A 144,179-nucleotide genomic window follows, 5' to 3' on the forward strand; every position below is an offset into this window, starting at 1 on the left:
GAATTCCTCAGCCAGCATGCCTGGCTGGGGAATTCTGGGAGTTGAAGTCCACAAGTCATAAAAGGGCCAGGTTTGAAGACCCCTGGACTAGAGTGTGGGTAGAGTTAATGCTGGATGTCTGTGCTTTGTCCAAAAGGCTGCTAATTGTTGTCCCTTCCTTTGACTTTTCTTCCCAGGCACAAACAAATATGGAGAATCTGCTCTTTGAACAAATCAATCAGGACCTTGATGAAGTATAACTTGCGCAAGCAAGAATCATGAAAATACATGAATGAGCAAGAATCCTGTTGCCTAGTTATTCTAGACCCATAATATGAAGATGAAATTTATGGAAGAAGACCCTAATGGTTGGGAAAAGCAAAGGCAATTCAGAAAGACCAAAAGACAAAAAAGTGGATTAGCTATTATCATTTTTGCAAGGCAGGAGCTTGCAAAAATAGAAAGCCGCAGTTGCTTAATAGACAATCCGGATGGAATGTTGCCCATTGCATCACAAAGAGTCAGAAGCGACAAAAGAACAATATTGTTATCACAAGGGATGAAAATTATCACAATTTTCTCTCTCCAAGAGTAATTTCATTCTAGCCCTTTGATCATTTTGACGAACCATTTCTGCAGTTTGCTCTAATCTACAGTCTTCTTTCAAAATCCACAGTGTTTTAAGCTTTGTTATACCAGAAATAGATGATGGATGGATGGATAGGTAGGTAGGTAGGTAGATAGATGTAGAGAGATAGATAGAAAGAAAAAGATGAGAGAGTGAGAGAGAGGGAGGGAGGGAGGGAGGGAGGGAGAGTGAGAGTGAGTCAGGCAGGCAGAACATGGCAGGTCCAGGAAATTTCATCCTCAACAACAAATAAGTTGGAGATATCTCTATATTTTAGAATTGTTCCCCTTTTGCCATAAAACAGGAGAAGTGCTATTTCAGAATAATCAATCTTCCTCTTCCCTAAAACATGGGGAACAAAGCAGGATGGAGCTGTGACTTCATAAACATTTTAAATCTGCAATATCAGAAGTGGTTTCCATCACACCATTGTATTGACCCGAGATAATAGTATCTTAGAAGAGGCCTAGCAGCTTTATTTTTTTTTAGATACTTTTAATCCCACCTTTATTATTTTATATAAATAAATAATTAAGTTAGCAAACATACCTAATACTTCTTCTTCCTTCTATTTTCCCCCACAACAAGAACTGTGTGAGGTGGCTTTGGACTGAGAGAAAATGAGTGGGCCAAAATCACCCAGTTGACATTTGTGCCTAACGCGGAATTAGAACCTGCCGTTTTCTAGTTTCTAACCCGGCACTAGACCAAGGTGACTAAGATCTCGCCAAAATCAGCTCTAAAACATCCACAAGGTAAACATTTTGGGGACAGGCTCCTGTAGTTTGTCAACACTAAACCCATCATCCTGCAGATTTTGAAGCTTCCAGCCATTCTGTAAGAAAAGAGATTCAAAAATGTATGGAAAATGGAGAGTCCAATTCATATTATCAGAAAATACCAGAAGATAAGAACTTACCGTAACTGAGCTTCTTCACACAAGCTCCAGATACTGGGCTGCAAAAATTAGGATGATCACAAGATGGCAGTAAAGAGAAAATTCTAACTTCCTTCTGCCATCTGGTGGGTACCTTGTGTTTAGCAGCCTGGAAAGAATAAGATTAGAGCAGGGGTGTCAAACTGCCAGCCCGTGGGCCGGACGCATCATCCGGAAGCCACGCCCACCCCATTGCTGGCAATGGCGAAAAGGCTCCGATATGTTGTGTGACGTCACGTGACGTCGCAAGTTTGACATGTCTGGATTAGAGAGTCCCAGAATTAAATATTCCCCATTCCATCAACAAAGCTTGCTAAACAACCACATTTTGTTTGCTTATATGCACTTTGCACAAAGCCAGCAAGTGGGATTGTAAATTATAAGTAATAGCTTAACATGTTGGGTGAAGGAAGCCAACTGTGGTTAACAAATCACAGCTTACTGTCTTGTGCCAATAACTACTTTTCAGCCTAACCTGCAGCAACCCAAAAGGCTGTTGCAAGGAGGGAGATCTAAACTGTGGTAGGAGACATCTGATGGTGTTTGTAAAACATATCTTGAGGCACTTAAATTTAGGTTTTCACAGTGTGCTCAGAATCACTTGATCATCTGAAGTGTTAATAACACTTTATAATGCCTTGGTAAGACTACACTTGGAATATGGCATCCAGTTTTGGTCACCACAAAATAAAAAAGATGTAGAGACGCTAGAAAGAGTGCAGAGAAGAGCAACAAAGATGATGAGACTGAAGGCTAAAATATATGAAGAACTGTTGCAGGAATCGGGTGTCTCTAGTTTAATGAAAAGAAAGACTAGGCCCAGGGAGTGACATGATAGCAGTCTTCCAGTATTGGAGGGGTTGACACAAAGAAGAGGAAGTCAAGCTATTCTCCAAAGCATTTGAAGGTAGAACAAGAAGAAATGGATACTAATCAAGGAGAGAACCACCCTAGAACTAAGAAAAAAATTCCTGATAGTGAGGCAATTAATCAGTGGAACAGCTTGCCTTCAGAAGTTGCAGGTGTTCCATCACTGGTAGTTTTTAAGAAGAGATCGGACAACCAATTGTCTGAAATGGTAAGGTCTCCTGCTTGAGCGGGGGAGGGGGGTTGGACTAGAAGACCTCTAAGGTCCCTTCCAACTCTGTTATTCTGTTACCTTGCAGTCAAACTGAACTCCTGATGACTTCACAAGCATAAACTGTATGTACAGCTTTCTTGGTAGAATTTAAAGGGGCGATTGGACACTGTATTCTTCCAGGGCTGCCTCCCGATGTAGTCTACAACATGAGATTTCCGAGTGGTCTCCCATCCAAGAAGAAACAGTCCGACCGTAATGTAGCATCCTTTTAAGTTTGGCTCCATAAACAGACGATATATTCTGAACGCTAGGTTACAATGAAAAGTCGCCTATTTCACTTAGGCCACGCCCCCTGGCACAAATTAAAAAAACGCCAAGTGGGACTATATGACCTTCACGGCATCCCGTAGCCACAATTCCTTGCCAGGGCTACTACGGGAGTCTGACGTTGCCCAGCTGGATCGTAGCGGAAGGGGCAGACGCGGCCATGGCTTCCGCCTCGCGTCCGGCCTCTGGTGTCTCCGGGAGCCGCTTCCTCATCGTAGGAGGCGGGATCGCCGGAGTAACGTGCGCCGAACGGGTAACTTCTCGTCCTTTGCCATTAACGGCGTGCGCGTTTGTGCGCATGCGCTCGGTAGCAAATTTCTGTCCTCTGCGTTGACTAGGGTATTTTACCTGGGGATGGGAACTTCCTGATTGGTTCATAGAGTTAAAAGTGAAGATGTCAGCGCACGGACAGTTTCCGGGTTGCTTCGTACCCCATGTTTGCTTTCATTTTATTTTATTTTAAAAAAAGGGGGGGAGAGGTAGGAAAGGTAGGGATCCAGCACCTTTGCACCCTATGAAATTAACCAGCAGTGACCTCCGCTGCACGAAGTCGTTCTCGCCCAGGGCGAGTCTGGGAGGGGTGGGTGGAGTTGGACTAGATGACCTACAAGATCCCTTCCAAATCTATTCTAAGATAAGGATTCCAGTTCGTTTGTTTTTACGATGTCATTAAAGAAAAAGAAAAAAAATGAAGTTTTTTTATGGTCTAGGACAGGGGTAGGCAACCTTGGGTTCTTTTATGACTCGTGGACTTCAACTCCCAGGAATTCTGGGAGTCATAAAAGAGCCAAGGTTGCCTACCCCTGGTCTAGGAAAAAATGGAAAAACTTAGCATGCTAGTAGTGGAGAGCAAGACGTACCGAGGATTTTGTTCTGTGTTAAGTCCTGGGACAGCTTAATCAACTGATATTTTGTATATTTTGCAGGCAATTTATGTCCAAGTGACAAACAAGAACAACTTCCTGGACTATATTGTAGATTGTTATTTGCATTTCTCACTCTTATGAGAAAAGGGGTTGTATTAAATTGCTGTGAAAAGTTCATATCTGTTGTGGATTTTGATTACCATCGAAAATTATAAATTTGTAAATAAATGCATAAATTTATGGAGAATGGTCCCAGTGGCTTGTTGTTGTTGTTAGCTGCGAAGTCGTGTCCGACCCATCGCGACCCTATGGACAACGTTCCTCCAGGCCTTCCTGTCCTCTACCATCTTCTGGAGTCCATTTAAGCTCACGCCTACTGCTTCAGTGACTCCATCCAGCCACCTCATTCTCTGTCGTCCCCTTCTTCTCTTGCCCTCAACCTTTCCCAGCATTAGGCTCTTCTCCAGTCCTTCCTTCTCATTAGGTGGCCAAAGTATTTGAGTTTTAGCTTCAGGATCTGGCCTTCTAAAGAGCAGTCAGGGTTGATCTCCTCTAGGACTGACCGGTTTGATCGCCTTGCAGTCCAAGGGACTCGCAGGAGTCTTCTCCAGCACCATAGTTCAAAGGCCTCAATTCTTTGGCGCTCAGCCTTTCTTATGGTCCAACTTTCACTGCCATACATTGCAACTGGGAAGACCATAGCATTGACTATATGCACTTTTAATTCTGTTTAGAAATTTATTTCCTAAGAACAAGGCAACAATTTTTATCCAGTCTTCCAAAATTAAAAATCCAGTATTTTATATTGGGTCACTCTCTTCCATCCCATGAAAAGAGAATGAAGCAACTGAGAAAAAGAATCAGAAAGATCAGATTGAAATGCCATTTTCCATCTTGTGAGGAGTATTCTTTCTCTCTCACACTCACACACAACTAGATCAGTTAACTTGGCAACTTTAAAGATGTGTGGACTTCAATTCCCAGAATACCCCAGCTACCAAGCATGCTGGGAAATTCTAGGAGTTGAAGTCCACACATCTTGAAGTTGCCAAGTTTGAAAAACCCTCCATTAAGATGACATTTTCTGCATCTCTCTGCTCCCACCTAGTGGCCATATCGATTTCTGCAGACTGAAAATACAATACAGGTAGTCCTCCACTTACAGCAATTTGTTTAATGGCCACAACAGTGCTGAAAAGGGTAGCTTATGACCAGTGGTGGGATTCAAATACTTTAACATCTGGTTCTCTGCCTCTGAGGCCTAGAACGGACTTCCAGAAGTGACATCAATGCACTTCCTGTGGACCGTTCTAGGCCTGGGAGGCCTAGAACAGACTTCCAGAAGTGGCATTGATGTCACTGGTTCTTCGAATTCAACAAAATTTAGCGAACCAGCTGAATCCCACCACTGCTTATGACCGTTTTTCACACTTACAACCATTGCAGCATCCCACAGGTCACGTGATCAACAACTGCAGTGATCCGCTTAACAAGTGTGGCAAGAAAGGTCGTAAAATGAGGCAAAACTCAGTTAACAAATATCTCACATAGCAAGAGACATTTGGGGCTCAATTGTGATCGTAAGTCGAGGACTAATTGTGGCCTCCTTATATCAGGGGTCTTCAAACTTGACCCTTTTATGATTTGTGGACTTCAACTCCCAGAATTCCTCAGCCAGGGTGCCTGGCTGAGGAATTCTGGGAGTTGAAGTCCACAAGTCATAAAAGGGCCAGGTTTGAAGACCCCTGCCTTATATTAACTCCATGCCACAGATTTTGCCGTCTTCATGTCATGCAAGGTCAAGGATGATAATTCTTCATGTGTAGGAGATGACCAGGATGAGCACAGGGCCAATGTCATTAGTTTGGAATGGCTCTGTTGTAACAAGTTCTAAGCCCAGCCTTCCTTGAATTCCTTTGACTCTTCTCTAGGTCCAATTCGCCTTGACCATTAGTAAGATCAGATTCGTGTATATAGGTAAAGGTAAAGGTTCCCCCGCACATGTGTGCTAGTCGTTTCTGACTCTAGGGGCCACTGCTCATCTCCATTTCAAAGCCGAAGAGCCAGCGCTTGTCCAAGGACGTCTCCGTGGTCATGTGGCCAGCATGACTAGACGCCAAAGGCACACGGAATGCTGTTACCTTCCCACTGTAGTGGTCCCTATTTTTCTACTTGCATTTTTACGTGCTTTCGAACTGCCTGGTTGGCAGAATCCGGGATGAGTAACAGGCGCTCACTCTGCTACGTGGCACTCGGGATTCGACCCGCCAAACTGCTGGCCTTCTAATCGACAAGCTCAGTGTCCTAACCCACTGAGCCACCGCGTCCCTTGTGTATAGGTAGCATGTAATAAACCTGAAGTGCTTTGAACTAAATTCCTGTTCCTGGTTACTTGTGCCTGACATCATGATTTTAGTTGGTCTACAATTTAAATGCCAATATTCATACAGCAATAGCCAGCTTTCTGGTTTAATCATAGACAGATACGCCGTTTAGCACAAAATACCCCCGAACAATAACCTCAATATCTTCCTTTATTTTTATTTATTTTTTACAAGCTGGCTGCAGAGTTTCCCTCTGATGATATTTTTTTAATTACTGCTTCTCCTGTTATAAAAGCAGTGGTGAACTTCAAACAGGTAAGACAGATTTATTTCTCCTTTTTTTGGGCTAAAGAAAAAAAAGTAGACCGGGGAACCAAATGCCTTATTTAATCAGTACCATCGTACATGAATTAGTAAATACTATGCCTTTTTAGATATGTTTCTGGGGTATTTGTATGTCAGTGGATCTTAAACGGAAGCCATTGTGGTGCGGTGATTAAGACACCAGGTTAGAAATAGGGAAACTCTTGAGTTCTTTATGTAGAAATCCAGCCAGGTGACCTTAGACTAGTCATCTTCTCTTAGCCCTGAGAAGAAGGTAAGAAAATTAGCAAGACCTGACCATGAGTCAGTTTTGATTCAAAAAGTTCTAAATTAAGAACCCCGACTGATCTCTCGATTCTACTTCTTCAACAGGTTTCCCGAACTTTAGAAGAATTTGATGTTGAGGAACAAGCAAACAGCATCTTAGGAAAACGCTACCCCAATATTAAAGTTATACAGTCTGCAGTGAGGCAACTGAAAAGCAAAGATCATGTAAAGAAAAGCTTTATCTTTTGATTTTCATTGAGAATATTGAACGTTGCTTTCCTTTTCAGCAATCCATTACAAAGAAAACTGGCAGAAGGGAACCTAGATTCTGAAGATTTATCTACTCAGTTTTATTCATTTATGCAGAGTCTGATTTGTCAGTTTGTTGTTTGTATATACGCTGAGAACTTCTGCATGGCAGACAAATTCCTTGTTTGTCCCAATCACACATGGCCAATAAAGAATTCTATTCTGTTCTAAAATTCTGTCCATGTGGACCTCCCCTTACGTTTTCTCAACTGGCTGAAGAAAATTAGAATAGTAACATCTTTTAGGCCCTTAATGAAAACACACCTTTTTAACCATGATTTCCTGGTAGGAATCTTGGAATAAATGCATTTTCTCTTTCCCCCACTTTTTAAAACAAATCTGTTTGACTGAATACTGTTTTGCTGTATAATGTATTAATGCGAGGTTTAATTTTATATTTTATTGCTGCATTTATGGTCATTTACTTCAAGATGCTTCAGCATAGAAAGAAGAATACCAAGCAAAGACATGAAGACCTGGCTCTTTGAGCTCTCTGACCCAGGCTGAGAATTTTAACTGGGGTTTTATTTTCAGGGATAATTTAATCTTTTAATTCTCTTTTAACTTTGTACTTATATTGATATGATTTTAAAATGCCCTGTAAACCGCCCTGAGTCCTTCGGGAAAGGGCGGGATATAAATCTAATAAATCTAATAATAATACACAGCATTACTTTGGAAATACAAATAGTTAGTTCACTTTCCTTGAATGCTTCACGGTAGCACAAACTACCAGTCTTTGTCTTCATTGGTTCCTGACGTCAGAACAAACAATTTGCTTTAATTCTTTCTTTTGGTTTTTCATTTTTTAATGTGGTTGCAGAGGATCATCACTAAAGCTGGTCAGGAGTATACCTTTGAAAAACTCTGTTTGTGTGCTGGAGCAAAACCAAAACTGATTACAGAAGGAAATCCTTACGTCCTGGGGATCCGAGATACAGACAGCGCAGTGGTAAGATCCCTTGGTTGCGTGTTTTTGATGGTCTGTTAGCATTTTTTTTAAAAATTCCATTTATATCCCGCCCTTCTCCGAAGACTCAGGGAGGCTTACAAGCTTAGCAGTAGCCTTCATTCTATGTATATGCCTGCTTATTAGGGCTTTCACACACACCCCAAGCGGCATTATTACAAAGTCAGCTTAATTGCCCCCAACAATCTGGGTCCTCATTTTACCTACCTCGGAAGGATGGAAGGCTGAGTCAACCTTGAGCCTGGTGGGACTCGAACCTGCACTAATTGCAGGCAGCTGGTGTTACTTAAGGAGGCATTAGCCCACTGCTCCACCAAGGCTTTGTGATAGCATTGACAACTTGTAGCTAAAAGTAGCTGTGAAATACAGGTGACAGAACATTGCAAGGGTACCATTTTGGCTACTTCATTATAAAAATGGTACCGGAGCATGATACCTGTCCTTAGCCTGCTAGGCTGGATTATATATATATATTTTGTTTCCAGCATGCCCTGTCCAGGTGCTGGCTGATATTGGATAAGTCTATAGCAGGGGTTTTCAAACTTGGTCCTTTTATGACTTGTGGATTTCAACTCCCAGAATTCCTCAGCAGCTCCATTTCAGGACCATGAAATAGAAGGATTATTAAAATAGAATCTTTTTTTTTGAAGTGGTAGAATATATTTTTAATTCACTCAGTGGCAAATGTCTCTAGGATAATTTCAGAAATGTTAAAAGAATAAAACTAATTAAAGAAGTAAAATTAAAATAGGGAAAAATAGATAGCATTATCTTTTTTCCAGAATGCCTGAGCACATCAACAGCATCATCATCATCATCATCATCCTCATCATTATTATTATTATCTGAATTCTAGACATCTCTGTTTCTAATTGATACCAGTGGAATTTTGCTTTGGTTTAGAGATGACTTAGCAGATTTTTTTTTTACTGTGCTAATAAGTATCTTTCTTTGTGATATGTAGGAATTCCAGAAACATCTAGCGAAAGCTAAAAGAATAACCATTGTAGGAAACGGTGGCATTGCACTGGAATTGGTGTAAGTAAATTTGGATGGTAGAATAGGTAATAATTTCTCCTTGGCAACAGATATTACAACCTTTTGCTATTGTGTAGCATCCAGTTGTTTTGAACATACAGTATAATTAGAAGATGATTGATAGGCTTCTATAATAGTGAATGTGCTGATATCCTTTGATCACTTCCAAGTTGTTTCCCCAAGTATGAAACCAGGAGAGTGTGCGTGTGTGTGAGTGAGTGAGTGAGAGAGAGAGAGGCAGAGACAGACAAAGAGTTCACATGGGAACCACAATTGAAGCCCTGCCTTTTGTCACAAGCATCAATGAAATTTTGTTGTAATTCTCAACCTCATTCCCAATTCTAAACTTGGGAAGAGTGGGGTTTGGCTATTGCATCCTCAGGGTCCCTAGAGCAGCTGCCCCCAACCTTTTGTGCACTGGGACCTGTTCCGTGGAGAGAGGTTTTTCCGCAGACCGAAGGGAGCATGGTTTTGCATGTTGCCTGCATGCCGCGGATGAGGCTTCGCTTGTTTGTGTGGCCCGGTTTCTGGCATGTTGTGGCCCGGTGCCGGTCCATGGACCGGGGGGGGGGGTGGGACCCTTGCCGTGGAATATTGGAGGCCTTGCAGGTTTTTCCACAGATCTCCTGCAGTTCTATTTGCACAGCAAGGGAGATGGCGAGGCATTTGCGCCCTGATATCTGGAATGCCTTGACACAAAGAGTCACAGTGGTTAGCTCCTCTCATACGTTCCCACTTCAGACTTAGAAATATCACAATTCAACTGAAAATAATTCTGTGGACCTAAACATCCCAGAATTGCTGGGGGTCAGGTAGCAATAATTAAATTAAGCAAACAAATATTTCCTTATTTGTGTTCTGAACCAGCCTGCTACCGGCCTTGCAGAAAGGCAACCCCTGTACAAACGGCAGAGGCTGGAGAGCGTCTGAAGCTGGAAGGCGTCTGCCAAGATTTATTACACAAACAACAGAACAAGAAACAAAACACTGGAACTGTGAACCTCAAACGGAGCGGTTGCTTTCAGCAACCAGCCCTTCCCCAAACACTCCCTTTATTAGAGTTCAGGGCGTGGCCTCCCTGTGCCTCCTTCCGAGAAGTCCCACAGCCTTTCTCTGCTTGCTCCTGCTTGACTGCCTCCTGCGTCGGGCGTCCTTGAACAGGGCCAGCTGTGGGTCATCATCATCCGCACTGTCGGGCTCGCGCAGCTGAGTCTCCACCAAGTAAGAGGGCCCTGGCTGGGGGCTCTGCGAAGCCTCCAAGCCATCATCAGCAAGTTTGTCTTCAACACCCTCCTCCTCCCCCTCGTCTGAGTCATCCGAGACATCCGAGCCGGCTGCCGGACCCACAGGCTGGCCCTGAATCACAACAATTTGTTTAATTTGTATCCCACCTTTATTATTATAGAAATAACTTGAGGAAAATATATCCAACAAAACCTTTCTGCTCCTATTTTGCCCATAACAACCCTGTGGAGGTGGGTTGGACCAAGAGAGGTAACTGGCCCAAAATCACCCAGCTGGCTTTCACATCTAAGGCGGGAGTTGAACTCATAGTCTCTTGTGATTGGCCCAAAGTCACCCAGCCGGCTTTCACGGCTAAGGTGGGAGGGGTTTTTTTGTTTTTAATCCCATTTATATCCCGCCCTTCTCCGAAGACTCAGGGCGGCTTACAATCTAAGCACAAATCAATGTGCTTAGCAATAGCCTTCATTCTATGTATATGCCTGCTTATTAGGGCTTTCACACACACCCCAAGCGGCATTATTACAAAGTCAGCTTATTGCCCCCAACAATCTGGGTCCTCATTTTACCTACCTCGGAAGGATGGAAGGCTGAGTCAACCTTGAGCCTGGTAGGACTCGAACCTGCACTAATTGCAGGCAGCTGGTGTTACTTAAGGAGGCATTAGCCCACTGCTCCACCAAGGCTCTTGTGATTGGGCCAAAGTCACCCAGCCGGCTTTCACGTCTAAGGCGGGAGTTGAACTCACAGTCTCTTGTGATTGGCCCAAAGTCACCCAGCCGGCTTTCACGTCTAAGGCAGGAATTGAACTCACAGTCTCTTGTGATTGGCCCAAACTCACCCAGCCGGCTTTCACATCTAAGGCGGAAGTTGAACTCACAGTCTCTTGTGATTGGCCCAAAGTCACCCAGCCGGCTTTCACGGCTAAGGCAGAACTTGAACTCACAGTCTTCTGCTTTCTAGCCTGATGCCGTAATCACTAGACCAGGGGTGTCAAACTCAATTTCACTGAGGGCCACATCAGCATTGCGGTGGCCCTCAAGGGGCCAGGTGGGTATGGCCAGGGTGGGTGTGGCCTACTGGGTGGGCGTGGCTAGAGTACGTATGGCCTACTGGGTGGGCATGGCCAGCTCTACATTGTTCGCATCAAGGGTGCCTATGGGGGCCTGGGCAGGAGTGGGACAGATCTGAGGGTCTCTGGCAGAAGGAGGGTCTCTGGGCCAGGGCCAAGGCAGTGGGGGCCGTTCCCTCACTGTTTCCAGGAAGGCTTCGCGGGCCACATGAAACCACTTCGCGGGCCGGATCCGGCCCCCAGGTTTTGTGTTTGACATGTCTGCACTTGACCAAACTATAATACCCACTCTAATAAATTAGCAGTATTAGTATGTTCAACATCTGTGCCTCTTTAGGGGACTGAATGCAGTGTCGACATCTTAACAAACAAAACCGAGTCCGCTCATTGGTTAAAACAACTGGCGAGCCTTTTCTTATACTTCCCAACTGAATGCTAAATATATCTCAGTGTCCATTAATGGATGACCTAATCATCCCAAATATGAAAATGTAATAAATAGTATTTTTTTAAAAAATATATATGCCTGTCTATCGATCTGCAGGTACAAAATTGAAGGTTGTGAAGTCATTTGGGTCATCAAAGACAAAGCAATTGGCAATACTTTTTTTGATGCGGGAGCAGCTGAGTTTTTGATTCCAAAGCTCACCGCTGAAAAACCAGAGACTCCAGCAGCTTGTAAAAGAACAAAATATACTGTAGCAGGTAGATAACCTCAACTCTTGTGTGTGTCATTGTCTAGAAAAAAACAAACATTCCATCTACCTAATACAGGTGGTCCTTGACTTACGTTCACAGCTGAGCCCAAAATTTCTGTTGCTAAACGAGACAGTTAAGTGAGTTTGCCCCATTTCACCACCTTTCCTGCCACAGCTGTTAAATGAATCCTTGCAGGTGTTAAGTTAGTAACACGGTTGTTAAGTGAATCTGGCTGCCCCATTGACTTTGCTTGTCAGAAGGTCGCAAAAGGTGGTCACGTGAACCCGGGACACTGCGGCCGTCATAAATATGAGTCAGTTGCCAAATGCCTGAATCACTTGATCAAAATGGGGAGGCTGCAACGGTTGTAAGTGTGAAAAACTGTCACTTTTGCCAATGTTCTTGTTAACTTTGGGTAGTCACTAGAGAGGAACTGTTGTAAGTCAAGGACTACCTGTATGCAAACATATTCACAATGTTTTGGAGTTGTGCAAACTGATTTGTAAGTTTGTAAAATTGTCGCTCGGGTAGAAATATGCAGAAAAACAAAATATGGTCCTGTTCTATGATGCTCTCTCTCTCTCTCCCCCTCCCTCTCCCTCTCTCTCTCTCTCTGTCCCCCCTGTCCCTCTCCATCTCTTTTTCTGTTTCTCTCAAATGTTTGATCCCCTCCCCCCCCCCCATAGAAAGAGAAGAACAAACTTCGGAGCATCTTGGGAAAATAGGAAGTGCATTGGGCCCTGATTGGCACGAGGGCTTGGATCTAAAGGGAGCAAAAGAGGTACGATTGTTTATTTTCAATGCTCATGGAACTTTTTTTTTTGGGGGTGGGAGGGCATACAGTAGCACTGAAGATGTTATCTAGCTGGGTAATGAAACTTCTGCAAGAAAGCAACCAAGTTCAGAAAGCATCAGGAATTCCACAGGTCAACCCTGAAGTACAAATAGTCTCTTCTGTGGTATGGCACCTGGTCAAGTGTGGCTACTCAGCTCATGCTTCCCTAATCAAACATTCCATTCAATACACGGGCGGTAGGGTTGGTGGCCAAGGCACCATCCGTGAAGCCCATAGCTAATAGCATTGGTAGAACGGGACGTTACTGTCATTTGCTTATTAGCCACAGGACTATCTGTGATGTGGATCAAATATCAGCACTGCAGCTGGGACAGTGATACCATAACAGCCAACTGATGTATAAATCAGGCTGGAACAGGCTTCAGGCCTGAAGGATCTACCATAAGTTCTCCATTTTCCTTCTGCTGGTCAACTCTAAATCCTCAGGTTTCAAGGAGAATGACTTGGCCTTCCTTGATAAAACAGATCATTGAACAGTGCCCAGTTTGATCACTGTAATTTCTGGGTGAAGTTCTTAATTGCGAGGCTCTAGCATGCATATCTTACATTCTTACTGAGCTTAGTAAAAGATCTGGAGGAATCTTATCACAAAAAACGCATGATCCGTGACAGCCTCATAGGTGGGAGTCGGATTGATCAATCTAATACAGGGGTGTCAAACTGCCGGCCCACGGGCCCGACGCATCGTCGGGAAGCCACGCCCACCCCAATGCCGTCAATGGCAAAAAAGCTCCACAATGTTGCGCGACGTCACGTGACATCACGAGTTTGACATGTCTGATCTAATACAAGTAAAGTCACGCCATTTTGCTTCAGCCCTTGGTACGCACCTTGTGATAAAAGAGTTCTGGCGTGACATTTACCGATGAACTGAGTAAGCCCAGGCCCAAAAAGCTTAAAGCATGAAGTGTTAAGTGCTTAAAGTTGTGGTTCTTAAACTGTTTGATTCAGTTTTCCCTTTTCCTGGTTTCCAATAATACAATTACCCCCATCAAAAGAAGTAAGAACAAACTCAGTTGCTTTACAGAAGCATCTTGAGAGTGGAAGTCCCAAACTGGATCCTTGATTCAGCATTGCTCCCAGGATATCTCCAGATTTCCCCCTTGGCTATTTAATTATCCTTAGGATGATCACACACACACACAAACACACACAGAGTTTAAGAATGACTAATTCACAAGTATGAATGAATGTCATTGTTGATGGTTTCCAGCTTTGCCACCAAGTTCATATTGAGAATCTGTGCGAAATAAAGAGGATCTATCTCCAAGAAGAATTCAGGCTGTCACAAAAAGTGTCCCTGACTTTCCCCAAGACTCTAGAAGGCAAAAGGAGTGAAGAAGCAAATGAAGGTAAATTATCTTAAAAACTTGGGAGTTGTTTCTCTGATCCACAAGGTTATATATTCTGTGTCTCGGTTTGCGAATGGAGTCTGACAGCCGTTGAAATGGATAAAGCTCTCTGTCAAATGGGGATGAACGTCTTTCACAGGGCCAAGCTCAGCCCAGTCTAGGAAGTACATTGCCCCCAAATATACAGATTGTAATGTGCACTGTAGCGGCTGGGAGCAGGAATGCTTAAGGGTGAACGAGGGTAGTAAGTGTCCACGGGAGACGGTCAAAATCGGCAAAGTAACAGATGGAGCATTGGGATGCCAGCTCCGCCCCCTTTTATCTGCACATTCTAAAGGGGCGGGACTTGCAATGCAAGGCTGTGTGGCCATCTGTCAACCTTGCAGCAAGATCATACCGGAAACATAACCTGCACACATGTCGGGAGCACTGAGGTGCTTCTGGGTGGAAAGGATTGGCCAGTGACATCGTGGTTGCCTGGAGGATGCCCAGTTGGGGCCTCCTTTGCTGTCCCTGGCAGGAGTTGGGAGCAAAGGACAGGAGCTAACCCAGCCCACAGCAAAACTCAGGTCTCGAACGCAGGATTGCTAACCTCCCACCCAGCTTCCTTACCACGCAAACCATCAAGCTCCTGTACCAGATGAGCTAACTCTACTTTATTCTAAGGCTACATTAACTGAACCTTGCAAGTCTAAAAGTGCAAATCTCCCACCGTCTCTTTTCTGAGTTTCTTTCTCTGTCCATTATGCAGCTCTGCTTTCCCCCACCTTATCCGATTATTCTCAACACAGCTTATCTTTTACCACCCCTCATCTCCAAAAGTCATTCCCACATACAGTACCATTACAACATCTTCCAGATTTTTCATTCCTACCTCACATCCTGGAACTGCTGAATTATGATTATGTTCTTAGCAGCATTAGCTTCCTCCAGAAGCCTAGAATTTATAAGCATAACTGCTTCAAGTGATCATCTATGCCAAGGGTCTGCAAACTTGAAGACTTGTGGACTTCATCTCCCAGAATTCCTCAGCCAGCCATGCCAGCTGGGGAATTCTGGGAATTGGAAGTCCACAAGTCTTTCCCTTTTCCCTGATTTCTTGGCTGATTTTCATATCCCCTATATAATATTATGCAATCTAATGCCTAAATATTTCATTCTTGCAGAGCTTTGGCCTGTCTATGTGGAACTCAGCAATGGGAAGATTTATGGCTGTGACTTCATTGTTAGCGCAACTGGAGTGACGCCGAACGTTCAGCCATTCCTTGATGGTAATAATGTAAGGATTCGTATCTGAAAATAACTGAAAGTTTGTCTTCCAAAGAGACTTGATTATTTTGATACCCAAAGCCCCATGGTCTTTCAGGTGTTCCCTCTCCCCAAAATTTCTTTTTAAAATAATATACACATGATTTTTTTTTGTTAGTTTGGGATTGGAATTTTGCAACCGGTTTGTTAAGCGAATCACACGGTCATTAAACAAATCTGGCTTTCCTCATTAATTTTTCTTATCTGATGCAGGCTGGGATGGTTGCAAATCACAGTCACATGACTACAAGACCCTACAATCATTATAAATGTGAGCTGGTTGCCAAGCACCTTGAGAGCCAAATCTGGCCCTAGGTTCTGCCTCAGTTTACCTTCCCAATAAGCAATGTAGTCGGAAGATCATTTAAAAGCAGTTCATTAGAACACCCTGATAAAGTGGGATCTCCCTATGAAAAGGGAGAAGCTCAAGACCCATCTTACATTTCTTTTTTATAGTTAACACAACAGAGAAAATCCAAGAGGAAAGTTGATTGGACAGGATACAAGTAACCTCCCCCTTTGCATAGGAAATCAGTTACACGTAGTCAAACATGTTACATATTTGCATCCCATGATATCGCACATGTTCACTGAAATGAGGTCTGACAGTCAGAAGGGGCGTAAATTGTAAGGGAAAAAGGTTGCTTAAAGTTCACGAAAGAGATAAACCAGACCCCAGTTTATACTAACAAACTATTTCTTATCTGGAGATCCCCCAGTTCATCTTTTCAGTTTAGGAATGTTAAAAGCTATTCCTACATTCCAGTCTGTAATGAGCCTGAACATCATTTTAAAGGAGAGAAAATAAGTTAAAATACAAAGTAACTATATTAGTTAACAAGTTACAAAATCCATGTCACGTGCCCCCTCACACCCAAATCCCATGATTGCAGGGATGGTGCAAGGGTTGTAACGTTTGAAGCTGGGCCCTAAGTCACTTTTTCCAGGATTGTTATTTATTAAATGTATGTGCCGCCCAACTTGTCCAGAGTCAACTTAATAACTTTTCATCCGTCATTAAGCAGATGGTCATAAGTCGAGGACTAGTGTTTTCCTGCCAAGAGCAGTTCAAATCATGGAGATCTTTTGTGTCGAGATTATTATAATTGGGAATGAGCTACAGTAGCTCATGAGCTCTCTGCATTAGGCCTTTTTTTAAAAAAAGCTATCGTGCAAAAAGAGCGGAATGATATATCCGTTGGTTATTTTTTTTTCTTTTCACTGAAATTTTCATTCATCTCCGAAATGTTTTAGTTTGCGCTAGGTGAAGATGGAGGTCTAAAAGTCGACAGATATATGCATACTTCTCTCCCGAACATCTACGCTGCAGGAGATATTTGCACAACCTCATGGGAACCCAGCCCTGTTTGGCAGCAGGTAAAACTAATGGTAACGTGTTCTGGGCTTAAGGAGATCTATCTGTGTGTCTTACAGAGGGAATAACGTTGGGAGGAGCCCATGTATTAGTTATACATTTGTGTAGCCATGTATTTATTGTCCTTCTTAACCAGTGTTTTCTCAGCCTTGGCAACTGTAAGACGTCTGGACTTCCATTTTCAATTTTTAGCATCCGGCTGTTCAGTAGCGTTTATAAAATAAAAGCCATAAGATTAAGGTTTTGCAGTAACCTGGAACACTGGAGGGTATCAGGCTGCAAATATTTATTGCAAATCCCCCTTGTGAAGGAGCACTCTTGAGGAGAAGTTTTTAAACTAGTCCATGGGACTAGTAAGCGGAAGTTCCAATATCTGAGGGGCTGCCCCAAAGAAGAGGGAGTCAAGCTATTTTCCAAAGCACCCGAAGGCAGGACAAGAAGCAACGGATGGAAACTAATCAAGGAGAGAAGCAACCTAGAACTAAGGAGAAACCTCCTGACAGTTAGAACAATTAACCAGTGGAACAACCTGCCTCCAGAAGCGGTGAATGCTCCAACACTGGAGGTTTTTAAGAAGAGACTGGTCAGCCATTTGTCTGAAATGGCATAGGGTTTCCTGCCTGAGCAGGGGGTTAGGCTAGATGACCTCCAAGGTTCCTTCTAACATCATCATTATTTTTATATTATTATTATTACTATTATTATTATATTTGGGTAGACCAGGTAGCTCTGTTAGACGGTTTTCATTGGAAAACTCTTAATCTCCCCCCCCCCCCGGTACAGCTGACAAAGCGAGAACCTGTAGTCTAGAGGTTAATACAGCTGCCTAACGTGCAAGCGGCCCGGGTTCGAATCTCAGAAGGGTATGGCTAGCTAGCTGATGAGCTAAATAGCTCGAAATAGCTATACTAGTCTCCATTTAATTGTTTGCCGGTAAATTTAAATTTAACACAGAAATAGTTTGTCGCAGTAGCGTCTGCCCGTGAAGGCGCTCCTAGATTGGGGCTGAAAGGCGAAAGCAAAAGCAGAATGCTCCATCCCATATTTGGCCTAGGCCAGGTTGCTCTGATAGACCGATTTCATCAGAAAACAGTCCATGGGACTGTGCTGTAGAATTAAAAGTAAAGGTTCCCCCGCACATGCGTTCTAGTTGTTTCCAACTCTAGGGGCCAGTGCTCATCTCCGTTTCAAAGCCAAAGAGCCAGTGCTTGTCCGAGGACATCTCCGTGGTCATGCGGCCGGCATGACTAGACGCCAAAGGCGCATGGAACGCTGTTACCTTCCCACCGTAGTGGTCCCTATTTTTCTACTTGCATTTTTACGTGCTTTCGAACTGCTAGGTTGGCAGAAGCTGGGACGAGTAACAGGCGCTCTGCTACGCGGCACTCGGGATTCGACCCGCCAAACTGCCGACCTTCTGATCGACAAGCTCAGCGTCCTAACCCACTGAGCCACCGCGTCCCTGCTGTAGAATTACATGCTCTTAATTCCAAAGCAACGATTTGCATATAGGGATGAAACTGTTTTGTTTTTGTGCTTCTGTTTCAGATGAGGCTTTGGACCCAGGCACGCCAGATGGGATGGTACGCGGCAAAATGTATGGCTGCCGATTCTTCAGGAGAACCTCTAGATACGGATTTCAGCTTTGAACTCTTTGCTCACTCTACAAAGTTTTTCAATTACAAGGTAACCCCATTGCCTTGAAACCTTGGCCAGAGAAATGATGCTCTCCTCATTTCATGCCAGCTGAGCTAATGACCTGTTGTGTATTGAATTGGCATCCATTATTACACATTTGCAACACATAAAAGTATTTCTTGGGTGATGACCAGTTCCTTAGCAACCGTTGAAAGTTATTATCCCCCTCCCACCGTATAGTGTACTTACAAGCCAGTTTCCAATCGCCGGTCTCATTCTTGCAGTCACATGACCGCATTTCAGTCACTCGGCAACCAGCCCACATTTTTGGCCATTTGTAGCACCCTACAGTTGTGTGACTTCAATTAATGACAATGCCCCAGAGAAAACAATGGGCTTGCTTACTGCCTGCCACAAAAAATGGTCCTAAAATCGGGCTGCTGATGTGGATGGCTTGCTTTATGACTGCCAGGACTTACGCCCATAATGGGCAGATTCCGTTACGGTTGTAAGTCAAGGACTACCTTGTAATCTAAAAGATTAACCACCGGGTGGAAGCTGACGACTTTGGGTTGCAAAAAATCAGAGCCATAATTGTGCAGCTGATCAGCAAAGTTCTGTTGACTGTGGAACATTTGAAAACTCTTCTCAGCACAGTGGAAGCAATTGCCAAAGGAGGAGTAGGCCTACACTCCTACACCAACTGAATTGCAGTGATATATAAAATATTCCACACTCAATTCTAAATGCATTTTCCAAAAGGCAGAATAATGCTTTCGAGTTCAAAGGGAGCCATTCTGAGCTTGAAACGTTTAATGCAGGGGTCTTCAAACTTGGCAACTTTAAGAGTTGTGGACTGCAACTCCCAGAATTGCTCAGCCAGCCAGTCTTAAAGTTGCCAAGTTTGAAGACCCCTGGTTTAATAACATAAATAGATGTTTTGTTTTGCGCAGTTTCAAATCCAAAATGTTTTGTGTACTGCTGCTAGATAGCTGTTTGCTCTGGGTAGTATAATTAGGAGCCTGCGCTGAGCAAAAGTTGGATCTGATGTCTTAAATGGCCTCTTTCTAAATTCTAAATGCAGATGCAAATTTGGGCAGAAATAAGTACTTGCTACCAACTGCAACCTCTGAGAAGGCGTTTTAACGCATCTGGCCCAAGACACTTTAATGTTCCAAATTCTTGGTGACTAAAATAATGGCATTTTCATACTGAACTCCTAAATTGCCGTGTCTGGTTTTTAATAGCAGCAGGCCCAGATGTGCACAGAACATAAATGAGTTGAAAAAGGCTTGTCATGGTCTTTAAATATCCAAGGAACTAAAAATATGCATAGTATTAAGTTCTGTGTGATTGGACAGATGTTAAATATTTTGATATTTGAAATTACTTTCCCTGCAGAAGACCTTTATAAAAAAAAAAGTACAGGAGACAGTCTTATTCTGCACAGTCGATCCAAAAGAAATCAGCAATGGGTGTAGTGTTTTCTGTGCTTTTTTACAGTAGGCGTACAGGTGGTCCTCGACGTACGACCACAACTGAGCCCAAAATTTCTGTTGTTAAGAGAGACATCTGTTAAGTGAATTTTGCCCCATTTTACGATGTTTCTTGCCACCGTTGTAAAAAATGAATCACTGCAGTTGGTAACACGGTTGTTAAGTGAATCTGGCTTCCCCACTGATTTTGCTTGTCAGAAGGTCACAAAACGGGGTCACATGACCTTGGGACACAGCAACGGTTATAAGTACGAACCAGTTGCCAAGCTTCTGAATCTTGATCACGTGATCCTGGGGATGCTCCAAAGGTCGTAACTGTGAAAAACGGTCATACGTCACTTTTTTCAGTGCTGTTGTAACTTTGAATGGTCACTAAGCAAACTGTTGTAGCTTGAGGACTACCTGTGTATCAGAACAAGAGTTGGAAGGGACTTTGGGGGTCTTGTAATCCAACCCCCTGCTCAAGCAGGAAACCCTGTCAGGGGTCCCCAAACCCTGGTCCATGGACCGGTACCGGGCCACAGCATACCAGCAACCGGTCCACACAAACAAGCAAAGCCCCATCCGCGGGATGCAGGCAGCACACAAAACTACGCCCCCTCCGGTCTGTGGAAAAACCTGTCTCCACGGAACCGGTCCTTGGTGCCCAAAAGGTTGAGGACCTCTGTTGTTGTTGTTGTTAGCTGCGAAGTCGTGTCCGACCCATCGCGACCCTATGGACAACATTCCTCCAGGCCTTCCTGTCCTCTACCATCTTCTGGAGTCCATTGAAGCTCACACCTACTGCTTCAGTGACTCCATCCAGCCACCTCATTCTCTGTCGTCCCCTTCTTCTCTTGCCCTCGATCTTTCCCAGCATTAGGCTCTTCTCCAGTGAGTCCTTCCTTCGCTTTAGGTGGCCAAAGGATTTGAGTTTTAGCTTCAGGATCTGGCCTTCTAAAGAGCAGTCAGGGTTGATCTCCCCTAGGACTGACCGGTTTGATCACCTTGCAGTCCAAGGGACTCGCAGGAGTCTTCTCCAGCACCAGAGTTCAAAGGCCTCAATTTTTTGGCGCTCAGCCTTTCTTATGGCCCAACTTTCACTGCCATACATTGCAACTGAGGACCTCTGCCCTATGTCATTTCAGACAATGTTTAACAATTCAGACATGTCAAGACTTTATGGTTTGGGGTGTTTTGTCTAGGTGGTGCTGCTGGGAAAATATAATGCTCAAGGCCTGGGCTTGGACCACGAATTGATGCTGAGGTGCACCAAAGGACGGGAGTACATCAAAGTGGTGATGCAGAACGGACGAATGCTGGGAGCAGTGCTGATAGGAGAAACGGACCTGGAAGAAACCTTTGAAAACTTGATTCTAAATCAGATGGATCTCTCCCGCTATGGCGAAAGTCTTTTGGATCCAAATATCGATATTGAGGATTATTTCGATTAAGCATCTGGGGGGGGGGGGAATGAATCAATATCTGTGACTGTTTTTTTTTCTGAAGAGACAAGAAGGATTTTCCTGAACTGGGATGGACTTTTAGTTAGACCAGTGTTTCCCAACCTTAGGAACTTGAAGATGCGTGGACTTCAACTACCAGAATTCCCCAGCCAGCTATGCTGGCTAGGGAATTCTGGGAGTTGAAGTCCACGGATCTTCAAGTTCCTAAGGTTGGGAAACGCTGAGTTAGACGAATCCCATTTTCAAAGGCATGCAGAATCTGACGAAAAGCCAAAGAAACTCTCTTTTATTTTAAAGTACCCCTTTTATCGTGCAAAATAATTTACGGCATGAACGGTTTACATTCTGGAGTAAAAGTGTAACTTGATCCTAGCTGGGTCATGGCTGACTTATTTTCAAATGCTGTTAATAGCCTCTGTGTCTACCTCTCTACCCCTGTCCTTCAAAGCTGAAATGTAAAATGCTCAACAAAAAATTATTTAAATAATTAGATTGAATGCTCTGAAAAGCCAACCTGCTGCCTGAAGTTTATTTCTCAACAGAAAGAATATCCCACAGGCAATTTAGCACATCAAACTGGAGAACTGCACAACATTATTAAAAATGTGTCCACTTCAAATGAAAAAGGGATGGAGAATAGGAGATTTAATAGTCTAGTGCACAGGTCTGCAACCCGTGGCTCCGGAGCCGCATGTGGCTCTTTCAGCCGTCTCCTGCGGCTCCCAGTCCTCTGCCATGTGCAGTCCCAAAAAAAAAAAGTGGGACTAAAAAAGTTCAACCAATCAATTCAAATATGCAGGGTAGGTGCATATCTCGCCTTGACTCCCACTTTTCAGTCAAACCCTGTTCTGCGCATGCGCGCATGTACGCGCATGTGCACACATTTTTTGCGGCTCCCAGTTTTTCCTTTTGTGTGGGAACCGGTTCCGAGTGGCTCTTTCACTGTTTCAGGTTGCTTACCCCTGGTCTAGTGTTTGCTTGATTGCAAATTGGTGCTCTGTGAAAAAAGCTCAGATGTGTGCCTGTTGGACCCCAAGCACTGGGAACCCTAATTTATAGCACAGAGGTTTGCATTTGTAAAAGACCACAAGTGAGGATAGGCTTCTAGTGGAAATCTTACTGAAAAGGCATCCATTCTTCTAAGCTGGAAATAATATGGAAGACAAAGCGACTTGCTGGAGAACAGGAGTTCCTAAACCTTATGGCCAAGAGGAACATTTAAAATCTGAAGCGTGTTACTGGCCTCTTATAAAATTGTGGCGATTAAACCTCCAGATCCAAAATGCCCAAGGGCTTCAGAGGTTCTCCTGAAAATACAAGTCATATTTGAGGCACGTGTCCTTAATTATTATGATTATACTTTTCCCAGCCAAGAAAAAATACGAAGCTAAAGGTCTGATGGCAGCATTTTAATGCGCCAAGGTACCAGGCTAAAGAAACTGGTTGTAAGAAACAGATCAAATAGAGAGATCATTAGAATGTGACGTGCCTTTCTCTAGCCTAGCAAATGATAGCTGAATAAGGAGCAACATTTGCCCAAGGTTGTAAATTCACATTGTGCAAAATCATGGCTTAATACAAAGTGGGAATTGATGTAGTCTTGTTTTTTTTTATAGCAGGCCTAAACATTTACAATCAAACCTCACATGCTCAAGAGTTTTCTGCAAAAAATATGACCCCAGGCTCTACACAAGATACTCATTATGTTCTAACTCTTCTAAACTAAACGTTTCTAAATTATACTTTCCTTTTAAACTTTTAGGACAGTTTTCAGAATTTCAAGGCAGCTTCTTCATATTCTGGGGACAATACCTTTGATGTAATAATAAAGGGTGTCTATTGTAGTTTTTTTTTAAAAAAAGGAAAATACATTAGATTACATAAAGGTTTTAATTGACTAAGTATTAAGACTTAAGCCACAATTAAAATTTTTTTAACAGATATTAAAGTGACCGGGTTCAGACACTGCTCCAGTACACATTTGCTTTGAAGCATCATTTCTATACTTAGAAGCCAAGATGGATTCTAAATCCTGAAGGCGTTTGTTGCTTCTTCATTTAAGAGCATCATCAAACAGTTGAATTGAAAAAAGCAAAGGTCTACTTTGAGCTCAGTTACATTACTATCTTTGATGATGTTATTAGGCAGCCTGAGTGCTTGTACAACACCAATCACATCTTCAAGACAATGTCAACATGGAGAATTTGCACGATCCTTTGATTACGATGAGTAAAAAAAAGGAAGCAGTACTAATGGAACTGCATTCTACGTTCACAGACCTTTTGTACAGATGAAAGGGCCTCTTTTAAGTAACAGAACCCAGAGTTTGTTCTTCCCCAGTTTCTCTTCACGTTTTAAATCAGAAACTTTATTCGACGTAAATCCACTCTGCTACGTCTTCTAGTGAGAGCAGCTAAAATAAACATGCTGCATTGTGCTCTCGGTTTGAACATTTATAGCAGAACTGAGTTTTTATCCGCGATCACTGGATCACTCGGCTTTTAGGAATTACTCTGCACCCTGGACTTTTCAAGGGGAAGCGATTATATAAAGTTTGCATTTCAAGGCTTTTTTTTTAAATTTCAGCAGCAAAACTGGAACAGTTCGTGCCAAGGAGGAACTTCCCTTCTGAAAAGCCGTTTCTTTTTTTTAAAGACAAGCTTACTTTCCAATATGCCAGGCCTCTTAACGCTTGCCTCAGACGCTCCGGTTCCATTACCACAGGTTTTACATCTGTATTTATAAAAATCTGAATAAGGGTGTAGGTATGTTCAAAAATGTAAGGAAAGCAGTTTCTTTTGCCAACGTGACTTTGTAGCCAGGAAGCAGCAGATGATAGCAGTCACCAATATGTGGCCTGTTTTCACCAACCAGGTTTTTTCTCTCTCTCTCCTGGCTCTCTGGCCTGTCTTCCCACGTGCATAGATGTGCAGGTTATCCCCAAAAACTATTTTCTTAATCTACGATCACAGGCTCATCTTCCTCTTTATTAGCCGTAAGTTTGACTTTTTTTGCTTTAACGTGATCCTTTGAAGGAGAGTCTCCTTCCTGGTTTAGGGATGTAAACTTCATTTTCTTTCCTGGGGTCCTTGGACTGGATAGTTGGGAAAATTTCGCCTGTTGATGAAGCCATTTTTAACAGATTAAAGCAAACGCAAACTTGACAGGGGTGGTGCTTTTCCTGAGTCTTCTCCCTGAAAGTTTTGGTGGCCCATAAAAAAGGCAATATTTCGCTTTTCTCTTGAGTTATGTCATAGGGACGGAAAAGGCATTGCTTTGATTAGGCCAGGGGTAGGCAACCTTGGCTCTTTTATGACTCGTGGACTGCAACTCCCAGAATTCCTGAGCCAGCATAGGGAAACTATGGCCTCTTCATGACTTGTGGACTTCAACTCCCAGAATTCCTGAGCCAGCCATGCTGAGGGGAAAGGGAGAGGTTTCCATGCTGAGCCATGCTGGCTCAGGAATTCTGGGAGTTGAAGTCCAGGAGTCATAAAAGAGACGAGGTTGCCTACCCCGGACCTAGTCTTTCAAAGGAGAGGACCTGCTTCCACATCAGAATGGAACTTCTATCCAGAAATGTACTAACTTGAAATCTTCCAAATATGTCCTTTCCTTTATTGTTAAAATCTGAATTTAGCATACCCAGCAACTTTCTCTCTCCTCTCTCTCTCTCTCTCGTCTCCGCTCAGGATATCCTGAGCTTTCTTTCCTCCTTTTTCTTTCCTTCTGCCTGATCTACGCCTGCCGCGCCCAAAACTGGCGGCAGCTGTCCGAGCTTCCCTCTCCCTGGACAGGCTCCCGCAAAGCCTTTCAGCCAGCCCTGCTACACACGCACTCAGGGTGGGGGGAAAAAGGAGAGTATAGGGTAGAATTTTCAAACAGGCAGTTCTTGCTACAAGTTGACTGGCACAAGGAAAACTACAGCCACCTCAAAATGCAAATCGCATTGAATTCTGTTACCCTTGGAAGATTCAAGACTAACAGAGTGTCTTGGGAAATCAAATCGAAGCAGAAGCAGCTGCCTGTTCCGGAATTCAAAATTACCCCCTCGCTATTCCTGGAAAGGCAGCAGAGCTACGAGTCTTTTCAATTTGTCTCTACCATCTAACAGGTATAAATCACGCAAAGATATGAATAGTTAACATCCTAATGCACTTCTCTATAAGGTAAAGGTAAAGGTTCCCCCGCACATGCGTGCTAGTTGTTTCCAACTCTAGGGGCTCATCCGTTTCAAAGCCGAAGAGCCAGCGCTTGTCTGAGGATGTCTCCGTGGTCATGTGGCCGGCATGACTAGACACCAAAGGCGCACGGAACGCTGTTACCTTCCCACCGTAGTGGTCCCTATTTTTCTACTTGCATTTTTACGTGCTTTCGAACTGCTAGGTTGGCAGAAGCTGGGACGAGTAACAGGCGCTCACTCTGCTACGCGGCACTCGGGATTCGACCCGCCAAACTGCCGATCTTCTGATCGACAAGCTCAGCGTCCTAACCCACTGAGCCACCGCGTCTTCTCTATAGTGAAGATTAGTAACTCTGAAGTATACCACAACCAGAATTACTGGATAATGCCATTAAAAAATAAGAGGGGGGAAAAAACAACAGTCTCACCTTAGCAGTTTTATTTGTGCCCACTATCCCTTGCATAGTGATAACATGAGCCTTATCTTTCAGAAGGTTAGCTCTGGGTCCTATTTTCACATAGGATATTGTGGCAAAGGCTGTAAAGCTGAAGTCTTCCCTGGAAGACAAAAGTCTTTTGTTAACTGAAAGGAAGGATTTAGGCAGGTTTACAGGACATGCACTAAGACAGGGGTAGGCAACCTTGGCTCTTTTATGACTCGTGGACTTCAACTCCCAGAATTCCTCAGCCAGCCACGCTGAGGGGAAAGGGAGAGGTTTCCATGCTGAGCCATGTTGGCTCAGGAATTCTGGGAGTTGAAGTCCACCAGTCATAAAACAGCCAAGGTTGCCTACCCCTGCACTAAGATTAGGCACCAACTGCTAAAACCAGCAATTGGTGAAAAAGGTACAAGCACTGTGGTGATGAAGAATGCATGTGGGTTGCACGGGAAAGGGCAGGTTTTAAAAAGCCGTCGGACTTACTTCAGATACTGTTGCAGAATCAAATGGGCAACGATTCTCTCCAGTACCCCACGGGGAAGTTTGGGAGCAGCAATCTCCAATCCCAGTTTGGAGAGACCTTTCCCTAGCCAAGCATCGATCAATTTCAGAGGAGTGAATTTCTCCTTCCTTTGGTCCACTTGCTTTAGAATCGTGATGAGTTCCCTGCAGTGCTCCGCCACGTCCATCTTCTCCAGTGCTGAGAGGAGAGAATTAGCACACATGAGCAAATATTATTGCCAAGGAAAGCAAGGAAGATAAAAAGCAGTGATTGGATTCAGTTTCTGCTCTACACATGGGACCTTTTGGGTAATCAACTCCCATGTTTCTACGTACGTGGAAAACAAAAAAATGAAAAGGACAAAAAATCAGGGATCCACCCAGCAGAGTGGTCCAAACAAATCTGGAAATACAGGTTCTCTTTGTCGACAGGCCAAATCCCTCTAATTTCTCATACAGTGATCAGCTGCATCAAAGAGGCTCTAGGGCAGGGGTCCCCAACCCCAGGTCCGTGGACCAGTACCGGGCTGCAGCATGCCAGCGACTGGTCCACACAAACAAGCAAAGCCCCATCCGCGGGATGCAGACAGGACACAAAACCACGCCCCCTCCAGTCCGTGGAAAAACCTCTCTCCACAGAACCGGTCCCTGGTACCCAAAAGGCTGGGGACCTCTGCTCTAGGGACCATGGATTCAGGGCTTCAGACTATGCATCCCTAATTCAAATCCTGCCTGCCAAAGAAAGTCTATCAGTAACATCCTAAATGTTCACCTCCACAAACCAGTCACGTAATTGCTGGTAAACACTTTAAACTGTACTCCGAGGAAAAGAAATGGTAACCAAAAGGCTATTTTTTTTTTAGATTTTAACACAGCTGGAGGATGCAAGTTACAGAAATATCTGCTATTCCCTGAGGCGCCCAGGATTCTAAATATTCCTTCAGATTCCTGAATATTATTATATTATTTTCTATGGATGAAAATAGTTCCTCTTAATCTTCTCAATCTCAGCTACGAAGAGAGCTGCTTTCAGATTCAAGGATACAGAGTCCTCAAATTACCACCATCACAATTGAGACCAGAATTTTGGTTGCTGAGTGGTCAGTTGTTCAGTGAGTCACGCCCAGTTTTCCACCTTTTCTGCCATGGTTGTTAAGGAAAAACATTTAAGCGAATGATGTGGCTGTTACGTGAATCTGGCTTCCTTCGTTGACTTTGCTTGGGCAGGTCACAAATGGCATTCACATGATTCCGGGATTATTATTATTATTATTTATTAAATTTATATGCCGCCCTTCTCCCTAAGGACTCAGGGCGGCTCACAACAATAAAAAAATTAAAAAACATAGAAATTAAAGATTAAAAAAGAATTAAACAATAAATAAAGAAATAAACAGCTACAGCTGTTGTCAATACACACCGGCTGCCAAGCATACAGTTTGATCATGGGGAATGCAGTGGCGGCCGTAAGTGCAAGAAAAGGCTGTAACTAACTTTTTTTTTTAGTAATGTCGTATCTTTGAACTAAGCAAATGCTTGTAAGTCGAGGACCACTTCTATTTTAGATAGAAACTGTAAAAAAAATTCTGCCTGTGCATATTTGTGTACCAAGCCTCATCCTGCAGAAGATCTGGGGGGGGAAAAAACCCTGAAAAATCACCAGATTTTTTTTAAAAAAAAACACATTCCCCCTCCCCCACATGACAATGGACAATACAATTTAATCTGAACAAAAATACTGTGACTCAAGTATGGAATATCTCCAAGAAATAGCATTTGTTCCCAAGCTACTGAAACAAAGGATTCTGGGAAGACTCTACTGATGGCTAATCTAGAACAAAACAGAATTAACAGAGTTGGAAGAGACTTTGGAGGTCTTCTAGCCCAACCCCCTGCTCAGGCAGGAAGCCCATTTCAGACAAATAAGTTTTAAAAAATTACTGGTGTTGGAGCATTCACAATTTCTGGAGACGAGTTGTTGCACTGAGTAATTGTTCTGTTAGGAAAACGAGAGTTGAACGAGTAAGGAATGTGAGATGCTTTCTAATTCCAATTCTGGTATCTTAGGAACTCAGAGGCAAAAAAGAACCATAAAAAAGGGGTTAACTAAACTCATAAACCCCTTGCTCAATTCTCAGACAGGCAGATTTCCAAAGTGATAGAAAAGCTGATTAGGAAGATACCGCAGAAGTACTCCAGACATTAGGAGTTTTAGTTTAGCGATTAAATCTCAAGAAATTACAGATTAGCGAAGGCATTTGATATAACCAGTTTACAACTTGGGAAAGAACGGTGTTACCTGAGATTATCACATGAATCTCTTATTATTTGTGAGATATGAGTAAGTAAATATTAGACTGGGAAGAGTATAAAAAGATAACTGGTGCCTAAGATATTTCTGCTATCCTCTCTCATTTGCATGTGATTCAAACAAATCGTATTACGCAAATGCCTTAAAAAGCCCTGACAGAGAAATACTTACTCATTTGATTTGTGAACGTAGGCTATGCTACGCTAACTTTTTATCAGCAGGAAAGTTTGACAATATTCTTAACAATCTCTAATTGTGCTTGGTGAACCGTTACACTCATGGCTGAACTAAAGCAGAGATATACAAAAGGATTTCGGAATCTGGAACAATGACTCACGACCAGCTTATGCCTATGCAAATTATCACTTTCATCTTCAAGCTGTTATTAATTCCACTTTGGGAAAAACCAATTTTGTAGCGATTCTCTTCGCTGGGTTTTCTTTTTCCTGCTCTCCCACTTACTCTCTTCTTGGCAGCAGTTATCGCACATTTTATTACAACTGGCAGAATCCCAGGCCTCATCAAAGTGATGAGCTATTTGGACCCGGCGGCATCTGCAACAGAAATACCAGTCAGAAGCAATCAATCGGTCGATACAAGCAACCATCTACAGTCTACAGATAGTCTTTGACTTATAAGCAATCACTTGAGCAACTGTTTGAAGTGATGGCCTGCCTGAAAAAGATTGACTTCAAGCCCAGATCTGAAGTTCTGATAGTCAGCACCTACCCTGGAGTCACATGACCACACACTTTTGACAGTTCAGCAACATGGCGACATTTAAGGCCATTTGTCACACGACTGCGTTGTACAATGGTTTTTGCCAAAAACTCACACTTATTTCCGGTTTTCGGCCAAACTGTACCGTAGCAAACAATGGGTTGGCTTAAGATACTGCAAAAAAAGTCATAAAATCGGATCGGTCATACTGAGGGACTCCTCTGTAATCGTAACTCAAAGACTATCTGTACCAATCTTTAGAGCCGTGTTTCTGAACCTTTTTAAGCAGTCTGAACTTCAGCTCCCAGAATCCCCTAGCCAGCATGCTAAGGCATAATTGTTATGACCATCGAAGGGATATAAATTTAAAGAGAAACCAATATGGAGGGCAGGTACAAATTCAAGTAAAGCAGTATTAAAAGCACTACATTTCCTGCCAGCCAGCCAACCTGGTTACTTTTTTAATAAAACAACAGAACGTCTATAACTGAATCAATTCTATATCACCAGCAGCATTTGGATAGTACGGAGAGTCCTTGATTTACGGCCAGTGACTTAACGATAGTTTGAAGTTACAATGGTCCAAAAAAAGGGACTTAGTGTTCGTTTTTGGGAGTTCTGACAGCTGCCCCTCCCCCGAGGGCCAGTGGACTGCATTTGGGGCACTTGGCAACCGGCTCACATTTACAGCCGCTTGCAGTGTCCCACAGCCACCTGACTTTATTTACCAGACTTCTGCTGGAAATTGGTCTTTACTTTTAGTTCCCAGCAAAAACTGCCCTTCGGCATATGTTGGGTTCGCTTAACAACTGCTGCCTTCACGTTACACCGCCGCATTTACTTAACCACCAGCGCAAAAAAAAAAAAAAGGCGTAAAATCAGGTCTGGTCATGTGGTGACCACAGCTTTACGACTGTCGTGATTTACAACCAAAATTCTGGGCTCAATCACGGTCGTAGGTCAAGGACTACCTGTAATTGCAACACAAGGAACATCTGTCAGTCCCACGCGTGAAAAAAAACAACAAAAAAACTACTTGCCTTCCCATATCGTGACAGTAGGAAACCATGCCATACAGTTTCTGTTGCCCCACGTTTTCCATCACCACCATAGTGCTGATTCTGAATATGTCACCAAAGCCATAATACAAGATGCAATCAGCTCTCTGGTCATCCCGACCTGGAATGAGTTTTTTTTAAAAAAAAACATATATACATATACATACACACACACACACACACACACACGCTTTCACCCGCAGCTAAGAAACACACATATTATCCTGTTTGGTGGACATGTGATAAAGTAAAGAATTCTTGGGAAAAGATACATACCTGGCTAGAAACGATGTTAGGAGAACATGTTGATTTTAAACCTGAACTTTTTTTATTAGGTATAATGCCAAAAAAGACTAACAAACAAAGCTTATACTTGACTTGGCGGCAAGAATTATATTTGCGCAACACTGGAAAAATGGAAGGAATACCATCACATGAAGAAATAATTTTAAAAAGATACTAGAATGTGCAGAGATGGACAGACTATGAGACTGAAAGAAAAAGAAGAAACGGACTATTATCAAATTTGGGATTTGTTTTACCATTGGCTGGAGGAAAGGATTAGGAATTAAACATGTATTAGCATGTAAACTCAGACAGCACGTTGGTTGAAAAACTATCATTGTATGTATGGAAAAAAATTGTGTGTGTGTGTATGTACATACACACACACACATATATACATATACACACACACATACACACACACACACAGAAAAGAAACACTAATTTCTCCCCAGAATATGTCCTCACTTAAGTATACCTGCACGTCCACTCTCTTGGTAGTAATTTTCCATGGATTTACTCATGGAATGATGTATGACGAATCTCACGTCTGGCTTATCGATTCCCATGCCAAAAGCAACCGTGGCCACCACAACCTGAAACATAAAAGACAAATGGAAATCAGGACTAAGTCATCCCAGCTGAATGGAAAAATTTCTGTATCACAGACTCCACCTGGATTTCGTTGGCACACCACCGCTTGTGAACTCTGCTCTTATCTTTGGGCTCCATATTTGCATGGTAAGTACCTGCTTTAATCCCCAGTTTTTGTAAACTCATAGTAACTTGCTCAGCATCTTTCTGGGAAAAGCAGTAGATAATTCCTGTATCAACAAAATGAGTAAGACTCTTTAACATAATAGAATATAGGCAAAAGAGAGAGTTATTTAACCCATTTAGACTAGCGGTATTCAGCAGGGATAGGCATGTTCCGTGTGTAATCATTCGGCGAACAGAGCAGTTGATATTGGGTGATTTATGCTTGAACTGAAACATGCATAAGGGCTGTTTTATTCCTGATATTGGCCAAATGTTGGCTGTTCCTGGGAGAAGGATTTCCTTTGGAGGGAGGCTTAAAAAGGTAAAAGGTAAAGATTCCCCCACACATGCGTGCTACTCGTTTCCGACTCTCGGGGCCGGTGCTCATCTCCATTTCAAAGCCGAAGAGTCAGCGCTTGACCGAGGACGTCTCCATGGTCATGTGGCCGGCATGACTAGACGCCAAAGGCGCACGGAACGCTGTTACCTTCCCACCGTAGTGGTCCCTATTTTTCTACTTGCATTTTTACGTGCTTTCGAACTGCTAGGTTGGCAGAAGCAAGGAGGATTAACAGGCGCTCACTGTTACGCAGCACTCGGGATTCGACCCGCCAAACTGCCAACCTTCTGATCGACAAGCTCAGCGTCCTAACCCACTGAGCCACCGCGTTCCTAAAGGAGGGAGGCTTAATAGCAGGAAAAAGCAAAGGTTTAGGGGCAAGAGTGTCAAACTGGAGCGTCGCAGGCTGGACGTATCATGCACAGGCCACCCTCATCCCGGCTCTACAAAGGCAAAAAAGTCACACGATGCGATCGAGTTTGACACCCGTGGTTTAGGGGTTCTCTTGATCATGATGGCAGTAGATGAGGAGGAGGAGGAGGGGAGGGAAGGATGAAAACATAAGATAAGAGGCAAGCAGGTCAGTGGGATTTCAATAGAATATTTGTAGCTCAGGGTTGAACTGTGGGGTCCTCGGTACTTTCTGAGCTTTGGTAGTTTTCTTGAAGACGTTTCATTACCCAACTAGGTAACATCATCAGTATTAGTAGAGAATGAGGTTTCCTCTCATTTTATCAAATACTGGCTTGCCCTGTCTTGGTGATTCCTCGATTGGGTTATTTACCGTTAAGCTATTTGGCAGTTCTTTAATTGAGTGTTGTTTGCTTCTTAACTGTTAAGTCTACTGTTAAGTCTTCGTGCTAATCTGTGCTCATCTGGTTGTTGTCGAGAAGGTGTTTTGGTCTGATTATTTATTTATTTATTTAAATTTATATGCTTCCCTTCTCCCTGAGGACTCAGGGCGGCTCACAACAATAAAAATTAAAAAACATAGGATGAAAAGTTTTTAAAAAGAATTAAACAATAAATACATTAATTACGTGACAATTTAAAAAAACCTGATAAAAACCTAATTAAAAACCGTAGTCAGTCCAGACCCGCTTGTTGGAACAACCAAGTCTTCAGGTCACGGCAGAAGGACCGAAGGTCAGGGGTCATCCGCAGCTCCGGGGGTAATTCGTTCCAGAGGGTCGGCGCGCCCACAGAGAAGGCTCTCCCCCTGGGGGTCGCCAGCCAGCATTGCCTGGCCGACGGCACACTGAGGAGGCCGACTCTGTGGGAGCGAACCGGGCGATGGGATGTTGACAATGGCAGCAGGTGGTCTGGCAAGTACCCCGGGCCTAAGCCTCTTTGGCTTTTTGATTGTCTCTTTTGAAAAGCATGTAGGTGTTGTTTATGTCTATGTCCCTGTCAATGGCAAGTATGCCTGAGTGCCAGGCTTTCAGGAATTCTCTAGCAGTGGGATTTGCTATGATGGAACACTGGTGGTGGCAGCCGATGGGAGAGAAAGCCCTAGGAAAGGAGTAGGCAACCTTGGCTCTTTTCTGACTCGTGGACTTCAACTCCCAGAATTCCTGAGCCAGCACAGCTGGGAGTTGAAGTCCACGAGTCAGAAAAGAGCCAAAGTTGCTTACCCCTGCCCTACGAAGATGGAAGGGGCAGCATTCCCTTACTTGTCCTTTAAAACCAATCCACATTGCTTAAGTTTTGTTTCAGCCAAAACCCAGAACACACACATACACACACACACAAATCCACAGCAAGTTCTTAAGAAAGCAATGTGGTGGTTTTTTTTGTTAGATTCAAAACAATACACATTCTCTATTTTGAACACGTCCTCAGTACTCAAATAGGGTGTGGGAAGAGGCTAACAATGGTGATCTTTTAGAGATGCTAACATATTCTCGGAAAGGATTCTTTAGACTGTTCACCTGAAAGGCCTTTGTATCTTCCATTGATGAGCTTCACAATATCCTCAATGCAATTCTGAGCAGACGATGGCTTCTGACGAACCTAAAATGATTTCAAAACTTTTTCAAAAGGCATTCAAAAATCCCTTCACGTCAGCTAAGCCTTGCATACATTTAAAATGAAAAACAGTCTCTCAGTATGGAATGCTGAGGCCATCTGTTCTAAGTCAGTATTTTTTCAGCTTTGGCAACTAAGATGGGTGGACTTCAACTCCCAGAATTCTCCACCCAGTGGGCTGGCTTTAGAATCCTGGGAATTAAAGTCCACAAAATTTGAAGTTGCCAAAAATCTAAAACACTGTTCTAAGTAAATATCAGCAATGAAAGCACAAGGAAGGACAAATTAGTGATTCCCAGATTTGAGTTCCAGCAATCCTGGACACTTTTCCAGAAGATATAGAGGCAAATGAGGATCTATTTCAGTAATTTGAAATGGGGTGGGGAAACTAATGTAGCAGAAGTACCTCGTAGTAGAGATTGGGTCGGTTGAAGGACGCTGTGAAGGTGATGCATTTTGGCACACAGAGGATGTTCTGCGCATCACGCAGCACATGTCCCGTTGCAGTTGCAGTCAATCCAATCAATGGCGCATTGGGAAACTGCCGTTTCAAGATCCCAAGCAACTTGTAATCTGGATGTGTAAGAGAAGAGCAGATGATGCATTACATCACACTGATTGTGGGCCAAGTTGAGTGTAGAGATTTAAGGCACAAAGCTAGAAATCAGGAGATTGTGAGTTCATGTCTTGCCTCAGGCACGAAAGCCAGCTGGTTGACTTTGGCCAGTCCCTCTCAGTCAGCCCTAGGAAGAAGAAAGTGCTGTGATTCCTCGCCAGCCAGTGGATCCAGCAGCTGAGTCTGAGGAATCTGAGGAGGAGGAGGAGGGGCCTGGAGTGACATTAGAGTCAGAGGAAGGCTCTGAGGAGCTCCAAGACTTGCAGTCGGATGAGGAGCCTGGCCCCTCTACTCGCGCTCAGGCTGAGACACAGCTGTGCTGGGAGCCTGAGTTGCACAGTGATGAAGAACAGCTGGGACAAATCCATGATGCACGAAAGCGCAGGCAAGAGAAGCGAGGAGGACAGAGGAATGCAATGGGGCGGCTCCAAAGGCAAAGGAGAAGGCATTAGGAAGCCACGCTTTGGCTGAATTATAAAAGGAAAGGTGTGGGAGGTGCTGGTTGCCAAAGGCAACCGTTTGTGTCGAGGATCGAGTTTCTGTGGACTGTGTTTGTTTGCCTTGAACATTGACTCAGGTCTGTGAGAATAAAAGGGGTTGTTTTTTTCTTGCGGTTCCTGCCTGTTTCTTGGAAGAGGGGTTTCTCCTTGTGAGCATAACAAGGACTCACGTAGGCTGGGACAGAACAGAAAGCAATGGAAAAGCATTTCTGAAAATGTTGCCAACATTTTTCTTTTGAGTGGAAAATCGCCCTACCACTAACTTAAGATAAAAAGTGTAGGATAATGTGGACAGGGGAAGAACAGCAATTCATTTGCTAGCAGAGAAAAAAAAATAGCAATTCTTCCTCTTTGGATTAAGTTTCTCCTGGGTAGATATACCAGGTCTGAAGTCATGTCCCCACTGGCTACAGCAATGGACTTCGTCTACGGCAATCCGGGTCAGCTGTCCTGTTTGGTAAGCTTTTTCTAGCTTTGACATAAACATCTTGCTTTTTGCTATCTTCTCTGGAGTCACATAAAGAAGCTTCAGCTGCGAGTTGCGAGACAGCATTTCAGCATGAACCCACTTCACGTGTTCCTGAGGGGGGGGGAAGAAAAGAAGATTGTTCAAGTCAGTTAGAAAATGGCAAGACCTGACTCAGTACGGATTAGTTTGTCGCACATTTTGGTACAAAGCCGCCTCAAACATTTGCAAAAATTGTTTTCTAATGTTTTACCTTGCAGTTCTTCCCGAGGTGCGGAAAACTGGACAAAGGAGCATCATGCATCTCACTATGTATTGGCAATGTGCTAAAACAGTGTTTTTTCAAACTTGGCAACTTTTAAGATGGGCAGACCTCAACTCCCAGTGTTCCTCAGGCAGCATGGATTGAAATCCACCCCCTAAAGTTGTTTGAAACACACTGTGTTAAACAGCAATCCAAATATTCATCCAAGTAGGATAAATGCTGTTCTGCTTCCCCCACCACCAAAAATACCTAATTTAAGTATCTATTTCAGAGAAGTGGTCCTTCATTCCAACAATCGTCAACACCACTTACAATTGGCCATGCTGGCTGAGGAGTTTGGGACCATTACAATGCATAATAGTTATTTGTTCCACTTTCCTGCTTTATCCAGGAGCTCTCTCCATTACCCATATGCAAGGAATCATTGATATAAATCATCCCTTTTACAACCAGTCCTCAATTTGTGCTTATTAGTCCCATAATTGCGACTGGAGTTTTCTAAGTTGTTGGGGTTTTAAGCTGAGTTGGACCCAACTTGGCTACCATTTTTATAATGTTCACTAAGAAAACCACTATGATTGTTAACCAAAGTCTTGGCCGTGAACCAAATGCTGCAGTTTAAAGTGTGAACCCATTCTTCCAAGCAGGTGTTTCTTGCTGGAAATCTGCAAAAAAAGCTCACACATTGCAACCGTGTGACTGCAGGATACTGCAACTGTAGTAAATGTGAACTGCTTGCCAAGCACCCGCATTGTGATCACTTGATCATGGGAGTGATATGATGTTATTGATGCGAGGACTGGACATTTTTCAGCACTGTTGTAACTTTGAACGGTTGCCAAATAGATAGTCGCAAGTTGAGAACAACCTGCATAAAGCTTATTTACAGTTCACACTTTCAGCACTAACCATTCCAAATCAAAACCCAAAGGAGAAGATGCACTTTTCACCTCTGGATTCTCGATTATCTGGGACACTAAGGCCACAGAAATAAATTCTGATTTGCCTGCCAGATAAAGAGAGATCTTATTTCCAAGTTGGAATTTTGCAATTAAGTCTATGAAGATTCTCAATCATCCAAATCATGGTTGTCCCAAAGGTGCATTTCCAAAAGGCAACTGAACTTTTCTTCCCCCCCCCCCTTGAAAATGTTTCACTTCTCGTTCAAGAAGCTTCTTCAATGCTGAAGAACTGAAGTGAAACGTTTTCAAGGGGGGGGGGAAATCAAAGTCCAGGTGCCTTTTGGAAAAGCACCTTTGGCTTTTCAATTAAGTGTTAAATCCAATGCTGTCTGTTGTAGCATCAACATGTAGATCTTTTTCAATAATATTCTTTTTTCTATGCCGCTTTAGTGGCAAGACTCATTCTAATCAGCACAATTGCTCTGATTCACTTAGAGCTGCTGTTTTCAAAAACCAACATCTCTGGTAAGTAGTCATCTTGGCACCTTGCCATACCTTGCTACTGGAAGCATTCAGTAAAGTTGCTGATATACCTAGCTGTTCCAACATCATTAGCTGATCCTCCATAAGGGAGATGAGAGGACAGATCACAAGTGTGAAGCCTGGAACAAAAAAAAATTGTACGAATTAGTCACTGGAAAAATGCATTTTCTTTGTTGGCACATTTTCATTTAACAAAAAAAAATGTAATGCTGCAGAAGGAAAGCTGAGGGGTCCTTGATGCTGCCTAAGTTTGGTGGGTTTTTTGCAGACATTTCATTACCCAAACTAGGTAACATCATCAGTGCTAACAAGGAGTGCGCTTTGCTGTGTTTATATTTTAATGGCTTGTTGCACTAGAATTGCTTAACACAGGGGTCTTCAAACTTGGCCCTTTTATGACTCGTGGACTTCCAGAATTCCTCAGCCAGCTGGCTGACGAATTCTGGGAGTTGAAGTCCACGAGTCATAAAAGGCCCAGGTTTGAAGACCCCTGGCTTAACACCTATCCTATCAGCAGATGGAAGTTAATTATTTGGAAAGAAAATATTTTATGTTTGTCCTAGGTTGTCTGAAGAGCTATAGGTTGGGAAAGGCTTTTAAGAACATTATACAGTATGAATCCATTACTTCTTACTGACTTCAGCCAACAACAGTTGCTTGAGTTACAAAGCCCAGGTACTTACCAGGAGAGCCCTCTGCTGGCAACTGATAACATAGGCTCTTTCCCCCTCCAGTAGGCATGACAAGGAATACATCTCTGCCAGCCATTGTTGCATTAATTGCCTCCAGCTGCAAGGGCCTAAATGTCTGGAGGCCAAAACTCTTTTGTAACAGGTCCCTAATATTTGTGGACCACGGAAAGTCTGTGAAAAGAACATTTTAAAAAGAACTTTGAGGTTCGTTGGAGTATAGAAAGACAGTTAAAGGGCTTTTTCTGCAAAGGGACAACAATGAACCAAATTTTATAAGTTTTCCATTTTCTAAGTCAAAAATAAGGGACACGGTGGCTCAGTGGGTTAGGATGCTGAGCTTGTCGATCAGAAGGTCGGCAGTTTGGCGGGTCGAATCCTGAGTGCCGCGTAACAGAACGCCTGTTACTTGTCCCAGCTTCTGCCAACCTAGCAGTTCGAAAGCACGTAAAAATGCAAGTAGAAAAATAGGGACCACTCCGGTGGGAAGGTAACAGCGTTCCGTGCGCCTTTGGCATTTAGTCATGCCGGCCACATGACCACGGAGACGTCCTTGGACAAGTGCTGGCTCTTCAGCTTTGAAACGGAGATGAGCACCGGCCCCTAGAGTTGGAAACGACTAGCACGCATGTGCGGGGGAACCTTTACCTTTACCTTAAGTCAAAAATACCGTACTGAGACCACTCAGTTGGAAAACCTCAACCAGAGAAGATGATGCAGAACTACCTGCTTTTCCACCTCCATTTTTCTCTCTTTTACAACCATCAAACTCACTGTGCAACAGAAACAAGAATGAAGAGCCAGCATGCTCTTTCTGAAAAACCATTCTGAAGTCAACTATGAAGTCAAGTGAACTACGGCCAACTTCTTTTGAACTAAATGAACATCAAACTGGTGGTTATTTGTGTGTCAAAATGTCACGACAGCTTAATATAGCAGTGAAGAATCTTCCCCAAATTTAAATTCACTGAAGCAACAAGAGAAGGAACTATGCATGAAGTATGATTATGGACATCATGCAGTAAAGGAACTATGCTGCTTTCACCTCATTTGATTGAAAAAAACAGATGTACATAAAATTAACAGCCGTTGCACTTTAAGAGCAGTGATTATCTTTTGGATATTGAATGTAATGTTGATTAGGTCACTGTTTTGACTTAAATGGCAACATGAAAGATTCTGACCTTCTTTGTTCCAGTCCTCAGTTGCCGATTCAGTCTCTTTGCTGCTCCCGCTTTCTGCGTCGGAAAACTGTCTTATTTTCTTCTTCAAGACGGTCTTCTTTTGAATTAGTTGTTGCTGATGTTCAAGAAGTTCTTGAATCTGGATTTCCAATGCTTGCAGTTCATCGTCAACAGAAACCAGCTCCTCCTGCAGCACTGAAGTAGGGGAAAAATTGCAACATTTTTCCCCCCATTTGGCGGGAAATTAATACTCCCTGGATACAATACAAGGAATTATCATTCTTTCTCTTATGCTTGCTCCAATCAAGCCTCTAAAGTAGCTCTAAAGACATGCTTCATTGTGACTAAACTTATCAATCATGATATCTGGTATTTATTTATTTTATTGATTTATTTGATTTATATACCGCCCTTCTCCCGAAGGACTCAGGGCGGTGTACAGGGCAATAAAAATAAGAATACAGGATACAAGATTTAAAGTTAAATGTCTGTGCCCAATGTAGTAAGTTAGTTAAAAACAATGTTAAAACCCCAAACCCATCAGACCAGGCCGGCTTGTTCGAATAGATAAGTTTTTAGATCACGCCGGAAGGAGCCAAGGTCTGGGGCCATCCGTAGTTCAGCCGGTAAGCGGTTCCAAAGGACTGGTGCGCCCACCGAGAACGCTCTCCCCCTGGGGGTCTTGGCCTCTTCTCTCCAAACTAAAGGCTAATTTAGCCCAAATCCAGAAGATCTATAAAACATGTCCACTGCACAGTCATGGCATTTCCATTTCTCTTCTGAATAATATATATATATATATATATATATATATATATATATATATATATATATATATGTATATATATATGTATATATATATATATATATATATATATATATATATATATATCCTGTTGTATTAAAGTATTTTAGAAGCACGAGTTACCTGAAAGAGTGGTTGACATCGCCTTTAAAGTGCTTACTAACAAATATAGATCAAAGCAATGCTCCACCAGTTTCTTCCTGGAAAAAAAATACGTTTTTCAAAAACAGGCTGATTGAATGACTTCACGAAGATACCCTTGACTGACTTTTTTAAAAAAGAGGTGTCTACAGATGACAGGAGGGTGGTCAGCAATATATCAACAAGTGTCCGAGTTCAAAATGTTTATAGTGTTTTGAGAACCGAACTGTCGTTTGAGAGAAATCGTCTATTTTGTCTTTAAAAATTATCTCCAAGGATAACACACTACCTAAGATTTACATAGGAGAACAAGATTTCTGTCAGTGCTGGAAAGAACCAAAATACTACTCCAGCACAGAATAGTTATACTGGATTATTTATTTTTATTTATTTCTTAAATTTATTTGCTTTATTTTATCTCCTTTTGAAGCAACTCCGGGCAGCTTACAGCCCTTAAAAGCATTAAAGCCATAAGATAAATGTGCTTAATATGATAAAAATGGAGTTAAGATCCAAAATAAAATTATAGTTAAAAGATGGTGAGGTGAGGGAGGGAGCAGGATGCGTAGGACGGGAAGTGGGGTTGTCTCTTAATTCATCAACCACCACCAGTGTGTTGCTTCCCCATTGGAGTCCCAAGCCATCCAGCAGAGCCAGATCTTCAGGCCTTTGGAGGAGATGGATAGATTATATTCAGAATAAATATGGGACTAAAAAGTTCCATTTAGCTTATGAGTAGATTTTAGATTATTAATTTTAGTATTAGTATTAATTTTTGTTTAAGTTATGTTTTTAATAATTTGAATGTATCAATGTTAAAGGAGAGTTAAAGCACATTATGAATTTGGTTAATTTTATAATGGATAATTTTAGTTAAAATATATCTATGACCCTGTATTCAGCTCTGGGAAGTGGGGGGGAGGGGGTGGTTTGGGGCAGGTGGGTTTTGGGGATATGTATTGTAAAAAATTTTTGTAAAACTCTTTAATAAAAAAAAAGATGGTGAGGTGAGGGAGGGAGCAGGATGCGTAGGACGGGAAGTGGGGTTGACTCTTAATTCATCAACCACCTCCAGTGTGTTGCTTCCCCAATGGGGTCCCAAGCCATCCGGCAGAGGCAGATCTTCAGGCCTTTACAAAAGGTCAGAAGGTGGGAGTTGATCTCGCCTCAGGGGGAAAAATTATGATCGCCATGTACAGGTAGCCCTCAACTTATGACCACAACTGAGCCCAACATTTAAATTGCTAAGCAAGGAAGTGAGTTTTGCCCCATTTTACAACTTTTTGCCACAGATGTTAAGTGAATCAGGCAGTCATTTAGACAAATCTGGCTTCCCCCATCAACTCTGCTTGTCGGAAACCAGCTGGGAAGGTTACAAATAGTGACGACGTGGCCCCACAACAGGGCAATTGCCATAAATACATGCCAGTTACCAAGCTCCCAAATTTTGATCACGTGACCGTGGGGATAGTGCAACAGTAGCAAGTCATTTTTTTCAGTGCTGTTGTAATTTCAAATGGTCACTAAACAAATGGTTGTTAGCTGAGGACTACTATTATTCTATGCTAAAACAACCCCTTCATGGATTACTGCCTTGTCGTGGCGAAGGGGCTTGCGTAATTCAATGAAGCTATGAGCTATGCCGTGCAGGGCCACCCAAGACGGACAGGTCATAGCAGAGAGTTCTGACAAAACGTGATCCACTGGAGAAGGAAATGGCAAACCACTCCAGTATCTTTGCCATGAAAACCCTATGGACAGTACCAAAAGGCAAAACGATATGACGCTGGAAGATGAGCCCCTCAGGTCGGAAGGCGTCCAATATGCTACTGGGGAAGAGCAGAGGGCTAGTACTAGTAGCGCCAGAAAGAATGAAGCGACTGGGCCAAAGCCGAAAGGACGCTCAGCTGTGGATATGTCTGGTGGTGAAAGGAAAGTCCGATGCTGTAAAGATTTTTTCTCCATAGGAACCTGGAATGTAAGATCCATGAATCAAGGCAAGCTGGACGTGGTCAAACAAGAGATGACAAGACTGAACATCGACATCTTAGGTATCAGCGAACTAAAATGGACAGGAATGGGTGAATTTAATTCAGATGACCATCAGGTATACTACTGCGGGCAAGAATCCCTCAGAAGAAATGGAGTAGCCTTCATAGTCAATAAAAGAGTAGGAAAAGCAATACTGGGATACAATCCTCAAAATGACAGAATGATCTCAGTTCGAATCCAAGGCAAACCATTCAATATCACAGTAGTCCAAGTCTATGCCCCAACCACCGGTGCTGAAGAGGATGAAATTGACCGGTTCTATGAAGCCCTACAGCACCTTATAGAACTAACACCAAAAAATGATGTCCTTATCATCATGGGGGATTGGAATGCTAAAGTAGGAAGCCAAAAGATAACCGGAATAACAGGCAAGTTTGGCCTTGGAGTACAAAATGAAGCAGGGCACAGGCTGATAGAATTTTGTCAAGAGAATACGATGGTCATAGCAAACACTCTTTTCCAACAACCCAAGAGACGGCTCTACACATGGACATCACCAGACGGTCAACACAGAAATCAGATTGACTATATGCTCTGCAGCCAAAGATGGAGAAGCTCTATACAGTCAGTAAAAACAAGACCAGGAGCTGACTGTGGCTCAGACCATGAGCTTCTTGTTGCAAAGTTTAGGCTTAAACTGAAGAAAGTAAGGAAAAGCACCAGGCCAGTCAGGTATGAATTAAATCATATCCCCGTTGAATATACAGTAGAGGTGACAAATAGATTTAAGGAATTAGATCTGATAGACAGGGTGCCTGAAGAACTATGGACAGAGGTTCGCAACATTGTACAAGAGGTAGCAACCAAAACCATCCCAAAGAAAAAGAAATGCAAGAAAGCAAAATGGCTGTCTGAGGAAGCTTTGCAAATAGCTGAGGAAAGGAGGGAAGCAAAAGGCAAGGGAGAAAAAGAAAGATACGCCCAATTGAATGCAGAATTCCAGAGAATAGCTAGAAGAGATAAGAATGCCTTCTTAAATGAACAGTGCAAAGAAATAGAAGAAAACAATAGAATAGGGAGGACCAGAGATCTTTTCAAGAAAATTGGAGAGATGAAGGGAACGTTCAATGCAAAAATGGGCATGATAAAGGACCAAAATGGCAGGGATCTAACAGAGGCAGAAGAGATTAAGAAGAGATGGCAAAATTACACAGAAGAACTATACAAGAATGAGCTTAATGTCCCTGATAATCACAATGAGGTGGTCACTGACCTCGAGCCAGACATCCTAGAATGTGAAGTGAAGTGGGCCTTAGAAAAGCTGAGCAACAACAAAGCTAGTGGAGGTGACAGTATTCCAGCTGAGCTATTCAAAATCTTAAAAGACGATGCAGTAAAAGTGCTACACTCAATTTGCCAGCAAATTTGGAAAACTCAACAGTGGCCACAGGATTGGAAAAGATCAGTTTACATTCCAATTCCAAAGAAAGGCAGTGCCAAAGAATGTTCAAACTATCGCACCATTGCACTCATTTCTCATGCTAGTAAAGTTATGCTTAAAATCCTACAAGCTAGACTCCAGCAGTATGTGGATCGAGAACTACCAGAAGTACAGGCAGGATTTCGAAGAGGCAGAGGAACTAGAGATCAAATAGCCAACATATGCTGGATCATGGAGAAAGCTAGAGAGTTCCAGAAAAACATCTACTTCTGCTTCATTGACTATGCTAAAGCCTTTGATTGTGTGGATCATAACAAACTGTGGCAAGTTCTTAAAGAGATGGGAGTACCAGAACATCTTATTTGTCTCTTGAGAAACCTATATGCGGGCCAAGAAGCAACAGTGAGAACTGGACACGGAACCACTGATTGGTTCCAAATTGGGAAAGGAGTCCGGCAAGGCTGTATACTGTCGCCTTGCCTATTTAACTTATATGCAGAGCACATCATGAGAAAGGCAGGGCTAGATGAATCAAAAGTTGGAATTAAGATTGCTGGAAGAAATATCAACAACCTAAGATATGCAGATGATACCACTCTAATGGCAGAAAGTGAAGAGGAACTGAAGAGTCTCTTGTTGCGAGTGAAGAAGGAGAGTGCAAAACTTGGGTTGAAACTAAACATTAAGAAAACCAAGATCATGGCATCCGGCCCTCTCAATTCCTGGCAAATAGATGGGGAAGAAATGGAGGTAGTGACAGATTTTATTTTCCTGGGCTCCAAGATCACTGCAGATGGGGACTGTAGTCAAGAAATTAAAAGACGCTTGCTCCTGGGGAGGAAAGCCATGGCAAATCTAGACAGCACACTAAAAAGCAGAGACATCACCCTGTCAACAAAAGTGCGTATAGTCAAGGCTATGGTCTTCCCAGTTGCAATGTATGGCAGTGAAAGTTGGACCATAAGAAAGGCTGAACGCAAAAGAATTGAGGCCTTTGAACTCTGGTGCTGGAGAAGACTCCTGCGAGTCCCTTGGACTGCAAGGCGATCAAACCGGTCAGTCCTAGAGGAGATCAACCCTGACTGCTCTTTAGAAGGCCAGATCCTGAAGCTAAAACTCAAATACTTTGGCCACCTAATGAGGAGGAAGGACTCACTGGAGAAGAGTCTAATGCTGGGAAAGATTGAGGGCAATAGAAGAAGGGGACGACAGAGAATGAGGTGGCTGGATGGAGTCACTGAAGCAGTAGGCGTGAGCTTAAATGGACTCCAGAAGATGGTAGAGGACAGGAAAGCCTGGAGGAACATTGTCCATAGGGTCGCGATGGGTCGGACACGACTTCGCAACTAACAACAACAACAACAAAACAGGATGAATGAAGTGCCAATGTTGGACCATATTTGTGTTTAAACTCTGTTCAACGGGCATAGTATCCTGAGTTCCACTTACAACTCATTAAATCCAGCAGGTTGACAGACATCATGTAATCATTAAGATCTCCAACATGCCACTGGTCCTCAGGAAGGAATACCTTTCACTCTGCCCTGAACTCTGTGGAAAAGAGCAATAATAATTACTATATGGCTTTTTTCATTTTAAAGGCAGCTTACTTTTTTCTTAATCTACAGATTTTAAACTAAAAACAAAGACTATGGTGCAAAGACTGTAAGGAAACATTCAAAAGGTAAAGAAACGCAATACCTTTTATAAGGTAAGGCCCAATTCAGAAATCCTAAAATAGCAACCAAGCTTACAGTTTTTCCTGAAATATGCACTCACCTGAATATCAGGCCGAGCAAGAGAAATTTAAAAATTTGGCATGCTGTCAACACTGGAAGACTGATGGTTTGATTGGATTAAACTCTTTTATGAGCGATGCAGGTTTCAATTTTTTTTTAGTACTGTTGGGACAAAACCAGATGTAAAAGATAATTCCCAGATCTATTTTCTTTCTTTCATGTAATCTATTGTGGCCGCTAGAGGGCAGCATACAGTCTGTTCAGTTCATCTTTTTGGCTCAACTTGGGGAGTTGAATTCCACACCTCTTCAAGTTGCCAAGGTGAAGAAACGCTGCTATGGATCTTTTTTTAAGGGGGAGGGGGAACCTTCGAGTCAGCGTTGACTCCTGGCAACTGCCTGGACAAGTCCCTGAAGTTTTCCCAGCAAGATTTCAGAAGTGATTTGCCATTGCCTACTTCCTAGGACTGAGAGTGACTCAGAAAGCATCAAAACAAAGACAAGCCGATGTAAAGAAGGAAATAACAAAGATGCAGCCACCAGTACGTCGCAAAACAAAAGCCTTTCTTTAAGAAATCTTTTTTTAAAAAAATCTCTAGATTGAAGAGACGACTTGCATATGAGTTTGCCCTAATATTGTATTCATCGGAGGAATTTCATCAGATCCCCGTCTTCTGAAGTTTCTTGCATTGCCTTCCAAAAACAAAGTTCACCTAATTTATACAACTGGTTTTTTCAGCACCATATTAAAGGCTTCTTTAAACCATGCTATCGTGTCAGATTTGTTCCAGATAATTTCACATGCAGAAGCTCCTTCGCCAACATTAGTTTTCTAGGTTGATGGGGAGGGAAAAAAAAAAGATGAAGTACTGTGTGAATTCCCCACTCTGTCCATGCTCTATAGTGGATCAGCTCAGATGTAAATTTGGCATTTGAATAAGAGCAGCAAAGCTCAGAACAGCTACACCTATGGAATTTCTGTTTATGACCTAGTCCAGGGGTAGGCAACCTCGGCTTTTATGACTCATGGACTTCAACTCCCAGAATTCCTGAGCCAGCTTGGCTGGCTCAGGAATTCTGGGAGTTGAAGTCCATGAGTCATAAAAGAGCCGAGGTTGCCTACCCCTGACCTAGTCTTTCAAAGGAGAGGACCTGCTTCCACATCAGAATGGAACTTCTATCCAGAAATGTACTAACTTGAAATCTCAACCTGGTTTTTTTTTTTTGGCAGCACCAGTGCTAACGAGGAGTTTGCTTCCAATTATGGAAAGCAAGCAGTTTTTCATGGATTTTAAACTGAACCTCAGTGGGTTAGGATGCTGAGCTTGTCGATCAGAAAGTCAGCAGTTTGGCGGGTCAAATCCCGAGTGCCGCGTAACAGAGTGAGCGCCTGTTACTCGTCCCAGCTTCCGCCAGCCTAGCAGTTCGAAAGCACGTAAAAATGAAAGTCGAAAAATAGGGACCACTACAGTGGGAAGGTAACAGCGTTCCGTGCGCCTTTGGCGTCTAGTCATGCCGGCCACATGACCACGGAAGATGTCCTCGGACAAGCGCTGGCTCTTCAGCTTTGAAAGGGAGATGAGCATCGGTCCCTAGAGTTGGAAACGACTAGCACACATGTGCGAGGGAACCTTTACCTTTAGTTTACCAAATATCCTGTAAAAATAAAAAATAAAAATAAAAACCCAGCCTTGCCCTCATGGCTCACAGTATCACTGCCAAAGCTTTCAGAGAACCTTTAGGACTGGAGTTTTTAGGTAAGATAGATCTGCCTTGAACAATCACACCTTTCTGTCATAATGAGTCATCCTATCAGTCTCTCATTACATGATAACAGCTTTGCTGGCTGAAGAATTCTGGGACTTGAAGTCCACAAGTCTTAAAGTTGCCAAGGTGCCTTGTTGTTGTTGTTAGCTGCAAAGTCGTGTCCGACCCATCGCGACCCTATGGACAACGTTCCTCCAGGCGTTCCTGTCGTCTACCATCTTCCTGAGTCCATTTAAGCTCACGCCTACTGCTTCAGTAACTCCATCCAGCCACCTCATTCTCTGTCGTCCCCTTCTTCTCTTGCCCTCAACCTTTCCCAGCATTAGGCTCTTCTCCAGTGAGTCCTTCCTTCTCATTAGGTGGCCAAAGTATTTGAGTTTCAGCTTCAGGATCTGGCCTTCTAAAGAGCAGGCAGAGTTGATCTCCTCTAGGACCGACCGGTTTGATCGCCTTGCAGTCCGAGGGACTCGCAGGAGTCTTCTCCAGCACCAGAGTTCAAAGGCCTCCATTCTTTGGCGCTCAGCCTTTCTTATGGTCCATCTTTCACTGCCATACATTGCAACTGGGAAGACCATAGCCTTGACTATACCCACTTTTGTTGGCAGGGTGATGTCTCTGCTTTTTAGTGTGCTGTCTAGATTTGCCATGGCTTTCCTCCCCAGGAGCAAGCGTCTTTTAATTTCTTGGCTGCAGTCCCCATCTGCAGTGATCTTGGAGCCCAGGAAAATAGTCTCATAAGACAGAAATGTCAAACACAAGGCCCGGGGGCCGGATCTGACCCGCGAAGTGGTTTCATGTGGCCCGCGAAGCCATCCTGGAAACAGTGAGGGAACGGCCCCCACTGCCTTGGCCCTGGCCCAGAGACCCTCCTCCTGCCAGAGACCCTCAGATCTGTCCCACTCCTGCCCAGGCCCCCATAGGCACCCTTGATGCGAACGATGTAGAGCTGGCCACGCCCACCCAGTAGGCCATACACACTCTAGCCACGCCCACCCAGTAGGCCACGCCCACCCTGGCCATACCCACCTGGCCCCTTGAGGGCAACCGAAGTGCTGATGCGGCCCTCAATGAAATTGAGTTTGACACCCCTGTCATAAGACTATAAAAGAGCGGGAAAACAACACCTGGGGGAGGGGGGGAAAGAGCATTGCAGGATTGTAATAATCTCCCATTCTCACAGACTCCACACATAACGTCCCTCCCGAAGCGGCCCTGGGCCTCGACCTAACGCCCGCACCTTCCCCTTCCCCTTCCCTTTCCCAAAATGACGAACCTCTTTCTCTCTCTCTCTCTCTGGCTTTCCCGTCCTCCCCGCTCAAGAAAGCCCAACCGGCACCTTGGCCCCGCCCCTTCCGTTCTGCCCTTTTTCCGGCCTCCCCTTAGCCCAGGGGTAGGCAACCTCGGCTCTTTTAGGACTCATGGACTTCAACTCCCAGAATTCCGGAGCCAGCCATGCTGGCTCAGGAATTCTGGGAGTTGAAGTGCATGAATCATAAAAGAGCCGAGGTTGCCTACCCCTGCCTTAGCCAATCCGCCGGCGCTGGTCGGCTCGCGCTTTACCTCTCGGCCACCTCAGCGCCGCCGAGGCTCCGCCCCCCCCTCGGCGGCCGGGAGAGGGGGGTGGAAAAAAAAAAGGAAGCGGAATAAGGCGGGCGCTGATTGGCTCGGCGCTCTGGCCCCCAATGGGATGGCGTTTTGGACCGCGGCGGCAGCGGGCGCCTCGGCGGCAGGAGAAGGCGAGGAGGCGGGTCGGCAGCCGAAGCCGGGTAGTCAAGGGGGGCTGCGTGTTTCCGGAGGACGTGGCGAACGGCTCCTGGCGCTCCTGAGGCGGCTCCGGCTCCTTCTCTTCGCTTCTTTGTCCGGCTGGCGCGGCTCTTACCGACATCATGATTTCCCTCACGGATACGCAGAGTGAGTGAATGGGGGGGGGGGGGGAAGCGCCGGAGCGGAGGCCAAATATTGCTGCTTCTGTGGTAATAATGATTGTTGGCATGATCATCCCCATTTGCGTCCTCCTTCCTGGCTTCGTCTTCCTCGCTCTGCTTCACAACCCCATAATTGCTCTCCTGCGACTGATTGTTCATATTAGTACTAATAATTTTAATGATTAATGATAACTTTATTGTCACTTTGAATGTACACCAATCGGCATACATCAAAATGAAATTTCGTTGCATACAGCTCTCAAAGCGCCTGGATGGGGCTTGGAGTGGGAGACACGCACACAGATACACACACACAGAGGAAGCACCTGTTTCGAAGGGTCCCCTTCTCCTGGGAAGCTGAAAAATGAATTGCCAAAGGCAGCAGCAGAAAAAAGCTGCACGGATGCGTATATGTATATGTATGTGTATATATGTATACAGTGCTTTTTTTGTAAAAGAAAAAGGTGCCGGAACTCACACATGTCATACAACCTGCCTTGCCTACCCTACAAGGTTAGATCCAAAAAAGGTGGCGGAACTCCGTTCTGAGCGTTCTATGAGAAAAAAAGCCCTGTATGTATATATACATACACATATACGTATATATTCATACATACATACATACGTACATATTCATACATACATATATACATACATATATATACATAAAAGGTAAAGGTAAAGTTTCCCCCGCACATGTGTGCTAGTCGTTTCCGACTCTAGGGGCCGGTGCTCATCTCCGTTTCAAAGCCGAAGAGCCAGCGCTTGTCCGAGGACGTCTCCGTGGTCATGTGGCCGGCATGACTAGACGCCAAAGGCGCACGGAACGCTGTTACCTTCCCACCGTGGTGGTCCCTATTACATATATATACATAAAAGGTAAAGGTTCCCCCGCACATGTGTGCTAGTCGTTTCCGACTCTAGGGGCCAGTGCTCATCTCCGTTTCAAAGACGAAGAGCCAGCGCTTGTCCGAGGACGTCTCCGCGATCATGTGGCCGGCATGACTAGACGCCAAAGGCGCACGGAACAGTTACCTTCCCACCGTAGTGGTCCCTATTTTTCCACTTGCATTTTTACATGCTTTCAAACTGCTAGGTTAGCAGAAGCTGGGATGAGTAACAGACGCTCACTCTGCTACGCGGCACTCGGGATTCAACCCTTCTGACCGACAAGCTCAGCGTCCTAACACTGAGCCACCGCGTCCCTATACATACATACATACATACATACATACATACATACATACATATATATATATATATATATATATATATATATATATATATATATATATATATATATATACATACATATATACACACACATACACACACACACACACACATCGTTACGATTTGGTACTCCTGCAATTGTTATTTTGTGGGTAGGAGACTCAACCTCTCAGGTGGTGGCATTATTATTCCTACCACTGTTCTTCTACCCCTTGTCCTGTTATAAAAAGTGGAGGTAATGGCTTTTGTAGGAAGCATCAGACAATGCTTTAATGGCAGAGCGCCTAAGATATTATTCTCCACCCTGGAGGCCCTCCAGCTCTGTTGGATTTTCGTAGGTGGATTTAGGATGTGAAACCCAAATTCATTTGGCAGTCTGTGGATTTAAGAAGGAAGGCCGGCATAAAGTCATCCAAGCTGAGCTATCCAGAAAATTAGTTTTTTTTTTAAAAAAAGATAGAAAATGTTCTCTTGCCATTTGTCAGTTCAAAATAATCTGTGGTGTCCTTGAGCTTCATTGTTTGCTTGCAGACATTTTATTACCTAACTACGTAATGACATGCGTGCTAATGAGTGTGGTGTTTGCTCTTTGTTTTTATACCCTAATCAAGGAACTACTAAAGTGAAAACCACACCCCCACCAACCCTGGCAGTGTAAGCTGTTGCATACCTCATAGCAAACCCCACACTCACTAGCCCTCCTGATGTTACATAGTTGGGTAATGAAATGCCTGTAACCCAAACTCAAGAGCACCGGGGACTCCATTGTTCAACCCTGAGCCAAAAACTATTCTCTTCTATTGGAAAATAATCTACACATCAGTGGTGGGATACATGGAATTTTCTGTATAATTCAAGAGTTGAATGATATGGGTTCATGCAGTCTTGTTTTACAATCCATTAAAAGTTTGCATTTAGCCTTCTGAAGGTTGGCAGAGGAGGGATCCTAAGTTGTTTGACTAGGTGTGAGCTTAAATGGACTCCAATAGATGGTAGAGAACAGGAAGGCGTGGAGGAACATTGTCCATGGGGGTCCTCTTCCAGCTGTTTGTTCTCTCATTTGCCTGTGTGTACTTGCCAATCAAACAGTTCCTGGACATCATATTAATTCTTAAAAATAAAATTGCTACACCTTCATTATAACAGTGTACCCTGCTTAAGACTGCTGTGTGGAAAATTAAAATAATTTATAAATACTGTGGGGTCCTTGGTGCTCTCTGAGCTTGGCTGTTTTCTTGCAGCTGTCTCATTACCCAACTACATAACATGATCAGTACTAGAAGGGGGTGAGGTTTTCTCTCTACTAGTAGTTTGATGTGTTCGTAGGAGTGTTTTTGGTGGTTCCTTGATTATGCTGTTAGGGACGCGGTGGCTCAGTGGGTTAGGACGCTGAGCTTGTCGATCAGATGGTCGGCAGTTTGGCGGGTCGAATCCCGAGTGCCGCGTAACAGAGTGAGCACCTGTTACTCGTCCCAGCTTCTGCCAACCTAGCAGTTCGAAAGCATGTAAAACTGCAAGTAGAAAAATAGGGACCACTACGGTGGGAAGGTAACAGCGTTCCGTGCGCCTTTGGCGTCTAGCCATGCCGGCCACATGACCACGGAGACGTCCTCAGACAAGCGCTGGCTCTTCGGCTTTGAAACGGAGATGAGCACCGGCCCCTAGAGTCGGAAACGACTAGCACGCATGTGCGGGGGAACCTTTACCTGATTATGCTGTTGGCTACAGTTAGCATGTTTGCCTGAGTTGGTAGTTCCTTCATTGGGGTATTTTTTACTACTTCTCTGAGGTACAAATTTATAAATGTTTCAAGAAGGAATACAAAGTTTATCTTACTTTCTACTATTAATAAATCAATAAAATAATATGGACCAGATCTGTGTTGAAATCAAGATACCACTTTTTTAAAGCATAGATTTAATATTAGAATAAAACTGACGTTTCACTTTATTTGGTAAAAAAAATAATCTCTGTTTTATGTGTTTAGTTAATCATGGGTCTATCCTTTTTAAAAAATACTGTTTGTGGAAACAATAAAAGTAAATTCATGTCTATGGAGTCACTGAAGCAGTAGGCGTGAGCTTAAATGGACTCCAATAGATGGTAGAGAACAGGAAGGCGTGGAGGAACATTGTCCATGGGGTCGCGATGGGTCGGACACGACTTTGCAACTAACAACAACAACATGTCTGTAGAGATTCTCAGTCATCCAGGTCATGGTTGTCCCAAAGGTGCTTTTTCAAAAGGCAACTGGGCTTTCTTTTTCCTTGAAGACGTTTCGCTTCTCATCCAAGAAGCTTCTTCAGTTCTGAAGACGTTTCTTGGATGAGAAGCGAAACGTCTTCAAGGAAAAAGAAAGTCCAGTTGCCTTTTGAAAAAGAACCTGTGGGTGTAAGTAGATTTAAAAAAAAAATCTCAAAATTATGAGTGAAGAAGTGATTTCGACTTCACCATGTACAACGTGGACATTATCCTATTATGTTGGACCTTTGCAAAGGGTTTGAAAGAAATACTTTCAAAGATGCATTAGTGCAAAACAAAAGTTCATCTTTTTAAGGCAATCGCGTCTTTGTAGGGCTTCTTACATGGCTGCTTTGAACTGTACAGCTGATACTAGAGCTCAGCAATATATCTCCAATTTTCTGTGCATGGGCAGAGAAGCCTTCTGCTAAGATCAGTGGAGAAATAAATGGGCAGGAACAGCATTGTTTATAAATGCAGTAAGTAACTTGAGGGAGAATGTGTTAATCGAATTTAATACTTCCTCATGAATTCTGCTTTGAATGGGAATACTGGATCTCAGCACCGCAAAGTGTTGGGAGTTTGTTTACTTTAGACAATTAGCAAATGTCTTAGAAACCTTACAGGAAAGCCTGTTGTGGGAGACACACCTCCCCCCCAAAAACAGTTGTGACTGAAAATGTGACAGCTGAATGTATAGTTCAACACTGTATCAAAAACTGGCTATTTCTAGAGACAAAATGCTGAACTAAAGGGGCAGTTATCAAAACCAAAAATGTTCTTACACTATAAGCCCCTTCAAAATAGCATGTTTTTCTTTTGAAAGCAGGCAAGTGTCAAGTTTTTGTTTTTGTTTTAAATTGGAGCCAGATTAAAAATGACCTTGGCAAATGTTGTAACTGTGTGTAAGGTTTTGTGGTTATTTTAACTTTTTATTTTTATTTTCTTGCTAACACACTGAGTAATTAATGCTCCTTTTTTGTCTTACAGAAATTGGGATGGGTCTTACAGGTTTTGGAGTATTTTTTCTTTTCTTTGGAATGATCCTGTTTTTCGACAAAGCACTTTTAGCTATTGGAAATGTAAGTAGTTTTGAATGAATAACATTTAATAGGATTCTGAAAGTATCTATATTTATCACAAACAATTCATGTGATTCCCCTCTGGTCAAATTCACACAACTGTCTAGACCAGGGGTCAGCAACCTGAAACAGTGAAAGAGCCACTCGGAACCGGTTCCCTCACAAAAGGAAAAACTGGGAGCCGCAAAAAAATGTGTGCACATGCGCATACATGCGCGCATGTGCAGAACAGGGTTTGACTGAAGAGTGGAGCCAAGGTGAGATATACACCTACCCTGCATATTTGAATTGATTGGTTGAACTTTTTTAGTCCCACTTTTTTTTTGGACTGCACATGGCAGAGGACTGGGAGCCACAGGAGATGACTGAAAGAGCTGCATGTGGCTCCGGAGCCGCAGGTTGCAGACCTGTGGTCTAGACAGAAATGAGATTGGGTAGCTAGTGGTTCAGGAAGTTGTAAAAACTGGGACATAGAGGAGTCAGACCATTGTTGTTGTGTTAACCATTTAATTGTGTCCAACTCTTGGCAACTTTATAGGCAATTGCTACCCTGCCAAGCACAGCTTCTTTCAGTTGTTTGATGTTCAACTTTGTAGCCTAGCCAGTGTGTTCTTTGCTTGCCCCTTCTTGTTCCACTAACCATATCTTTTGTCTTCCATTGTCTTCTCCAATGAATTTGCACGCATTTGTATGGACAAAGTAAATCAGATTGTAGTCTTATGATTTTAGCTTCTAGTGATGTATCTGGTTTTATACAATTTTAACACTTTTCTGTTAGTTACTCTGGCCAGCACCACAGTTCAAAGGCGTCAATTCTTTTTTGAAATAGGTTGCCAGACTATTATATTAAGTTTTAATATGGTTTACAGGTAATCCTTGACTTATGACCACAGTTGAGCCCAAACTTTCTGTTGCTCAGTAGGACAATTGTTAAGTGAATTTTGTCCCATTTTACAATCTTTCTTGCCACAGTTGTTAAGTGAATCACTAAAGTTGTTAAGTTAGGGGCTGGCTTCCCCATTGACTTCGCTTGTCAGAAGGTTGCAAAAGGTGATCATATGACCCTGGGACACTGCAACTGTCATAAATACATGCCAGTGGCCAAATGTCTGAATTTTGATCACATGACATGGGGATGTTGCAACTGTCCTAAGTGTGAAAAATGGTCATAAGCCACTTTTTTCAGTGCTGTTGTAACTTGCAATGGTCAATAAACAAATGGTTGTAAGTCAAGGACTACCTGTACTTGTTTGGTTACAATCTGTTAGTTGAACAGGAATTGTGTTTTGCCAATATATGTTTAGTGTTCAGTGTGTTGTTTTAATCTAGACTTCTGTTCAGGGGAGGAGACAAAACTGAACATTAGAATACAGCATTGTGAGAAATGTCATCCAGTGAGATATTCATTACTTAATTGATACATTTTATTACTAGTTGTGTATAATAATTATTCTGGGGATGAATGATTTCTATTTTTACAATGATAAGTTTTGCACATCCCTGTTTATTACCATATTTAATCCTTAGCAATTTAGGCATGAAAATCAGCTGGGTGACTTTGGTCCACCCCTCTCTCTCAGCCCAGCCACCTCACAGGGCAGTTGTTATGGAGAAGGAAGGAGTATTAGGTATGTTCACTGCCTTGAGTTATTTAGAATTATAATAAAGATGGGATAAAAATACGAAGGCAATTCGGAAATAAATCTCAGTCTGGTTATCAATGACACACTCGCAGATACAGAACTTTTATTATGCACATTAGAAAACTACAGCTTTACAATACTTTTTGACATGATTGCCATTCAAATTGAGGCACTTGTCATAATATCTTACAAGGTTTGAAATTTCTTAGTAGTACTCAGGCCAAATCTGGGCTATTGGGGGGGGAGTGATAAAAACATCCCAATGGAACTGCTTCAAAAGTTCTTGGGTGCGTCTAGCGGTGTGCGGGTAAGCATTATTGTGAACCAACACCACACCAGAACTGGTGCCATAGAATCCTGCCAAATGTGAAGTTGCCAAAGGAGTACTGCTAGTGAAGTTCATGGAGCGTGGTTTGACCATCAATTCAGAAGTCTAGTGTGAAACATTACGGAAACTCAGAAGAGCCGTCCATAACAAGCGTCAGGGCATGCTGACTTCTGGTGTGGCATTGGTTCACGATAATGCTCGCCTGCACACCGCTAGACGCACCCAAGAACCTTTTTTGAAGCAGTTCCGTTGGAATGTTTTTGATCACCGCCCCACCATAGCCCAGATTTGGCGCTGAGCGACTACTACTAAGGAATTCCAAATCTTGTAAGACGTTATGACAAGTGCCTCAATTTGAATGGTGGTTATGTCAAAAAGTAATGTAATGTTGTAGTTTTCTAATGTGAATTATAAAAGCTTTGTATCTGCGAGTGTCTGTCATTGATAACCAAATGGAGGTTTATTTCCTAATTGCCCTCGTGTGCCTCTCTAAAATATCATGCTAGTAGTGCCCCTAAGTGTTTATAGGTAAAGGTAAAGGTTCCCCCGCACATGCGTGCTAGTCGTTTCCGACTCTAGGGGCCGGTGCTCATCTCCGTTTCAAAGCCGAAGAGCCAGCGCTTGTCCGAGGATGTCTCCGTGGTCACGTGGCCGGCATGACTAGATGTCAAAGGCGCACGGAACGCTGTTACCTTCCCACCGTAGTGGTCCCTATTTTTCTACTTGTATTTTTACGTGCTTTCGAACTGCTAGGTTGGCAGAAGCTGGGACGAGTAACAGGCGCTCACTCTGTTACGCGGCACTCGGGATTCGACCCGCCAAACTGCCGACCTTCTGATCGACAAGCTCAGCGTCCTAACCCACTGAGCCACCACGTCCCATTATTCACATTATTCACACTGGTTTGAAGAGTTATAGCTTTCAAGCTATTTGTCAACCTAGCAACTAAACAGATTTCTGTAGAACCTGGTTATCTATCTCTGGTACTTTATACTGTACATTATTTATCTTCCTTCACAAACAGTGGTGGTTTTGGTTGTGCCACCATTGTAGAAGATACCTTTAAGACATTCCTGTTTCCTTCAGTAGCAAGTTGATACAGATGTTTTGAGAACATTTATACTGAATCTGAATATTTTCTCTATCATTATTTCCTAGGTGGGGACCTATATTCAAATACGTTTGTTTTCATTTTTGCAGGTTTTATTTGTGGCTGGGCTGGCTTTCGTGATTGGTTTAGAAAGAACTTTCAGATTCTTTTTCCAGAAACACAAAGTGAAAGCCACCGGTTTTTTCTTGGGTGGTGTATTTATCGTTCTTATTGGTTGGCCTCTGATAGGAATGGTCTTTGAAATTTATGGCTTCTTCCTCTTATTCAGGTAAGGTCTTACAGATTTGTATTTTTATCTATTTATGTATCAAGTTTATTAACCACCCATCTCTCTCACAGGGTGACCATTGAATTTTGTTTCAAGTACGCTTTTGGTTGGCTGTCACTGAAAAATTACCAGATTCTGCCTGAGGAGTTTATAGACATTCATGATTTCAAATATGTGAAGAATAGAGCTTGAAATCTCATTTTAAAAAAATATTTAGCTACTAATGATGATGAAACTTCTAAGACAAGGAAAAGCAAAAATAGATAGAAATGTGAGAGAGCAAGCTTTTTGCTAGCAATCATTTCTGGCACAGAATTGCACTTTATGGTAAGAACAGGTTGTTTCTCCTATTGCATTGTTGGCGATATGAGGAAGAAAAAAAAATAGTAGTTCCCTAAACTTCTGCTTATGAATTCTGACGCACAATCCCAGGTTAATTCAGCCTACTACCAAAAGGAAAAACGTGCATAGAAGTAATTATTCATTTATTGGATTTATAGGCTGCCTTCATCTATATAACCGGGCGGCTTTCAAAATGCAAGAATAAACACAATAAAAATACATAATGTGTTGTCCAAAAGTGGGCCTGGAGATAATCAACATTTCATGAAACAATCAAAGCATCTCTTAAGGGGCTTACTACCCACTGTAATCATTTCAAGCTCTGTTAAGGAAGGATTTGATCCTGGCATGGGAACTTTTAGTCCCAAGTTAGACAAGCAAAAAGATCTGCAAAAGAAAACACACAAACCTGCAGCTTGTCACTGATATTAAATAATCAGAAGCATTATTCACACTGGTTTGAAGAGTTATAGCTTTCAAGCTATTTGCCAACCTAGCAACTAAACAGATTTCTGTAAAACCTGGTTATCTATCTCTGGTAGTTTCTGCCTGTCTGGTTTGACAGAGTCAGCATGCTCTAAATCCCATGGATCCCTTGGAAGTAGTCTTGCTGTGTCATGGTACCTGTCCTTGGAATCCACCTGAGATTCTTAGGCCCATACCGCTTCTGGCCCTGTTTAAATGAGGACTTAAAATGTGGCTCCATTCCACACCTGGATTACCCCACACCTGGGGAGCTTGCTTAATGTAGGCTACTCTCTGGGCTGATGATTGATTTTAGTGAAGACCAAGAAAGTGAGATTTGCACCAGAAAGTCAAATGTAAATATGTCAGTCTCTTCCACTGAATTTTAATTTCACCACCTCTTAAAATATATGGTAGCTTTCTAGTAAAGAAAAAGATGCTTAGGGCTGAATTCAGACTGTATCCATTTGATATCCGAATATCGCATTTCCCACAGATTGTGAACCAACAAGTCCGTGCATTGTATAATTTGAGAGCTATTTTAAATGACCCCAGGTTAGAATTTGCCAGGTTATTTGTGAGATGATGTCTCTCCTGAACAACACGGCATTAATCCAATCATCATCCAATCCCCAGGTTTCAAGTTTGAAAACAGACAGGCAAAATCATCAGTATAGAATTGCATGTTCCTTTCTGTTTTTTCCTGCCTCCATACTTCACCTCTGGTTTCTTTGACTTTAATGATAAATTGAAAGATAAAATGAAAAGCATTTTGGAGTAAGTGTGGCTTGTGGTAGTTGTGTGAACCCCAAGAGAGTGCACATTTGAATTAAGGAAGTGTCAACATGCTCATACTGATTGTGGGTAAGGCTTTCACTTTTGGATATGAAGCACAGCACATCCTTAGCATTTAGGTACTTATAGCAGTACTAATAGAAGTAGATTTACCTGCCATCCGGGATCCTCTGAAATGTGTGACACTGTGATGTCAAGGAAGAAGTCAGTGGAGCTCAAATTACAGGGTTTGTGTGTGTGCGTGTGCGCGCGCGCTGCCTTCCAATTTTGGGGACCAAGCATTACAGCCTGTTAGGTTTAGCAAGGTCTCTTGCATCTCTTAGTACTTAACTAGCCCATTTTACATGTCCTTAAATTTGTATCTATAAAAATTGTGTGTGGATTTTCAGAGTAACAGTGTTCACACGACCACGGTGTCTTAGTAAATTATTTAAGAAGTCTCCTCCCCAAAGCTGTAGTCGATACTGGCTTCTTAGCAAATAGCTCATGTAAGTGGTCCTGTCCATATTGTTTAAGTGTTTCTATCACCCTGTGAGAAGCAATAAGCCTAGTTAGGAAGCATGTAACTCGGTACAGGTAGTCCTCACTTTCTGACCACAGGAAGAGCCAGCAACTTTGTAGCTAAGCACCGCACTGTGACACCACGTGATGGCACCAACTTATGACATCAGTTCCTGTTGCAATCTACGAGTGAATCATCTTAGGATGATGTCACATAACCATAACTTGTGACTTCCTGCAAGCTTCCCTGTTGACTTTGCTTGTTGGGAACCAGCTGTGAAAGTCGCAAATGGTGATCACATGACCACAGGACAAACATTGTAAATGTGCACCTGTTGCCAAGCATCCAGATTGCAGTCATGTGATCACAGGGACGGTGTGGTGTCCACAACTGGACATCTCTCTCTTGCCATTGCCGGTTTGGCCACTGAATGAGCACTGTATCGCTAACTACATGGAATATGTAAAGACTTGGAGATGGGTACAGTCTTCATTCTGAAAGGGGAGAATGTATGTGATATGAGCAATTATATATTTCTTCACATAAAAAATAAGCAATTGGTTTTGTTTGTTTTTTTGAATCTTAGAAATGTGTAAAGGGCGCCTATTTGGAAAAATTCTTCTAATCTGTGATGTATTTTTTTTCCCCCCAAAGGGGCTTTTTCCCAGTGGTGATCGGTTTTATTAGAAGAGTGCCAGTTCTGGGGTATCTGTTGAATTTACCTGGTATAAGATCAGTAAGTATTAAATAATTTCACATAATACACAGCAAGTTCTGTTTTCCTTCTGTTTCTTGGATTCCATCCGTCGCGATCTAAAGACATTCTTATTTGAACAAGCCGGCCTGGCCTGATGGGGGATGGGTGGGGTTTTTTAATTGTTATTTTAATATTTGTATTTACTGTTTTTAGTGGGCATATATTTAATTCTTCTTAACTTTTGTATCTCTGTATTTTTTATGCTTGCCCTGTTCACCGCCCTGAGTCCTTCGGGAGAAGGGCGGTATATAAATAAAATTATTATTATTATTATTATTATTATTATTATTATTATTATTATTATTATTATTATTATTATTATTATTATTATTATTATTATTATTATTATTATTATTATTATTATTATTAAAAAACCTGGACCAGCACATACAGAGATACGCATTCAAAATTTGGATCACCAAGTTCTTTTATTTGCCTTCAGGTAACAAGGGTAACAAGTTTCAAAATTAACTCTTATGTCAGTCTAGGCCAGTCTTCCCTATTCTTATATTTATTCTCCAGATTTTGGGGGGCATCATCTCCCCATGTTTCAGGTCCAAAGAGAGATCATTTTATCCTGGATTTCTTTCTCTGCTATTTGAATTTGAATTAGGACAGTTTTCATTTGATCATTCACAGGTGTTGGTTTTTGTTTTTGTTTTTTAGTTATCTTGCAGCTTATCCAGCAAATTTAAGTTTAAGGTTAAAAGCTGGTTTGCCAAAGAAATGGACTGGTCCTTTAGTTTCATGAATCCCTTGTTGATATGCATAAATTGTCATGTCGCACGTAAAGCCCCCATCAGATTTACTCAGTCACTTCGTCAGTATAAATCACAAGTTTGTGAAAAACTACTTACCTCCTCTAAACATTTCTGAATTTTTACATTTTCCCCCCCCCATTGATTGTTGTCAGTGATTCGTGTAAGTCTTCCTGACATTTAAAGGGAGTCTGAATGAACAAAATAACACAAATAAAAATCTAAAATGGGCAAATACTTTTTCAAAGAACTCTTATCTACCATTTATGAAAAAAAATCATATTTTTCCCAAACTTAACAAATACGTACTACACCCTCTCCTCATTTAGTGACCGCATTCTGTTCCAGTGACTTGTTTGTTGAACGAAGTGGTCCATAAGTGAACATGTGACAGAAAGAGAGAGAGAGAGAGATGGTACAAAAATACTGGTTGCTGCTGTGTCATTCAGATAAATGACATTCTCTCATACCATGTCTTGTGCCTGACTTTATTTTTGCCTCCTTGCAAAATGGAGAGATTGCTTAAATCGCCTCTTCTTGAGATGCTTTTCTCCACAACCTTCCCTAAAATGTGCTAACCTCAAGTTAACAGACTGAGCTCTTTGACCTTCATTAATTGATTAGAATCCTCCTCCTGCTTTTCACTGCAGCTTGAAACTGATCAGACCTTAATCAGTTTCATGCTGAAGGCTTTGGTTGTTGAGTGCACCAGTTTTTGGAGGGCGTTGGTCAGAAATTGAATTTTTGGCCACCCTGTATTACTGCCATCTTTGCAACTGGTCACTAAGTGACGACCATCAGTAATGATTTTCCAATTCCAGTTTGAAGCGACAACCTAACATTCTCTAAATCCATTGAAGGAGAAGGACAGTGAGGAGACAGCAAGAGAGCATTTTTTATCTTAAGGCGGCTAAATGTCCATTTCCCTTGAAATGGGCTTGTGGTGTCTTGTTAGGTGCATTATCCCTCCCCCTCCAAATAATGGGCAACATTTAGAGAATGCTTGAGAACAATCTTCAGAATGCCTGGCGTGCATATATGAAGGCTTTCAGAAAAGGTTTCACTTAGAAAAGTTTGAGGCAGCTGAGAAAACATCCCAGTAACAGGAAAGGCATGAAGAACATTATCCACATGCCATTTTATTTTGAGCATCCTTTTTCCTATTTTGTGCACCAAGTCTGTTGGGAGCAGTAAATTAAACCAACCAAATATAGCAGATTTATTATTCAAGGCTCAGTAAAAGGAGACGGCTCAACTATCAGCTCAGCTCACCTGTTGCTCTTGCTAGCATCTCACCCCCCCCCCCAAAACCTGGGTATAATGGTTTCTGGAGATACAGAATGAGGATGGGCAATCTTCCCATCTAAAATATGCTCCAGACAGCTTGTCAAGTAATAGCAAGTTGATGTTGTAGTATATTGCGGAGGTGAAATCCAATTACCGTGGGAGTTTCCAGAAGGGAAATACAGGCATCTGGCAGGCCTTGCCGAGCATATCTAAGACTGCCTGTTGCCCACGTCCATCTTTACAAGGGTCAGTGCTCATAAATTAACATGGCACCATCCTTGTGGATGTTGACACATTTGTTTGCAGCTGTGATTATTTTCTCTCTCCCCCTCCCTCCCCCCCACCCTCTCTAATTTTGCATTTCTGAACATGTCTAATATTAAGCATGTGGCTGGCATTTGTTCAAGGCAGTTCAGATGCGTTATAAATGGAGAATTCTAAATAGGATACATACATACATACATATGTAGGATTATATCATGTTTTTAGAATGTGGCTGCAATTACATTTAGGCTAGAAGAAGCATGCTGCCCTTCTCTCGACCTGACAGTTTGCCATGCCAAAGACTGGCACATCTTGGTTTATTGCTACAGGAATCACTGAACCCCCACATCATGCCTTTAGTTTCCAAGGCATCAGTATGTTTAATGGGTTAAAAAAACTTAGTTAATTTAGTTGGGTTTTATTCTTACATTAAATCTACTTAATAAGTCTGTTCATAATTTGGCTTGACATCTTGCTTATTGCTTTTCTGTATCAATATCATTTATAAACTGGACTTTATGGAGTTAAATCCTTTTGGAAAAGTTAATTGTTGATGTTTTCTTCAAAGCTTGCGTAAGTTCAGGAGACAATTCCCAGTAATGGTTAGTTGAAAATATCATCTTCAGTCTATTAATGCATGAACGGCTGATTATTTTTCAAAACAATATTCTTTTCTCCCCCCCTTTTGGGTTATTGAGCTAACAGTTTTTATACTTGCATTATTTCTGATTTATTTAATTTTTTTTTTCATTCTGTTGCATCTTCATGTTGCTCTATGTTAACATAAAAACATACCATGCCTAAATGCGGTTGTAATGCAAACGGTCTTACTTTGTGTAAATTACGTAAGGCCTTGGTTAGTATTGTTTGAATAAGATTATACTACACCCAGTCACTCACTTAAAATGCAAGTGTTGAAGTAGCATCAATGTGTTCCATTCTTAATGAATGTATTAAATTACAATTCCTTTTCCCTACCTCAATTCCACCTTCTCTTCTGTCTCCTTTGCCCACAGCTTGTAGATAAAGCTGGAGAAAGCAACAACATGGTATAATGATTGACAAAGGTCCCGAAGACTGGTCCTAAATTTATATTATTTATAAAACCTTCACGAAGATCAAATCGGTCCAGCACAACGATTTTGTTGTATACAAAGGCAACGTTTGAAATGGTCTTTGAAGTAAGTTTCCAATTTACACCATAGTATACAGTAAACCTATTTAATATTAAAAACAAAACATCAGAAGCAAATTTGCAACCTAAGACTTGGCATTGACATACCAGGAATGCTGTGAACTCAACTGGCGAAAAACTCACGGAACGTTAAAACTTTTCAAGACTTCTTCATATTTTTGGAGTACAAGCTAAATGCAGCAAACTCCCCATGGAACTAACAGTGCCTGTCATTTTTACCTCCTTATGTCTGAAGTTGTAATGGAGTGATCATGGGTCAGTTGATAAGGTGTGACCCTTCTGTCTTTCTGCCTGCCAAATTTCCTACTTCCTCCCCATTTTTGGAAGATTTTTTTCTTCTTCTTCTTCTTCTCCCGACTGTCCTTTTGAAAGCAAGACGGCATCGTGAACGCTTGATTCACACGGCGTGTAAAATGGATTCTCATTTTGAACAGTAGCAGAAGACTTCATCACACAGTTCAGCTGTTATAAACCTCTCTGTAAATAGACGCTGAAATAAATCTTTGTAAGAAAACAATGTTTCAAGCCAAACATAAATTTTAATTACCTATATCTTTACCTTTGGAATATGCAAAAAACAAAACAAGAAACCCTACATTTTTTTGTATGGAACTGTACAAAACTGTCTTAAAACATTCCTGGGTTCGTTAGATGTTTGCTTCGGCAGGGAACGGGAAAACCAATTTTACACTCCTTTCTGTTGGTTCTCCCAATGACCGGTAAGTGATGGAAGCAAGAAGTAAACCTTTTCTCATTGCGTAAACTCTGTGCACATAATATGTAGCGCCCGAAGTGAGTTGCTTTGCTTCGTGATGTTCACACAGTTTAGGACGCGGGTTGCCTAACTCGCAAATTCGTGCAAGGGCATTTCGATCCCGAATCTTGGTTTCTAATTTGGTTACTTCTAGCCAACATAAAGTTCTAAAACAGGGAAGCATCATGATTTGTTTACTGGTAATATCTGAGGTCCAGGAGCTAGATTTGAAGCACTGAGCATTACTCTTAATCTGAAGGAGCATGTTACAACTTACTGTGTAAATAACTTTTTCTAACCATCAAACAAATCAGTCAGTTTGCTGGGAAATCTCGGGAAATCATATTGGTAGCCTTGATCAAGTGGCGCATTAATTTGTTAGACTATTAGACTATTAGAAACAGTTCCTATTGCTACAAATGGCGAGATTCAGAACCTTACGGACATTCTACAGCAGTGGTTCCCAGCCTTCGCAGCTTGACAGCCCAGCTGGGTTGGAGGGGAACCGGGCCGTGTGAGCGGTGGGCCAGCGCGCGTGCAGCTCTACTCACACGAGTGACGCATTGGTCCCACGCGCATCCACAAGCGGCTCGACTGCAAGTTGAGCTGCCTGCACGTGCCTTTGCGCGCTGGCCCACTGCTCACATCAGTTGAGCTGCACGCGTGGGTGTGTGCGCCAGCCCGCTGCAAATCAGGCAGAGCCCCGGGGTTGGGAACCCCTGTTCTACTGAACTGGCAAAAGAGAAAAATGTGAATGACTTACGCAGTGGGACAATCACATTGTTCCCTTTTCTGCCAGTTCTTGCTTTGGCTCTCAGTCATAAATTTATCCTGATGTTACTTTCGTTGAAGCAGCAGGTTAATTTAAAGCTATCGGTTTGTTTAGATCTGAACGGTTCAAACAGCCAGGCAAAATACCATCACCTACGAGTGAATAAACGCTAATTACTAATACACAAGGAGGGGAGCTATTTTGTTCTTTGAAAGTGCACTGTGTTCTTCTTTAAAAGGACTTTTTGATGAGGCAAATCAATTTTGTAAAGCTGTGAAAATCGTTTTTTGAGTTGACGCTTCATGAGACATTTCTCCGTGAGCTTCCCCATTGTAGAGGAGTTAGCAAAAAATACTCCATTGTGGATCATTCTGATGCCAAAATAAGAACACTCCAATTTGGAAACAGATGATCCTTGTGTTCTGGTTGTTTTCAGTCTTAAAATAGATGTAACTAATCTAATGGTCCCTACAACACTAGTAAAATGGGAGCTTGTTTTAAATTGCAGGCTCTGCCTCTTAATGATTTTAAAAAGAATCCTGTTGACTTGAATAGGTCATGCTCGAAACATAAACCTTGGATATCTTTGCTATGTAGGCTCTAGTTCTCATTTGATATTTTGGCTGTAGCAAAGGATTTTTAACTCACTTCCATATTGTAAACCATTTCAGTTGTAGTTTGTGGGCTGGGAGAGATGCTTCAGATCTGGAGCAACGCACATAGAGCTATTAAACTGGGTTTCCTCAGATGTTTTTGCAACTTCAGGAGTCTTTCCAGAAGAATCAGGCTGCCAAATTCCCTTCCTCACATTTTACAATGAGCCCCATTTGAGTTTTTGATTCTCCAACCCGCTACCAAGTGAGAAAGATCTTAACGCAATAGGAATAAAAATCTCCCTATTTCTTTCCTGTTTCTGATTCTTTTCCATGTTGTGAAGGTAGCAGAAGACATTGTTTCCAGTCATTTCTGGACATAATTTCATCAAAATATTGTCAGACGCCACCGTTCAATTAATCGTACCCATTCTGGCTAAGTGTAATTTATTTAAATATAGGTGAGACATTGGTTAAATAGCAAACGTAGTACTATCATTATGCTCCAGAGCAGCGGTCCCCAACCTTTCGAGTTTGGTGGCCCGGTGTGTGGGTGTGTGCGAGTGGCAGGTGCACAGACGTGCACACAGCTCCATTTGTGCGAGCAACATGCACCCTCCACTTGCGCGAATGGAGCTTTGAGCGCAAGCACCCTCTGCTCGCAGGAGCGGAGCTTCGCGCGCATACATGCGTTTGCTGGCTGCTCGCGCAAGTGGAGCCTCGCCCGTGCGTAGTTTCTCATTTCTCCTGCAGCTTGTTTTCGAACAGGCCACGGCCCGGGGGTTGGGGAACCCTGCTCTAGAAAATAACGCGAAGACAATTTGCTTCTTACGTTGTCCAGTTTGAAAGGCATTCTTTCACTTTTCTGAGATTCATATTAAAATTCAAAACATCTTTTTTAAAAAAAAAACAAAAACAGAAGCCCTATCTGTTTTTAAGTCAGCAGAGTGCAAGCATCAAGTACCACTACTGCTCTGTTGTCTTGCCAGACCATCCTAGAAAACCCTTTAAAGTTGCTTTATAATCCTTGCAATTTCTAAGATCCTACCCTTTAACCGTTACAACATTAGTTTTTACAGAATTGACAATGCGATCAAAGATATTTGAACGATTCTTTAACCTTTAAGGCTATCTTATGTTTGTATACTTGGGAATCATTGTGCTGCACTACACTGAGGCTCATTTCCAAGGGTAAACGTATCTAGGACCGAGCCTCATATGTTGTAATCATTTGCAGAAATAATATCTTCTGTAACAGATAAGATCTGCCCATTTAATTGTAATTTTTGATTGCTTAAAAGACTCACATAAGGATCTTTCTTCTGGAGACTATATTGTAAATATATTTGTCATACCTTGAATAAATGGGTACTTTTTCTACTAATTGCCAATCGTGTCATTACCAAAACTGACTTATTAAAATGCAGTGCTTTCCCCCAGTAACTAGCAAAGGAGATCTAAGCTACATAGGTTTAGACGCAGAGGACACTTTATCCAGAAATGAGGTAGGAAGGTGATGGACAAGAACCGGGAAATTGGAGGTCTAGTTTCGCCTCTGGGGCTAGTTACTTTCTCTGAGCCTTAGGAAGGAGACAATGAAAAAACACTTCCAAAAATATTGCCAAGTAACCTCCATGGACTTGTCCTGTGGGTGTCAGGATTCAGGACTGATTGTAAAGCAAAAAAGCAACAAAAAATGCTCAGAATTTCTTAAAATGAAACCATATTTTGGGGTAACACAGAGGGTGACCTTAAGATTCCGTGTCAACCTAATCTAGAATCTTTCTTCATCAGAATCTGAGCATCTCTGTCCATTGGTGTGGACCAGGGGTAGGCAACCTCGGCTCTTTTATGACTCATGGACTTCAACTCCCAGAATTCCTGCTGACTCAGGAATTCTGGGAGTTGAAGTCCATGCGTCATAAAAGAGCCGAGGTTGCCTACTCCTGGTGTGGACCATAGAAAGGGCTTGCTAGGACCAGCAAGTTGACACGAGCAGGATGGAGCATTTAGTTCGCCCATTAGTGACAGTTTTACTGACATTGGCTGCCCATCTACTTTACGCCTTTTCAAAATACAAATTTGTGTCCCTGACTCCTTTGTGGGGGAAGGTTGTGATGTTAATTAAAGGAGTTGCAAAGTTCTCTTTTACTCAGCCAGATGTTGATCCAGATAGAATTTATCATGCATGGAGGGAGGCAAACTCCCAAGATGGTGTAAGTGAATATCAGTTCATATCTAGTGGGCCATAAACTTATATGATCCATTTTGCGGATGAAAAGTAATTATCTACCATTCAGATCTCTCACCATTATAACGAACAATTAATTCCTCAGCAATTTGGATCTCCCAAGACTACGAAGACTAGCTTGCACCAGGGGTTTCCAAACTTGGTAACTTTTAAGACTTGTGGACTTCAACTCCCAGAATTCCTCAGTCAGCATGGCTGGCTGGGGAATTCTGGGAATTAAAGTCCACAAGTCTTAAAAGTTACCGAGGCCATTGTCAAAAACTCAACCTTCCCTCCTGAATCCAAGCAGAGTCATGAAAAGCTATAAAATATCTCCTTCAAAAGTCCTTAAATGCCTGTTGGGGACTACTTCCTTGATAAAGATGTCAGATTTCCAGGTGTCACACTGCCCCAAATGAGCACAGAGGACCAAAATCAATTCATTACACTATTCACTGCTTTATGACTTAATTTTCTTCTTCCCCATTAAAAATGTGGCAGTTTTGGAAGGAGTCCAAAGTTTTATGAGGCTGCTGATAGCTCAAGGATTCCACGATAGGCAGCTTTACTTTAAACCTGGGGATTAGAAGGATGCTAATGTGTCTCTTGTCTGGTCTATCAACCATTTCTCTTCCCAATTGTCTCCTCTTTCCTTTTGCCTCTCGATGGTCGCACAGGCAAAGTTGTGTGCAGAGGGAGGTGGGTTGAAAACCCGGAGAGAGAACAATTTGCGTGTTTGCTTATATCACTCTACTCTTAAATCTATAAAGCTGCTTAGCACAGGATCTGGCCCGCTGTGTCATTCTGAGTCAATCCTGGAGGATTTCTTTACAAAACTCTGAATCAGTTTTTTTAAAAAATAAAAAAAATGGGGACAAAGCAAATACAAGAATGGAAGACGAGGGTATAGGTAGAATTAAATGTCTGTAGGGTTGTTTAAGGGACGCGGTGGCTCAGTGGGTTAGGACGCTGAGCTTGTCGATCAGAAGATCGGCAGTTTGGCAGGTCGAATCCCGAGTGCCGCATGGCAGAGTGAGCGCCTGTTACTCGTCCCAGCTTCTGCCAACCTAGCAGTTCGAAAGCACATAAAAAATGCAAGTGGAAAAATAGGGACCACTACGGTGGGAAGGTAACAGCATTCCATGCGTCTTTGGCGTCTAGTCATGCCGGCCACATGACCACGGAGACATCCTCGGACAAGCGCTGGCTCTTTGGCTTTGAAACGGAGATGAGCACCGGCCCCTAGAGTCGGAAACGACTAGCACGCATGTTCGGGGGAACCTTTACCTTTACCTTTAGGGTTGTTTGGGCCAATTTTGGAAGACTTGGAAGGCTGAGTTGCTTTCCTTCACAGTGAAGGAAGTGAGTGTTTGAATTGCCCGTCTGGAGCAGCAAGAGACAAGTAGTGAACAATGGATGTAAGCAATGACTGCAAGAGTTATCTGCGATCAATACCCCTTCAATTAAAAATCTCAGTGGTTGATTTATTCCTTATGTCCCACCCCCACTCCAGTAATAATCTATGCTGCAAATTTTGTAGCACTTTGGGAGAACTGATTAGACTTCAAGAAACTACTTTGGAGTTGATGCAGCTTGCTCAGTGAAGTGTTTACTGCATGAAATACGATAAGAGCCAAGTGTCAAGTGTAATTTCAAACTCTAAAACGATCCTAGTTTCATTGAAAGATGGAAGAGTTCAAAAGGAAAATATGCGTTAGTGTGGTTTGCCATAATGCCAAAATATATTTATTTATTTCTTAAATTTATTTGCTGCCCGTCTCAGCGTGGGGCTACACTGGGCAGCAATAATACAGACAAAAAAATATTTAAAAATGTAAAAATGTGGTTTGTTTCATATTGGCTTGGCGTCTTGTTATTATCTTATTAATGGAAACCAATACATGAAAAGTCACAAGTTAATGCAAACGTAGTAAACCAGGATGTTTCAAAATCAAAAGTTTTCTCTTAAATCCTTCACATTTCCAGACTTTCTGCCTTTGGATGTATCTTTAATTATACCAGCTTTGTTGCAGATGTATTAAAACACACAGATACAGTATCTCAACCAGATGCTTAATATATGAACCGTGATTTATGGTTTAGCTCAGTGTGTCAACTAAGGCAAGAGTGTTTTAGTCACTAAACTAAGATTAAATTATCAATTAGTACAATATACAAACCCAGCCAATTTCCTGGCATGTAAAGGTCATCTTCAATACTTCATAAATAATGCTTGTTTGATCAGTACAGCCACCACCTTGTGCAACATATCGCTGTGTGGTCCCCAAACAACAGACATGTCAAACACAAGGCCCGGGGGCCGGATCCGGCCTGCGAAGTGGTTTCATGTGGCCCGCGAAGTCATCCTGGAAACAGTGAGGGAACGGCCCCCACTGCCTTGGCCCTGGCCCAGAGACCCTCCTTCTGCCAGAGACCCCCAGATCTGTCCCACTCCTGCCCAGGCCCCCATAGGCACCCTTGATGCGAACGATGTAGAGCTGGCCATGCCCACCCAATAGGCCATACGCACTCTAGCCACGCCCACCCAGTAGGCCACGCCCACCCTGGCCATACCCACCCGGCCCCCTGAGGGCAACCGCAATGCTGATGCGACCCTCAATGAAGTTGAGTTTGACACCCCTGCCAAACAATATCTTGCTTTATTTAAACACTAAATAAAAAAAAAACCTTGCTTAGACTATGAAGGGAAACAATTGACTTAAGATGAAACCATAATAAAACCACCATACTGTGGAGCCATATAATTGCAATGGTATAGATGTCATAGTTCGATATCTAGAGCCCTGATGGCACAGTTATCCTGACTTTGTAAACCACTTAGAGAGGACGGTAAAGCACTGTGAAGCGGTATATAAGTCTAAGTGCTATTGCTATTGAAGGCTACTTCTACTGACTGCCAGCTGCCATCAGTTTGGCAGTTCGATCCTCACTGGCTCAGGGTTGACTCAGCCTTCCATCCGACCGAGGATGGTGAAAATGAGGACCCAGATTGTTGGGGGCAATATGTTGATTCTATACACCGCTTAGAGAGGGCTGTAAAGCACAGTCAAGCAGTATATAAGTCTTCAGTGCTATTGCTATCTAAGGAAACTAAGAGTGGCTGTGCTGTGGCTGCGGCGAGATCATCCCAGGTGCCATGAAATTTCCTGGGAGACATTGTTGAAGTATATGTGTTAACATTTGTTTTGGTGCACCACAGTCACACTATGGGCTCTCAGCCATTCCCCACTTAAAGAACTTTTCCTTAGTTCTGGCATGGTCTGTCCTGAATTTTTTTTCAGGTGGCTCCATATTTTGCAGGGCAACTACACCCCTTGGAGTAGTTTTGCTGGATCTGCTTGGTTGTGTTTATTAAAAGTCGCCCATCTTAATCGCCATTTTTCATCCAGATCGTAAGACGCTGGTATATTATTATCCCAAATTGGTTTCCTACACTTAAGCCTGGTGAGAGGTAGAGAGTCTAATATTTTATGTATTGGAAGATCTCTAGGACTCAATGGCATGTTTATCTTAGACCACCCTCAGCCTGTCTGTTGTTGTCCCCTGAGAACATGGAGCTGTGAGAGTGGTATGGATTTAAGGGTTCCAAATATTATTCTCATTGTGTCATTAAGGTGAACATCAATCTTGTTGGTATGACAACTTCTTCCCCATACAGGTGCGCAGTATTTGGCAACAGAGTACACTAAACAAGATGAGACAGGATGTTTTAACCCTAACAATAAACCACATAATAGTTTTAACATGATGACCAATTTCTTAAAGCGTGATGAAAACATCTGGTTCCTGTGCCTGCACCAACAGATGAAGACATGGCTTTCAATCTAGGATCTGTATTTTGTCACCCTCGGCTGCTGTGCTGTTGGAAGGTAACTAGCCAATGATTCTTATCCCCACCCTCTGAAATTTTTATTGATTTTTATTTTATTTTAATTCCATTTGGAAGGTAACTAGCCAATGATTCTTATCCCCACCCTCTGAAATTTTTATTTATTTATATTTTATTTCAATTCCATTTATATCCCGCCCTTCTCCGAAGACTCAGGGCGGCTTACAAGCTTAGCAGTAGCCTTCATTCTATGTATATGCCTGCTTATTAGGGCTTTCGCGCCCCCCCCCCCAAGCGGCATTATTACAAAGTCAGCTTAATTGCCCCTAACAATCTGGGTCCTCATTTTACCTACCTCGGAAGGATGGAAGGCTGAGTCAACCTTGAGCCTGGTGGGATGCGAACCTGCACTAATTGCAGGCAGCTGGTGTTACTTAAGGAGGCATTAGCCCACTGCTCCACCAAGGCTCATATGATGCTCTGTGGTGAGCAATCTTATGAGCTAAGCTCACCCCAAAACTAGTCTAGCCAGTTCAGTTTCTAGATGGTATTTTTGTAGCCGGCAGAGCTGGTTGGCAAATAGATCCGAGCATCATCATTTACTGCTGACTTATTATTTGAACATTTCCATGGTAACCTTCACTCTCTGCCTTCTGATCTTGTAAAGGCTTATTTGCATCTTCCTTTCCGCTCTGCTAACACCCGAGGATGACCATCGCTGATGGAAGAAGAATGAAGCAGCAAAGCTGGGTTTGGCTGGATGACTTAGCTAAAATAGATTTTTTGTTCCACTTCAAACACTGCAACCTCTCACAGCTGAAAGTGAGAGATTCTGGAATTGCAAACGCTTCCATCGATTTCATTTCAAATGTTTTTATCCTGTAGGTCAAGTTCATCTGAAGACAGTATGATAGAACAGTTTGGGACTTGTGGAGCACGTTGAAGGCCACAATCAACCATGGAAACCCACTGATGATTTGACGCCAGTCAAATTCTCTTGGCCCAACCATTCTTTACCATGATTGGGAAATGCTCCATAGGCCACCTTAAGCTCCTGGGAGAAAGAAGGGGTATAAATCTAACCAACAACCAAATGATTAAAAAGCCTGAAGTCCACGGTGCTCTCTAAGGTTGGTTGTTTTCTTACAGATGGTTAGGTCTAGCACTGATGATGTTACCTAGTTTGGATAATGAAACATCTCCAAGAAAACAACCAAGCTCAGAGAGCACAAAGGACCCTACACTTCAAACCTGAAATACAAATATTTTCTTCTACCAGATTATACAAAACAACTAAATTAAAACAATAGAAAATAAGAGCACACAATGTAATTTTATTCAAGCAATCCAAACTACCTGTCAAGACTGATTCACAGTTTCACCTGCACTTTCTCTTCACTGACAGCTTGACAACAATAGGGAGGAGGGTGGTTGGAATGCGAGGGGGTGGGGTTGGGTTGGGAAGAATGGTATTCAAGCATCCATCGGCACCATGGGACATTGCTGGCATCCCAAAGACACCCCGAGTAGATGTCCTGGCATTGCAGACTGTTTCTCATAACAAAATGAACAGGCGTGATTGGTGGACATTTTGGACTGTGGATGGCCTGTGGGGGGAAAAGGATTAACTACGCTTGCTTTTGCACGGGAAACCCACAGCTGGTTTTGCTTCTTCGGTGCCAATGTGGTTTATTCAGTAAAGTTTCATATTCTTGGAAAACAATGTCCTAGGAGTTCCTTTTTCTGGATTCGCCAACTGGACAGCTGACACTGACAATGTTGAACCGAAGTTACTTTAGACTAAAATTGAAATAATGTTCAGTTATAAATAATAATGTATTATGTTTATTTGAAGGGGGTAAAACCCATGCACGATTGATGTAGCTGAGATTAGAGATGGCCACAAATTTTGGTTGATTTTGCAACAGTCTTATGGACACAAAAATTGGATAATATGCATTTGTCTCCAAGAGACGAGTTTCAGGGGAGTCCTGTTGCGAACTAAGAGCCAGTTTGGTTTAATGGTTAAGGCAGGGGTCTTCAAACTCGGCCCTTTTATGACTTGTGCTGGTGATGACCTATAAAGCCCTAAATGGCATGGGTCCGGATTACATACGGGAGCACCTGCTGCCGGCGTCAACTTCCCATCGCTCCGTGTGCTCCCGCAGAGAGGGTCTCCTCAGGGTGCCGTTGGTCAGGGAGTGCCGGCTGGCGGCCCAGGGGGAGAGCATTCTCTGTGGGCGCGCCTGCCCTCTGGAATCAGCTGCCTGTGGAGCTCCGGATGGATCCTGACCTTCCGCTCTTTTCGCCGTGACCTGAAAACCTGGTTATTCAAGCTTGCCGGCCTGGATTGAGAGATTGGAGTTTTAAATTTTATTTATTTATTTATTTTATTTTAATTCCATTTATATCCCGCCCTTCTCCAAAGACTCAGGGCGGCTTACAAGCTTAGCAGTAGCCATCATTCTATGTATATGCCTGCTTATTAGGGCTTTCACACACACCCCAAGCGGCATTATTACAAAGTCAGCTTAATTGCCCCCAACAATCTGGGTCCTCATTTTACCTACCTCAGAAGGATGGAAGGCTGAGTCAACCTTGAGCCTGGTGGGATGCGAACCTGCACTAATTGCAGGCAGCTGGTGTTACTTAAGGAGGCATTAGCCCACTGCTCCACCAAGGCTCCTTAAATTTCATAATTTAATTTATTTTGTTTGGGGCTAAGTTTCATTTATTGAGCCTTGGTGGAGCAGTGGGCTAATGCCTCCTTAAGTAACACCAGCTGCCTGCAATTAGTGCAGGTTCGCATCCCACCAGGCTCAAGGTTGACTCAGCCTTCCATCCTTCCGAGGTAGGTAAAATGAGGACCCAGATTGTTGGGGGCAATTAAGCTGACTTTGTAATAATGCCGCTTGGGGTGTGTGTGAAAGCCCTAACAAGCAGGCATATACATAGAATGAAGGCTACTGCTAAGCTTGTAAGCCGCCCTGAGTCTTCGGAGAAGGGCGGGATATAAATGGAATTAAAATAAAAATAAAAATAAAATAAATTTAATCTATTTTTGACTTTTGTATGTCATATTTTAATTGCCCTGTACACCGCCCTGAGTCCCTCGGGAGAAGGGCGGTATATACATTTAATAAATAAATAAATAAATAACTCCCAGAATTCCTCGGCCAGCAAGCCTGGCTGAGGAATTCTGGTAGTTGAAGTCCACAAGTCATAAAAGGGCCAAGTTTGAAGATCCCTGGGTTAAGGTATTAGGACAGAAATCAGGAGACTTGAGTTCTAGTCCCACCTTAACCATGAAAACCAGCTCTTGGTGACCTTGGACCAGTCACCCTCTCTCAGCCCAACTCACCTCACAGGGTTGTTGTGGGTAAAGTAGGAGGAAAAAGCAGCATTAGATATGTTTACCACCTAAAATTGTTTACAAAACAAATAGTAAAGGCAAGCTATAAAATCAATCGCTCGATAAGGCATTATACGATCAGTTGACACAATGAACATGACTTTGGGTAAACTCTGGGAGACAGTCAAGGACAGAGAGGCCTGGTGTGCTAGGGTCCACGTGGTCAGAAAAGAGTCGGACACAACTTAATGACTGAACCACAACAGCAACATGATCATTTCGGTGCTTAGAGAACTGTCTGAAATATGTTTCAGTTTTGAAAAGACTTAACTAGCAGTAATTAAGTCCATAGTTAGCAAAATCAGAGTTCCTCATAATGGATGAACCTTGGATATACAATATTTCTCAGCCTACAGTCTCTAAGAGGATGAAAACCCCTTCATTTGTCTCGAATTTGTCTTGAATCTCTGATGCAACCTGAAGATGGAGCACCAATTTAGTTTTAGGACAGGGCGTCTTCCAACTTGGCCCTTTTATGACTTGTGGACTTCAACAAGTCATAAAAGGGCCAGGTTTGAAGACCCCTGTTTTAGGAAATGGATTTTAAAAAAAGTTGATTATGTATTATCAAGTTCGTGTTGGTTCTTCATGAGAGCTTTTCTTCAAGAAAGATAGACCCCCATTCTGGTCCTTCTGGTCTTCCAACAATGCATCCATGGTCACTCTAATTGAATCCATCCACCTTGCTGCTGCTTGTCCTTCCTTTCTTTCTTTTCTTCCACTTTCCCTACCCTTACAACTTTCTCCAGAGAGCTCAGTCTTCCCATAACAAATCCAAACCCCGATCATTTTGAACCTTTTGATCATTTGTTTTGAATGAAAATGTTGGGTTTTGTTCAACCATCCGTTTTCTTAGCTGTCCATGGCACGTTCAGGAGTCTTCTCCAACACCAATTTTCAAAATCATTTTGATACTTTTTCCGCCCAACTTCTTAAAAATCCAACTTGTGCTTCCATACAGCATCACAGGGAGTATCATTGCCTGAACGATTCTGACCTTTCGGAAACAGGATAAGGCAATCGAAATATTTGGACCATTAAGTTATACGTCTGATCTAAGGCAAAATATGATAGGTCTGGTTGTAACTCAGCCTGTTGCATGAATGCAGCGAATGTGGTCTGCTTGGCAACCCGCAGCTTAACATCAAATGTGAGAGGGAAAACAAGATTGATGGTATCCTTGTTTTAATAATTAAATCAATTCAACCATCATCTCTTTCTTTTCTACTAGAACACTTAATCAGTGGAACAATCTGCCTCCAGAAGTTGTGAATGATCCAACACTGGAAGTTTTTAAGAAGAGACTGGACAGCCATTTGTCTGAGATGGTATAGGTTCTCCTGCTTAAGTAAGGGGCTGGACTAGAAGACCTCCAAGGTCCCTTCCAGCTCTATTCTATTCTATTCTATTCTATTCTATTCTATTCTATTCTATTCTACATTCTATTCTATTTTATTCTCTGTTCTATTCTACATTCTATTCTATTCTCTATTCTTTTCCATTCTATTCCATATTCTATTCTATCCATCCTATCCTATCCTATCCTATCCTATTCTCTATCCTATCCTATCCTATCCTATCCTATCCTCTATCCTATCCTATCCTATTCTCTATCCTATCCTATCTTATCCTATCCTATTCTCTATCCTATCCTATCCTATTCTCTATCCTATCCTATTCTCTATTCTATCCTATTCTGTTCTATCCTATCCTATCCTATCCTATTCTCTATTCTATCCTATCCTATCCTATCCTATATTCTATCCTATCCTATTCTATTCTCTATCCTATCCTATCCCATCCTATTCTCTATTCTATCCTATCCTATCCTATTCTATTCTTGATCTCTCTCTCTCTCTCTGTGTGTGTGTGTGTTTGTGTGTGTGTGTGTGTGTGTGTGTGTGTGTGTGTGAGAGAGAGAGAGAGAGAGAGAGAGAGAGAGAGAGAGAGAGAGAGAGAGAGAGAGAGAGAGAGAGAGAGAGAGAGAGAGAATCTTTGTGCATAAAAGCCAGGTTTGTGAATCACGTTAAATTACAGCCTATTCTTCCTCGCCAGCTGGAGTCGACTTGCCAACGAAGGAGACGCTCGATGGTTTTGGCAGCCACGTGAAACCTCTCTCAACGTTCCTCCTTCCTTCAATTCGCTTTGCAACAGCGGGCCAATGAGAGCCTCCGAAAGTTCTTCTTATTCTTCTTATTCTTATTTTCTCCGCCCCGCGTCTTGCTGCCCCTAGCGGCGCTTCGGAGGAGGTGCCGTTTCCTGCCGGTGATGCAATAAATCCGAGCTGGGGTTCTGCTGTCCGCTGCGAGGAAGCTTCATTCGCGGCTGCAACGTGTCTGATCAACGGCTGCTTTTGCTCCGGTCCTCAAGGCTGCTGAGCAACCGGAGGTGGTGAGGGGAAAGGAGGGCTTTCTTCTTCCAGTTGCAGCGGTGCAGCCGTGTAGAGATCCGTCAAGAAGAGGGGGGGAAAAAAAGAGAGAGAGAGATCTCCCACCATCTCTCTTTGCCTGCCTGGAGAAATCGGAGTGGATTTGGCTGTCAAGATGAAGGTACTGGAAGAATGTCGAAGGGGAAACACTGGCTAGAGATGCTGGCGGGTGCAAGCCATCTGCCCCCCCCCATTCACAAAGCGGGGTGGGGTGGGGAAGCCAGCTTCCACTTGCAAATAATAACAGTATAAAAAAAGCGAATCGCGCTTCTAGTTTAGGCGCATCTTTGGTAAATGCACCATTGCTGCGTCCTGCACGCTTCTATAGCATCCATAGAGACAAGGGTGGAAAAGACGGAATAAAAATAGGGGGGGGGGAAATATTGCTGTCGATCGGTTGATTTCCCTCTCCCCCCCCGCCCTTTCTTTCGTGGATTGGGGGCATTGTTCTTGTTGTTTAATAAAAGCATACGGCGTGTGGGTTTGGGATGGATTAAGCAGAGTTTTAACTCCATATGGTGGGCAAGACACAAAATATTTGTGCGTTTCCATAGGCACGTTTGTACGCTTAAGGGCTGCTCACCACCCCCTTATCGAGTACAGATCTTGCTTCTGGATAGGCAATTCAGTTGGCAGGGGGAGGGGAGAGATTTATTCTTTTGCAAGTATGAAGATGGATTTCTGGATTTTGCCATTTTTGCTTGGTCTTTGGGATGCAACATTTTAAGGGCTCGGGCCGTTTATTTATAGCATCTTGCTTTGCAATCCATTTCCAGTTCCAAATCAGGTCAATCGAGAGCAACTGAGCCACTGACAATGGGCAAAATCAGAGGGAATGGAAGATGGGGGATTGAGTTCCTCTCTCCTGTCATGAGATATTGCAAGTATTTCCCCCCCCCCATCGCCGCCGCCTTCCTTTTCTCTGGAAATTGAGTTTTTTGAGTTGAATAAGAATGGTTCCAGATGTTTGTGTGGGGCTTTCTCTCCCCCACACACACACACACTTATTTCTGCAGAAGAACATCTCCACAGACCCTCCTTGTTTGTAGTATTTGGTAACTCTTTGCAGGAAAGTCCACCCTGGTTAGTCCATTTGCTATACCCTAGAAAAGTTTGGGAGGAATTGCTAGGAAGATTTCAGCAAAAGAGATGAGAGGCAAAGCCTATGGACCTCCCAGTTGTCATATAGATTGCTAGTGGAAAAAATAGTGAGTTGTTCGTTGTTGAAACCCCTGGCCAAACAGAATTTGCTGTAATTGTAAAAATGTCCTTGGCTCGTGTTACTGCAGCTGCTCCTGAACTGGCCTCATTTTGCTACTTGACAAATCTAATATAGCCTGGGTGCCCACAGCTGTTTGACATTGATGAAGAGGCCAACCATCCACCCCTGATTTATGTCTGATCCAGGAAAATAAAAACTGCTAAATTCTTCAGTAGCTACTCGAGATCGTAGGGGACAGATGCCAACTGGAGTGCGATCCTCACAGGAACGAAGAAGGGAGACGAATAGAAAACTGGTGGTGGAGAACGTCCCTGTTGGGATTCTGTTCCAGTTGTGCTGTCTTTCAAGATTTATTTACAGGAAGCCCTTGACTTACACCCATTCATTTAGTCCAGGGGTAGGCAAGCTTGGCTCTTTTATGACTCGTGGACTTCAACTCCCAGAATTCCTGAGCCAGCCACGCTGAGGGGAAAGGGAGAGGTTTCCTAGCTGAGCCATGCTGGCTCAGGAATTCTGGGAGTTGAAGTCCACGAGTCATAAAAGAGCCAAGGTTGCCTAACCCCTGATTTAGTGACTGTTTGAAATTACGATGGCTTTGAAAAAAGTAATTTATGGCAGTTTTTTTACACCTATGACCGTTGCAGCATCCCCATAATCACATGATCAAAATTTGAACACATGGTATTGGGCATGCATTTATGATGGTCGTAGTGTCCCGGGGTCATGCAATCACCTTTTGTGACCTACTGACAAGTGAAGTCAATGTGGAAGCCAGATTTGCCTAATGGCCATGTTACTAACTTAACAACTGCAGTGATCACTTTAGCAATTGGGAAGAGGAAGGCCATAAAATGGAGCAAAGTTCACTTAAGGACTGTCTCGCTTAGCTCAGTGTGGCCGTAAGCAGAGGGCTACCTATGATTATTAAATTTGGAGACTGCCCATCTCACCTACAGAGCAACTCTGGATGGTATGCAATTCAAACATGAAAGATGGGCAGCTAATATGTGTTATAAATAAATAAAAAACATGTCAACATTGTAAACCACTTGGAGGCGGTTAAAAGAAGAAATGAAATAATTGCAGTTAGAAAAGACAGGGGGAGGGTCTTCAAGGTGTTAAACAACCCCAGGGTGGTGTGTTCCTCTGTGGGCCCTAAGTGATTTGGCTGAGCCAAGTCTGCATACTTATTTATGTAGATGCACGTTCTGTAGGCTTTCCATTGTTCTGAATATCTCAGTCAGCATTCCATGACTGCAGATGGTTATTTATTATTGGGTCATTTGGGGTTATTTTTCTTGGTTTAGGGTGACACGACACCCCCCCCCCTCCCAATCTCTTTCTACCTTTCTGGCATTTTCCCCCAAGCTTGCTGCTTTCTGATTTGTACTTTGGGGACTTTCCGCAAACTTCCTGTCTCCGCACAGCTCAACCGTGGTGCCAGTTGAGCTACATAAGCACTTTATGAATCAGCTCAGTGTTAGTTTTAGTCGTGGGGCTAAGGCACCGTTTGTTGAAATGCTGTTTGTGGAACAACCACCGTGTGGGCTGGGTTTCGACCATCTGCACAAATTGTCCCTTGCGAAGTAGGGTGGATGGGTCACACGCAGAAGCGAATTTGAACGAAGCACAGAACAGGCTTTCTGGGACATGTACATTGTCCGACCTGCTTGACGATAAGAACTGAATGTTTTTCAGGGTGGGTGGGTGATATGAGAAGCTAAGATTGATTGGTGTATGGATGGCAGGCCATGACATGTTAAATGCGTTTTTGCTTTCCATCACCAACCATCTGGTCTTTTGAAAAGTGTAGAGAACCACAGGGGGGGAAAATGGAGGTTTACTTGAAGAGGCTGCTAATCTGGTTTTTCAAGCCTTTCCTGGTTTTGGGATGGTCCCTATGAAGATGCTTTGTCTTCTTCTGACTCTCTATTATTGCCAATAAAGGTAAATATTTGTAGTTCAGAGTTGAAATGAGGGGTCCTTGATGCTTTCTGAGCTGGGTTGTTTTCTTGCAGACGTTTCATTACCCGACTAGGTAACATCATCAGTGTTAGTGATCCGTGCTAGCACTGATGATATTACCTAGTCAGGTAATGAAACATCTGCAAGAAAACAACCCAGCTCAGAGAGCACGACGGACCTCTCATCGCCCTTATTGAGACAGAGAAATTCCATCAGGTTTTGGAATATCAAGAGAATTCCAGGATGTGGGTCCTAGACCTTTAGCAAAGCTGGTGTAATGTATTTGCTGGTGACCACCAGCCTTCTCACTGAGGATGGGTGATAGTTTCCAAAAAGTCTTCAAAGGTATCCCCAAGATGAGTTCATTGCAGTAATTCAGTCTAGATGGAATGAAGGCATGTATAGCTGTGGCCAAATCTGCCGTGGGCATGAATGGATGCTGTCCTAACTCATCCTTCATTTTAACTCACCCGGGAGAGAATCAAATCAGGAAAACCTACTGTGGGATAGAAGGGGTAAATTGAGAATAAGGCTGTTCAAGGAAGGCAACAATGAGGACGTTCTCTTAGGTATTTCTACTCATGACCTCTTTGGGGCATCCCTAGATCAAGGGTAGGCAACCTTGGCTCTTTTATGACTCGTGGACTTCAACTCCACAAGTCATAAAGTCCACGAGTCATAAAAGAGCCAAAGTTGCCTACCCCTGCCCTAGATAAAAACAAACCCAGAATAGGAACTTTCGTTTGCTTGTTTAGATCAGGGTGAGATTTATGCTGATGAGTTTTATCTCCAAACAATCTTGGCTCCCATCATCAGTCCTCAGATATGACAACTACAAGCAGTTCTCGACTTACCATCATTCGTTTATAGTGACTGTTCAAAGTTGAAACAGCCCTGCAAAAGTGACTTATGACCATTTTCCATACTTCCAAGCGTTGCAGCATCCTTGTCACGTGATCAAAATTCAGACGCTTGGCAACTGGCATGTATAGATGACAGCTGCAGTGTCAAGGTCAGTGTCTTGAGACCTTCTGACAAAACAAGTCAATGGGGAAGCCAGATTCATTTAACAACCATGCTGTTGACTTAACAACTGCAGTGATCCACTTAACAATGGAAGCAAGAATGGTCGTAAAATGGGGCAAAGCTCATTAACAACTGTCTTGCTTAGCAGAAATTTGGGGCTCAATTGTGGTCGTAAGTCAAGGACTACCTGGATGACCCCAACACCCTATTGCAGGTTACAGATCCCCTATTACTGATTAGATTGTAGCAGACCTATGGGAGGTTGCAGCGTTGACTGGATCACTTAGGACTACATGATGCCGTAAACAGTCAATCAAAGATTAACCACTTGATGATAATGATGTTTATGTTCAGGTGCATGAAATAAAAGAGCAAGGAGAACAGTGTAATTATGCGTATGGGAAGCCATAAGTAGCAATAGCAAGAATGAGATCAAAGGGAAGATTAAAATTAAGGATAAACATTGCTGCATTGTATGTTCCTGGTAAGAGTTCACTCATGTCTAATTCAGGATACTGTGCTTCATTCCATTTCCTCTCCAAGCTGGTTTCCATTTCCATTTGGTTTTTAACACAACATCAAAACAGCATTCTACACAGACAGAAAAATATCCACCATCCTAAGAAACCCCAAGGACATAATTGGGTTAGAAAACCAAGGAGTATACGAAATCCCATGCACCACCTGCCCCACCACATACATCGGACAGACCAACAGAAGAATAAGTGCACGCATTGAAGAGCACAAAAACTCACTCAGAAAGGGAGAACAAACTTCATCCCTGGTCCAACACTTTGAAGCCACGGGACATGAAATTGATTTTAAAAAAACCAAAACTATCGCCAAAATTGAACATTTTAACAACAGAATAATCAGAGAAGCCATTGAGATAGAAAAACGCCCCCGCCAGCATGAATAAACGAGATGATACCTCTCGCCTACCAGCCATTTGGAAACCCGCCTTGATTGACAGACGAGGCCCAACCACCAAGAATGATACCAGACCCAAACTCATGATAACATCACATGACATCACCACCACACAACCATGCAAAAAGCAAATCCGAACCCACAATGATAACGAGGCACAACCACAAAACAGAAACCTAACTACAGCTGCAACATCAGCCACTTTAAACCCCTCCAAACCACACAATAAGCAAACTGACACCCACTATAAAAACATGGCACCACCACAAACACGAAGCCGAACAAAAGCAGCACAACTCACCAGCTCAGGTCTGGAGCTGGCAGCTGAGACCAGCCCATCCACTCAGAACACCCCCCCCCACCCAATCAGAACACACCCACCATTCAAAACACACTCCCACCCAATCAGAACACACTTGGTCCCCCACCCAATCAGAGCACACCTCCACAGAACACACCCCCTCTGGCAGTTTAAAAAAGAGGAACAAACAGCCATATATATATATATATGGATCCTTGGTTTTTCGGGTTTTTCCCCGCGTAGAACTAAAGGTGTAGGCGCAACGTTTCGACGGAATCCCATCCGTCATCATCAGGCTTTAGCTTCCTTCTTCTGGGAGAAGCATGTGACAGCCACATGCTTCTCCCAGAAGAAGGAAGCTAAAGCCACCAGCCTGATGATGACGGATGGGATTCCGTCGAAACGTTGCGCCTACACCTTTAGTTCTACGCGGGGAAAAACCCGAATAACCAAAGATCCATATATATATATATATATATATATATATATATATATATATATATATATATATATATATATATATATATATATATATATATATATATATATGTTGTTGTTGTTGTTTGTGAAGTCTGTTGTTGTTGTTGTTTGTGAAGTCGTGTCCGACCCATCACAGACAACGTTCCTACAGGCCTTCCTGTCCTCTACCATCTTCTGGAGTCCATTGAAGTTCACGCCTACTGCTTCAGTGACTCCATCCAGCCACCTCCTTCTCTGTCGTCCCCTTCTTCTCTTGCCCTCAACCTTTCCCAGCATTAGGCTCTTCTCCAGTGAGTTCTTCCTTCTCATTAGATGGCCAAAGTATTTAAGTTTCAGCTTCAGGATCTGGCCTTCTAAAGAGCAGTCAGGGTTGATCTCCTCTAGGACTGACTGGTTTGATTGCCTTGCAGTCCAAGGGACCTGCGTGTCTGTGTGTGTGTGTGTCTGTCTGTCTGTCTGTCTGTCTGTCTGTCTGTCTCTGTCTCTGTCTCTGTGTGTCTGTGTCTGTGTGTGACTTTGTTAGTTTGTTGGGACACGCTCTTTTTAAAAAATGTAATTTGAAGTGAAATTTTAATTTGGTCTAGAGGGGGAAACCTTTTGTCAAGTATTAGTTTCACCACTGAAAATTCTCCCCTATGCTGGGAAAAGAGAGTTTGGTCACATGGGACCGTTAACTCTAGCACTGGATCTCAAGCGTACCCGTTGTCCTTTAGAAAGGATCTAGAGAAATTGGAAGATGTTCATAAAAGACTGATCGGCAGACTGGCCCTATGGAGGGAGATGAGAGGACGGGGCAGACGTAGTCCTGAGGAAAGGTATAGCCCTGGAGAGCAAGAGTAGAACATAAATGGAGTTTTCTGATGCTTCTGGAGGGAATAATGAGGTTAAGGTAACAAGGAGGGAGATTCTGCTAGAAAAACGCTCAATGAGATGCCTTCCAGTGGACTGTTGGCAAGGTCAGTTCTTAAATTTGATGGTCCTCATGAATTACTATTTCTCATGGCAATATTCCCAGAGCATCTCACGGCCCACATGCAAAATCACTATACAGGTAGTCCTCAACAGTTTATTTAGTGACCATTCAAAGTGACTGCTTTGTACCAGCCTACGTGAGTCTTTCTTGTTAGGCTCACAAGGAGAAACCCCTCTTCCAAGAAACAGGCAGAAACCGCAAGAAATAACCAATCCTTTTTATTCTCACAGACCTGAGTCAATGTCCAAGGCAAACAAACACAGTCCACAGAAACTTGATCCTCAACACGAACGGTTGCCTTTGGCAACCAGCACCTCCCACACCTTCCCTTTGATAATTCAGCCAAGGCGTGGCTTCCTAATGCCTTCTCCTTTGCCTTTGGAGCCGCCCCATTGCATTCCTCTGTCCTACTCACTTCTCTTACCTGTGCTTTCGTGCATCCGGAATTTGTCCCAACTATTCTGCATCACTGTCCAACTCAGGCTCCCAGCACAGCTGTGTCTCAGCCTGAGCGCGAGCAGAGGGGCCAGGCTCCTCATCCGACTGTAAGTCTTGGAGCTTCTCAGAGCCTTCTTCTGACTCTAATGTCACTCCAGGCCCCTCCTCATCATCATCTGATTCCTCAGACTCAGCTACCACATCCACTGGCTGGTGAGGAATCACAACAGTGACAACGGCGCTGAAAAGAGTGACTTATGACCATTTTGTAGCGTCCCCCTGGTCATGTGATCCAAATTCAGATGCTTGGCAACTGATTCATATTTATGATGGTGGCAGTATCCCAGGGTCATGTGATCCCCTTTTGTGACCTTCTGACAAGCAAAATCACTTAAAGATTCACTTTAACAGCCATGTTACTACCTTAACTGCAGTGACTCACTTAGCAACTGTGGCAAGAAAGAACATGAAATAGGGGAAAAAATCACTTAATAACTGCCTCACTTAGCAACAGAAAATTTGGGCTCAATTGTGGTGGTAACTGAAGGACCACCTGTATGGTTTACACAGCCCCGATATGAATAAAAAAGGTAAAGGTAAAGGTTGCTAGTCATTTCCGACTCTAGGGGCTGGTGCTCATCTCCGTTTCAAAGCCGAAGAGCCAGCCCTTCTCCGAGGACGTCTCCATGGTCATGTGGCTGGCATGACTAGACGCCAAAGGCGCACGGAGCGCTGTTACCTTCCCACCGAAGTGGTCCCTATTTTTCTACTTGCATTTTTACGTGCTTTCGAACTGCTAGGTTGGCAGAAGCTGGCACGAGTAACAGGCACTCACTCTGTTACGCGGCACTCGGGATTCGACCCGCCAAACTGCCGACCTTCCGATCGACAAGTTCAGCGTCCTAACCCACTGAGCCACCACGTCCCTTTCCCAATATGAATAGAACATGGCAAAAGAGATTGACTCCAGGATGGCGAGTGAGGGAGATGAATCTATACTCTCCCCTTGTTTACTCAATCTGTAGTTTTTACTTGAGGGAGGAGAACGGAACGTGTATTAAGGGAAGCTGGGTTAGAAGAAGATGAGTGTGGTTTTCAAATTGGAGGGAGACAACTTGTTCCTTGGATCACTGGGGGAATAAGTTGATTGATGTGCTTCCATGACTTTGTCCCTAAATGACGACTTTTTTTAAAAAAAAAGTTTTATTGGTTTTCCAGTTTAACACCCAAATATTTAGAAAGCATCATGGTGACTGGGTAATCAAAAGTTCAGTAACAGAGTTTTTAGTACATAATTCAGGTTACATTGTCAAAACATCCTTCTCTATTTCCCTTAACATTTAATACAACATGCTTAAACTAGTAAGAATAACATGGTCAGTTAAAAGAGTTGTCATTCCAATTTTAATCATACACATCCATGTCCTGTTTTTAAATTTTACCTAATTTTTAATTTTGGTTATAGTATTCGAGTTTAGCCTTTAACATCCAAAATAACATCCGCAACCCAAATTTCCCTTATTTCACTACGCCAAAAATTGTAACCTCTAAAATATACACAGTACCTATATGGGTAAACTCTACCTATATTTCATAAATATTTTCTACTTCTCATCCTGATACATCACACGACTTTGATATAAGTGGGATTTCCCCATTGGAAGACAGAACCGGGGAAGGTCTTCTCAACTCCTACTCCCACTTTTATTTGGATGTTGTTGGAAGATCCTAGGTGAGCCTTTGATTTGAAGGAACAGGGCAAGTTGTTTTGAGGAGAAATATCTCAGGCTATTGGGCAGTGGAACAGATTGCCTTTTACAGCTAATTCTTGAGTTGTGATCATAATGGAGCTTGGCTATGGGACAGTTCTTTTTTTCCCCTGAATAAATCTTTATTTACATTTCATGTTAAAAACACACCATACACCAACAAAGACAAAAAAAAAACATTTACAATATACAGAAAACGAAGAAATCGAAAAATTGAAAACCATTTCAAAAATTTCAAGTTATATTTACTTCTAAACTAACAATTATATTCCACTCATTAAGTCTCTTATAACTATCCAACTCCAAAGCTTATTCATTAACAAAAACTATATCACTTCATTTTTGACCAACCTCCAAGCCACCCTCATTTCTTTAATCTTTTATCCATCCAAATATACCATTTATTCCATGATAGAAATGCTGGTGTCTCTTCTTTACCCTTCAACTTCTTGGTCAATATGTCTGCTTCTGCACAATCAAGTATTCTCCTAATTATAGCTTCATCCGGTGGGGTATAATTTGCCTTCCAAAATTGAGCATACCCAATCCTCGCCGCCATTAAGATATGTAAAACTAAATACCATATTCCCCTCTTAATATTTGCTATGGGACAGTTCTAATGACAGATGATGATGACGGAATGATGATGACGGAAGCTCTCACAAGGTCTTCAGTCTCCTCTCCTCCAATAATAAACAGGAACATGACCCCAGAAAATAGGATTTATCTGAACAAAATCTCTCATGCCTTTCAGCCAACTTACTGCTATAAATTGAATTTTATCTACATTCCAACGTCCCTTGAAATTGATTGCTTTCACTCATCGCATATCTATTAAGAATCTAGGTTACTGGGTTTGAATGAAGGGCAATCGTCCAATAAACCATTTTAGTGTTAGAGATTAAATTAATGTTTTCCTAAGGGTTTCTGTTATAACTATTGCCAGATGCTGCCAAACGGGGAAATAAATTAGCTTTGGTTTTTTTAACCATCAGGGCTCACTGCTGCTGCTTAAACTCAAGATTTTCTCTTCCAGGACATTAAAGAATATAGTACAGTAGTTTACACTGTGTTATAAACCAATCCTGGTGCATCAATTTCTTCTAGACCCTTCCTTCCTTCCTTCCTTCCTTCCTTCCTTCCTTCCTTCCTTCCTTCCTTCCTTCCTTCCTTCCTTCCTTCCTTCCTTCCTTCCTTCCTTCCTCCCTCCCTCCCTCCCTCCCTCCCTCCCTCCCTCTCTCCCTCTGTCCCTGGAATAAGTGTTGATTTTTTTCTTTCTTATGTAATAGTTCTTCTGGTATTTGAGAAAGGCTATTGTATTTCTGCTCAATCTTGGATTTTTTTCAGGTCTGAAGGTAGCCAGTTTTCTCAGTGCCCTCTTGTAAGGTCGGTTGCATCTTCTGGTTTGATCAAGGTTACCAGTACGAAACCCTCTTTGGTGCATTTGTGAAGTTGTCTCATAGGTATCAATTGCCGTCTGCTACACTAGAAGCAAGTATCGTTGTTAAAGATCTCCCGTAGGCATCGATTACCTGTTGCTACACTAAAGCAGGGCTTTTCAACCAGTAGTACGGGTACCACCTGTGGTACATTGGCACCTAGCAGGTGGTATGCAACCATTCTAGAAAATTGGTAGCGGGGGAGGGGAATGAGCTGAACCGGTGGCAGCACCGCACAAGCTGGAGCGAGAGACGGCTGGAGCTGCAGGGCTGTCAGGGCTCAGCGGAAGCACCAGGATCAGCGCCAGGCTCCAGATGGAGCTTGGCGCTGATCCTGGCGCTTTTGCTGAGCCCAGAAGAAGCGCCGATCAGCTGGAATGTTGCAGCATCTCCAGGGTCTTGTGATTTACATTCAGATGCTGGGCAACTGATTCATATTTATGACGGTCACAGTGTCCCAGGGTCATGTGAAGTGACCACCCAGCAGACGGGGGGGAATAAAAACCAAACACACACAGCCTTGTAAGTGTTCTCTTGCTGTTTGCTGCTGCGGTGTTGTGAGTCGGTTTGCTTGTGAAGCTTGTTCACTTCAGGATCTTCTTCCTCCGAAGATTCCCCTAAGCGTTTGGCATCCTCGTGGTGGACTGTGTCTTCGTGTTTCATTGTCTTGGCGGTCTGGACCATTTGGACTACACCCCCGGCAGCTTCGTCTGCCATAACTTCGTCTTGAGCTTCTGAGAATGTTAAGTTCGGTCTGGCAAAAAGTCTCTGTTGGAGTGTTCGGTTCCGCAGGTTCCACAGATGAGCTGGTCTTGCAGTCGCTCTTCTAGGTTTGAAAATTTACAAAGGCGTGTGGCCTGCCTCAAGGCTGCAATGAATTCCGATGCAGATTTGCCGGGTTGCTGTACTTGCTGATCAATAGCGCCAGGCTATTTCTGACATCTTGGGCTGAAAATGTTCAGCCAGCTTTTTCTTGAGGTCTGCATAGGAAATCGATTCTAGCGGTGTCGGAGGGAAGAGGTTTTTGAAGGTGGCTGGGCCACACACGTAGAGCAGCATTGCGGCCTTCAGCCCATCTTCAGCGATTTGGTTTGCCCGGAGGTAGTTTTCTACCTGAGACAAGTAAGAAGGCCATCCCTCTGGGTGCTTGACGTCGAATTCGCGAAGTCTTCCGACCTTCAGCATTCTGTCTTCGGCTGGTTCCTGTGGTTTTCAATCCTGCTTCCCAAGCCCCAGGGAGTGAATCCACTAAGCACGAGGTCGCTAGTGTGGCTTGCTAGCCGACCGTAGTGGGGGAGGAATGCCTTTTCCCTCCAGGCGTGAGCTGCCTCTCCCCTAGTGGACTTCAGCTCTTTTTGGGAAGCAGGATCCCACCTTCGTCGCCAGTGTTATGTGGCGGGTTCTTCGCGCAGGAAAGAAGATGAGGCAAGTGAGTTGAACAAGGCTCATGGTTTATTGCTTGCAGGATCTGAACTGGAATTGGGTTGCAACTAGCAGCAATTTATAGCCTAGCCCTTAGGTGGCAGCCAATAGGTTTAAAGCAACCATTGCCACCTAGGGACAGCCAATAGCAGCACTGGAGACCTGGAGTCTGGGTTGCTGGAGAGCCGTTAGCTGCTCCAGGTAACCACGTGGTATTACAAGTGAGCCCAATACATAACACACCCCACCCCACCCCCACCGCCAATCCTCAACAGAAATGCTCACAACAATGAAAACCTCGGACAGGAGGAAGAGCGCCACCGGGCAGGCAGGCAGGTGTCTTGCTCAGTTGTGGCTTGGGGGGCACTTTTTTCAGTGCCATTGTAACTTCGAACAGTCACTAAGCGAACTGCTGTAAGTTGAGGACTACCTGTACTTCATCACATTTTTCCTTTTTTTGTGGGGGGGGGGTCATCAAGTTTTTGACACCTTGCTAGGCGACTGGTGGTACTCAGATGTTGCCATATCCTAAATGGGTGGAAAGGTTGAAAAGCCCTGCATTAAAGAGAAGTATGTATCATTTTGGACTGGAGATGCTAAGGATTGCCCTTGCATGCCCATGTCTATGTTACAGTCTTGGGATGGTTATGCCAATCCCTGGTCTTCTCATTGCAGTCTGCTTTATCATTAGGAAGTGTAGCTTTGAGAGAATGAATCGAACTGTCAGGTTCGATCCGGTAATCGGTTTGGATCAATGGCAGCTCTCCATCACACAGCTTCTTACAATTCACGCTTAGTTTGCTTGGCTGCACAAGCTGCCCAGTTTGGAATGCCCGTCAATCTGGTCCTTGCTGGCTGTGACAGCTTTGTTGCAAATAACACACACAGGCACAAGAAGTTTTGCTATCTTGGGCAATTACTGATGAAATCTTTTGTGCTCAGAGAATGTTTAACGTTCAGGTCCACTTCCACATGGAAATACCTGGACTTCCTCTATGGCGGTTTCTCCATTACAGCTAGTCCTCAACCTACGACCACAATGGAGCCCAAAATTTCTGTTGCTAGGCAAGACAATGTTTATGGGAGTTTTGCCACAGTTTTTTTTTATTAAAGAGTTTTACAAAAACAAGATTTTACAATATATCCCCAAATCCCCCCCACCCCAAACCCGCCCACTTCCCCCCCACTTCCCAGAGCTAAATACAGGATTATAGTTACAGTAATCATATTCTAAATAAAAATTATGCATAATATACAATTAACCAAATTCATAATGTGCTTTAACTCCCCTTTAACATAACTACAAACAAAGTACCAATAACAATATCCCACTAAAATCTACTCATAAGCTAAATGGAACTTTTTAGTCCCATATTTATTCTGAATATAATCTATCCATCTCCTCCAAACTGAAATATATCTTTCTTGTGAATGATCTTTCAAATAAGCAGAAATCTTAGACATTTCTGCAAGATTCGAAACTTTAAACACCCATTCTTCTATAGTAGGCAAACTATCCTTCTTCCAATATTGTCCCACCAGTAACCGTGCTGCTGTTATCATATTCAACATCAAGTTAGTTTCTTTAACATCACAATCTACAACACTACCCAATAAAAACAATTGCGGAGAAAACTTTATCTTTCTCTTAAAAATCTTTTGAATGTTCCACCAAATTTTAATCCAAAAAGCTTTTATATTTCTACAAGTCCGCCACATATGAAAATAGGTGGCTTCTAAACTACCACATCTCCAACATTTAGACTGTAAATTAGGATACATGTTAGACAACTTCTTGGGATCTAGATGCCATCTATAAAACATTTTATAAAAATTTTCTCTTAAGTTTTGAGCCTGAGTAAATTTAACATTTCTGACCCAAATTATCTCCCAAGTGTCCAACGAGATTGGTTCCTGAATATTTTGTGCCCACTTTATCATACAGTCTTTAACCAATTCCGTTTCCGAATCCAATTCAATTAAAGCATTATATATCCTCTTTATATGTGCACAATTTAAATAACACACACAGGTACAAGAGGTTTTGCTATCTTGGGCAATTACTGATGAAATCTTTTGTGCTCAGAGAATGTTTAACGTTCAGGTCCACTTCCACATGGAAATACCTGGACTTCCTCTATGGCGGTTTCTCCATTACAGCTAGTCCTCAACCTACGACCACAATGGAGCCCAAACTTTCTGTTGCTAGGCAAGACAATGTTTATGGGAGTTTTGCCACAGTTGTTAAGTGAACGATTGCAGTTGTTCAGTTAGGAACATGGTGGCTGTGAATCTGGCTTCTCCACTGATACTGCTTGCCAGAAGGCCGCTAAAGGTAATCATGATATGACCCATGTCATAAATATAAGTCAGTTGCCGAGAGTCTAATTTTCATCACGTGACCCTGGGGATGCTGCCATGGTCGTAAATGTGAAAAATGATCATAAGTCATTTTTTTTAGTGCAGTTTTAATTTCAAATGGTCACTAAATGAATTGTTATTAAGTTGAGAACTACCTGTACCAAGTTCTAATGTCTTCTCAAATCACCCGACTATCATTGTGCCAAGATAAAAGTATAGATAATACTTACTTAATGACCACAATAGGGAGCAGCAACTCTGTCAGTAAGGGATGTGGTTGTTAAGTACGACACCGCATGTCCACAACTTATGATTTCACTGCTGGCTTCTTCATTGGGTCTGCCTGTTGGAAATCATCTGTTAAGTGTGCAAAAAGCCAACACAGTGCTAGGCAGCCTTAAAAGAGACTTTACAATGCCTCGGTAAGATCCCACTTGGAATACTGCATCCAGTTTTGGTCACCACAACATAAAAAAGATGTTGAGACCCTAGAAAGAGTCCAGAGAAGAGCAACAAAGATGATTAGGGGACTGGAGGCTAAAACATACAGGGAACGATTGCTGGAATTGGGTATGTCCAGTTTAATGAAGAGAAGGATGAGGGGTGACATGATAGCAGTCTTCCAATATCTGAATGTCTGCCACAAAGAAGATGGGGTCGACCTCTTCTCCAAAGCACCTGAAGGCAAGTCAAGAAGCAATGGATGGAAACTAACCAAAGAGAGAAGCCACCTAGAACTAAGGAGAAACTTCCTGACAGTTAGAACAATTAACCAGTGGAACAACTTGCCTCCAGAAGTGGTGAATGTTCCAACACTGGAACATTCCTGCCTGAGCAGGGGGTTGGACTAGAAAACCTCCAAGGTCCCTTCCAACTCTTCTGTTATTTTGTTCTATCTAACGGCAATTGCAGGACTCTGTGATGGTCATAAACTCCAACCAGTTGCAGGCCCTCCATCTCTATTTAATAGAATTCTTTGTTTGCCGATCATGCACAAAGAGAGAATTATCGGTGTAGAGGAAACAGGATTTATACACTGTCACCCATGACAAACAATGCGACAGTTAAAATATGGAATGAAAACCAGATCTAACATCTGAGTCAGTAGAAGCTCTGTTCTCTGGATCACCAGGGCGAAAGGGGTTTATCTGGCCATTCAGTTCTTTTTCCCACCTCCACTGTCCCCGGCGGTCACAAAGGAAGTGACTCTAGGAAGAGATGAGATCGCTCTGAGAACCACAATGGGTGAGGTTGTATAGTTTTGGAAAATAAGCCAGTAACTCTTGTTTGAACAGATACCAACAGCCTCTTTTCCAGTCAAAAACAAAAGAACGGTCTTCAGTGTGTACAGATCAAAAGTTGGTGATGGTGACTTCCCATATTGCTACAAACCATAAGGTGGTTGGTGGGGAATGGGCTTTGCTTGTTGAACTGAATCATTGCGAAGGCAAATATACATGTCCAAAGATCGTGTTGCAGGATCCAATCTGAGTCGGTCACTGGGACCAAAACTTTATTCTTCCAAGCTTTTGGGCTCAGGTTGGAACCCATCTTGAGGGAACGTCTTTCTCTTCCTCTCCAGATATTCTAAAGACATTCTGAAGAGTTCCCTGAGAATGGGCTCCAGCATGGCCCCAAAAGCTTTAGTCCCACTGACAGACTCAGATTGGATCCTGAATCATTGTGGTTTGTTAACTATGGCCTAAGATAGCCTACGTTGGACCATAAAAAAGGCTGAGCGCCAAAGAATTGAGGCCTTTGAACTATGGTGCTGGAGAAGACTCCTGCCAGTCCCTTGGACTGCAAGGCGATCAAACCGGACAGTCCTAGAGGTGATCAACCCTGACTGCTCTTTAGAAGGCCAGATCCTGAAGCTAAAACTCAAATACTTTGGCCACCTAATGAGAAGGAAGGACTCCCTGGAGAAGAGCCTAATCCTGGGAAAGATTGAGGGCAATAGAAGAAGGGGACGACAGAGAATGAGGTGGCTGGATGGAGTCACCGAAGCAGTAGGCGTGAGCTTCAATGGACTCCAGAAGATGGTAGAGGACAGGAAGGCCTGGAGGAACATTGTCCATAGGGTCGCAATGGGTTGGACACGACTTCGCAGCTAACAACAACAAAGATAGCCTAACCTGTCAACTGATTTGGGACTATTTGGTTGCATCCAGACTGAGGATTATTAATTTTAATGAAAAACAGGCAGAAGTTGTTATAAGCAAATCATTAATTCAGCCAACCATAATTTGGCAAGCCACACAGCATATTATACTATGGTGGGCTTAAACACAGCTTATAAAAGAAAGTACAGTTGCACACTGATCCCTCAACTCTAGCTTAGAAGTTGGATGGTGCTCAGGTTATGCAGCAAATGAGCACATGGTATGAACTCTGACAATGAATGTGAGTCAGGTTTAATACTTCAGAAGTCAACTGGCAAGGGAATCCCAGATACAATTTCCATTAGGTACCAAGTTCATTGGATTAACCGCTCATTTAGCCCACACCCAATGCTTCTTCTGATTCTCAAACAGACATGGTGGGATACACATAAATGAATTAAATAAATAAAATACAACCTGATATATTTTCACATTGAATTCTGGGGGTTAATCCATTTCTCAGCTTATACACTTGGTTCAGTCACGGGCTAACGAAATGACCTGATTTGTGCAATTAACCAAGCCACAAGAAACCAGCCAAGGTAAAGAAAGAAAGAAAGAAAGAAATAACCATGGTTAAAATGCCACCATTAGGATTTAGCTGACCTGCTTCAGTGTGTTACGTGAACACAGCTAATCTCTCTGCGTTTCCTTCTCTGGGCAGATGGTCAGTCCTCATGTGAAGTGGATCAAAGGGGGTGTGTGTGAAAGCCCTAATAAGCAGGCATATACATAGAATGAAGGCTACTGCTAAGCTTGTAAGCCGCCCTGAGTCTTCGGAGAAGGGCGGGATATGAGCCTTGGTGGAGCAGTGGGCTAATGCCTCCTTAAGTAATACCAGCTGCCTGCAATTAGTGCAGGTTCGAGTCCCACCAGGCTCAAGGTTGACTCAGCCTTCCATCCTTCCGAGGTAGGTAAAATGAGGACCCAGATTGTTGGGGGCAATTAAGCTGACTTTGTAATAATGCCGCTTGGGGTGTGTGTGAAAGCCCTAATAAGCAGGCATATACATAGAATGAAGGCTACTGCTAAGTTTGTAAAGCCGCCCTGAGTCTTCGGAGAAGGGCGGGATATAAATGGAATTAAAATAAAATAAATAAATAAATATAAATGGAATTAAAATAAAAATAAAAAAATAAAAATTTATTTTTAAGAAGGTTGTGTCGTTTGTAGAGAATTTGCAAGGAAGGGAAGGCACCAAAGAGCCAAAGAAATGCAAAATTATCTGGAGAGTATTAAGAAGGACATATAAGGAGGCTTTTAAGAAGAGACTGGACAGCCGTTTATCCAAAATGATATAAGGTCTCCTGCTTGAACAACGGGTTGGAGAAGAAGACCTCCAAGGTCACTTCCAACTCTGTTCTTTTTTCAATTCTTCTGTAGTTCTGTAATTCAAGGATTAGATATGAATAGTCAGTTAGCACAATTTGTCCACTGACTGTCTGGAATCCCGTCTCTCTTCCCTGGAGCAATGACATTGTCCAGATTCTTTTTAGCCTTACAAAATCCCTGGAGAGAGCAATACTTAGTCTAAAGTTACCTAGTGAGGCTTATGGCCATGTTGGAATTTGATCTTGCCTCTTTCTAGTTGCAATCTGGGAACACTGAATTTCTTGCCTCCTCTACCAGGAATGTGATCTTGTAAAATTACTCTTTCAATCCTAAATTACAGGGGAGGATATGCATTGCTATGATAACAAATTAATCTGGAAACCCTCCATCTGCAAACAACAATCCTTTTTTTCTTTTTTTTTCTTTTTCCTTTCTATTACTTTCCAGGCTGGATGTGCTTTAGTATTCTGGATAATCATTCCGATGCTTTGAAAGATTTAAGATTGGCCTAATTCTATAATCCATTCTTGCCATTTTTAACAAAATGGGGTAGAAGAGGAAAGGAGGGGCGATGAGGCAATGCGTTTATTTGCTTTGGATGGTGCTCTGTGCCAGGGATAACCTGAGCAGGTAGCACATGGGAACATTTGATTCCACACAGGTCTTCTGTGTCCCCTCCCTCTCCCTCCCTCCCTCTCTGTCTCTCTCTCTCCTTCCCTCCCTCCCTCCCTCCCTCCCTCCCATCCATCACACAAGATTCAGGCAAAATAAAGGCTTTTCCTGTCCTTGAGGATTCTGCTGATTTGCAGGAGGCCTTATAACATGGTGAGGCTTCGATAGCTGAGCTGATCAAATCTGGACTTCCTTTCAGCTCCACCGCAGTAGCGTTTGATGGCAGATTGTGCTCTACAATTTGCAGAGTGAGAGGTTTTTTTGATGAACAGGAGCTCCTACCTCCTTCCAGCTCTGGGATTCTTCTTTCCCCCCTGTCATGTACTGGGCTTTTGGAGGGAATACCACATGGGTTATTGGAGCAGCTAACGGCTCTCCAGCAACCCAGACTACCAGTCTCCTGTGCTGCAATTGGCTATCCCCAGGCGGCAATGGTTGATTCAAACCAATTGGCTGCCACCTAGGGGCTAGACTATTTATTGCAGCTGGTTGCAGCCATTTCCCTCAGTCCAGTCACAGCACGAAATAAACTATGAGTTACTTGTACTCTGTTCGCGTCTTCATTCCTGCGTCAAAGAACCCGCTATTTAACACCCCCTGTAACTGCTATGGGCTGGACATTCCCTACCCTCTGCCTAAACATAAAATCTCAGGAAATACTTTAGACCCTTCAATAAAACAGAATATCGGTTGCTGTTGAGTCTAAGAACCAAGGATGACACGTAGAGTTACTTCCATATAATTACTTCATTGCTTACCTACAGACAGATTCTTGCCAGACTAAAAGCAACTATCTGCATAGCTATAGATGTACTCTGTGAACTGCCAAAGGGGTGCCATTTCAGCCCTTTTCCTGTCTACCGCACAGTCCAAGCTCTGCTACCTCTTTGCCCTCTGGAGGCAGGCTCTCCCTCCTGGGATTCCAGACTACATTCCACCACAGTAGCTCAGGGTTGACTCATGGAGTCTTTGATGCTCTCTGAGCTTGGTTGTTTGCTTGCAGATGTTTCCTTATCCCACTAGGTAACATTGTCAGTGCTGGTGAAGTGGGGTTTTTCTCCCTGTTTATATATAGCAGCTTGCCCCGACAGTGTTGGTAGGAGCGGGGTTTTATATTTATATAATACCCTAATCAAGGATCTACCAAGGAGAAAATCACCTGCCCACCAGCACTAGCAGGGCAAAGTACTGTATATAAACAGGGGGTAAACCCTACACTCAGTAGCACTGATGACATTACCTAGTCTGGTCATGAAATGTCCACAGGTGAACAACCAAGTTCAGACCGCACCAAGGTCTCCACTTTGGATTGTCCTCTCTGAGTTGGCAGGAGCTTTTAATCCACTCAGTGCAGTTGTGTTTACTATGGCACACTGTCTTGGAGTCTCCTTTGTGTTATTATTTTGTCTGTTGCATCATTTTTTTCCCTCCTCCACAGACTTCACACCAGGGCTCAAGGAAAATATATCTGGGTCTTTCTTAGTCTCTTCAGATCCCCTTCCAAAAGGTCACAAGGAGTTACAAGCTTGTTCAGCCAGAGTTAAAAATAGCCCTGCGTGACTCATCTATTCGGCAAACATATCTGCTTGAGAATCTGTGGTGGATTATTATTGTAATTGTTATTATTATTAGAAGACATAAATGCAACCCTGAAACCCAGATGGTGTGATTGTTCTTTTTAATCCCTCATAGCTTCCCTTTAGAAGCGGAGATACTGCTACAGCGATCAAGGAAATTTCGTAGTCAGGTCGACATGTTGTGCTAAGCCACTGTCTGTTTTAACCATAGTCTACAAGGGAATTTCGTAGTCAGGTCGACATGTTGTGCTAAGCCACTGTCTGTTTTAACCATAGTCTACTGAATAAGCAATAAAGGCCACATTTATTTAACACACGAAGCCCAATAAAAGGAACTCCTGTATATTGTGAGTAAAGCAATTCTCGGACTGCCAAGATTGTACAGTTAATCCTCGACTTACAACCGCAATGAAGCCCAACATTTCTGAGGCTGAGACCTTTGTTAAGCAATTTTTTGCCTCAGTTTATGACTTTACTTACCACAGCTGTGAAGCTAATCACTGCAGTTGTTAAGTTAGTAACGTGGTTGCTAAGTGAATCTGCCTTTCTTATTGATTTTGCTTGTCAGAAGGTCGCAAAAAGTGATGACATGACCCCAGGACACTGGAACTGTCATAAGTATGAACCAATTGCCAAGCGCCCAAATTTTGATCACGTGACCATAGGGATGCTACAACAGTCATAAATCTGTAAGACAGTCATAAGTCAGTTTTTTTCAGTGCCATTGTAACTTCAAAAGTTGCTAAATGAACTGTTGTAAGTCGAGGGCTACCTATACTGCAATGCTGGGTGAGCAGGGTCAATTTTTCAGAGTCTGGGGAAGGAATTGAAACAAGCTTGAAAGAAGCTAGCCTGACAAACGTGGCTTGCTTTAACAGAACTTGATTAAATAACATTACTGATGCATTAATACTTGACTGGAAGACAAGCATAAATTTTACGGGGTGACAGTAGGGTTGTTGTTGTTGTTGTTAGTTGCGAAGTCGTGTCCGACCCATCGCGACCCCATGGACAATGTTCCTCCAGGCCTTCCTGTCCTCTACCATCTTCTGGAGTCCATTTAAGCTCACGCCTACTGCTTCAGTGACTCCATCCAGCCACCTCGTTCTCTGCCGTCCCCTTCTTCTCTTGCCCTCAACCTTTCCCAGCATTAGGCTCTTCTCCAGTGAGTCCTTCCTTCTCATTAGGTGACCAAAGTATCAACTTCAGGATCTGGCCTTCTAAAGAGCAGTCAGGGTTGTCAAACTGCTGGCCCTTGAGCCGGATGCGTCATGGCGAAACTGCACCTACCCCATTGCTGGCAATGGAAAAAAAGTCATGATACATCTTGACACATCACGTGACATTGAGAGTTTGACACCCCTGCCTTAAGGTGTCTCAATGGTGCGTTTTTGGAAAATGAGGACAGAAATAGAGAAAGTAATGCTGCAGAACGATTGGAGCCTTATCAAGCATGTAGCAAACCAAGAATTTCACACTATTTGCTGAAGTTGGGGGAGAGAAGTTAGAAGTGAATTATTTGGTTTTTTTTAAAAAAACAAAATAAAAGCGGCATGCCTATTTTAGAACTTAAATCATAGCATTCAAGAGTTTTGCCATCATAAACCAGACTACTACAGTACTCAATATACAGTAAGGGACAGCCCAGATTCCACCTGCCTCAGTATTAAAAATGCTGACTGAAAAGTGATGCTATAATCAGATATCTGTAGGTTTATAATTAAAAAAACAAGATGGTAGCCATAATGGTGTGATCATTATCATTTTTGGTCACACTATTTTGGATACTTCTGTCTGTAATGTTGTCTGCACAGGACCATTCTGTTTATTAACATTTAGTTGAGATTGATTGTGCTAGAACTTGGTATCCTGGGTCCTCTGGCTCAAGAGATCAACCTTGACTTTCTTCTCTATAGTTCTTCAGGAACTTGCAGGCAAGGTTCATACATCAAAACAGCTTACACCAGTTTAATAATGCTAAGTTTGAATTGTTCCAAGCTTGTTATTTCTTTTTGTGTTGTCCTTTTAGCCTTGCACAAAGACAGAAACTCAACTACGTTGAGTTGGAAACCTAGCTGGAGGTTTTATGAGTCAGGTAGTCCTCAACTAACAACTAACAACATTTCATTTAATGACCTTTCGAGGTAGCAACAGCCCTGAAAAAAGCAACCTATGACCATTTTTCACACATATGACTGTTCCAACCTCTGAATGACCCTGTGATCAAAATTCAGTTGCTTAGCAACTGAATTGTATTTATGACGGTTGCAGTGTCCCTGGATAATGTGATCACGTTTTGCAAACTTCTGACAAGAAAAGTCAATGGGGAAGCCAGTTTCGCTCAATTAACAACTGTAGTGACTCGCTTAAGAATTGTGGCAAGAAACATCGTAAAACGGAACAAAACTCACTGAACAAGCATCTTGCTTAGCACTGGAAATATTGCGCTCAATTGTCGTCATAGAGGGATCTCAGAGTCCTAGTAGACAATCACTTCAATATGAGCCAGCAGTGTGCTGCAGCTGCCAAAAAAGCCAACACAGTGCTAGGCTGCATTAACAGAGGGATAGAATCAAGATCAAGTGAAGTACTAATACCACTTCACAATGCCTTGGTAAGGCCACACCTGGAATACTGCATCCAGTTTTGGTCACCACGATGTAAAAAAGATGCTGAGACTCTAGAAAGGGTACAGAGAAGGGCAACAAAGATGATTGGGGGACTGGAGGCTAAAACATATAGGGAACGGTTGCTGGAATTGGGTATGTATAGTTTAACGAAGAGAAGGGTGAGGGATGACATGATAGCAGTGTTCCAATATCTCAGGGGCTGCCACAAAGAAGAGGGAGCCAGGCTGTTCTCCAGAGCATCTGAAAGCAGGACAAGAAGCAACAGATGAAAACTAGTCAAGGAGAGAAGCAACCTAGAACTAAGGAGAAACTTCCTGACAGTTAGAACAATTAACCAGTGGAACAACCTGCCTCCAGAAGTGGTGAATGCTCCAACACTGGAAGTTTTTAAGAGGAGACTGGCTAGCCATTTGCCTGAAATGGTATAGGGTTTCCTGCCTAAGCAGGGGGTTGGACTAGATGTCCTCCAAGGTCCCTTCCAACTTTCTTCTTCTTCTTCTTCTTCTTCTTCTTCTTCTTCTTCTTCTTCTTCTTCTTCTTCTTCTTCTTCTTCTTCTTCTTCTTCTTCTTCTTCTTCTTCTTCTTCTTCTTCTTCTCCTCCTCCTCCTCCTCCTCATTATTATTATTATTATTATTATTATTATTATTATTATTATTATTATTATTATTATTATTATTATTATTATTATTATTATTATTATTATTTGAGGACCACCTGTGTCTCCTCTCAGTTATCTTTTCTCAGTGTGCCATTTCCCCCCCCTGTCTCACCTTGTAGTATCTATTTCCCATCCCTGAATCGCCCTCATTTTTCTTCTTTGGAGCTGATCTAGTTTTCCAGAAGCCTTTTTAAAATGTGGGCATGGTCCTCACAGTGGACTTGCAGGCAATTCCTGACTAATGGTTGAGCTTTTAATTCAGAAACAATTGTCCCTTTGTTCTTCAGTATTGAGAAGCCCAAGACCAGGCTAAGCAGGATTTATCCTCTCAGTAGTCCCAAATGCTGATTGTACCAGATTTTCTTGTAAGATTATAAACTCTAGATCTCAGATTACTCTTTTTCAAGCTTTCTTCTAATCCATCACCCCATTTCTCCCCAAATGCCCCCTGAACAGGTGCAAACTGCTTGATGAGTACATTGAATATGACTTTGGAACTTTGATTAAATCATATTGATTTTTTTAAGCGTTGTCCTTTGTCCATTACAGGGTTGCCAAAATGACTATGCGGATGGATGCACAGAGGCAGCTGCAAAACCCATGACCGACTCTTTCAAGGTGGGTTTGTTTGCCAAAAACAGAAACGCCTGCAGGGGTGTTCAACTCAGTGTGGGAAACTCTCCTTGAAGGATAAAGAGAATTACGGACAAGCAGGAATGCTACCAACCTGGAGGGTGCATTTAGGTTAAGCATTCCCTGGTGTTGCAGGATCCAATCTAGATCGGTCACCAAGACCAGAGATTTAGCCTTCCAAGCATTCGGATTCATTCTGTAGCCCCTCCTCAGGGAACTTCCCTCTACCAGAATGTGTGCTGTGGTCTAGTCTATGCATAGCATTTACAGTGTATGTGGTGTCTCTGGTTGTATGTGGTTTTTAAAATAATTATTATTTGTTGATTGAGGTGTTGATGGCTGGCTATTAAGTCGTCATCTGTCGTTCCCTTATTCTGCTAAATCCTCAAATACCTGATAAGCTGGTAGTAAATCAGTATTCCTGTTATCTGACAAGGGGCCCTTTCCCCAAGCTTCAATCATTTCCCCTGGCTATCTTTGTACCTGCTCGGGTAACAATCTCAGTAGCTGTGAAATTGAATGTATGTCCTTGTTCATTGCAATGTTCTCTTGTGTCTCACGAAGCACATTGTGAAGGACGCTTGTGCTGAGAGCGTTCAGGGACAATGGGAACAATTTTCTCTCCCCCCCCCCACTTTTGAATGTGCAGTCCCCTTTGTGATTTTTGGATCACAGGCAGTCCTCGACTTATAAAGTTCGTTCGGTGACTGTTCAAAGTGACAATGGAACTGGAAAAAAAAAGTGACATGACTGCTTTTCACACTTATGACTGTTGCAGCATCCTCATGGGCACATGATCAAAATTCAGATGCTTGGCAGCTGGACTGTATTTATGACGGTTGCAGAGTCCCAGGGTCATGTGATCCCCTTTTGTGGCCTTCTGACAAGCAAAGTTAATGGGGAAGCCAGCTGCACTTAACAACGTTGGCAAGACAGATCATAAAATGAGGCAAAATTCACTTAACAAATGTCTCGCTTAGCTTGTAAACTCCATTGACTCTTTTAAAAAAAGGCCTAGATTTTGCCAAGATTTAGCTATGTTCTTGAAAAACAGTAAAAATGAGGTAAACCATAAACAGGAAACTTTGCAAGTTTGTGGTGAGCTTTGAAAGGCCTGATATGCTTTGCTGTAATGCTGTTTATGAGATTTGGCTGCTTTTCCATCAGTATATTGTTTTGCTTACATTTAGAATACAAAAGTTACTTTTAATGCCAAATATGAAAATCAACTACCTCTTCTTCTTCTTCTTCTTCTTCTTCTTCTTCTTCTTCTTCTTCTTCTTCTTCTTCTTCTTCTTCTTCTTCTTCTTCTTCTTCTTCTTCTTCTTCTTCCTCTTCCTCTTCCTCTTCCTCTTCCTCTTCCTCTTCCTCTTCTTCCTCTTCCTCTTCCTCTTCTTCTTCTTCTTCTTCTTCTTCTTCTTCTTCTTCTTCTTCTTCTTCTTCTTCTTCTTCTTCTTCTTCTTCTCCTCCTTCTCCTTCTCCTTCTCCTTCTCCTTCTCCTCCTCCTCCTCCTCCTCCTCCTCGGTCCCTTCCATCATCATCATCATCATCATCATCATCATCATCATCATCATCATCATCATCATCATTATTATTAATGCTTCTTCTTCCTCCTCCTCTTTTTCTCCTCCTCCTCTTCCTCCTTTTTTGGAGGAAAGGGGATTTCTGACACTCAGTGCTTTGATCACCTCTGTTTGTTTATTTAAATGGAATAGATTTTGGCTGCATTCACACAACTCATTGACCTTGGGTTAACAGCATATGATTGCCATATTCACAAAACTCAAACCAACTCTATAATGGCATCATATGAAGCCCTGGTTCCCACAACATTCCAAGAAAACAGCTGGATTGAAACGAAAACAACCTGTTGTGATTGAAACATATCCTGGTAAGCTGTATGAACCCAGTTCACATTTCTGAATGTGTATTACCAAAAAGAAGGTGCCATTTTATACATTCTTGTCATCTGCCTTCTGATGATCTTCAGAACATTTGTTTCCACATAATGAGCCCAGGCCACCTTGTTGAAGTTCCACGAGGAATAGTGTGTCTCGCAACCACACAATTGAATTGAATGATCATAACTTTACAAAACACTTTCCTCTTCAGTTTGGCTGGGCCCCAAACTGTGTGGAATTAGTTTGAAAAATGGACAAGTCAGCTTTCACATTTCCTCAATTAGGACTTCTAACAAGGAAATGAATCAGTGGCTTCTTATCCTGTCCTTCATATTTTTGCATGAGGTGTAAAAATAATGTCAACACTTGATTTCCCTGCCCTTATTCAGCACAGAGTATATCCTACAAGTATTAAAAGAAAGAAAAGTCAAAATTCTACCTGAAGGAAAGTCAGAGCTATATAAATCAAGCCTAAATTGCACACATTAAAAGAAAAAAGAAAAGAAAAGTAGACATCTTGTGGCAAAGAACATTACATGTATGTTGAGTTAAGATAATATACTCTTAGGAAAATGCAACACATATTGGACAGATGTGAGTTAGGGACGTATGGACATAATGTAAAGTACATATATCTGTAATTTGGATACAGAATAACAGAGTTGGAAGGAACCTTGGAGGTCTTCTAGTCCAACCCCTTGCTCAGGTGCAAAACCTATACCGTTTCAGACTTACAACCATTTGTTTAATGACCAAAGTTACAATAACACTGAAAAATATGATTTCATGACCGTTTTTTCAAACTTAGGACCACTGCAGCATCCCTGTGGTCACACAATCAAAATTCAGATGTTTGGCAATTGGTTCATATTTATGACGGTTGCAGTGTCCTGAGGTCGTGTGATACACCTTTTGCGACCTTCTGATAAACAAAGTGAGTAGGGAAGCTGGATTCACTTAACAACCGTGGCAAAGAAAGAACATAAAATGGGGCAAAACCCACTTGACTCCAGTCTTGCTTAGCAACAGGAATTTTAGGATCGATTGTGGTCGTACGTTGAGGATGACCTGCATGTAGCCAGTGTTGCATAATCTAGCCTACTCAGGTCTGTGACCTCCCTATAGCTGATCCTCGACTTAAAACCAGTTACTTAGCAATCGTTCAAAGTTATGACAGGCCTTTCTGCCATGACCCGGCTGTGAAGTTTCAATCACATTTCCATAGCTGAGAAATGGACTGGAACTCAAGCCATCCTGGACTTACCTTCTGCATAACCCAATAATTTATGCACAGTCATCATATTTTCATCATGTAAAACTAAACAAAAACCACACTTGGTTGAAACGAAGCTACACAAGACACATCCACAGAATTATTTTCGTAATAGTGGTTCTGGTTATTACCCTAACTATTTTGCTTAAATCAGCTTATTATATGCATATCCCGGACATTGTAATTACTGTGTAATTGTTGTGTACTCCTTGTTAACCATCAGGACTCCTAATATGTCACAGTGGTGTACAAATACGTTTCATTAATACTTTTCTTGGCTTCAGCATCTAACTATAGCCCTTGGTTTCCTGATCGTCTTCAGTCTGTACTAACCAGGTTTGACTGAGCTTAGGGTTCTCTTGAAATCAGCGAAAAGAGAGCAGAATATGTGCTGTACAGTTGCTTCTGGAACTGGAAACTGAGGGATTTAAAATGTACAGCAGAGTCTCTTCTCTGAGGAAATCTTAACTGACGTAGGAAATGTTCACCTTGGATTGATTGCCTTTCAGTTTTCAGCATAGCATCCTGATGACCGTTTCATTTTTCTTAAAAAAACAACTTCCTTCTTTTCTGAACATCGACTTAGCATTAATGTTGGCTTTCCTGTGTTCAGTTTTATTCTTTGCAAGTCTGCCTTTTAATCCCTGACATTTTTGGAACTTTAGCAGACATGCTTCTGCAGCTGCAGCTGATAAACTGAGTCATCTGTCAAAAGCATGAGGAAGGAAAAAAAAATTCTTCTAAGCTTTATATCTGACCTGCATGTAGCCAGTGTAGCCTTTTAGATTTATTTTTAAGTGGGGATCCTTCTATTTCAGGAGACAAACTTTTGTCCGGATGAGAACTGACAATGCAATTTTTTTTGTTGTATCGAGGCCTCTTTAAAAGTCTTCATCTTACTATTTTTTTTAATCTGCTTTTGCTCTTTATGCACTGATATAGGTAGCTCTCGACTTATGACCATAATTGAGCCCAGAATTATGGTTGCAAATCATGTTGGTCATTAAGTGGGTCACCACTTGACCACACCCAATTTTATGACCTTTTGTGCAGAGTCTGTTAAGTGAAACACTGTGGTCATTAAACGAGTGTGGTGCTCATGAAGTGAATCCATTGTCTGCAGTGAGTGGAGGGTTGTTGTGTTTTTTGCTGGAAACCAGAAGGAAATATGTTTCTGGCAAAAAAAAAACATTGTAATTGACAGGATACTTGCAAATAGCTGCAAATTCAGGCTGATTCCTGAGCACTCCAAATGTAAACAAGTGACTCGGTGGGAGGCATAGCCAGAGGAAGTTTGTAGCTCTGGGAGGGTCTGTTGTAACTTCGAATGGTTACTAAGCGACCCGTCGTAAGTCGAGGTTTATTTGTGGTTTTATACGGCTTCGCTGCTGTTGTTTGAGGTTTAATTGTCTTGGGAGGTCAGCATAGATAGCTGGATCTAAAACTTGAAATATGGAATAGAAGTGAAGACAATAAGGAATGTTTCCTAATTTGCGTGTGTGCGTGTGCATGTGTGCGTGTGAACAGGTATGTGTGTGTATTTGTGCATGCAGATGCTACTTTCACAGTAAACCCTTCTATTTCTTTACATTATCACGGATTACGGAATGTTTTGTGTGTGCACAAAATGCATCTATAAAAAAGCAATTAGCAAATTTAGCTAATCCAATCTTTGAGAATCAGTTCTAGAAAGTGGCACTTCTATAAAAATAGAATTTGGGACTGTGGGTCAAAATGCAAAGACTGCATTCTTTTCCAATAAATTTTGGCCTAGCTCTGCAGATATTTTTCTGCAGGAGATAGACAGCAGCCAAGTAGAGTCAAGAGTTGGGAAAGAGAGCTGTGGGAACTGAAATCTTTCTCATGAAAATAGGGTGCGATCTGGTAAAAGTACAGTTCACAGTTTTTAGCAGAGTGGGTATCAACTGTCTTCTGAAACTCTCAACCCAGACAGAAAAACTAAGCCGATAGATTTAAATAACTTTTTCTTCATCAAACTGAACAAGAGTACAGATATTCCTTGACTTATGATCACAATTTCTGCTGCTAAGCCAGACATTTGCCCCATTTTTTGCCCCATCTTGCTACAGTTTTTAAATAAATCACTGCAATTATTAAGTTAGTAATGCGGATGTTAAGTGGACCTGACTTCTCCATTGACTTTGCTTGTCTGAAGATCGCATGACCGAGGACACTGCAACCGTCATAAATATGAATCAGTTGCCAAGTGTCTGAATTTTTATCACATGACCATGGGGATGCTGCATTGGTTGTAATTGTGACCGCTGTCGTTCTAATTTCGAAAGGTCAGTAAATGAACTGTTATAAGTCAAGGACTATCAGCAGTTCAGTTCAGTTGCTCAATAGAACGATAATGATGACATTTATGGGGACAGAAGTATTTTCGTAAGGAAATAAAGCAGTTCCACATCAGATACTTGAAAATTGGGAAAAGGCATTTAACATTTTGAGACATTTAAAAATGGAAGAGCCAACATTTTTTTTTATTTAGAGAGTCACTTTCCCTTCTGCCTTTCAGATCAACTCACAACTTTAAAGTTGCAGGTTTACTTGGCCCTCGTAATTCCTCAGAAATGCTTTTCAGATTTAGTGGCCATCTTCAATCTAGTCTTTATGGATAATTTTAAGAAACAGAATGAGAAGGATTAATTTTCCATGTTTCTTTGGGGTTGTCGTTAGAAATCCCCTTTTTTCATCTCTATTTTGTTCTCAGCAAACAACTTGATTTCATTTTTGACAGAGATACATCAACATACAAAATGTTGATGGTGGTACATTGAGGGAGATACAGGAACTGGTAGCTAATTTTTTGTTGCCCAGGCCCAGAATGGACTTTCGGAAGCGGCATCTACACAGAGAACCGGTCGTTCACATATTTGAATCCCACCACTGGATATGTCTACTCTAATGAAATAAAGGAGTGGTGGTGATATGTTAGCAGTGTTCCAAGATTTGGGGGGGGGGGCTGCCACAAAATAGAGGGGGTCAGCCTGTTCTCCAAAGCATCTTTGTCAGGAAGCAATGGATAGAAAGTAATCAAGGAGAGAATCAATCTAGAAATGAAGAGAAGTTTCCTGACGGTGAGAACAATCAACCAGTGGAACAATTTGCCTTCAGAAGTGCTGCATCACTGGAGGTTTTTTAAGAAGATATTGGAAAGCCATTTGTCTGAAATGGCATAGGGTCTCCTACATGAGCAGGGGTTGGGCAAGAAGACCTCCAAGGTTCCTTCCAACTCTGTTATTCTGAATAAGGGCTGCCATTTTTTTTTAAAAAAATGTAATTTTGTCTTGTTTTGTTCAGGCTGATGATCTTGTTATCAATCCATCTACCACGCTGAAGGAAAAGCCGGACCCAAATGGCTTAGTATTTGGGACAGTTTTCACAGACAACATGCTGTTTGTTGAATGGTCCTTAAAATCTGGATGGGACGTTCCTCAGATTAAGCCCTTGGAGAACCTTTCTGTGCACCCAGCCATCTCAGCACTGCATTATGCTGTAGAAGTGAGTATAGCGACAGAATGAAGAGAAAGTTCATTCTATCTTTGTCATTAAATTTTTTCCCCAAAAATAATAGTCTGATCTTTTATACAAATGTGCTTCTTTTCGTTTCAAGTCACTGCCAAGTCTCTCAAGGATAGTCTTTCCCAGCCTTCTCCAGCTGTGTTGGAGTTTAATTCCCATCCATCACGATTGGCTAAGAAGGAGGGGAGTTGAACACATCTGGAGAACCTCAAATTGGAAAAGAATGATTGATTGAGAGGGTGAGGAATGAACAGTGAACCCATAAAATCCAGATTTTGAAAACCGTTTTGCTGATCTTCATTTTCCCCAGGAATAGGTAGACGAGGGATATTTTCCAACTTCCAATGTCTCTTGTCGGCTTCTTCTTACAGATAGTAAGAAAATGCCAATATAGGGCCTTTAAAAAATGGCATTTGTTGAAGATACATCAATCATGACAACCCTTGCATCACATTTTAACTTATACTGTTCTTCTGAGATGCTAGTAAGTAAGTATTGTTGATGATTTAAGCATCACACTAAACTTTAGACATTTTTTTTAATGAGTCAATACTGAGTTAAGCAACATTCACAATTTACAAACCACAGTGGCTGGCTTTGCAAGACATATGAACGCCAAACCAATCCTCATTATGGTTTAGTACAATGTGTGAAACTAACCAAGAAATAGTGAAGGTAATTGTATTTATTCTCTCGCTTGTCAAATGGCCAAAGACACATTTGTGATGCTGTTTCTTCTTTTATAACAGCTATTGAAGGCTGTTGTGAGCGCAGTGGTGGTGCAGTGGTGGTGCAGTGGTTAGAATGCAGTACTGCAGGCTACGTCTGCTTCCTGCAGGCTGCCTGCAGTTTGGCAGTTCGATTCTCACCGGCTCAAGGTTAACTCAGCCTTCCATCCTTCTGAGGTCGGTAAAATGAGGACCTAGATTGCTGGGGGCAGTAGGCTGACTCTGTAAATCACTTAGAGAGGGATGTAAAACATAAGTGGTATATGAGCCTAAGTGCTATTGGTATTGTAGTTTATTAGTATAGCTGCCAATACAGTATATGTTTATTTCATGGCTGACAGTACAACATGGGTGATATAAACAGGAGCAATTCTTAGAATTTATCATTTCCCCAAATGCAGTTCTTCACATCTGCAATATCAGTGAAGACACCAAACAAAAAAGCTGCAGCTAATCAAAAAAGCAATAAATTCTGAGAACCATACTTTATCCTCCTTGATATACAGGTAGTCCTTAACCTACAGCCATTCATTTAGCGACTGTTCAAAGTTATGATGGTACTGAAAAAGGGACTTATGACTGGACCTTCCACTTATAATGGTTGTCGTAAATCTTAACCCCATTATTCATGATTGTATCTGAGGTTTTACACTAACTGCACCTTCTAAATCAGGAATGGCTGCTATTTTAAGTTTGTAGGAAACTTGAATTGATAAATTTGTGATAAGCCTTGATTTCAAATACTGGTTTCTGTAGAAAAAAGGTGGCTCATTGTGTTCAGATATCATAGGCCTTTCATTTAAGACCTTCTATGCCTTAATGAGTCTTTTTGGTTTAGTGTGTCATGCAAAGACAGCTCCACTCTGAGATTTAAGGCCAATTTACACTTATATATCCATCATTTGCAAAACTGGAGTATTTACAGATGAACGAGATGTTCCAGATTTACAGATGAATAGGACGTTCCAGCAGTAAGCACTGTATTTGCAATGTAATGGAAGTGCCATCTATCATTATCGTTATAGTTCGATGCTTTGGGTTCTGGAAAATCAAGACAAATTTTTGAATGAGCTTTTGGTGTGTCAGAAAGCAAGTTCCCCCCCCCCTTGTACTGAAATGAATTGGTAACTGCCAGAAGCCAGCGTGGTTACTGATCAAGGTGTGTAAAGGGCCCAAGGTTCCAGATCATAGTCCAAAAACATCAATGCAGGTTATATTCCATTTGTGTTGGAGCCTTAATCAAGGGCACATTTTGGGTGCCAGAAAGTGAGGAGAAAACGTGGAGCAATTCTTTCAAACCCCTTTCTTTTTCCTCCCCCTTTTTTGCAGTGTTTGTAATGATTAAAAAAAAACTGGATCTCAAGAATGAAACAAAATCATACTGTGATGTGTGCACTTCTAGTGTTTTTCAGAAGTGATGGTGAGGAATCTAGAACCTCAACCCCTTTTTCCCCCATTCTCTTTTTTGGGAGGACTCCACTGGCTTTTTTTTCCCCATTCCTTTCTGTTTTGATTGATTGATTGATTTTAAGGTACAGGTAGTCCTCGATTTACAACGGCCCACTTGGTGACCGTTCAAAGTTACAAGTTCACAGGAAAAAAGTGACTTTTTCACACCTACCACCATTGCAGCATCCCCATGGTCACGTGATCAGAATCTGGACACTTGGCAATTGACTCGGATTTACGACGGTGGCAGTCTACCAGGATGATGTGATCCCCTTTTGCAGCCTTCTGACAAGCAAAGTCAATGGGGAAATTCCGATTGATTTAACAACTGTGCTAGTAACGTAACAGGTGCAATGATTCGGTTAATGACTGTGGCAAGAAAGGTTGCAAAATAGGGCAACATTCACTTTAATGACCATCTCACTCAGCAACATACTGTAAATTTGGGGCTCCATTGTTGTCGTAGGTTGAGGACTACCTCTATTTATCTCGACTTCCAAAGGCCAGTGCGATGATATATATTTTTTTCAGTCTCTGTGGCTGAGGAGATCTAGATCAGAGGTCCCCAACCTTTTGGGCACCAGGGACCGGTTCCATGGAGAAAGGTTTTTCTGTGGACTGGAGAGTGTGTGGTTTTGTGTGCTGCCTGCATCCCACGGATGGGGCTTTGCTTGTTTGTCCGGACTGGTTGCTGGCATGCCACGGCCCGGTACTGGTCCACGGCCCGGGGGTTGGGGACCCCTGCTCTAGATGTATTCACAAAGAGCAAAGGAACCACGCTGGAGTTTCAGGCCTTCTCTGTCTCTCTGAGTAGCATTACTGCTGTAAAACTCATGATCTGAAATCCTCGCTGCTAACGATGAATATGCTCTTCTTTCTTTTTTTTTTTGTTTCCTCATCTGCATATGTCCCCCATTGTTTTCATTGTTTTATTTACTTTTAACCTTATTGCATCACGTTTCCTCTAGCCAAGAGGAGCGACAGAGGCGAAACTGTTCCAAATGCTATGGCTCAATGAATACACAGTGGGTATAACGTGAGACGAAATGTTCCTTCCTTGTGATCTGTGATTCCTCAGATAATCTGGCCTCTGCCAGCTTTGCGGATGATCTAGTGGAGTCTTCCTCAACTTGGGCACCCTCCAGATGTGGAGAAAGGAGCTTTTTCTCCTTGGCGTATCCGGTTCTGACAGTTGAAGTCTACCCCTACAAGAGAGTATTTGTAGCTCAGGGTTGAACTGTGGTGTCCTTGAGCTTGCTTGTTTTCTTGCAGACGTGGGCACTAATGATGTCACCGAGTTGTATAACGAAACATCTGCAAGGAGAGAACCAAGCTCAGAGAGCACCAAGGAAACCACAGTTCAACCCTGAGCTACAAATATTCTTTTATGTTGGCAATGAAACATCTTCAAGAAAAATAACCAAACCAAACTCAGCTGGAAAGTGGCCAGATTGAGAAAGACTGGTCTAGCTGGGCATTGTTACCGACAAATTATGGAGATCAGATTCTTCTTCTAGTATTTGTTTCTGGCGATCTGTTTGTTGCACCGTTAAATAAGACCTGATGGTACTGTAATAATCCTAAAATTAACGAGTTTGCTCACAACTAGAGATCCTGTGCTAGACAACCTGAAGCAGCAGTTGTCCACAAACCTCTGAAAGTCGGTTACGTAGCTTGAGATTGGTGCTAAGTTAACATTGCCCGAACAGTTGAAATACCGAGAGCCAACATAGTGTAATGGTTAAGGTGTTGAGCTAGATATGGTCCACCATTAGAGTGAAATAGGAGGAGGAAAATGTATGCCACTTTGAGTGCCTAAATGAAAGGAGAGATACGTGTCTAACAAAGAGACAATAAAATAAGTAGCAACAATTTTACATGTGAATCCTAAATCGGTCTCACTGCATTCAGTGGAATGTATTTTCAGAGAAGGGGGGGGGATGAAATGGTAACCTAAGCAGGAATCCTATTCAAGGAATAAAGAGGGTTAGTTCAAATTAGGAGGAATCCTATTCAAGGAATAAAAAGGGTTAGTTGAAATTTGGGGCCCTTTCTGAGGGCACGTTGGCTGTCCATACTCCCCCAAATTATGGAAGCTCAGCCTTTTTGGAACATTTATGCAGACTCTAAGCCAGGGGCTGTTCACCGACATGTCCTCAAGTTAACAATACTTTTAAATATAATAGGTTATTCATATTCTAAGAGTTTTGTTTTGTTTTGTTTAAAAAACAAACTATTACCCTTTCAGTGTAAACAGATTTTCAAAATAACATAAGATTTCCCAAAGTAAGGGTAGAAAGCAGATTTCAAAAGCATTAATTTTTTTGGAAAAAAAATATCAAATCATCCAGACATAGTGAGAAAGTTCTCCATGAAAAGCATGGAAGAATAAAGTCATCTTCAATCATAGCTAGAAACATAGAATTGGAATGGACAATTGAGATTACCAAGCCCAACTTCCTGCTCACTGCTGGAATCAAAATGACAAAAACTTTCTGATAGCGTGAGGTGACAATGCCACTTTATACTGCACTAGTGAGACCAGACTTGGAATATTTTTTATAATTCTGGTCATCAGGATACAAAAAGGAGGCTGAGAGCCTAGAAAAGTGTGCAGAGAAGAGCAACAAAGATGATTAAAGTTCTGGAAGCTAAATCAAGTGAGGAATGGTTGAAGGAGCTAGGTACGTCTAGAGCCTATCAAAGAAAAGGACTAAAAGTGATATGATAACAGTCTTCCAGTACTTGAGGGGCTGTCACAGAGAAGACGGTGTCAACTTATTTTCCAAAGCACTTGAGGGCAGGAAAAGAAAGCATGGGAGGAAGCTTGTTAAAGAGAGTTCCAACCTCGAAGTAAGGAGAGATTTTTTGACAAGTGAGAACAATTAATCAATGGAATAGCTTGCTTCCTGAGCTTGTGGGTGCTCCATCACTGGAGGTTTTCAGGAATAGAGTGGACAACCATTTAACTGGGATGGTACAAGACTCCTGCCTTGAGCAGGAGTTGGATTAGAAGACTTCCCAAATCCCTTCCAGCCCTTTTGATTTTATCTTCTGTTAGATGCCCATCCAACTTCTGCTTGAACACAATCACTAAAGGAGTATTCCTTACCTCCTTCAAGTATCAGTTCCACTGTAAGTTGTTGTCTTCTTGTAACTTAAGACCCTTTATTCTGTGCATTGAACTCTACCGGGATCCCAGAACGAATCTTTTCATCACATTTTTGGGTACTTAAGAAAGAGCTTTCATATACCTTGTTTATCATCTTTTCTCAAGTCTAAATCTACTCATTTCTCTCTCTCTCTCTCTCTCTCTCTCTCTCCCTTTAACTCTTGTTTTCCAGTCTTTTAATTATCCTCATTGCACAAATTCCAGGTTTCTCTAAATCTTTATTCAAGTGTACCCAGAAATAGACAATTTCAGATGGGTGCACTGGACTATACTGAACTTGTGTTTTTTTTTTGTCAAGACAGTTTCCCCCATCCAGTCCTGATGCATTTGACTTCTTTCTCCCTCAAAAAAAAAGCAATTGGTGATTTATCTATTCCGTTTTGTCTGTTATCTTCAATCCATTTCTTTCACTTATTAAGATCATCCACATGTTTTTTTTTCTTTTAACAACCTTTTTCATCTCTTGCATCCGGGTGGGATTGGGGCAACTGGGTGGAGCTGAGAGTTTACCAGTCGGATGCCCTTCATGATGCCTACCCAGAGTTCACAGCATCCTGAGAGAGAAATAGCTGCCACTACCTAGGACCGAACTCACAGTCTTCTGATTGTGAGGTGAGAGCTCTACTCTGGGCCACCGCGCTGCCCTTGTTAAGATTATCCACATAATTAGTTAAAATAATAGAGCAGTTCCCCATTCTATGGACTGGCCTACTGGCTTTCGGCAAGTCTCAACATAACCAGACACTCTGTTGATTCACAAGGTCAGACGATCAATTTTACTTAGCCTGAGTGAAGACACAAGAGTTCCTCTGGTTAAACTGAATTCAAAGAGCAAAACAAAAATGCAATCAAAGTGAAGCAGAAGTTCAAGGATTCCAAAAATCTAGTTTAACCAGACTGATCGAAAGAGTCTTCCCCGCCCCCCCAACCCATAGCTGCAATTGAGTAAGGTCCTAGGTACAAACGCGGCTTTAGCCAAAGGGGCCCCTGTTCTTTTAGTATTTGTGGAAAGTTGGTGGAACTCTAGCTACAGTAGCTAAGCAGTCTGGTATTCGAAGCAAAATCTTTGGGAAAAGGGACTATAGTAGTATTATCTGAAGTAGCCTTGCAATGGTGAGGGCCTCAGCCTTCTGTAATAGTGCTGCTAGTAGTAACACTTCTTTCATTGCTTTCCCTTTGCCTACTGAAAAGCAGAGTTTTTATCATCACAAATTTTGAGAATAGTTCCCATTCTCCCAGGAATAGGCCAAGAGACTGCAACACATGCCTTTTACTTGAAGGACAATTTTATGTTTTGTGCTTATCAAACTTGGAAGTAGATTTCACTAATAGCTAAGTAATAGTTCTGTTGCATTTTCCATAACTATGAGGCTTGTAGAACCAGCAACTATTGAATTCCAGAGAACTGTGTAGGAATCAATCAGAAAAGCCTTTTGAACCAGCGGCATCAAGTTAGACTCAGGAACAATTCTTTTTTTCACTTGGAAAATCCAGCTGCTTGAGGTGATATTCATACCTTTTTGTTCAGGACTTGAAGAACCCAACCAGTAAATTAATTAATTTTCTGGCTCTCATGAATTCAAGGATAGATTTGAAACTGATAGCCCCTGTCCCCTGCCTCAAGGTCAAGGCTTTATTGTTATTTTAATACTGAGATGTGTAGAAAACATTAGCAATTTCCTAGTTGAATAAGCAAAAGTTTTAAGCATACTGAGCTGTAGGCATTCATTTCAACCTGGGGAAAATTTTAATGTTCAGATATGTGATCATACAAAATAGTTGCCACATGGGGTAGAGTCTAGATATCCACAAGATGGCCCCATTATCTTTTCACCTCTTTGTCTGACTTGGTCAATAATGTTTGTCCATTAGATAGGGGGACTGAAAAAGTTTTGAGTGTGTTCACTAGTGGGACATCGTGGTTTAGTTACATCTCAACCAATCTGCTTCACATTCACATTCATTTTAAATTTCCCATTAATAGTTAAAAGTAACATATGAATAGTTAAACAGCTATGTAGTAATCAGTCACTATCCTAATAGGAAATTAAATAGGAAGCTTAGGATAGGAAGCCCCATGTGCTGAGATGCTGAGTGATCCTCTAAGCGGCTTTATAAAGTCATAGCTCAATAGTTCTTCTGCAAGTAAGAGATTGAGGTAGCCAATTAATATTTATATAGCAATGCATGCTAATATGCAGGAAGCAAACGACATCTATCTACAACTCATTTAAGCAGCTGTAAGAGTCCCTTGGACTGCAAGGCGATCAAACCGGTCAGTCCTAGAGGAGATCAACCCTGACTGCTCTTGAGAAGGCCAGATCCTGAAGCTAAAACTCAAATACTTTGGCCACCTAATGAGAAGGAAGGACTCACTGGAGAAGAGCTTAACGCTGGGAAAGGTTGAGGGCAAGAGAAGAAGGGGACGACAGAGAATGAGGTGGCTGGATGGAGTCACTGAAGCAGTAGGCGTGAGCTTAAATGGACCCCCGAAGATGGTAGAGGACAGGAAGGCCTGGAGGAATGTTGTCCATAGGGTCGCGATGGGTCGGACACGACTTCGCAGCTAACAACAACAACAAGAGCTTTCAGGTTTGCACAGATGCAGTGGGACAGAAACAGATGCAGCTGCTTTAATGAGTGGTAGACATTTAAGTTCACATTCCCCTGCAGTCCAAATAATCTCCTCCTATTTAGCACCTCTGGAGTAATGTAGGAATTTCTCACCTGCTACCTGTCATTTGAAGTGAAATAAAACAATTGGTTTTTAACTCGTTTTAAATGGATACATTAATTTGTATATCGTTTTGAAAGAACACACATTTATTTTAACCCATTTGCTTATTTTAATTATGGGTGCATGCGTTGGGGTGTGGGGGCAAGTGTCATTCCCAACTGGTCTGTTCTGCTTCCTTTAGCTGTTCGAAGGCATGAAAGCATACCGAGGTGTGGATGGCAAAATACGCTTGTTCCGACCGAGACTCAACATGGACAGGATGTTACGGTCAGCGGCGCGAGCAACTCTGCCAGTGCGTAATGCAAGCATCCGTTTTTGTTTGTTAACTAGAGTAGGTCGGAATAAGAGGATGTTTCTCATGTTCCCTTGTAATCAGGCATTTATATCTTATTCTCAAGTTTCTCTTAGTAATGATTTGACTGTGGGGTGTTGCCATTATTGATGTTGTCTTTTCCATTCCATCTCTTTCCATCACTCTGATGCCTGCTTAGCTATCCACACTTACCTCCAAGAGGTTTAATTGTTTTCTTTTAAAAGGGCCAAGGTTGGAGGAAGTCTTGATTACCAATAAAGAAGAATATTTGTAGCTCAACGTTGAAATGAGGGGTCCTTGTTGCTCTCTGAGCTTTCTGAAAAGAACGAAAAGAAGGACGAGGGGGGACATGATAGCAGTCTTCCAATATCTCAGAGGCTGCCCCAAAGAAGAAGGAGTCAATCTTTTCTCCAAAGCGCCCGAAGGCAGGACAAGAAGCAACGGATGGAAACTAGTCAAGGAGAGAAGCAACCTAGAACTAAGGAGAAACTTCCTGACAGTTAGAACAATTAATCAGTGGAACAACCTGCCTCCAGAAGTGGTGAATGCTCCAACACTGGAAGTTTTTAAGAAGAGACTGGACAGCCATTTGTCTGAAATGGTATAGGGTTTCCTGCCTGAGCAGGGGGTTGGACTAGATGACCTCCAAGATCCCTTCCATCATCATCATCATCATCATCATCATCATCATCATCATCATCATCATTATTATTATTATTATTATTATTATTATTATTATTATTATTATTATTATTATTATTTTCTTGCAGATGTTTCATTACCCAAACTAGGTAAAAACAACAGCACTGATGATGTTACTTAGGGTAATGAAACGTCTGCAAGAAAACAAGCAAGCTTAGAGAGCATCAAGGAAGTCTTGAGTGGCATTTGCCCTTAGGAATTAATCTGAAATGCAGGAATCTCTGAAGACAACAGTTTGATGAAAAGAAGGGACATGTACATCTCCTCCTCGGTCACTTCATTCTTGAGTCCAAGTTTCATCTGTGAGAATATAAGGGAAGTTATCTTCAAGTAGTGTCTGCTACCACCCCTTTTTCCCCACCATTGCCAGAAGGAAAAATACCCCTCAATAACACCCTTCTGTGATTATTATTTTGAAATCTGTTTCACAGCTGCGATAAAACCACTTAAACCAACTTATTTCTTGGATGGTTACAGCCATAAGGTTCTTTAGCACTGTAGCCACGGTGGCTCAGTGGTTGGAGTGCAGTATTGCAGGCTAACTCTGCCGACTGCCAGCAGTTCGATTCTGACTGTCTCAAGGTTGACTCAGCCCTCCATCCTTCCGAGGTGGGTAAAATGAGGACAATAGGCTGATCCTGTAAATTGCTTAGAGAGGGCTGTAAAGCACTGCAAAGCGGTATATAAGTCTAAGTGCTATAGTTTGTTGCACACTAATAGCAGATTGGTAGACATCCTGGAACATCCCTGCCTTTGAACAACCAACCGAAACTGATGTTCTCATTCGGGTGTTTCCACCTCAAGATTGTTTCTAAGTGTTGCCTCCTTCTCTTCTTACTTGCAGGGATTTGACAAAGAAGAACTTCTGCAGTGTATCCAGAAACTGGTGGAAGTTGAGAAGGAGTGGGTACCCTATTCAACCTCTGCTAGCTTGTATATCCGCCCTACTTTAATTGGGACAGAGGTGGGGAGAAAATACATTTTTTGTTCCTTCTTTCCTTCATTCCTTCTCAACAATCCCAATGGCAAAGCACAACGACACAAAAATAGTGTGATACATGGTGATGTCAAGTCAAGTCAATGCTTATTACGGTCAAAGGACAGAGCTAGTTAAAAACCCTCGAGGGATATCCAGTTAAAAATTCTAGAACAAAATAATAAATAACAATTAAATTTATATTAAAAATCGCAGCTGAGCATCCAATCTCCCGACCTCCGTTCATTTTGCCAGGACCTGAAGACCTGGCTCTTCGAGCTCTCTGGCCCAGGCTGAGAATTTTTAATTTTAATTTTAACTGGGTTTTATTTTCTTTCAGGGTTTCATTTAATCTTTTTTAATTTGTTTTAACTTTTGTATTGATTTTCTTTTAAAATCCTATAAACCGCCCTGAGTCCTTCAGGAAAGGGCGGTATATAAATCTAAATAAATAAATAAATAAATCTGTCAGCTGCCCATGAACAAAACACAGCATGGCCTAACTATCCTATAATATCGATCCTTAAACTGCGAGGCCCATATTCATTAAGTACTAAAGTGCAAGAGAGTGATAGAGCAAAAGGCTTCCCGCCCTTAATTGTGTAAAATAGCTATGATGGATTAACCACCTGTTTCCAGCGAATCCCCAGGGCTGCGGCGCAGAATCTAGCGACCTGTTCTGACATGGTGATGTCACGTGACATCCAGTTGTGGGATTCAGCCAGTTTGCACCGATTCAGCAGAACCGTTAGCCAGTGCTTTTTTTGTAAAAGAAAAAGGTGCCGGAACTCACACCTGCCTTGCCTACCCTACAAGGTTCTATCCAAAAAAGGTCCTGGAACTCCGTTCTGAGCGTTCTATGAGGAAAAAAAAGCCCTGCGCGTTAGCTAAATTTTGCTGCATCCGGAGAAGTCCAATCTAGGCCTCGAAGGCCTGCAGGAGCCCTCCCAGACCTGGAACGGCCCACCGGAAGTGCATGGATGCCACTTCCGGAAGTCCATCCTAGGCCTCCCAGGCCTAGACACCCCACCGGAAGTGCATGGATGCCACTTCCAAAAGTCCATTCTAGGCCGCGGAAGCCCAGGCCCGCATCAAATAAGAGAACTGGTTGTTCAGGTATTTGAATTCCACCACTGGTGACATCCCACCGTTATGCACTCATGTCCCAGATCTGATGCAAGATGTACAGTGGCAGTATCGTGCATGTTTTATCTCTTCTCAATCCCCATTCTGGTCTTACCTGGCATCTTCTATGAACTTTGCCATTGTGCCATTGCTTTCTTGGAGCCAATGAATGCAGGTAGTACTCAATTTGCAACCATTCTCTTAGGGACCAAAGTTGCAATGGTACTGAAAGAAGTGACTCACGACCAATCCTCTCATCGATCTCCATTGCAGGATGCCCACCTGATTAAAATTCAGGCACTTGGCAGTTGCAGTGTAACGGGTTTCGTGCGACTGCCGTTGGTGAACTCTCCAGTTGGCTTCTGACAAGCATAGTCGGTGTGGAAGCCAGATTCGCTTAACGACCATGTGATTCACTTAACAAATGCAGCGATTCGCTTAACAATCACTTAACAATTGTTCCAGAAAAAGGGCATAAAATTGGTGCAACTCACTTTTGAACAACTGCCTTATTTAGCAACGGAAATTCTGCTCCCAAATTCTGTGGTCGTAAGTCGAGGACTAAGTGCACAAAGAGTATTATTTAAGCTGAATAACCCTTTTCTCTTGTACTTGGAGTAGAACTTTGAGATCCTTGTGGCAATGATACCTTCTTTGGGCGTTCCTGGGGAATTTATCTGGTGTTTCCTAAGGGACAGGAGAGGAAAATAAAAATAAATACTTAATCACCTTTGCTTTTCCTGGGTGATCTTTTCAAGAGCGAAGAAACCAAGAATTTGCCACTATTCTGGTTGACAATAGTTCCACCTAGTGGTAATATTTTGCCAGTTTATTACACTTACTGAAATTTTAGCCTTTTTCTCCTAAGCATAGCAGGCTGTGTCTACCGTGAGGCAGTCAGTGGATTAGGACAAATGAACTACGAGGGCCAAACTTTTGCTAGATGTCCTTCTGGGTAAAACAACCATTTCATTGCCCCTTAAGACATACGTGTCTTGGCAACATTCCCTTGTCCCAACCAGCATTTAACGTCTGGGTACTTACATTGCATATTGAAGGGGCTAAAATGGGACTGAATCATTTATTATTCAACCTTCTGTGAATAACCCAGCCCTTGATTTAGAGGTTATGTGAACTGAGCTAGTTTATCAAAATCATAACAAGACATTTCTATATGTTTTAGCCTGTTATTTGAACATTGGCTTTAGTAACAAGTCTGTGCGTGTCACTTTGAGCAAATCCCCAAAGAGAAATGTTCTAAAAGCAGCTGTTGTACAAGTAGTCCTCGGTTAACAACCACAATTGGGAACTCTATCCCAAAGCAATGTGGTTGTTAAGCGAGATATTACATGACTGTGATGGAGTTACAACCTCACTTCCACTGCAGTCATTAAGCAAATTACGTTTGGTTCTCAAGTGAGTCATCATGTGACCGCAGTTGACTTAGGATCTCACTTTTCCCTCGATTGTTAAACAAATCACCCATGCCCATTAAGCAAAATATCACATGACCACAGCTTGCAATTTCACTGCTGGCTTCTCTATTGACTTTGCTTGTTGGAAGCCCATTGTGAAGCGCACAAATGGCAATCACGTAACCATGGGCTGCTGTGATAGGTGCAAATGAACATGAGGACTAGTCATAAAGTTACTTTAAAGTTCTGTCGGAACTTTAAACAGTCGCTAAACAAGGGCAATCCTTAAGCAAGACCTACCTATATCTTCTGGTACTGCCCTTTGACAGATCCATCTCATAACTCAATGCCTGTGTTTGCAAAATCACAGATTTATGGACCCATAAAGTTGGAAGGGACACAGTGGCTCAGTGGGTTAGGATGCTGAGCTCGTCGATTAGAAGATCGGCAGTTTGGCGGGTCGAATCCCGAGTGCCGTGTAGCAGAGTGAGCGCCTGTTACTCGTCCCAGCTTCTGCCAACCTAGCAGTTCGAAAGCATGTAAAAAATGGAAGTCGAAAAATAGGGACCACTACGGTGGGAAGGTAACAGCGTTCCGTGCCCCTTTGGCATCTAGTCATGCCGGCCACATGACTACAGAGACGTCCTCAGACAAACGCTGGCTCTTCGGCTTTGAAATGGAGATGAGCACCATCCCCTAGAGTTGGAAACGACTAGCACGCATGTGCGGGGGAACCTTTACCTTTACCTTTTTAAAGTTGGAAGGAGATATCTGGACCACTAAATCCAAGTTTTGCTCTGAAGCTTGCCCAATACTTTGGTGTTTAGCTTCTGCTCTGAAACATGCAACTAAGGATGTTTTTTGCTTCCTTAAACTATTGGTTCTGTTGATGATGGGAAATGTTAGGACATTTTTCTTTCTATTTTATTTCATTTCAGCTTTACTGAATATTAACATAAGAACTGGATAAGAACCCATAAGTGCAATGTATTTGTCTTCCTTTCTTCTGCCTAGCCTTCTCTTGGAGTCAAGAAGCCATCAAGGGCCATTCTCTACGTGATACTGAGTCCTGTGGGGCCCTACTTCTCAAGTGGCACCTTCAATCCTATTTCCTTGTGGGCAGATCCAAAATTTGTCCGAGCTTGGAAAGGTGGGACTGGGGACTGCAAATTGGGAGGGTAAGTGAATCCCGTTGCAGCCATACTGATTAAGACAGGGATGGGCAACTACAGCAACTTTACAACCTGTAAACTTTAACTCACAGAATTCCTGAGCCAGCATGGGAAAATGCGTTGAGAATGCATTTGAGAATGCATCGACAGTTTTGAACCAAGCAGGCCTTGACACGAAGTGCTGGAGATATGCTCCTCAAAACCGATAGGCAAAGATAAAGTACCGTAGTAGGTGGAGTCAAAGGAAGACTTCAGTTGGAGATCTTGGTGTCTCAGATGCAGATCAACTGATTTAACACAATGTGACTGATCTCAGCTTCAGGTAGTTCAACCAGGTGGATCTTCTGAGGTTGCAGAATTAAGCTAAGCTAAATCCATGCAATATTATTATATTAACAGCCTTCTGGAATGTTTTTCACAGAATGATAGTTGGAAGGGACCTTCAAAGTCTTCTACTCCAACCCCCTGCTCAAGCAGGAGACCCTATACCAGGGGTAGGCAACCTTGGCTCTTTTATGACTCGTGGACTTCAACTCCCAGAATTCCTGAGCCAGCATGGCTGGCTCAGGAATTATGGGAGTTGAAGCCCACGAGTCATAAAAGAGCCAAGGTTGCCTACCCCTGCCCTATACCATTTCAGGTAAATGGCTGTCGAATCTCTTCTTAAAAACCTCCAGTGTTGGAGAAGCCATAACTTCTGGAGGCAAGTTGTTTCACTGATTAATTGTTCTCACTGTCAGGAAATTTCTCCTTATTCTGGATTTTCTGGCTTTTCAGCCTGATGACGTCCCAGGCAATGCTAACCAGGCTTGGCCCAATTTAGATTCTGAGATCACATAAGGTCATACCTATCTTGACCACCTATTTGCGCATAAAAGTATCTGGAAGACCCAGTAAAATCTCCATGCCTTTAAATATGAGCAGTCCCATAAAGCTCAATGTGCTACTTAGTACTGTATGTGGTGTCCGTAACCCAAACCTCTAATGATTATGTACCTGAAAACCTACGTTCTGAAGAAAATCCATCTAACAAGCTTTGGGAACAAAATAAGTTTTGACCAGCCTCTTGCATATCTTTGTCATAGGGTTAGACCATGGGTCGGCAACCCGCGGCTCCGGAACCGCATGCGGCTCTTTGAGCCGTCTCCTGCGGCTCCCAGCCGCCCGGTGCGCGCGCACCTCTTCGAACGGGCAGTGGTGCGCGCGCACCTATCTAAATGGAGAGTGGCACCGCCTGTTCCGAGAGGTGCGCGCTTACCTTTCCGAAGGGCGGAGGTGCACGTGCACCTCTCCAAGCCGCCGCCGTCCCGTCCGGAGACCTGCCGCGTTCACGGCAGCTGTGCAAACGGGATGGCGGCGGTTTGGAGAGTGTGCGCGCACTCGCCAAACCGCCGCCATCCCGTCCGGAGACCTGCTGCGTTCGTCAAACATTGACGAACACGGCAACTGTGCAAACGGGATGGCGGCGGTTTGGAGAGTGCGCGCGCACCTCTCCCAAGCCGCCGCCGTCCGGAGACCTGCCGACGTTTGGGGAGGTTTGGGGAGGTGCGCGCGCACCTCCCCAAACCTCCCCAAACGTCGGCAGGTCTCCATACCTCCGCGCGAAGGGCAGTGGCCCCGCTTGTTGCGAAAGCTGCCGCGGCCCGTCTGCAAAAGCGGCAGCTTTGCAGATGGGCCGCGGCAGCTTTCGCAACAAGCGGGGCCGCTACCCATTCCGAGAGGTGCGCGCGCACCTCCCCAAACGTCGGCAGGTCTCCGTACCTCCGCGCGAACGGGCAGCGGCCCCGCTTGTTACGAAAGCTGCCGCGGCCCGTCTGCAAAAGCGGCAGCTTTACAGACGGGCCGTGGCAGATTTCGCAACAAGCGGGGTCGCTACCCATTCCGAGAGGTGCGCGCGCACCTCCCCAAACCTCCCCAAACATCGGCAGGTCTCCGTACCTCCGCGCAAACAGGCAGCGGCCCCGTACCTCCGCGCAAACAGGCAGCTTGTTGCTTTCGGCAGCTTTGCAGACGGGCCGTCGCCGTCGCGCAACCGGGAACCGGTTTCATCACACATTAAAAAAAAGGCAACCACGCGCGTCCGCGCATGCGCAAGAAACTTTTTTGCGCATGCGCATGCATGGACACACGCACACGGCTCCCACTTTTTTTATGTGTGATGGAACCAGTTCCCAGTGGCTCTTTTCCTTTTTCGGGTTGCCGACCCCTGGGTTAGACCTCTAAGAATGCAATGGTATAATATTTTGGCTTCTTAGTTCTCTGAAATCTAATGGCACCCCTGTCTCAAAGATGCTTTTTCAAAAGGCATCTGGACCGTTTTTTTTCCCTTGAGGAAGAAGACATTTCTCTTCTCATCCGAGAAGCTTCATCAGTTCTGGCAGGATGGGACGAGGGGAGAATAGAAGGATTAGTTCTGATAGGACAGGGGTGTTTGGAAGGATCATGTTTCTTTGCAGTCATCTTCTAAATCCACGTTTTGGATAGAGAGGACCATTGGGTTGAAAGAGGGGTAAAAGAGGCCATTTATGTTAACTGTCATGGTTCCGACTAATCAGAGAGTTCAAAGAACATTCAGGCATTGTTTATTCTAAAAAGTCTATAATAATGAGAACAAGATGTCGGCAGGGCATGGATAGATGCCAGAAACTGAATTCTCCTCCCCTGAACACATCCTACCAAACACAATTCCCTCCCTTAATTTAAACGTCATAAATCACATTCTCCAATTAGTTTAACATGCAAAGCTTCACTTCCATTCTTTAGCACCGCCAATCCTTATCTTATTATAAACAACCGGGGTAGCATTCTCCTCCCCGCCCCCAGCTTCGTTTAATTCAAAGCAAAACAGTTTAAAGGAAAAGGCTGCCTCTTATATGGTCAGAGCAAAAACACCAATGTTTGCACCGTTGAGATAAACATTGAGCAACCCTGTCTCAACAGAGGGGGAGGGATAAGACCCAACCTATCTCCGGTCTACAAGGCAGCCCTTGCAGCAGTGTCCAAAAAGAATCCACCACCATTTGCACTCTGATACAGATGACCCTGAGGGCACAGATAAAGCCCCAAGTGGCCTCAAATGCTCTCAAGGAGAATGCTAACAACCAGATGACTGCAAAGAATTAAGATCCTTCCAATTCCCTCTCCGCCCTGTCAGAACTATTCCTTCCATCGTCCCCCCCCCCAAAAAAAATCCTGCCAGATCCAATGAAGCGTTTTTGAACATTGCGGAGAAAAAAAAATGAGAACTTTAACAACAGGATCTATGACAAGGTGATTAAGATGATTAATTAGAAAAGAAGATTTATATTGATGTGGTTGTTACTTGTAGAAACACTAGAAAAATGTCTATATTCAACTGTTATCTACCAAAATGACTTAAGAAATGTACTAATTCAGGGCTGACAAAAGAGAATATTATTGGAAGAAGAGAAAATCAAGGAAGGCTATTAACCTGGAATATGGAATTATAGAAACTAATTGTTATTGATTGTTTGTAAACATAAACCCAGACCACACACTGTTTGCCAAGTATTGATGATGATTATGTTAATAAAATAATAATAATAAAATATATTACAAAGAAATAAGATCCTTCCAACCTCTCCCCATCCTGTCAGAACTATTCCTTTCATCGCCCACCCACCCCCATCCTTGCCAGATCCAATGAAGCATCTTGGATGAGAAGCGAAAAGTTTTCTTCTTCTTCTGCCTCAAGGAAAAAACAGACTAGTTGCTTTTTTAAAAAAAACAAACACCTTTCAGACAACTGTGACCTGAATGACTGAGAATCTCCACAGTCTCTCTCTCTCTCTCTCTCTCTCTCTGCGGCACCATTAGATTCACATTGAGAGGACAAGCTAGGTTCAGAGACTCTCCTAACTTGAAACCCAGCTAGTCTTAGAGTGACAGCCTGCCTGGGTCTGGGTTAGGAAATATCTGTTACGTATTAGAAAGCGAATCGCTTATAGGTATGTTCTCAAGCAAATCAATGACCCTTTTGCTCTGTGCCCCAAAGGAATTATGGCTCTTCAATTTATGCCCAACGTGAAGCCATGGAGTTGGGGTGCCAGCAGGTTCTCTGGCTTTACGGCGATGACCATCAAATCACAGAAGTCGGGACGATGAATCTTTTCCTATATTGGCGAAACGAAAATGGAGGTATGGGGTCTGACTTGATTGAACTGCTACCTGAAGCTTCCTGCCTCTTAACCTTATCTACTGTATTGGAAATAAATGGCTTTTTTTCGTGGGCTCTCCATCCTGCACCTGGTTCCACCTTGCAAAGGTGTTAGAAGTGGGGAACCTGGCAGCTCAGATCCAAGTGCTTCTCAAAAGGTCTTGGGTGTGGTTCCAGAGGCCCTCACCACTGCTAACAAATTAATTATAATTGGAGAAAATGATTAAATGCATTGTTAACTCTACTTAACGAATGTCATATAATTATGAAATACAGAGTCATAATTGGCTGTATAACTACATTCAGAGAGTACTCCTAAATGACTCTGCATCAGATTGGAGGGCAGTATCAAGGGAACTTCGACCTGGACTTTGGGCTGCTCATCTTTTTTCCTAATAATTTGGGTGAAGGTGGGATTACGACATTTTGCAGAATAGGCGAAACTAGGACTGACCAACACTTTAGAAGGGAAAGAGAAGATTCGAAAAGATCGAGAAGACTTGAGCATGGGGCCAAATGAAGAGGATGAACTTTGAAAGGGAGAAAATTAAAAATTTTACATTCAGAAAGAACGAATAACGAAAGGCAGGTGTATAAAATTTGAGATGGGATAGTCCTAGAGATCGTGTGCAAAGCCTTTGGTTGATGTAGCAGAGTTGCATGCTTTCCTCAACCAGGAGACCCTTTGGATGATCACTCACGTCCTGGTGAAAACACCACTGGACTACTGCAGTCCATTGAACATGGGGCTACCCCTGAAGGCCATCCAATTCTTATCTCATCTGGATGGTTGGCCCTGCAGGTATTGGTCAGCAAAATGGATGAGAGTGTGCCCTCCTAAATAAGCCATAGGATGACACATTACAAAGGCCTTCACATGTAATAATAATAATAATAATAATAATAATAATAATAATAATAATAATAATAATAATGATAACAACAACAGAGTTTGAAGGGACCTTGGAGGTCATCTAGTCCAACCCCCTGCTCAGGCAGGAAACTCTATACCATTTCAGACAAATGGCTGTCCAGTCTCTTCTTATAAACTTCCAGTGTTGGAGCATTCACAACTTCTGGAGGCAGGTTGTTCCACTGGTTAACTGTCCTCACTGTCAGGAAGTTTCCCCTTAATATGATGGCTGGATTCTTAAAACACAATGAACCACAAACTCCCCAGCTTCATTTTAATCTAGCATTTTATGCCCATCTTAATATTACATCTTTTAAAAGACGAGAGTGTTTTTTTTATCATTCTTTCACTTTCCAAGAAGTAAGAAGGAAAATTCTTCAGAACATTAAATGCTGAAACAGAACAATAGCAGAACAATTTCTGAGAATATTTTTTTCAAAAATCTTTTCTCGTGGCTGCTATAACTGTTATTTTTTATATGATTGCATAATCCTGCGCTTTTATGCTGAAGTGTCGTGCTTTGTATTGGCAGAAAATGAGCTGGCAACCCCACCCCTGGACGGCATCATTCTTCCGGGTGTGACAAGGCAAAGCATCTTAGACCTGGCACGCAAGTGGGTGGGTAGCTATCCGCTCGGATGGTTTTGATCCTTCTATGGGAGATGGGATTTTTCCTGATTTTAAACATTGCAAGAGTCTTAGTTCTTGGCAAACATGACTTCTAGAACTGCTTGCTTATTTTTATTTTTGTTGTTGTTGTTGTTCAGGGTGAATTTAAAGTATCAGAGAGATACATTACTATGAGTGATCTCACAACTGCCTTGAAGGAAAAGAGAGTGATGGAGATGTTTGGGGCTGGAACAGCTTGCGTTGTATGTCCTGTTTCAACAATACTGTACCTCGGAGAGGTAAGAGCCGGTGTCCTGGAGATTCAGAGTTGTTACTGCATTCCAACCACTGCCTGTTTGATATTTAGCTGATTATATGCCATCAAATTATTGTTGACTCATAGAATCGTAGAATAAGAGAGTTGAGAGAAACATTGCAGGTCATCTAGTCCAACCCCCTGCTCAGGCAGGAAATCCTGTACCATTTCAGAGAAACGGCTGTCCAGTCTCTTCTTAAAAACTTCCAGTGTTGGAGCATTCACCACTTCTGGAGGCAGGTTCTTCCACTGGTTAGTTGTTCTCACTGTCAGGAAATTTCTCCTTAGTTCTAGGTTGCTTCTCTCCTTGATTAGCTTCCATCTGTTGCTTCTTGTCCTGCTTTCAGGTGCTTTGGAGAATAGCTTGACTCCGTCTTCTTTGGGGCAGCCCTTGAGATATTGGAACACTCAGGGATTGCCACAAAGAAGAGGGACTCTTAGCAACCATATAGGTAGATTTTCTCCCTAACAATCTCTCTCTAACCTGGTTCTTCAGTTATTGCAACAGCTGTAACTAAGACCATCCACCTTGCTGCTGACACGAATATCTTGTTGAAATTATAGGCATTCTCGGGAGGAAAGACACCATAATGTCATACCTGATACCGTTTCTCTCCTTAATTCTCCTTGCAGATGCTGTGATGTTATTTGTATCTGTCAGATAAAATGTCTTTGGCAGTTTATGTTCTTGGAAATGCATTTTATATTTGTGTGATAGTTAAATAATAACGATCCCTTGTCAGCCTTGCTTGGCTTCTACAGAATTTGTTTTGCACTGAATTAAGATTGAACAGAAGAAACAAAATTATATCTCAAATGGGGGAAAAAGAGAAAGGTTTTCACTGCCGGGTTTTCATTTATTGGTTTGTCTTTCTGTTCCTAAGCCTGTTGTAATTCCATCAGAAATCAATTTTCTGAACACCTTTATATTTTAACCAGGTTTTTCTTTTCTTTTAGAATTTGCACATTCCGACCATGGAGAATGGACCTCAGATAGCAACCCGTTTCTGGAACCAGCTAAGTGATATCCAAGTAAGGATCTCACATGTTTTCTATGAGAAATAGACAAATGTCTGAATGGTTGAATAGCTCAATTATTTCCTCACATCCTGACAGAAATGCAGTAAGGTAAAGGTAAAGGTTGCCCCGCACATGCGTGCTAGTCGTTTCCAACTCTAGGGGACGGTGCTCATCTCCGTTTCAAAGCCGAAGAGCCAGCGCTTGTCCGAGGACATCTCCGTGGTCATGTGGCCGGCATGACTAGACACCAAAGGCACATGGAACGCTGTTACCTTCCCACCGTAGCGGTCCCTATTTTTCTACTTGCATTTTTTACTTGCTTTCGAACTGCTAGGTTGGCAGAAGCTGGGACGAGTAACAGGGGCTCACTCTGTTACGCGGCACTCGGGATTCGACCCGCCAAACTGCCGACCTTCTGATCGACAAGCTCAGCGTCCTAAACCACTGAGCCACTGCGTCCCTAGAAATGCAGTATACACACATAATTTCCACCAGTCTCTGTACTGGGTGACATTGATTCAATCCTGAATCAACCTGACAGCAGTGTTCCAATATCTAAAGGGCTGCCACAAAGAAGAGAGGGTCAACTTATTTTTTAAAAGAATCAGAAGGCAAGACAAGAAATAAGGGATGGAAACTAATCAAGGAGAGATCCAGACTAGAACTAAGGAGAAATTTTCTGACAGTGAGAACAATAAACCAGTGGAATGGCTTGCCTTCAAAAATTGTGGGCGTTCCATCACTGGAGGCTTTTAAGAAGAGACTGGACATCCATTTGTCTCAAATGGTCTAAAGTCTCCTGCTTGAGCAGAGGGTTGGACTAGAAGACCTCCAAGGTCCCTTCCAACTCTGGTGATGATGATTGCCCTGTATTATTTACATCTGGAAACCTATAGTATCCAAAACAGGCATGATAGGAAGCCAATTTCCCAGCTGTGTAGTTCTCCATGCTGTGACTGGTATTGATCTTTTTAGATCGCCATGCAAATTTTCTGAAGTCTTCTGATCAACTGAGGGCTAGCCCAGATTCCCTCCAGAATGTTTACATTGGTTGATAATTCCTCTTTGAAAGATTGGATCTTGTTTAAATAGCACGCTGAGTAAAAGGGAACATTCAGATTTGTTGCTTAGCAAACAAAGATGGTGGAATCAAGCAAACCAAACGGCAGTGATAGAAACAGCTAAGAAGCACAGGGCTGTAGAGTTTGTTTGTTTATGAAAAATTATATGCTCTCCCTACTCACTCTCAGTGACTCCAGGAAACTTACAAGGATAAAAACTCAATATAAAAATAATAAAAAAGCAGTACCAACCCAATCTCCCTGGCAACAACAATCCAATGAGCCATTTGATGGGCTCCATATCACTGCAGTCTCACCAGGCCTGTTGACAAAACCAGTTCTTCAAGCCTTGCGAAAGAGTGTTTAAGTGGGGGCCAATCTTATCTCTGCAGGGATGAGGCACCACAGAGAAGGCCCTTCTTGGTCCTACTAGATCAGTGATGGCGAACCTTTTAGAGACCGAGTGCCAAAACTGCAACCCAAAACCCACTTATTTATCGCCGGGTGCCGGTTGGGCATGGCCACCGGTTGAGCATGGCTGTGGTGGTCATGGCAGATTGGGTGGGTGTGGCCAAGGTGGGCGTGGTCACCTCACTGTTGCTCATGGGGAGGGATGCCTGTGAGGGGTGGACAGGGTTGGGGGAGATCCAGGGGGTCTCTGGTAGGTGGGGCAGGAGCCAGGAGGCTCATCCTGTGGGGTGAGGCGAGGCAGGGTGGGGGTGCCATTGCCATAGGGCAAGGCAAGGGCCAGGGCAGCAGCTGCCTGACACCATCGGCCCCCACACACAGAGGCCAGCAAGCGCATGGGGGCCGACAGTGTCCATCAGCAGCCACAGTCTGCCGGACTCTCGACAGGCGCACTCTGGGGCTCCGCAGCCTGTTGCCAGCAGTTCAAAGAAGCCGCCTTTGAGATGGATGGATGGCCAACAGTTGAGGAGGTGATGCAGTGGGTCGTGCCCGGGAAAAGGAGAGCATGCGAGGCCAGGAGGGACAGGACAGGGGGGGAGGGAAACCAGCCGTACCTTGGCGAGTTAGCAAGCAGCTGGTTGAAGAGGGACAGTTGCCATCTCCAGGGCATGGTGCGCGTGCCCACAGAGAGGGCTCAGAGTGCCACCTCTGGCACACGTGCCATAGGTTCACCACCACTGTACTAGATGAACTTCCTTAAGAGAGGGAACCTACATATTAAGAGAGGGGACCTATGTATAGCATTCTCTGCCTCTGGTGGGTCAGGTAGATATAACCGGGAAAAGATCGTCCTTTAGATAACCCGGTCCCAAGCCATGTAGGGGTTTGAAGCTGACAATTGGCACTTCGAGTTGAAGCTAGAAGCAAATCAGCAGCCAACGCAGCTCCCACCACAGAGATGACACCTGCACACATCTAGGCCCGCGCAAAACACATCTGGGCCTGCACAAGATCAGCTATTCCCAGACCCAGGAACCACCGTAGAACTTTAATCAGCATGCTGGGCTCGCTCTCAGTAGAATTGGCAGAACAAAAATCTTTTGGTTTGCTTCATTTACATTTGCTTCGAATTAAATATAGCTAACACACCACAGCCAACTCGCCATGGCCAACCCACCAAGGGACAAGAGTTACTCTAATATCGAAGAAACAGTGGAATGGAATCTTTAAAGAAAGGATGCCAAAGGAGGGACAAAAAGGAAATGTGAATAAGAAAAAAATAAAGCCATTTTTTTAAAAACTGTTTTAAATCATTAAATTGAATGCTTGAATTGTCCTGCAGCGAGTTGTCCTGCAGTGAGTTCGGCCATGGCGTGTTGGCTGCGGTGATTGTCCCATTCTGTTCCCCAGAGATGTATTTAATATTTCACCTTTTGGTCCCATGAAATAAGACCTTTTAGAAGCATCCAAACATTTGGGCAGCCAACTGCAATGTTAGGGCTTTGGGAATGTACTTCTTCTGAACATCACTTTCTCAACCCCTTACTCAGCACTTTTAACAGCCAGCCATATGCAGAGTTTTCAAAAACTCTAAAATGGTCTTCCTGCTCAGGCTTACTCCATAGTTTTCAAGGAAGAGGTACCTAGTGAGTTTCTTGGTTGAATAAAGACTTGAACCTGGTTCCCAGTGGCGTTTCTCCTAACACGCTTTGTTTGTGTTTCAGTATGGGAGAGAAGACAGCGACTGGACAATCCTGGTGTCATGAATGTGAAGGACCAGAACATTTCAGCTTTCTGCAAGCACGACAAAGTCTTTGAAATGCCACCTGAATGACGACCAGTTTTACTGTAGCTCTGTGTAGAGTAGTCTGTGTATTATCACTTTATTCCTGAGCTGGGGAGTTGAGTCCCACAGGCCAGGAAATGAAACTTAGGGCTATCATTTCCAGGCTGCAAATGTCAAGTTGAGCACGAAATAGCAGGAAACAAGCTTTCTTTCTGGATCTCTTTGCCGCTACATTGTGGTCAAGCGGATTTCCGCAGGCCAGAGAAGGTAGCCCTAGTGAGCACATTTTTTTTCTTCTGTGATTTTGGTCTAGACTAGAAATATGTCTTCTGGTGGAGGTGCTAGATGTCAGCAATAGAGACTTTCCCAACAGATCCCTTGTAGACTTGGTACAGTGGACATCTGTCTTTAGAAGTTCTTCAACTGCTCTTCATTGCCAGCCAAATACTCTTGGCCTTATGTCGCTTTTTAGATTGTTAGACGACTGTCTGCCAAATGACTGAGAGTAGACCTCTCACCATTTCCTTCCCATCTGCCACCTTAGAAAATTAAAGGTTTATTTTTTCATATGGCAGATGGATGTACGCAGTACCTATTTTGATATTTTTTTTCCATCTTTAGAACTATTGTCCTAATTCATAGGACTTTGAAGAATCCTAGCTTTGAATCACTGACTAGAATAACGTCTCACAGATGATAATTCCCAAATTGGGTCTGATGTCTAGAGGATTTTTTTTTCATTCATAAAACTATGGGAAGTTCTGCAAAGCAGATTGTTTGAAGGCAGAATAAGGGTTCCGTTGGTTGATGGCCTAGCCATCTACAACATTTTCAACAAGGCAGGTTTTAGAGAGTTGCCAGATACCTGATTATGGCCCAATCCACCATGCTTGAAATCCTTTAGAAAGGATTTTTTTTTGTGTGGCTTCTACAATCCGACCATTGTCTCAGCGTTCCTTGGAGACAATGGATTTAAAATCTCATCCTTCCTTTCATGCAATCTTGATATCGTGACACCACAGTGATCAGATACAGATTCAGAAAAGATTCCTGATTCTCTAAATAAGCTTTAATAATCTACTGTATCAAAATAGATGAAACAAGATGCCACTGAAGTATCTTGAGATATTGGGAGGCATCTAAATCAAGTCTGGGCTGACCCTAGACACACAAGACCTACTTTGATCTTCCTTTTCTTTTTCTTTTTATTTCCACTAGACTCCCCCAAGATCCACAAAGCTAGATCAAGTTATAAAATAATGGTCTGGAGCAATGGTTCTCAAACTTTTCTTCACCACAGACCCCCTTTAAGTACCTTTTGTGGCCACAAACCATGGCCACGAACCCCCAAGATTTAACTCGAGATTTAAATCATAACATTTTTTTTCAAAGCTTCGTGGACCCCCTGTGACAACATTGCACCCCACCCACACCCACCCCCCAGGGATCCACAGAGCACAGGTTGGGAACCACTGGTCTGGAGGAAGCAAACCACACTAAAACATATTGCTTTAGTTAATTTTAAATTTTGCCTTTTCTGAACATGCTCATCTACTAAATATAGTTTGGAGGTCTTGGCTTGATGCCTTTTGAGTCTGAACTTGAAGGCATCTGAGCTTTAAGACATCTCTTGCCAAAGAAGTTACATACAACAGTGTTCGGCACACTCACGTTTTCTGGACCAAATATTTCTTGAGTTAATCTTATTGTAGCTTCACGAGACAGCTGTTTGATGATGCTGTCAAAGAGAGTCAAGGCATGGGGCTTTCTTTTTGCTAGGACACCCACAGGGACTAATAAAGTTCACCCCCTCCCTCGTAAAGAGAGAAGGGCATGATTTGGGAAAATTCTAACTCTGTTTCTTGAACCTTGAACCTACCTCTACTTAGTGACTGATCAAGACTGAGACTATGCCCAACAAGACTTTACCAACTCAAGATGCACGTAATGGTAGAGAGGGGGTGATTTGCACGCAATCCACACAGTTGTCTGACTGTGACCACAAAAAGAAGGCCTGTTGTAGCCTACTCCCTAATGCACACGCAAGAGCATTTTAATACCCAAGGGTATTTGTTCACTCTCTCTCATCATGCTCCACCGTGTGCTGAAATAAGGAGACGCATTCAATAGCATCATGTCAAATATTCTTTCCAGAACATTTTAACTGGATCTTAAAATCTGTTCATATGAATTCTCCACATTTTGATCCAATACTCTTAGTTATAATATTCCATGTAGCAGTAACGTTTCCCACAACCAACTTTAGTGCAAAGCAAAACTTTTCGTATTATATGACTTCACAGTGTATTAATCAGCAAAGGCCTTCCAGAAAGATTTCATACCTTAAAACATTATCCTTTTATTGAAGATCAGTTGAAGCTGATGATGCTGGACCGAGTTCAGTTTAGGACCATTTTCTCTAGGGTGGTTCTTCCAGGTGTGCTGAGGTCCCACGTCCAAGGTTTCTCAGCCAACAGGAATTCTCAGCATTGGAGTTCCTACAATTCAAGGCCACCTGGATAGGGTGAAGAGGGTCTAAGAACAGACCGCTAATTCTCAACCTGGGGAAGATGTGTAGACTTCAATTCCCAGTGTTCCCCAGCCAGCCATGCTGACTATAGAACTCTGGGAGTTGAAGTCCACACATCTTAAAGTTGACCAGGTTGAGAAGCATTGAAATAGACACAATAAGCACAAGCTATTTCCCAGTGATGGTAGACGTAACACCCTGCATTTGTTCTTCTTGCCAGTTGAATTTGTATTGTGCTGCTATCCTTGTTAGTTCTGTTCCAGTTACTGCTAGCTATCATTGGTGAAGTGCAGAGTTTTGTTTTCCTTTTCCTTTGTCTATGGTTGGCCACATTACTAACTGGGATGCTTACAGTTCTGATCTTGAGTAAAGCTACCACTGGAGCAGGGCCATCGTAATAGAAGAGTGCCTTTTGATGAAGAGTGTGTGTCCGTGTTGAGAGTTTGACTTGCTGAGAGCAAAACTGTGTAGTCAGTGTTTGGCAAAGACAGGATCTGAAAAGACTGGTTGTTTCTGCTTCCCTGTCAAGAGGATAAGCAAGGGGATCTAGGACAACTCACAGTGGCCATCTTGTCATGGCCAGCCTGTCCCACATTCTCCCTGTGGGACACTCGCTGTGGCCAACTCACTGCGGGAGAAATTACCACAGGACAATCGATGTGGGATAACATGATAAATATTATCCACCACTGTTTCTTTGACATTATTTCCATTTTTGTCAATGGAAATAATGTCGAAGGACCACTGGCAGATAACATTTATCGCGTTGAGTTGTCCCAAGGGGCGTTGGCCACGGTAAATTTTCCCACTATGAGTTGCCCCATGGCGAGATGTCCTCCGTGAGATGTCTTCACCGAGTTGGCCCTGCCAAGATGACCCTGGCAAGATGCCGACAGCAAGCTGGCCATGGTGAGATGACCGTGGCAAGTTGGCTGTGGTGAGTTGTCCCTTTCTGTAAGCAGGGAGGCGAGCACTCAACTCCCATCCACCCCCACTTCCTTTCTGCCATTTTCCTCCCCTAGTTACTTCAAGTGGGAAAAGCAGATGGAGACAAGGCGGATTCCAAGGAAAAGGAGCAAGCAGGAAAATAACTGTTTTTTTTCCTCCTCCACTGGGGTGTATCTCTTAGCTGCAGTAGGGGTTTGCATCCCCAGATCATCCTCACCTGCGCCATTGAGCATATAGCTCTCATCAAGATGAATTTTCTTTAGCAACTCCATCTGCTTAAAGGTTCTCCTTTGACAAGGGTATGAAAGGAAATGTTCCTCCTGTTGAGGGTGTGGCGGTGTTCACCATTCCAGAAAACCACTTGAAGTGTTCTTAAACAAATTTGCTTCAAGGGAGTGCCTGTTTCTAAGCGTTGTTTGAACAGGGTCGATGACAATTCGCTCCGGTCACCTTGCCACAGGCAACTTGCTGTGGCCAACTCACCACAGGACAACTAGCCACGGCCAACTTGCTGCGGGATAATTTGCCACGGGGCAAGAGTTACAGTAATGTCAAAGAAACGGTGGAATGGAATCGTGAAAGAAAGGATGCCAAAGGAGGGACAGAATGAAATGTGAATGACAAAAATTAAAATATTTTTTTAAAAAATTTATTTTAAACCATTCAATTGAATTGTTCAATTGTCCCACGGTCAGTTACCGTGGTGAGTTTTCCCATGGCCAGTTGGCCAAGGTGAGTTGTAATAATAATAATAAAGTTGGAAGGTGTTGTGATTCAGGGTCAGCCTGTGGGTTCGGCAGTTGGGTCGGACGACTCAGAGGAGGAGGGGGGTGTTGAAGACCTTGCTGAGGGGGTTGAAGATCTTGCTGATGATAGCCCTCAGGCAGGCCCCTCCCACTTGGTCACCATGGAGACCCAGCTGTGTGAGCCTGACAGTGTGGATGAAGATGACCCACAGCTGGCCCTGTTCAAGGACGCCCGACGCAGGAGGCAGTCAAGTAGGAGTAAACAGAGGAAGGCAATGGGGCTTCTCGGAAGGAGAGAAGCCACGCCCTGAACTCTTTATAAAGGGAATGTGTGGGGAGGGCTAGTTTGCTGAAAGCAACCGCTCAGATAGTGTTTCAAAGCTCCTGTATCTTGGTTCGTGTCTTGTTTGTTTTTGTAGTAATAAATTTGGCAGACGTTATTCCAGCCTCTTGCCGTTTGTAAAGGGGTTGCCTTTTCTGCAGGGCCGGTAGCAGGCTGGTACAGAACAGAAGGGACCTTGGAAGTCATCTAGTTCAACTCCCTGCTCAGGCAGGAAAGAGTTGGCCAAGAGAAGTTGGCCACAGTGAGTCGGCTGTGACGGGTTGTTCCATTCCGGTTTGAAAGCTTCCTGTCTGAAAGATGCTTTTTTCCAAAGGCAACTGGACTGTTTTTTTTTTCTTGACGAGGAAGAAGAAAACGTTTTGCTTCTCATCCAAGACGTTTCATCCCTTCTGAATGATGAATTGATGAAGCTTTTTGGATGAGAAGCGAAACGTTTTCTTCTTATTCCTCAAGAAAAAGCACCGTTGAGACGGCTATGACCAGCGTTGGGATTTTGGGAATTGCAAACTGCAGGAAGCCAAAATGAAGTGCTCAGAATCCTTTCCCTCTTGTCCCCAACAAAGCATTTAGCTCATGCGAAATGTTCAAAACCACCAATGGCCCCCTTGCAATGGGATAATTTCAAATTGAAAGCATTTTGTGCATCTCTTGTTGCAAACATGCATGACTTACCTCTGTTGCTTCGCGGACATAGAGCTTACATGGAATGACTGTTGTGTCGTTGAGATTCTCTACAAAAATGGATCCACCGTATGTGAGGCGTGTTTTGTTTGTCTTTCAGCCTGTCATTGCTAAAAGGGGCTGGTTTTTAAAAGGTCTTTTCTTAAATGTATGGGAAGTTACTCAGACCAGCAAGGGTATTTTGATATTGCGTGACAATCCAATGAAAAAAATAAAATAAAAATTAGACCTCTGCTGTCATCTGTGTTTTCAATCTTTGCGTAACAGCAAAAACAGTTTGCACCAGCCAGAAAAAGAGTTCACGGGAGCATTGTTAAAATGAAGTAAATTGCACTCCTTTGCATTAAAAACCAGCAATAAATTTCAGAGGCAGATTTTTTTAGAAGAGTTTCAAGATTTTAAAGAGATGAAATAGGTCAGGGGTCTTCAAACCTGGCCCTTTTATGAGTTGTGGACTTCAACTCCCAGAATTCCTCAGCCATTGTGCTTGGCTGAGGAATTCTGGGAGTTGAAGCCCACAAGTCACAAAAAGGGCCAAGTTTGAAGACCCCTGAAATAGGTCCTTAAACTCCTTCAAACTCTCACAATGCAAATAGACTCTTTTTGTGCCTGCTGTGTTCAGATATTTTTGGCCCTAATTGTTTTTCAGAACCTTGTTCTGGCAAATGAAGAGATAAGATAAGTAGGGAGGGAGGTAAGATGAGTGAGGTTATCTATTACAATTGTGGGAAGTGAGCCCCCCAGAGAAGGAAATATTAAAAGGGCAGAAAAAAAAAGATCCTCAAAGGATCTTAAAGAGGCAGAAAAGCATGCCCAGTTTTTCTTAATGGCCCCAAGTCTCCCTCCCCCAAGCAGAAACCAGCTCTGTAGAAATGCAGATGTAATAATCCATTCAGGAAGGTGGGAGGCCCCCAGCTAGAAGCTTAGGAAGACAAAGACACCTAAAATCTACATACCCCACCCAAACTCTAAGACAGGACATACAGTAATAGGATTAACCCATAGATACCAAAGGGCACACTCAGACTCAGGTCAAAGTTCATGCCACAGGAACAACTCTAAACAAAAGGCTCCAGAGGGTATAAAAACCCACTCCCTACATGTGCTTGTTCTCTCTTTTCTTCCAGAGCGATCTTCCTGTCTGGCTCTCCTCTTCAATAAACTGCAACCTTCTTCCTAAAGCAGTCGCCATGTTGTTTATTCCTGGCTTGGACTGAACCATGATGAAGATTTTTCCTTCAACACAATGTTTCTCAACCTTATCAACTTTAAGATGCGTGGTCTCCAATTCCCAGAATTGCGCCGCCAGCATAAATTCCACAGCTGTTGATGTTCTGTACATCTTACAGATAGAAGTATTCCTTGACTTACAACTGTTCGTTTAGTGACCGTTTGGAGTTACAACAGCCCTTACAACCTTGCAAGCATCCCCATGGTCATGTGATCCAAATTCACATGCTTGGCAACTGGCTCATATTTATGACCGTCGCAGTGCCCCGGGGTTCTGTGATCATTTTTTGCGACCTTCTGACAAGCAAAATCAATGGGCAAAGCCAGATTCACTTAACAACCGTGTTATTAACAGCTGTTGTTATGATAAGAAAGGTCATAAAATGGGGCAAAACTCACTTAATAAATATTTTGCTTAGCAACAGAAATTTTGGGCTCAGCTGTGAGTGCTCCATGACTGGATGTTTTCAAGAAGAGACTGGACAGTCATATGTCCAGAATTGTATAGGGCAGGGATTTTCAACCAGTGGTACGGGTACCACCTGTGGTACATTGGCACCTGGCAGGTGGTATGCGACCATTCTAGAAAAGTGGTAGTGGGGGAGGGGAATGAACTGAACCAGTGGCAGCACCACACAAGCCTGAGCGAGAGACGGATGGAGCTGCAGGGCTGTCAGGACTCAGCAGAAGCATCAGGATCAGCGCCAGGCTCCAGCTGGAGCTCGGCGCTGATCCTGGTGTTTCTGCTGAGCCCAGAAGAAGCGCCGATCAGCTGGAATGTTGCAGCATCTCCAGGGTCTTGTGATTTACATTCAGATGCTTGGCAACTGATTCATATTTATGATGGTCACAGAGTCCCAGGGTCATGTGAAGTGACCAAAACCTGCTGCAACCGCCCAGCAGAGGGAGAGGGGGATAAAAACCAAACACTCCACCCTGTTATGTTGCGGGTTCTTCGCGCAGGAAAGAAGACGAGGCAAGTGAGTTCAGGAAAACTCATGGTTTATTGCTTGCAGAATCTGAACTGAGAATTGGGCTGCAACTAGCAGCAATTTATAGCCTAGCCCCTAGGTGGCAGCCAATAGGTTTAAAGCAACCATTGCCACCTAGGGACAGCCAATAGCAGCACTGGAGACCTGGAGTCTGGGTTGCTGGAGAGCCGTTAGCTGCTCCAGCTAACCACGTGGTATTACAAGTGAGCCCAATACATAACACCCCTCCCCTCTTAGATCAGACAACATCATAGCAATAGTTGGCCTCAGTACAATTAACAAGACTAAACATCATAGCAACCTTAAGTAAAAAACAATACAAGTTACAAGATTAACATTATAGCATCTGAATGAATAAGCTTTCATTGACAGCACACTAGACAGTTAAACATCATAGCATCTGAATGAATAGGCTTTCATTGACAGTACACTAGTCAGTTAACATCATAGCTCCAGTTTTTTCAGTATAGTGACAAGTTACAGTACACACAACATTATAGTTCTTTATTTTACAACGTAATCAGCAAGATACGAAGGAGGCTTGCGTGCCCTTGTGGAACGCCTCGGAGTTCCAGTCACCTTGTGGTCTACCAGCTTACCCAGCGGGCCAGGTAGACCATTGTCCTTTGATGCACCTGAGTCAAAGGAATTAGATGCTCTCTGGCTGGCCTCTCCAGGTTGGCCCACCCCAGAGTCAGATTGATCAGTAGAGTAGGCACAGCGGCTGTTGAAGTCTTGCTCCTTCAGGGGATCCATGTTGCATTTCTGGGCTCCCCTCTTCTACGCCCAGTTCCTCATTGGTAATGAAGGAAGAGTCTTGAGAGTCCATGTCTGGGCTGTCTTGACTGCAAGTTTGGGGACCTTGGGAGGGACCTATGATGCAGTCCTCACTTAGTGGCCGTTCTGGAAACCGTTTTCTGAGTTGATCAATGTGGCGTCTGACAACGCGCCTTCCCTCCAGCCCCACTTCATAAGACGGGCCCAGATGATTTGGTAATTTTACCAGGAACCCACAGATTCCCATGACCATAGTTCCTGGCCCATACCCAATTGCCCATGTGCAGCCCCCTTGGAGTTTTGGTTAAGAGGCTTCTGCTGCCACTCTATCTGGATGCAACCTGTCCAGTTTAGTAATCAAATGCCTCCCCCAACATAGTTCTGCAGGACTTTTGCCTGTAGCTGCGATGTGGCCTGTCTTGCCGCAGGCCCTGCATGTGGCTGACCGGAATCTGCAATCGGCGTGAAAATGGCTGCCGCCGCACCCTTTACATCTAGATAAGAGAACTGCCTTGTAAGTGTTCTCTTGCTGTTTGCTGCTGCGGTGTTGTGAGTCGGTTTGCTTGTGAAGCTTGTTCACTTCAGGATCTTCTTCCTCCGAAGATTCCCCTAAGCGTTTGGCATCCTCGTGGTGGACTGTGTCTTCGTGTTTCATTGTCTTGGCGGTCTGGACCATTTGGACTACACCCCCGGCAGCTTCGTCTGCCATAACTTCGTCTTGAGCTTCTGAGAATGTTAAGTTCGGTCTGGCAAAAAGTCTCTGTTGGAGTGTTCGGTTCCGCAGGTTCCACAGATGAGCTGGTCTTGCAGTCGCTCTTCTAGGTTTGAAAATTTACAAAGGCGTGTGGCCTGCCTCAAGGCTGCAATGAATTCCGATGCAGATTTGCCGGGTTGCTGTACTTGCTGATCAATAGCGCCAGGCTATTTCTGACATCTTGGGCTGAAAATGTTCAGCCAGCTTTTTCTTGAGGTCTGCATAGGAAATCGATTCTAGCGGTGTCGGAGGGAAGAGGTTTTTGAAGGTGGCTGGGCCACACACGTAGAGCAGCATTGCGGCCTTCAGCCCATCTTCAGCGATTTGGTTTGCCCGGAGGTAGTTTTCTACCTGAGACAAGTAAGAAGGCCATCCCTCTGGGTGCTTGACGTCGAATTCGCGAAGTCTTCCGACCTTCAGCATTCTGTCTTCGGCTGGTTCCTGTGGTTTTCAATCCTGCTTCCCAAGCCCCAGGGAGTGAATCCACTAAGCACGAGGTCGCTAGTGTGGCTTGCTAGCCGACCGTAGTGGGGGAGGAATGCCTTTTCCCTCCAGGCGTGAGCTGCCTCTCCCCTAGTGGACTTCAGCTCTTTTTGGGAAGCAGGATCCCACCTTCGTCGCCAGTGTTATGTGGCGGGTTCTTCGCGCAGGAAAGAAGATGAGGCAAGTGAGTTGAACAAGGCTCATGGTTTATTGCTTGCAGGATCTGAACTGGAATTGGGTTGCAACTAGCAGCAATTTATAGCCTAGCCCTTAGGTGGCAGCCAATAGGTTTAAAGCAACCATTGCCACCTAGGGACAGCCAATAGCAGCACTGGAGACCTGGAGTCTGGGTTGCTGGAGAGCCGTTAGCTGCTCCAGGTAACCACGTGGTATTACAAGTGAGCCCAATACATAACACACCCCACCCCACCCCCGCTGCCAATCCTCAACAGAAATGTTCACAACAATGAAAACCTCGGACAGGAGGAAGAGCATTGCTGGGCGGGCAGGCAGGTGTCTTGCTCAGCTGTGGCTTGGGGGGCACTTTTTTCAGTGCCATTGTAACTTCAAACAGTCACTAAGCGAACTGCTGTAAGTTGAGGACTACCTGTACTTCATCACATTTTTCCTTTTTCTTTTTTTTGGTCATCACGTTTTTGACACCTTGCTAGGCGACTGGTGGTACTCGGATGTTGCCATATCCTAAAAGTGGTACAATGGGTGAAAAGGTTGAAAAGCCCTGATCTATTTTTTATTTTATTTTTTTATTTTAATTCCATTTATATCCCGCCCTTCTCCGAAGACTCAGGGTGGCTTACAAGCTTAGCAGTAGCCTTCATTCTATGTATATGCCTGCTTACTAGGGCTTTCACACACATCCCAAGTGGCATTATTATAAAGTCAGCTTAATTGCCCCCAACAATCTAGGGCTCCTGCCTGAGCAAGGGGGTTGGTCTAGAAGACCTTTCCAGCTCTGTTATTCTGGGGTCGTACATCGAGGGCTACCTGCACTGTGGTTGAGAAACCTTGATCTATTGAATAGGAATCAAAAGTTCCGCATTTTTTTTTTAAAAAAAAATCAAGCAAAAGCTTAACTGTTTTCTTGAATGAAACTTGCCTTTCGTTTTACCAATTTAAAATTCAGCTATTTTTTAACGTGTGGGAAAGAATTTAAAAATCTGCTATCCAATCAGAAGAAAGTTACAATGGGCTGGGTAGAGCTGAATCCAGAGTATTGCTGTAATTCTCTATTAAATGCATAATGGAATTTTATTAGTGAGTTTATTTGCTTGAGTCGTTTGTGTGTTCCATGATGAAAATTATTAACTCAAGTGATTACTTCCTTTACTTAAGCAATAAAGTTATAAATCACGCATAAAATAGCTTTACAGTAATAGGGTCAAATATAACTAACACAGCTTTGTAATTATAAATGGAAAATCAGATAATTAATTGCACTCCCCATCTTTCTCTTAACAAGGGTGCTTTGTAAGAGAAAAAAATATAATGAAAACAAAAGCAACAATAAGGATTGTTTGTTTGTTTTGATATATAAAAAAGCTGCTTTCTCTATTAACATTCTTTTTCAGCTAAGAAGTAATAATAATAATAATAATAATAATAATAATAATAATAATCAGTTAGGCCTCTGAACTGAATGAAAGGTAATAAAAGGACACAAAAAATAAAGCTAGCATGGCCTTTTGGGGAGAAAGTTTTGGAATTTGGGAACAACAACAACAACAACAACAACAACAACAACAACAACAACAACAACAACAACAACAATAATAATAATAATAATAATAATAATAATAATAATAATAATAATAATAAAGATGCTTTTTTCATGGGACACAGATTTTAAAACCTGGAAAGACTCGTGGCACCATTTGAACAGTCCATGGAATCTGCCTTGTAGTGGGTATATTTTATTCATTTATTACATTTATTTGCTGTCCATCTCATTCTGCAAAGCGACTCTGGGTAGTTTACAATTGCAATTTTAAATATATATATATATTTTAAAAACACCCAATAAATACAGAGACAAAGAGCAAAAGGCAAGCCCAGTGTGATGGCAGCCTCGCTATTAATCCAGCAGCCACCTCAAACTTTGAGCATCGACGCCTCAGGCTAACTGGCAAAGCCCATTCAAGAAGGCCAAAAGATGACCTCATCAGAAGCTGGTTTGTCTGTTCCACCCTCCTTTCATCTAGAGCAGAGGTCCCCAGCCCCTGGTCCGTGGCCCAGTACCAGGTCGTGGCATGCCAGCAACCGGTCCACACAAACAAGCAAAGCCCCATCCACGGGAGGCAGGCAGCGCACAAAACCACGCACCCTCCGGTCTGTGGAAAAACCTCTCTCCACGGATCCGGTCCCTGGTGCCCAGAAGGTTGGGGACCTTTGATCTAGAGCACCCAGATATCAAATACAGACGCTTCTTGCTGCAATCCAGGAAGG

General features: G+C 42.9%; 4 protein-coding genes across 7 annotated transcripts; 3 read left to right on the top strand and 1 right to left on the bottom strand.

Annotated features, from left to right (window-relative positions):
- The first annotated feature begins 3,071 nt into the window (after positions 1-3,071).
- Positions 3,072-21,530, top strand: PYROXD1 (pyridine nucleotide-disulphide oxidoreductase domain 1). The gene is made up of 12 exons (XM_081330575.1): positions 3,072-3,205; positions 6,377-6,457; positions 6,839-6,958; positions 7,866-7,994; positions 8,977-9,050; positions 11,909-12,069; positions 12,750-12,844; positions 14,133-14,271; positions 15,438-15,550; positions 16,834-16,956; positions 18,503-18,640; positions 21,273-21,530. Exons 1-12 carry the CDS (start codon positions 3,113-3,115, stop codon positions 21,519-21,521), a joined length of 1,515 nt encoding a protein of 504 aa, XP_081186701.1. The 5' UTR covers positions 3,072-3,112; the 3' UTR covers positions 21,522-21,530.
- Positions 21,531-24,412: 2,882 nt separating this feature from the next.
- On the bottom strand, positions 24,413-48,531 carry RECQL (RecQ like helicase). Of its 4 annotated transcripts, none has more exons than XM_081330568.1 (16): positions 48,481-48,531; positions 45,152-45,253; positions 40,252-40,328; positions 39,324-39,518; positions 38,134-38,313; positions 37,463-37,569; positions 35,656-35,854; positions 34,565-34,731; positions 34,062-34,143; positions 31,707-31,855; positions 31,510-31,627; positions 30,729-30,867; positions 29,431-29,522; positions 26,640-26,856; positions 26,145-26,274; positions 24,413-24,650 (listed from the first exon to the last, which is right to left on the bottom strand). In XM_081330568.1, exons 3-16 carry the CDS (start codon positions 40,268-40,270, stop codon positions 24,489-24,491), a joined length of 1,956 nt encoding a protein of 651 aa, XP_081186694.1. In that variant the 5' UTR covers positions 40,271-40,328; positions 45,152-45,253; positions 48,481-48,531; the 3' UTR covers positions 24,413-24,488. The 4 variants fall into 4 exon arrangements, with proteins under 4 accessions (XP_081186694.1, XP_081186696.1, XP_081186695.1 ...); XM_081330570.1 differs by lacking the exon at positions 48,481-48,531 and adding an exon at positions 47,801-47,856; XM_081330569.1 differs by lacking the exon at positions 48,481-48,531 and adding an exon at positions 45,482-46,153.
- Positions 48,532-48,918: 387 nt separating this feature from the next.
- On the top strand, positions 48,919-66,886 carry GOLT1B (golgi transport 1B). The gene is made up of 5 exons (XM_081330578.1): positions 48,919-49,118; positions 53,597-53,688; positions 56,860-57,038; positions 59,797-59,878; positions 63,225-66,886. Exons 1-5 carry the CDS (start codon positions 49,094-49,096, stop codon positions 63,261-63,263), a joined length of 417 nt encoding a protein of 138 aa, XP_081186704.1. The 5' UTR covers positions 48,919-49,093; the 3' UTR covers positions 63,264-66,886.
- Positions 66,887-77,494: 10,608 nt separating this feature from the next.
- Positions 77,495-132,682, top strand: BCAT1 (branched chain amino acid transaminase 1). Its single transcript, XM_081330576.1, has 11 exons — positions 77,495-77,563; positions 101,350-101,418; positions 107,932-108,132; positions 116,421-116,531; positions 118,099-118,218; positions 121,785-121,948; positions 125,958-126,100; positions 127,565-127,650; positions 127,800-127,940; positions 128,915-128,989; positions 132,171-132,682. Exons 1-11 carry the CDS (start codon positions 77,558-77,560, stop codon positions 132,210-132,212), a joined length of 1,158 nt encoding a protein of 385 aa, XP_081186702.1. The 5' UTR covers positions 77,495-77,557; the 3' UTR covers positions 132,213-132,682.
- The last annotated feature ends 11,497 nt before the right edge of the window (positions 132,683-144,179 follow it).

Source organism: Vipera berus, assembly GCF_964194415.1.
Source record: "Vipera berus genome assembly, chromosome: 6".
NCBI lineage: Eukaryota > Metazoa > Chordata > Lepidosauria > Squamata > Viperidae > Vipera > Vipera berus.

Coding starts and splice junctions, on each gene's coding strand:
- BCAT1 (XM_081330576.1), top strand. Junction 126,101..127,564: donor TTGGCGAAACGAAAATGGAG/GTATGGGGTCTG, acceptor TTGTATTGGCAG/AAAATGAGCTGGCAACCCCA. Junction 127,651..127,799: donor TAGACCTGGCACGCAAGTGG/GTGGGTAGCTAT, acceptor GTTGTTGTTCAG/GGTGAATTTAAAGTATCAGA.
- RECQL (XM_081330568.1), bottom strand. Junction 34,732..35,655: donor GGGACATGACTTCAGACCTG/GTATATCTACCC, acceptor TTACACATCCAG/ATTACAAGTTGCTTGGGATC. Junction 31,628..31,706: donor GGTGTGCCAACGAAATCCAG/GTGGAGTCTGTG, acceptor TTTATGTTTCAG/GTTGTGGTGGCCACGGTTGC.
- PYROXD1 (XM_081330575.1), top strand. CDS start 3,113: ATGGCTTCCGCCTCGCGTCCGGCCTCTGGTGTCTCCGGGAGCCGCTTC. Junction 3,206..6,376: donor GAGTAACGTGCGCCGAACGG/GTAACTTCTCGT, acceptor ATTTTTTACAAG/CTGGCTGCAGAGTTTCCCTC. Junction 12,845..14,132: donor ATCTAAAGGGAGCAAAAGAG/GTACGATTGTTT, acceptor GATGGTTTCCAG/CTTTGCCACCAAGTTCATAT.
- GOLT1B (XM_081330578.1), top strand. CDS start 49,094: ATGATTTCCCTCACGGATACGCAGA. Junction 49,119..53,596: donor TTCCCTCACGGATACGCAGA/GTGAGTGAATGG, acceptor TTTGTCTTACAG/AAATTGGGATGGGTCTTACA. Junction 53,689..56,859: donor CACTTTTAGCTATTGGAAAT/GTAAGTAGTTTT, acceptor TCATTTTTGCAG/GTTTTATTTGTGGCTGGGCT.